This window comes from Ailuropoda melanoleuca, chromosome 5 (assembly GCF_002007445.2).
Source record: "Ailuropoda melanoleuca isolate Jingjing chromosome 5, ASM200744v2, whole genome shotgun sequence".
Classification (NCBI taxonomy): domain Eukaryota; kingdom Metazoa; phylum Chordata; class Mammalia; order Carnivora; family Ursidae; genus Ailuropoda; species Ailuropoda melanoleuca.
In genome coordinates this window covers 37,486,663-37,616,951 of record NC_048222.1, presented here as the reverse complement: position 1 = coordinate 37,616,951, position 130,289 = coordinate 37,486,663, and the positions used below count along the sequence as shown (strand labels likewise).

Sequence of the window (130,289 nt, the reverse complement as noted above, 5' to 3'; positions counted from 1 at the left end):
TGGATGCCAAAATCCTCAACAAGATCCTTGCTAATAGAATCCAACAGTACATTAAAAGGATTATCCATTATATAATTTAATTCTTAATAATGGCCCTTTTTAACAAGTGATCCCCTCCATTGCTGAAAATTTACCAGTCTACTCTCACAAGGCAGGACAAGGTATATCCAGCACACTGCTGATAAGCAATTCCCTGGAAAAACGGTCATTAGCCTCAGATCCCTCAGAAATGAAAGTTTGGATCACCTTCCTGGTTAAATCATCCAACCAAGGCTCTGGCTGAAGGCAAAGGGAATCTTAAATATTGTGGAGGAGAAAAGTCACAAACACCAGCTCTGGCCTTGGGTCCATTTGCAAAAACTAAGGCTAGAGTGGGTACCCATTTTTTCTTCCAGTCCACGTATGCATTTGTGGGTTGTAATTCATTTCCTTGTCTTTGCTCCATTGTCCCCAGCTGGGTAGTTAACTCTACAGGTTAGTCTCTAGGTCAGGTCAACAGCAGGGGAACAGCAGGCTACCCCAGATGGTAAAGGAGAGAGACAGAGGGTATACTCCTCCATCATTGGTATTCCTTCCAGATCAGGACGATGAAACAGGAACCAACCAAGTTGTGGGGGGGGGATCTTTAGAATCATTGCACCCGTTCTAGAATCCCTTCCTGCTGCAGAATCCAGAATCATTCCCTTGATATTTAAGCTGGAGCTGACACCTGTCCCAAATGGCACCATATGGCAGCCAGGACCTGGACCCAAGTGGGTCATGCGTGGGGAGGGGGGCTCTCACAATTGCCACCCAGCCAACTGCTACCTCGCCAAACGTAATTTGTTTCCCAGTTTGTTTCCCGTCATGCAGCTCACAACTTATATAGCTTGACTTTGCTTGGAAAATGTATTTACATTTAGTATACAATAGTATACATAGTAAATACATAGTATGACCAAGGGTGTTATGGTATCGGACACCAAAGGGAAGTTAGTGGATACTCGTGTTCTGCTTGTTTGATTTTTGGCTTCCCAGAATTTGAGCCCATTTCTAGAATTGGGAAATTCCACCCTATGAGTCTTAGACTGAGACGGTGCTGATGACGCCCAGAACCCACTTTCCAGTCTCCCTCCCATTTCGCACAAGCAGGTGCAGCCAGGACCAGGCACTTCGTGATAATGACAGTGGCATCTACACTGAACCAATTCTACAACATGGTTTGGCAGCATAGGCTTTGCACTTTGTCTTTCCCTCTTTCCAGTGATTCTATGAGCTTCCTTATATATATATACATATATTTTCAATAAATTATGTTTATTCTTCAATCAGGCAACTGGTCTTATAACTAAAATTCTTGGTCGAAAAACTTCAAAAAAATAAAAAATTAAAATACATAAATAAATACATAAATAAATAAATAAATAAATAAATAAATAAATAAAATCCTTGGTGGATACTATATACAGAATTTCTAAGGGGAAGTAACGGAGTCGCGTTCTAACTCAGGATGTAGTCGCGTTCTACATCTCAGGATGTAGGGCCACCCCCCAACAGAGTTCTGGGTTGAAGAGAAATGATGAGCCACTTTGAGCTACTGTGGAATCTTTTTGAATGAGTCCGCTTCCAGCATCAATTTGCTACTTCCCTTGGTGAGCTCTGTGAACTCTCTGGCTTTAACCTCTCCTTCTTTCATATGGCTGGTCTCCCAGCCACAAATGTAGAGGCGGGAGAGAAACTCTTATATCCGCAGCGGCGTGCTTCTCCCCTGAATTTTTCCTCTCTTAGGTAATGCACACGGACTGACTGTGTAACAGCAGTGGTGAGGGGTTCATAGACATGCGTGCAAGCACATGTACATCTCAACCACACAGTGTCAGAAAAAGCAACCTGAAATCCACAATTCAGAGAAAACAGTAAGACCATGATTGGTCCAAATGCCAAAACAAATCAACAATTGCTCCAGGAATAGAACCTCATAAAACTTTAATGCTGAGAAGTACTTTTGTAATAATCAAAGCATCTTTTTTCCATTCAGGTCTAGATAACTGGAGTTAAGGTATTTATCCAAGGTCATACCAATGAGTGTACCCAGGACCCAGCACCAAATCTTGCTTATATCTGTACATTTCACAAAACTGTCTACATTTTCATCATTGAATGTGTTAGATATTACCTAATGTGGTCACACACACACTGACACAGTGTCCAGTCGGATGGAGAGACTTTCTACACAAAGGCAAGCCCAACTTGCAACTGAGCCCGCTAATCTTTTAAAGACACCCCTCACTTAATTTACAGTTAATTTCTCTCCCAGGACATGAAACTCTCCTTCTACAAAGTGCTGTTTTGGAAGGTTCTCAGCAGGCTTTGCACTTTGGAAATTTTACTGGGCTAGATTTTCTACCACGGGCCCTGGTCCTCCTGCTGACCGTCATAGCCATGGCAAAAATTGGGCCATCCAAGCTCTTGAATACATCCCAATCCCAGCACAGAAGAGAAAGGATTGATATGGACCAATGTTTTCAATGTAACACAAAATGACAGAAAAGGCCCTTTGATTCACCCAGGTCCTAAGGGCGCTGTCCTCTGGATTAGAGAAGTACTTGGGGGGCGGGGGGCAGAAAACCTTAACAGACTAGTTTTCCTTTGGCCTTTAGAAAGCTCAGTGTAGTTATGATATGAGGACTTTACTCCTGCCTTTATCAGAACCCTCGATTTCCTCATATAATTACTGTCATATATGTTTCCGTAAGTCATTGCTTCCTTTTCTGAAGAACAAAGTGAATTTGTTTTTATGATTTTAACATTGTGAAATAATCACAGAGTCACCAAAAGTTTTAAAGATATACAGAGAGGTTCTGCTCACTGCTTACCTAGTTTCCTCCAGCAGTTACACTTTATGTAAATACAGTAAAGTATCCAGCCCAGGAACTTGATGTTGGTACAATGTGTGTATAGTTCCAGATCAGGTTATCCTGTGTGTAGATCTGTGTAACTACGTAACTTCCATTGAGGTCAACACCCAGAACATTCCACCCCCACAGAGACCTCCTTTGTGCCATCCCTTTCTAATCACTTCCCCGCTCCTAACCCCAAGCCCTGGCAACTGCTATTCTGTTCTGCATTACTGTAATTTCGTCATTCTGAGAATGTTATATAAGTGGGTTCATGCAGTATGGGAAAGTGAATATATTATTGAAGTACATTTATTTGTCCACTCATCTCTTCTTCTCTAGATCATTTTCATTTGCTATTTTATTCATACATTCACTTATTCAAGTGGAAATTCTGGGCTGGGGCAGCCACTGCTGGAGAAATTCAAAGTATTCTGAGTACCCCTAAGCCCCGTAGTTTATAATTTGGTTTAGGAGATAAAAGCCAGTAAAACGGATGTTGGACTTCTGGCTTCCAAAACTGTAAGAGAAAAAATTTCTGGGTTTTTTTTAATATTTTATTTGACAGAGAGAGAGAGAGTGAACACAAGCAGGGGGAGCAGCAGAGGGAGAGGGAGAAGCAGGCTCCCCGCTGAGCAGGGAGCCCAACGTGGGGCTTGAACCCAGGGCCCTGAGATCACAACCTGAGCCGAAGGCAGATGCTTCCTCGACTGAGCCCCCCAGGCGCCCCAATTTCTGTTGTTTTAAGCCACTGCGCTCACATTAATTTGTTACAGCAGCCCTAGCAAACTGGTACCTGCCCCATCAACTAGCACAGAGCCTTTCGGATACATGGCAAGTACTCAAGAAATGTTTTATGAACATCTTGAGTTCAAAATAAAAGGAGAGACTCTTCCAGGGGCACCTGGGTGGTTCAGTTGGTTAAGCGTCTGCCTTCAGCTCAGTCATGATCTCAGGGTCCTAGGATCGAGTCCTGCATTGGGCTCCCTGCTCAGCGAGGAGCCTCCCTCTCCCTCTGCCCTTCTCCCTGCCTGTGCTCTCTCTCTCTCTCAAATAAATAAATAAATAAAATCTTAAAAAAAAAAAAAAGGAAAGACTCTTCCAAACGGGGATTCCTGGGAGTCTTCATGGATATAGGGTTGTTCCTTGAAGAATCAGGTGAATTATAATGGCAAGAAATAGAGTAGGAGATCATTTCAAGTGGTCGGATAAAATGGGCAAAGCAAGGAGGCAGGCAAGTCCAGGACGATGAGGGCAATGACATGGGCCCAGTTTGGCTGGGATGGAAGATACAGATGCTCTGGCTCCCTCATTTGCCAGCCCATGTATGGGTTTTCATTTGCTTTCCTCCAATATGATCAATTCTACCAATGTGGGAAACATGTAGATTCTTCTTCGAAGACTGAGCGTAAGCAGGGGTATTCTGTGGTGTACTACAGAAATCCAAACAGGTCCCCTTGACTCCCCTGCAAAGAAGCTATTTGGAACCTAGTAGGATAGAAAGAAACTTTTCCCTCCTCTGGGAACTGGCTCTCTAAATTACCGACCAACTGTTTATGATTGTTTAGCTAGCGTACGGTAATGGTTCTAAGGCACAGAGTCCATTCATCAGCTTCGTGTGGATGTGGTAATTTACATAGCAAACCGATAGACTTGTCCTCTGTCTCCAAGGACCCTAATACTCATTTCACTCCTGTCATCCAAGAAGAAAATACAGTCAATCCTATTTTTTTTTAAAGATTTTATTTATTTATTCGACAGAGATAGAGACAGCCAGCGAGAGAGGGAACACAATCAGGGGGAGTGGGAGAGGAAGAAGCAGGCTCATAGCGGAAGAGCCTGATGTGGGGCTCGATCCCATAACGCCGGGATCACGCCCTGAGCCGAAGGCAGACGCTTAACCGCTGTGCCACCCAGGCGCCCCCAGTCAATCCTATTTTATCCAGTATTCCGCTCAGACTCTGTTAATGAGCACATCAGTGTATCTGCAGCATAATGGTAATTAGTGTGTGGTGTGGCTGATGACCCTGAGATACCATAAGGTCTTGACAGGCCTTATGAATTCTCAAAGTCAAAATCAAATTACTTCAATACGATCACTTATTTACAAGAATTCTGCATTAACCAGAACATTCCATTCCCTGCCCACATTAAAGGACAGAGTTTTCCATAATGGCAATCCCCAGTTGATAGGTTCCCCCAAATCCCTGCTTATTTACCCAAGATTGTCTTTTTTTTCCCCCAAGAGCAACTGTAGAAAGATCTGGAACTTGAGGGAACATACAGATTTTGAAGAGGAGGTTAAGAGGGTAGACCAACGGAACAGAACAAAGAGTCAAACACCAGCCCCAGATAGGAATTTAGCACATTCCCAAGGTGGCATTAGAAATCAGTAGCAAAAACACACATTATTGCATTGAAGATAAAAGATAATTGAATTAATCAAACTGGATAGTAATATAAACAATAATTAAACTGAATCTCTACCTCACATGATACCGTGCAACAAATTCCGAGTGGATTATTTGTTTAATATAACCAATGACACCATAAAAGCACTAGATAAAATGTATATCTATATGTTGGCAAAGATGTTTACGGCATGACCCCCCAAGGCCAAAACCACAAAAGATGGCCACATTTGTACACAAAATTTAAACTTCTGAATGGGAGAAAAACAAAGTTAAAGCACAACTGACAAAATTTGAGCAAAAAACTTGTCAACCTACACAGCAAAGAGTTAACAGGTTTTTGTAGGTGATCCTTTCATTAGCTACAGGGGTTAAAAGCAGTTGCTGCCTACATGGTCCAACTCAACTAAGCACTCAACCCTAGGCTCTTAAGATGAGGGTAAGAAGCCTATTTATTGAATTCCCTGGACAAGGAAGAAGTTGGCCCCCTAAAAATCCTGTATCATTATTTTCCTACAGCACCGTCTTCCTTGGACTGGATGCATACAATGGTATTAGAAAAGATACTTTACCAAAGCATTAACAATATTTATATCTGGGTTTGGGGCGAATTATGTTCTCCTTTTTCCTGACTGTATTTTCTATGTTTCTAGATTGAATATACTTTGCTTTGGAGATAAGGGGGGAAAGTTTATATCGGCTCAAGTTCTTAATTGCAAGAAACAGAAACCAATCTTGGCTGTTTTAACCAAATAGGGGATTTATTATTTATTATGAATGTACTAGGTAGCTCACTGAATTATAGAGAAGGCGGGAGACCAGGCTTGGGCCCAAGCAGGCAGAAAGAGCTTCCAAATCATACTCCAAAGTCTGTCTGGGGAGAACAAAGCAGCTGTCCCAACCAAGCAACAGATGCTAATCTTTGGGCCACCTCCATCTCTGCACCAGAAACTTGACCTTGGAGCTAACCCAACTGTCCCTGCTACTAGAAAGACATCACCTCTGCCTCTTATTGTCACTTAGTGCCCCAAAGTCGAGGGCACAGTTAGCAAAATGACCTGGCCTGGGTCATGTGCCTCCATTCCGAGATGTCAGGGTAAAGCAAATATCTGGCATTTTTAGCCTCTCTAGTGGGTGGACATCTCTTCTCTTCATCTCATTAAGGCTCATGAGACAGACAATTCGCTAAACATAGAAAGATGGTTCCTGGACTGGGTGGTCAAGAGAACAGTAAATGTCCACTTCTTAACATGCTTTAAAGAAGAGATTTTCATCAAAAATACAGGGGAAGGGAGGACTCTGTGAAAAGAAGTAATAGTTTAGAGGGAATTGTGAAGATGGGGCGAGCATAATTCAAGCAAGGATGAAGGCCTCCTCCACCTGCTACAAATTCTCTTCCCCTCCCCTCAAAATGTGATATCTCCTTAATTTTATTATTCCCCTAAAATTCTCTAATTAGTACATTACTGGGAGTTAAGCATGCTTTTTTAAAGTAAAAAATTCATTTACAATAGTTACCCGGTTATCAATAATGTACAAAGTGTGAATTAATTTGATCATACTGTTTTTTAATACCTGCCTCAAAAAATGGCCCCGTTTCCTATCTTGGAACGGAGGGGAGGCAAATGAAAAGAAACAGGAGCGTGCAGCAGGCCCAGAGGAGGGGGTGCCAAAGGAGGACTTAGGGTACAGTGACAGCAGAGGAGGCCTGAAGGGACATAGGGAATGAATGCAGAGGGAGCAGAAAGAAAAGCAAAAATACCGGAGACACACTTCTACTTTAGAAATTTGCTTGCAACACCCGGGGATCAAGAATAAGATGAGACGAAAATATCTTCACGGTCTCAGATGGACCCCAAATGTGGGCCATTATTGCTGACTCAGTCCTCTCACAAGCTACAGATTATTCCAAACTAGCTTGTTTCTTATAGTCCGGTCTGATGGAAGCACTTAGTAAGACGTGCTGTCCATCCCACCGCACGGGCCCCGGAGGGCGCACACGCTCTGCTTTGAGAAGAACACCTCGGGCTGTGCGGGCCCGTGGGGGAAAGGCCGGCCGGCTTGAGGACCAGGGCCAACGGTGCTCTTTGGAACGGGTGCTGTGCCTCGCGTCCTTGATGCTCAGCCCTTACGCCCGCTGCTGGGAAGTTGAGTCACACTGAGGCCAGCTCCAGAAAAGCGAGTTGTACATTATGGTGTCTCTGACATGTTTTCTGGATCCCAAGCTGCTGCTTATTTTTTTCTTCTCCTTTTGGTATTCACCATCCCCCTTCTCCTCTCCCATATTAAGGAAAACATTGCAAGCCACCTTAATTTCCTTTTTGTAATGAGGCAGGGCAAAAATAATATGCATATTGACATTTGCTTGGGAACCTCGAATGTAAATGCAAGGCACCCGCTCTTTATTCTGGTTAGACATCAGATCACAATTAAATCTTCCTCAAATTCTCTGTCGTCCTGGTAACTGCTCTCTACTTAGAACACGAGGGCGAGATTACCCAAAAGGGTCTGGAAGGGGAGCAAGAGCTTATTAAGGAGTTCTTTCCGGCGCTCAGAGCCACACAAGCCGTGCCGGCATGGTGGCGTGGCGTCGCAGAAAAGCCCCCCTGCAGGTTATCCCGATCCCTGTGATGTATGTGGGCTCTGCCGCCGTGAAGCAGTTATGTACATTATAATAACAAGATTGGCTATGGCACACCAAAAATATTGACAATGAATAGTATTTTGGATAATCACAGATTGCAAATCCTCTTAAACGCATTCAACTCTAACAGATATATTTAGACTTCGATGAACAGTAGCTGGAGGAATTTCTTAAAGTGTCAATTGGTGTGAATGAATAAAGATGGTTTTCAAGGAGCCATATTGCTTAGGGATTAAGGCCAACTGGAACAATTCACTTTAAAAAAAAAAAAAAAGCCTCCAAGCTCAAGAGAGCAGCTCCCCTTTATTCGACTGAGGCATGTAAGTTTCAGTCCTCAGGACTGGCGCTGGCGGCCCCGCCATGACGGTTCAGCCCTCGCCATTTGCAAAGAGAAGAGGTTTTAATTGTGCATAAATGGGAACGCACAGCTCCTGTGAGACAATGTTTGCAGCAAGGAGGAGGAAAACAAATTCTAAGTAGCAGTCATTTTTATTTTGGCTTAACAGATTTTAGCAGGAAGACTCTGAATATGAATCGGCTTCATTTTTAAATCCTGAAGACAATTTCTGAAGCAGCCCATAAGGTGCCACTTTAGTCTGAGGCAATTAAAAAAAAGCCTAGAATAGCAAGGAAGAAAAATCACACCATTTGTTTGGACATTGCAAGAGGGAAAAGTTACAAATTATATGAACTCCATTCCTACATCCTCCCTACATCTATTTGCTTTGATACTCTTCCTGGGCTTTTGGAGGTGGGAATGGGACAAGAGCATGGCAAGAAGAGTGAGAAACGTTTATAATGCTTAGGATACTGCTTATCACGTTCTAATTGCCATAATGCGAAGGTGTTACAAGCACTTAATAAAAAGGACAGCGCAGACTTTCTCCCCATAGGCCAGTGGGTCTTCTCAAGGGTCGATCCCCTCTTTGATAATTTGGACATCACTAAAAAAAAAGTAAACACTTTTTAGAAGTAACTTCTTTTTTTTTTTTTTCCTCCTTTCATGGTCCTTAAGGACCACCAGAGAAGGCATTTTCGAACTTAAATTCTTTACGATCTAGAACGACCTGGAAACTACTGGAAATGTAGTTTCTCAAAGTGAAATACCAAGACAGGGTGCCCAGGTACTCGGATTTCCTGCAAGTCCCACTTTTAAAGTGGCCTTTACCAACCAGCTTCTTGTACCCTCTAAGAAAGCCACTTAATGAGGAACAAAACTAATTAGTATAAAATCAGACTGGATCTGTATAGTAGCTGTTCACAACGTGGAAAATCACTCTTTTTTCATGGCTTATTTTCTTTTAAAATGTATGCCCTTTTCCCATCCTTAATGCATTCTGTATATATGAAACAAATACTCTTCGCAGCGGGACCTGGACTCAGAGGCCTCAGAACCCAATAAAAGAGTCCTGTAGCTTAATGGTCCTTAAATGCTCGACATCTTTGCCACTTAATGTAAAATCCATCTGATCTAATAGCCGTGACTGAATTATAGATATATAATTTTTTTCTATTAAATGTTAATCTTCTGACTTGGCAGAGCAATAGAAGCTCTAAATTATTAAGAAGGCAATAACCTCTCTAAACTCTTTCCTGAATTCAGAATATTCCCAGGACTGCTATCTTGAAAAACAAATTGCAAAGCTGTTTAAAATATAAAAATGAGGCCCACTCAGTACAACAATTTGAAGCCAAATATCAATTCTAACGGGCATCGTTTCTATTGCTCTCTCCTAGTATTTCATGGAGCAGAACGTATGTACGTACGGAGGTGCACACGCAGATACACACACACACACAACTACTGGGGAAGCAATCCTTCCAAGTCTTGGCTCTTTCCCATTTACATATGACATCCGTGTAACCTTCCCTTTTTGGTTGAATCCACTCATCACCGATGTCTGTTGATGCAGGCATCAATAATGAACATGCCCTCCAATGCATAAGTGATGCCCATGACCAATTACGCTCACCATGAGCGCTCTCGGTGCCCAGGGAGCTTCCCCGGAATGCCGCCGCTGCTGCAGTGCCTGGTTTTGTTTTGTTTTAATCTCTACCATCACAACTCTTGTGAGCCAGAGGCGCCTACACGTGACCAGAGACAGAAGCCACGCTAAGACACAGGTCGCTATTTCCCTGGAGAGGTCCGATCTAGGCAGAACTTCCAACAACAAAGTCTAAGAGCCAGTGTAGTTGGGGATATCCCCGAATGAAAGGGAGCGGAGATGCCTGTGTTCCATGTTGTATTTTGTACATCATATATTTTACAGTGCCATTTCTTTCCTCCTTTCTGAAACGTAGTCGTTGCTGAAGAGCACTCACAACATGTAGCAGCCAGGAGCGAGGCCCAGGCTCTTCCTTCTCTGGCGGGCATGTGCCGCCATATTTTTGCATCCTCAACACAGGCAAGCGTCTTTCCATCCTTATTCTGGTGCCAGAGGTACTGCCATTACTTCGACGCACAGAACTTGCCAGAAGAAAAAAGACCACGCGAGGGTGCAGAGTCCAGTGATGAGGAGACTGAAGAGGCAGTAAGAAGGAGTTGTCTCGCACTGTGTGACGTGGGTGTCGAGAGAAGCTTCCGGCCATTGCCACCTACGATTTCGCTTCAGTGTGAGTAGGCACCAACACACCTCGTCATCATGGGCACCAAAAATGAACCTGAAACTCTTCCCTTTTCTACTCTGAAACACGTACACCAAGAACAGACACCTCCAGGCAGGTAAGAAGCATGTGTACAACCGTTTTTAGGTGCTTGTTCGAGGAAAGCTGGTAACACTGGGGGAAAAGCGCTCATGTCCTGAAGCAGCAAGACTCCTAAAGCAGCAAAGATCCGACGTCTAAGAGAGTTTTAAACCACAGAACGTTTGGCTAGGGTCAAGAGCAAAGGCTGAAATAAAAAGCAAGCCATTAGAAAGATTAAGCTACATTCATCTGGAGTTTTAGAACAGCGCGGGAATAGCTAGTGAATAAAGTCACTGTAATATTAAAATTTAAGATGTTCGTTGAATATTCACTTTTAATAGTTCTTTATAACGCGGACCCTCTGGCAAAAAGAATGAGCTTTCCCGATGAAGCAGGAATGGTAAGAATAACATGGATCAGTGGAAACTTTCAACAAAGGAACGCACCCCAGTAGGAGTCTGGTGGTTCTTTCAGAGAGCACTCACGTTTCAGACACAACTCATCCTCCTTCGGATGTCCTAGTTTTTCCGAACACAGAACAGCAGAGGGACCAGCATCACCCACTCGGTATATTCCACTTGTTTACTATGTAAGAAGCTTTAGCCTTCAGTGTTATAAATGCGATCTCTGCCTCTGACATCAAAAGGTGGGTGAATGCGACGATGGGATTAATTCAAGGAGGTTACTTGCTCCTCCACTCTATGTGACTGACTGAAAATGGGCAACATCATCTGTACGCCGGACCCCATCATTCTCTACACCGAATTCTCCAAAGTGGTACATGGCATAAATGACCTTGTATATCTTTTACGAGGGTGTTCAAAACAACAGTCCACATTTTATTGGTGACTGAAGACAAGGTAAGGTACACATGAGGTTCCCCTCCCACTTTTTTTTTTTTTAAAGATTTTATTTATTTATTCGACAGAGAGATAGAGACAGCCAGCGAGAGAGGGAACACAAGCAGGGAGAGTGGGAGAGGAAGAAGCAGGCTCATAGCGGAAGAGCCTGATGTGAGACTCGATCCCAGAACGCCGGGATCATGCCCTGAGCCGAAGGCAGACGCTTAACCGCTGTGCCACCCAGGCGCCCCCCGCCCTCCCACTTCTATTAAGGAAAATACAACACTGAAATGTGAGTATTCAGTAAAGAACATTCTCTACTTTAGAGCTTCAAAGGAGACCTAAATAAAACTCATGAAACTCATGCCAAAGGACATTAAATATAAAAATTAAAAGAATCCAAATACTGCTCGTGTAAACTATCTAAAGAATTAAAAATAAATCCAATTCTGACTTTTCACTGTTGTTTCACACTGAAGAAATGTGATGGTTTCTGGAGGGAGAAGCTACTTTGATGGCTCTCTGTCCTTGTTATTATACAAAATTGGGACCAAAAAAATCTGGTTCGGCGGTTCCTGGCTGGCATAGTCGGTGGAGCATGCGCTCTCGATCTTGGGGTTGTAAGTTCAAGCCCCACGTTGGGCACAAAAAAAAAAAAAAATCTGATTCAGGATGCTCTAAGATTATTGCTAAGACACATTTTGCAATTCAAAGAAAGCTTGGTTTTTCAGTTTATTTGCTAACAGTCAAATTAGTAATCTTCAATCTGAATGGTAAACAAAATATTAATAAAAATAGCAAAACATATAAACTCTCCTTAATGAGATGTGGTTAAAAAAAATGATGGGTTGCAATAGAGTATACTAGAACATGGCCAATTTTATTACTTCCTTGTGATCTACAATCTTACCGTTTATTATTGCACTTTTGTCTAAAACGTGAAAAATGTGTTTTCTAAAATCAGTTCTCTAATTTTGCATGAAAACTGCATTTCACATTATTAATTCATTAGTGCAATTTTCCTATAAATAAGTACCAAGCATTTGGAGGATGTGTCTATAATGACTGTTTGGTTACTACAGTAGCAAATGTCAAAGTAATTGCTTAAAAAAGCCTAAAATTTTTGACACTTTGAAAAATCTAGTATGCCATTTGTCATAGTTCTCTAAATACTAGGGCGAGAGAAATCACCACAAGTGAAAATTAAGAGACTATTGTGGATATTATGAGGCCATTTTAACATAAATTCCTGATACATTCTACCCTTGCCTGTTTTTAATCTAAATGTAATTTAGCACTGCACACCACTTTATGAAAAGAAACGTATTTAAAGGGGCATAAAAGTTACTAGTGTAAGAAGAAAAAAATCTGTACCTCCAAAAGAAGTCAAAGGCCCTCATGAAGTTACTGCAATAAAGCTTGGCCAGCCAAGGTACGACACATTCCTCAAAATCACGTTCGGTCTCATGGCTCAACTGAAGACCTAAAAGATCTCTTGATCTACTTACCAAATTAATTTCCCTGAAAGAAATCTTTAAACAATTATTTCAGCCTAACCCCTCTTCATATGGACCTACAAAAGTGTCTTATGTTTTATTAGGGACGCAACAGCTTAAAAATCCGTAGCCCAACCGAGGCAGTGTTAGGCTGTTTGCCGAACTGTAAAATTAACATATATAGAATGTAAGATTTGAACTGATATGGAAACACTCAGTAACACAACCATCTAATCAAAAAAACAACTTGCTGATGAAACAAAATATATTTTATTTCAATTATACTAGCACAAGGGGGCCCCGGAAGGCCACAGAAGGCCACGGAGTGGCACAGGGAACGCTGAGCACCAGCCGCTAAAGCACACACCGGCGGGCCGGGACTGCGGTCAGCACACCAGCCCCTGCCGCATCTGTATGATCTGGAGTAAGGCCGCCTGCACATCTTCGTCCATGTGACCCTTGAGAAAAAGAAGAAAGGCAGACATACTTTATGTCATCTTCATTTACACAAGAATTCTAAAGACCAAGGCTTCAAAACAGGGCCTACGTGGTTGCAATTCACCAAATGCTAAAAAGCCTCATCACTGCCGCGATATTCTAAAGGACTTACTGGAAAGGAGGGCAGAGCTGTGTGATGGAAAGAAAGAAAGTCGGCTTACAAGTAGTACAGACCAGCTGCTCTCAACACTTACTATCAGAAGACAGACGGACAAACTTCTCTCCTTCTCTCTTTTTCAATAATGGCTCAGATAATAGGAGCAGCGTGAGTTATAGTTGAGCAAAGTCAACTACGAGTTCATTTTTTTCCTGCTCCTGCTGAGAAATGTTTTTTGTTAATCAGAAAAGTAATTAATGAAAAAGACCCCATACTTATATTCTTATCCTAAGTAGGATAGCATGTATGATTTTGCAACTTGCCCTGTCACCTAATGTCGCTGAGTCTTTCCCCAGCTGTCTGACAGCCATTGACGGTGCTGCCCACCTTTATGAGCAGACTCCTAGAGAAGAAACTGCCCGGTCAAAAAGCAGGCTCAACTGCTAATTTTGCTAAGCACTACAAAACTTCCCTCTACAGGTACTGTCCCAATTTACACTCCCACCAACAGGGTATATATGCCCATTTCTCAGACACCTTGGCCAACACTAAGACGGTCATCTTGTTTAATACTTGCCAATCCCATAGGTGGAAAATGGCACCTCCTTGTTTATTTGCATTTCCCCATTACTGATGAGGCTGAGATCTTTTTATATGAATGTTAGCCATTTATATTTAGGAAGAAACACTGAACTTAAAAAGATGGCAAGAGGTTGATTAAATGCGAGTCAATATGGTAGGCTTACAACACCCTCTTCCCCTTTTTCTTTGCTTGAACACTTGAATAGGTTTCAGCATAACACTTCCTATTAATATAAAAAGTTATGCTTCCAAAATCTGTTTCTATAACAGCAGGATGTTTAAATTTCAAACATTAGCCATAGTTGACTAAACTGAATTTCTTAGTTAACTTTACGATGCCAGAAGGCAAGCCTATTTCAGATGCCAGTTGCTTTTGTTATGTTTCATTAGGAGTCAGTAAAATTTCAACTTGTGGAAGCATACATCAGACAAAGTTGAAGGCTCTGCCATGTCTTTCAGCGACAGCATGCTCTTCCTCCTCTGGCCAATATCAGATCTGAATGAGCTTCTCGTCCTTTCGAACTTCTCTACCATTTCCCTCCTAAAGTTCCCATTCTGCTGTCCATCAACTATCTTCTCTAACAACTGCAATATACAGGTGACCCTTGAACAACAGGAGTTCTGTGTCCACATAGACACAGAGTTTTTTTTTATTAATACCATATGGTACTATACATGTATTTTCTCTTATGATTTTCTTAATATAACATAAGCTGACTTTATTGTAAGAATACAGTATATAAAAATATAAATATAACATACCAAATGTGTTAATCGACTACTTATTATATTATTATTATATATTATATATTATATTATATTATATAAATATAAATATAACATACCAAATGTGTTAATCGACTACTTATTATATTATTATATTATTATTATATATTATATTATATTATATTATATTATATTATATTATATTATATTATACTATATTATATTACTGGTGAGGCTTCCAGTCAACAATAGACTATTAGTAGTCAAGTTTTTGGGGAAATCAAAAGTTATACGCAGACGCAGATTTTTCGACCGTGAAGGGTCGGCACCCCTGCCTCCCACTATTCAAGGGGTCAACTGTACTTTCAAATCCTGGCTCGTCTTCTAGCTCCTCAAAAGAAAGTAGCCAATCATACCATTCATTCTTTTCCATTTGTTTCCCACTCATCTCCCATAGAAAAGGAAGGCTTTTTGATTTTAAGAATTTGATACTGTGAAGTTTCTTCCTTTTTATTATTTTAGCTAGTTCCTTTTTTTTTTTTTAAAGATTTTATTTATTTATTCGACAGAGATAGAGACAGCCAGCGAGAGAGGGAACACAAGCAGGGGGAGTGGGAGAGGAAGAAGCGGCTCATAGCGGAAGAGCCTGATGTGGGGCTCGATCCCATAACGCCAGGATCACACCCTGAGCCGAAGGCAGACGCTTAACCGCTGTGCCACCCAGGCGCCCCTTAGCTAGTTCCTTTTATTAAAAATGACCTTCTTGGATGCTTTCTCTCATCTCAACACCTTTTAAAAAAAAAAACAAAAAACAGTGTGGGCTGACACTTCCAATCCTAAACAAGTCCTATTATACCTCACCTGCCATTCTAACATTGTCTCTTTTAATCCGTCTTCCTGAAAAATCTATCCTGAGAACTGTGGAGATGCTGATCGTAGGGTTTCTACACAGCATTAAGTATGGTATTTTCATATGCTAAACATTTTCTTAGTGTGATTTTTCTTAAAAAAGCTTTCTCATTATACCCCCAAAGAAGGGAATTCTTAGTCTTATGCTTCATTGAGTTTAAGCCTCAATAAATAAATATTATTGATAATCTCCCAACCGAACCAATTTTTTTCTTACATTCTTACAATTTTCTGCACACCTTGTCATTTTTGCACTTTTATAGTATTTCCTACATTTCAAAGAAATACTCCTGAGAAACACTGAAGTCCTTTCCACTCGTTTTAGCTGACAGCCAGGTATGGATGTCAAGGCATTATCTCCAGCTATCAGTACCATTAACATGGGCTGCCATCATATGTTGCCAAACTGTCTAGAAAATGAGTGACAAGCAGATGGAGAGAACACTAAATTTAAGATGTTGTGTTACCATAGAGCTTTGTAAATTTCTCTGGGAGATACACAAGCCATGATTAAAAGAAACACAATTATTTTTAAATAAGCATATGGGATACAACTACTTTACACATCAATGACTTTCACATAAATTTACTTGAAAATAAAAATGGTCTTCTCTAAAATGGGGATTAAGAAGTGCAGCTGTGTTGAGCACCAGGTGATGTATGGAAGTGCTGAATCACCGTATTGTACATCTGAAACTAATATAGCACTGTATGTTAAATATACTGGAATTTTTAAAAAATAAAATTGAAAGTATTCTTTGAAGGAAAATAAAAAGAGTAAACTGAAATCTTTTCCAAAGGAGGAAGAGTTTTTGGGGTTTTTCTGTGGTTTTTTTTTTTTGTGTGTGTGTGTGTTTTTTTTTTTACCTGTGCAGCACTAAGAAGATGTGTCCGATAAATTGCAATCACCTCTTGGTGCTGTCTGTCGGCATCCTAGAAATGTGGAAAGGTGGACAGATCAGAGTATCAGCATTCCCGTGTTCAAACACATGGAGGCCTGTGACAACGCCACCTTCAGGCTTGATGCTACACAACAGTACGGTGCTCCCGCCACACCTTGTAACAAACCACCTTGGACCCACCAGATGCAACACTTCATAGCACAACAGTAGTATAAACTTCCCTCTCAATGTGTGGGAACATGCCTAGTGAAAGCAATGGCACTTGTCCTAGGTACCATGAAATTACTGCCTTCGTTCACATCTAATGCCACAAGATCATCCAGACACTTACCGACGTCTACTTTGGATTATTGCAAAAGCTTCCCATCTTGTCTCCCTGCCTCTAGATTTTATTTCCTCTCATACTTCTGAGATTAAGATAGCTCTTTGCTCATATCACTTTTGGCTCAGAAACCTCGGGATAAACTTCATTCCATATAAAAGAGAATCCAAACTCATCCGCTTGCTTCTCAACAGGTTTGACAGTTCCGCCACAAATACAGCTCCTACAACCAGCCCGGCTGATCAGCTTCTCACGGCCCCATGGGTATCTGCCTCTTGCATTCCACCTCCACCCCTTCCTTCCTACGGTTTCCCCTGCCTGGAAGATTCTCTGTGTTCCATTCACCTACCAAAACATCATCTACCCTACAGGGTCAGGCCAGGTGTTCCCTTCCTCTTTAACTAGCTCCCATGACCACACCAGTGATCCTTCCTTCCTGTGAATTCATAATCACTTAGAATCTGGGATCTTATTCTCAATTCTGTATTTGATATTTTTGGTCTTATTTTTTACTTTGTGTGGATCTGGATTTTGCCTAACTACCCAGAACTCCCTGGGACAAAAACTATGTACTCTCTCGATCCCTGACATTGTTTAGCATAGTGTCATGAACATAATAAATAATAAACCAGTATTTCCAATTATTGAAGGGACTACCGTATCCTTTTGATAAGATCCAAATCAGTAATTTGTCATCATTAATTTGTAGGCCAGGGGTGTTAATAAAATGAACCCTTAAAAAACAGCTCTCTTCTATTAAAAAACAACTCCTAACCAATTCCTATAAAATCGGAAATTATTAGCAACAATTTACATTTGAGTAGGATATGTTTTCCTTAGCATTTCCATGCCCCTTATGTTATCTCATCTGATTAAAAAAGCAAACAAATAAGTAATCTGTTCTCATTAGCCTACTTTACAGATAAAGAGGCCAAGGATTAAGAGGAATGTTCCATGTAACTCGCTTTTAAGTGGCAGAGTTTAGAACTGAGCTCCCGTCTTCAGTTTCTCAATCCAGTTGCTTTAACATAGAAAGGAGATACATATACGCATATAGGATACCTATATATGGATATATTTATTTCCAGATGTCTTCTTTTAATATATAGGTATAAAGCCAGAGGGATGTCTACCTTTATTTATAAGTACAAAGTATAAAATATTGTATTAAACAAAAACCTCCCTTAGCTGAGTAGACCAATATTTTAGGGAATGTGCTGCAGTTAGGAAGATACCAGATTTGGAGTCAGCCAGTCCCAGGACTAAATTCTAGCTGCATGTTGCCAGGTATCAGGGATTTTCATCTTTGTTTCCTTAAGAGTTAAGCGGGGGAATAAAACCTTGTCGGGCCGTGATGAAGATCAAGGTCAAAGTACGTGACGCATTCAGGATCGTGCCTGGCGTAGCGTAGGCACCGAATACACCACTAGTACAAGGAACTTGGAGCAAACGCGATTACCTTCCTGGACCTGAGCATAGCCACACATTAACGTGATTTCTAAATACACGTTCACCCACTACCGTGAACCTGCACACAGGGGCACGCCGGCCTCCGGGTGCGGGGTACTCACAGCCAGCTGCCGCTGCAGGGACCTCACTTGCTGCTGCAGGCTGTCGATCAGTGGGCTCTGCCTCCTGCTGGGACCCCCGCTTGGCGCCGTGAGCTGTGAAAGGCCACTGAGTGCCTGCTTCAGTCTTTCCACGTCATTAAGCAGTTCTGTTATCTTATGAAGAGAGAAAAAAGGAATGGGAAAACCCTCTACTATTCCCTTACTCGATTCTAACGAACACCTTCACACAAAAATCACTCCTTGAGGCACACAACTTATCTTTACAGACCAGAAAATTGACGCATGAATATCGTCAAGATTATTATCAACAGTATATGCAATATGTAAGTTCTTTCATCAAACTCCTCCCGGTAAATTCCTTACAAAAGCATTACCAAACTGAGAATAAACATATATCCTAAGATTTGAGCGTGACCTCAGTCTCTTTAGTCTTAGATGATATTTAAGTACTTATGAAAGTCTACAGATTATCTTCTAGGTCGTTTGAAACACAGGAACTTATGGGGCATTGCCTCCAACAAAGTTTGAAAGGACAACACAGCGCATGTAAGTCTAGCATTAACTTATGTGCCTGGTTCGTGTCAAGAATATATGATTTTAGACTACTTTGTCTTAAAAAGGGAAAAATCATCAGGAGGCTGTTCAGACTAGTGGAGAGCGCAAAAGCTTTGTTTAAAATCATCCTGATCTGTTATTTATTAGCTATGTGAGGTTGGTTAATCTCCTTTCTTTTTCTGAGCTTTAGTTCCTCTATCAGTGAAAGGGGTAAGCTCTTTCGTAGTTAAGAAAATCCAATGCAATTATAAACATATGCCTGGTATGTAGTATATGTTCAATAAGTGGCAACAATTTTAAGTAGTTATTAATAACTTGCCATTATAATTATACTGTTATATTCGTAACCACCTTCTGAGTAAGCGGAGGGCATTTAAATTCTGGGCCGTATGAGCAGATGGGTCATGTTAGCACTTGCACTTCTCCACTGAGGAGGGCTAGGAACGTGTCTGCTCTTGGAACTCCCCAGAACTGACCACAGCACCTGGCATATAAAAGGCATTCAATAATTATTTATTGAACTGATAAAAATGCACCCAACCTTCCTGATTTCTCATCTCCATAGTACACACTTTATGCCAACTATCAGTTTCAAAAATATTGTTGGGCACCTAGTCTGTAAATTATATCATGAGAATGAATGAAAAGAAAAGGTAAGTTACAAACCTGAGCTTACTGGCTGGTTGAGAAGCTCAGCCATGTAACTCTGAGGCAGCCATCTAGACATTTGAAATGGATGGCGGCACTGACGGAAACATGCATTTTGCGAGAGGAACAGTTTACTGGAGGCTAGACTGGACAGTGAAGGCTTCAGGAAGGAGGATACGTGTTGAAGTGGGCATGAAGGAACGTATAGGACTTAACTCGGAAGGCAGGAGGGGCAAGGCATTCTGGGTGAGGAGACCAGTCTGTGCAAAGATATGAGGACACGGTGTGCAAGGAATTAGGGGGGCTTGGCTACTGGTATGGGTGAGTGCCAAGACCAAGTCTAGGATGCTCCCCCGTGTCCTTCGTTTCCTGCAGCCCCGAAACAGCTTTCTTCCTCCTGAAGAGGAAGACTGATCATTCACTCACGAGGCAAGTGAACGCTGAGTCTCCCCATCTTTCCTCAATTCTTGGCTATACCAGTTGAGGAAACCAAAGGAGAAAGGCTTTTGTCTGTAGGACTTTCTTTTTTTTTTTCAATCCTGAATTTCTTTGCCCACCGGTAGTCTAACTGGAAAGGTGGCATTTAGTGGTCACATAGTCAATGCTTTCATAGCCCTGTCCTGTGGGAGGCTGTGGTAAAGGGCCCTGTCCACTCCGGCAGCCCTCCTCTGGGGCTTCCAACGACAAACCGTGCAGACTGCTCGGTACCTACCTTATTATCTTTTGCTTCAATTTGTTTGGCGGACTCCTGTATTCTCTTCTGTAACTCTGTGATTGTTGTTAAGGACTTATCACACCGCTCCTGCTGATCCTTGATTTCTTGCTCTATGCTGAAATGCAGTAATTCCTTCTCGTCCTTGGCAGACAGGTGCTTCTTTTGGGCATGCAGCACCTCCTCACAGGCTTCTTCATACTTTCTATTCAGATTGGCCAGCTTTTCATTTAGGTTGGAAATCTGGGCCTCCAAATCACTTTTTGTTGCTTTATATTTAGACAAATCGACTACTTCTCTCGTCTCTAGTTTTTTTAATGCTTGTTTCGTGTTCTGAACTTCGGACTGGAGTTTGGAGACCTCTTCGGTTTTGTTCTGGCTTTCTTCTTCCTTTTCCCTCAGGCTGGCCTTTATGACGCCCACTTCCTTCTCGAATGCTTCCTTAATCCGCAAATGCTCTGCCAGGGGCACCGAAGAGTTCTTTTGGTTCTCCAACTTCTGATGCAGTTTAGCCACTGTCTGCTGCTCTTTCTCATAACACTTCTGCTTATTCTTCAGTTCTTCCTTCAGATGCTCAATGGTGCCGCTAAGAGATTTTTTCAGGGCCTCAACCTGTTCCAGTGGGACATGCTGCTTTTGCAGAAGGGTCTGGGCTGCAAGGAGCTCAGAAGTCCGTCTGGCATTTTCGTCAACCAGCTTCTCCTTCTCGGTCTTCACCTCCGTGTATTTCTCTAACAGGTCTTTCAACTGTTTGCTTAGCTCTTCTGCTTTCCTGTTTAGTGCTCTCTCCGTGTCATGAGAGTTCTCAAGGAGAACATTCTTATCCTTCAAATCCTTCTGAAGAGTGAAAATCTCCCTCTTCAACTTGTCATTCTCTTGCTTGCACTGCTTGGCCTCTTCTTCCCTGACGTGGTATTTTTGTGTCTGCTCTGATAACTGTTCTTTTAGCTCTTTCTCTGTTGCTTTAAATTTTCTCTCACACTCTTCGAAGCTGATGATTGGAGCATATTTGAGCTTAATGCATTCCTGAATCGTGTCAAGTTCCTTCTTCTGGGCTTCGATCTCGGCATGCAGTGTCACAATCTCCTCTTGGCCCTTTTTGTAGTTAGCCAGTATTTCCGCACTGTTATCCTGTACCCTCGTCATGCTCTGGTTCAGGTCACTCATCTTCTCCTCGTGCTCTCGGAGGCTGATGTACTCGGCTTTAATTTGGCTCTGAGTGTCTTCCAGGTTTCTCCTGAGGATTTCATTCTCACCTTTTATTTTTACAAATTCCTGATTAAGATCTTCGAATTTTTTCTTCGCATCTAGTAATTCTCTGTTGGCCTTATCCAGTGTGCCACTCAATGCGGTTTTTACCTCCTCGTGGGTTTTAGCCGGCACATACTGGGTATTCAGGGTCTTTTTCAAGTTAGTGTTCTCAGACACGAGTGCATTTATTCTCTCTCGGTCTTCACCGCACTTCTTATTCAGTTCAGACAGCTGTCGTTTGAGGTCAGCGACGCTGGATTTCAGAGCCATGACCTCTTTTTGGTGTTTCTCGGGAGGCACGAACACAGTTTCCAGGCGGCTAACATTCTTACTTAAACTGTCATTTTCCGTCATCAATTTCTCCATTTCCAGCTTCTTGTCTGCGTATTTTTGTGTTACATCTAAAAGCTGTTTCTTCAGCTCCTCGACAGTGACATCATGTGACTTTTTCATTTCTTCGCTGACTTGTAGAGGAACATAATGACTTTTCATTTCACTTGTTAAGTTCTGTACTTGCTGGTTGAGGAGCTTATTATCCAGATAAACCTTTTCAACGTCCCTCTGCAACGTCTGATTTTTCGACGTCAGTTCGCTGACCTTCTTCACGAGTTCCCCTGCTCTCTGCTCCAGTCTGCTTTTGAGCTGCTCGTGTTCCTCTGGCTTGACGTGCTGAGCAAGCTTGGCCTTACAATTCTCAAGTTCTCTCTTTAACTGTCTGATTTCAGTAACTGATTTTTCATACTCTCTTTCCGTCTCTCCTATTTTTTTCACCTTCTCGTTTACTTCGCTTGATAATAAGCTCTTCATGCTTTCAAATTTTTCTGTCGGAACTGAAAGGGCCAACTTTGCTAAGAGTTCTTTTACCTGGCCTTCCGCCTCGGCGACCCTCCTTCCCTTCTTGTCTCGCTCTGTTTCACACGTACTGAGTTCCTTCTGCAATCGCTTATTCTCTTCCACCAGCTTGCCTTCGTCCCTCCTAAACTGTTCTACTAACAGTTCGTTTTGTTTGATTTGGTTTCGCAATTTTCCCACTTCTGCTGACACGCCCTCGTATTTTGCTTTCATGTCCTTCAACTGGTCCTTCAGCTCCTCCGTTAGTCTATGGCTCCCTGTGGCTGCTTCACTTGTCAGGTGCTCTTTAAGGGCAAGAAAGTGTGTCTGCATTTGTTTTACTTTACCTTCGGACTCATACATTCTCTTCTGCACATCTTTCAGTGCGTCTTCTAACTGCTTTATCTGCTCGTCCGAATCCTCCTTGATGCGTTCACATTCTAGCGCTAAGGCTTTGCACTCGGCCACCTTGTGCGCCAGCTCGTTCTGGAGCTTGAGGCGGTCTTGTTTCGCGGATTCGCAGAAAGTTCTCATGGCTTCTAACTCTTTCTTTAAAATGTCACTTTCGGAATATGAGGTTTGATTGGTTAACGACAGCTCCAGTGGTCTTAACATGGACCTGCTCTGCATGTGGGCTGGCACCCCTGGGGAAGTACACTGAAAAGGGAAAGAAAAAAGGTACTCATCACAAAAGCCTAAAGAAGACGTTGGCTTATTTGCCAAACTTATAAAGTTCCCACATCATCAGCAGTCAAGGGGTTTTCAACTAGCATATTAGAAAACTACAGTAGTGATTTTGGAGGTAAGAAAAGCCATTCTGGGTATGATTCCCTTCACATGTTCTCAAGCAGTGATGCTTAGAGAGTCTGTTCACTTTACGTGTATTTCTGGCAGAACAAAGAAGGAAAATAGTTGTGGCCTCTGAGGACTACTTCTTCTTCCTTTCCCCATTCACAGTAACTACCCACAAGTGACATCAACTTTATCAAAACACATTTATTATTTCTATGCTGTATGGCACATTACGTGCTTAGAACTTCCAATTCCAAAAAAGTCATCAGACCACTTGAATCAAAACAAGTACTGCAATTTTAAATCTGCAAATTATTTCATAGAATGATACATTATGTAACTTCTAATAAGACATATAATTTCTGAATATCCTCGTTAACTCCAATGTAATGTTCTTTAAACTATAAAAATACCACCAAAATAAACACAGCTAGTATGAGTTGTCAAGAGAATATTAGTTAAAACTCACAAAGATGAAACAAGTTTTCTTCTCTCAAGTAGGATGAACTAGAACTTAGCATATGATCTAAGTACAAAATTTGATTGACAACTTATTCCCTTCACTAAGGGTTGACACAAAAAAGAAGTATAATTAAACTTCTCATGAAATAGTTCATAAACAGAACATATAATCATGAAAGACTAAATGTTTTATTTTATTAAATATTTTAATTTTTCCCATACAGCCCATTACAGTAAGGGCCTTTACAGGTACTAACTCATTGATAAAAGCTATGTGCTGTGCACACATTCTACTATTTTAGTAGGCGGGTTTTACTGTTGTTCAGTTAAATTTATACTGCCTTCCTCAGGATCAAGAAGAAGAAAATTAAAAACGTGGAATAATTTCCCAGCCTCACTCTGCTTCTAAATTACCTTTCAATTTACCAGTGATCTTTAGACTAAAACTGCGATAATTTACCAATTACTTACACATCTTTACAATTTCCATACTTGTTTTATTACAAATATTTATCTAATCTTAAATACTTTTCAGATAATATCCATTTCCTCAACTTAGAATCTTGTAAGTTTCCAGCTTAAAGTGATTTTTTTTTTTAAAGATTTTATTTATTTATTTGACAGAAAGAGAGAGCACAAGCAGGGGGAACGGCAGGCAAGCTCCCCTCAGAGCAGGGAGCCCAACACAGGGCTCGATCCCAGGACCCTGGGATCATAACCTGAGAGCTGAAGGCAGATGCTTAACCAACTGAGCCATCCAGGCACCCCTCCAGTTAAAGTGATCTTAAGACATCACGAAGACTAACTCATTCTGCCTATAAATGACAGAATGTAAAAAAGCCTTTAAAAGCCCAAATATGTATCACTTCAGTCCATGGGAGGTGCTAAAAATGCAAACTTGTATCTACTGGAAAGTAAAGGTCAGAAGCAGATGAACAGGTAAATCAGCCAACACTACCTCTTGGAAGCTTTCCTTATTTTGAGGTGACTTTCCAACACATAGAATACGTATTTGAATACAAGGAAAAATACATTTCAAAGCCAAAAAAATTACTTCTGAATTATTCGTAAACTGTCTTCCCCTCTGTATGGGCAAATATGAAGAGCTGACCAAATGCTGTTAATAAATACAGGCTTACTATCAAAGACAATGACATTGTAATTCAAATCTCTAATTTAAGCTACTGTCATCAAAAACACTCTAGAGGGCACCAGAAACAGTAATATCTGCTTTTCTGAAACTCAGAATACCAACAACTTTTGATAATGAAAACCTTATTCAATGTGTATGTACTTATCACTGTCTTCCTCTTTTTAAAAAGGCACAAATATTTTTAATAAATATTTTTTAATTAAAAAACAGAATCACCTGTGAATCTGCCATGTACATTTGACCCTGTTTGAGAAGCATATCTTCTTTTCCTACATAAATCCAAATAAATATCTTGACTTAAATACCCGTACCAAAGTAGGCTAAGAATTGATTTGGTGTTACTATCTCTCCTCTATTTTTCAAACAAAACAAAAGAATGAATTACGACATAAAATTATCCTTGTTCTAAAATATCCCTGTTTTTCCTTATTATTTCTATAGATGTAAGGGAAGTATCTATATTCTTCTGAATAGATACTAAGTTGGTTTTAGAAATATATAAGATGGTTAGACTACATAAGCTACATGATTATTATAAAATATGTATCTTACAGTCAGTCAAAATAAAAATGGTGTTCTTTACAATTTATGGGATAAATATTACTATTGTACTTATTAGCTCGAGGATAATTTAATATTTACTAGGAAGCAAAAAATGGATTTTCTAGAGGAATTATTTAGAATTAGCAAACAATACATAAAAGTTAATATTAATTACAGCCTTAAGACAACTAAGAAATAAGTACTTATGTAACTTCAAATTTTACACTGCCTCCCAGCATTGAGACTATATCCAAAGATTTCTCCAAACCACAAAACCATGCTATGTTTCTTTTCATAAAAAACAAGCTCCAAATATCACAAGATAAATGCCTACTAATCAACAAGGCAAGTTTGGTAGCTCACATAAGATACAACTTAAAACTACAGGTGCCCAGGGAATATCAGAGCCTCAGCATGACCGGATTTTATGTCAGAGGCTACGGTATCTTCAAGTAGGAAGACTTCACGTGTTGAGGTATAACACAGAAGTAGCTGAAGGTGAGCGGCAAGAATGTCATGTATGGTTAGACAAAATAAATAGGTATAAACATTCTTCTTTGTTTGAACTGGGTGAACAGTAATGATAATCTACGCTTTTGTACTTACGGTTACTGAAATGACTTCCTGATCCTAAATGATCGCTCTGAAATCAGAAGCATAAATTTATGACGAATATTGCCTCATGTTGTTAAATTCTGTATCTATTTTGATCCAATCATTAAAGCCACATTTGCAACATTCCTTGTTTCTCCTGAGTGTGATTCTATTTGAAGCCACAAAAAGACACGGCACTAGCGACAATTAGAGAGACCAGTCGGGAATAAACCACTTCACTAAGCATTTTAATAAAAGCAGCCAAGCGTTTCAAGGAAAAACTTAACTGCTCAAAAGAAAAAAAAAAAAAAAGTGAGCCCCAAATGAACTGAAACAACGTTCGATGCACATTCTTTGCTGCTTCTTTACCTCAAAAGGAAGAAAACGTCTTCCCTATCAAATGCAATCCCTATTAAAACACCAACAGCATTTTTCACAGAATAGAACCAATAACAGCACAATTTGAATGGAACCACAAAGAGCCCAAAAAGCCCAAGCAATCTTGAGAAAGAAGAACAAAGCTGGAGGTATCACAGTCCCAGATTTCAAGATATACTACAAAGCTACAGTAATCAAAACAGTACAGAAATGGCAGGAAAAAAAGACACAGACATCAATAGAAGAGAACAAAGAGCCCAGAAATAAGCCCATGCTTATACAGTCAATTAATTTATGACGAAGGAGGCAAGAGCATACAATGGAGAAAAGACAGTTTCTCTTCAACAAATCATGCTAGGAAAACTGGACAGATAAATGCAAAAGAATGAAACTGGACCACTTTCTTACACTATACACAAAAATAAACTCAGAATGGATCAAAGACCTAAACCTGACACGTGAAACTGTAAAACTGGTAGAAAAAAATAGGCCATAATCTCTTTTGACATTGGCCATAGAAATACTTTTCTAGATAGGTCTCTTCCGGCAAAGGAAACAAAAGCAAAAATAAATTGCTGGGACCACATCAAAATAAAAATCCTTTGCACAACAAAGGAAACCATATAAAGACCACCTAGTGAATGGGAAAAGCTATCTGTAAATCATATATCTGATAAGGAATTAATATCCGAAATATAGGAAGAACTTACACACACTCCTAAAAAATAATTCAATTAAAAATAGGCAGAGGACCTGAACAGACATTTCTCCAAAGAAGGCATACAGATGGCCAATAAACACATGAAAAGACACTCAACATCACTAATCCTCACGGAAATGCAATTGAAATCACAATGAGATACCACTTCACACCTGTTAAAATGGCTAGTATCAAAAAGACAAAAAAAAAAAACAACTGTTGGCAAGAACGTGGAGAAAATGGGTAGTAGGGAGGGCACGTATTGCATGGTGCACTGGGTGTTATACGCAACTAATGAAGCATCAAACTTTACATCGGAATCTGGGGATGTACTGTATGGTGATTAACACAATATAATAAAATAAAATTAAAAAAAAAAAAAAGAAAAGTGTTAGAACAAAAAAAAAAAAAAGGAACCCTGTGCACTGCTGGTAGGAATGTAAATTGGTGCATCCAATGTAGAAAACAGTATGGAGGTTCCTTGAAAAATTAATAGAAATACCATATGACCCAGTAACTCCACTACAGGGCAATTTTCTCAAAGAAAACAAAAACACTAATTCAAAAAGATAATATGCACCCCTATGTTTATAGCAGCATGATTTATAATAGCCAAGATATGGGAGCAACCCAAGCGTCCATCCATAGATGAATGGACAAAGAAGATGTGGTGAACGTACACACACGCTAGCCATAAGAAAGGATGCGATCTTACCATTTGCAAAACATGGCTGGACCTCAAGGATATAATGCTAAGCGAAATAACTCAGACAGAGAAAGACAAATACAATATGGTTTCACTCATATGTGAAATCCCAAAACAAAACAAATGAACAAACAAACAAAAAGCAGAAACGGACCCATAAATCCAAAGAATAATCTTATGGAGGAGAGGAGGTAGGAGAATGGGCAAAACAGATGAAGAAGAGTGGGAGACACAGGCTTCTAGATACGGAATGACTGTCGTGGGGATAAAAGGTAGAGTATAAGGAATACAGTCCGTGGTACTGTGATAACATTGTATGGTGACAGGGGGGCTACACTTATACGGTGAGCACAGCACAACAGACAGAGTTGTCAAATTACCATGGAGTTTACCTGGAGCGAATGTCACATTGTATGTCAAATACTTTCAATTTTTAAAAGAAGATGTGCAGATGTAGTTCATGTCTGTGTATATGTGTGTATTAGGACTAACAGCTATGTGTCAAACTCATAGAGGTGACCACAATAAAAACGGTCCACAGTTCTGTAACTGAATGAATGCCACCTCCACTAATCCGTAGTTCCCCCAGGGTACAGAAAAATGTCTGTAAACTTGGTTAAGGTCTTCGTTCTATGTAATATTTAATACTAGAGTTTGCAATAGCTGCTAAATGGGCTTCTACATGTACGGGTTAGGGGAGGCCTACACACAGAAGAGTTCACAAAACTTAGTTTGGGTTTATTACCTTTACTTGATTACTCAAATAAAAATGGACAGATGAGTTGTAACATAAAATTAGCTTCATTCTAAAGTACATTTTTCCCCTTATTTTTCCTATAAACAAAAGGGAACTGCCTACATATTATATATTACACATAACGCAGCATTTCTGTTGGCAGTTTATGAGGAATTTTTAGCATGTGAGATGATACAGTAGTAGGTACTCAATATTTATAAATAACGCATTCTCAGTTTTTAATGGCTGCTTTCGTAAATATTGGGCCACCTGTAAAGTGCACCCTCTGATTTTCTTCTTGAAAGTAAAAAACTCATTTCTAGTATAAAACTTCATCCAAATGAATACATGTCGACTAGAGAAAATGTCTTCACTAGACTACGTGAAGAAAGCTACAAAACAACATTCCCACGTGTTCAATGTGTATGCACACAAGCTATGCACAAAGGAAGTGATGAAAGGAGAAGAGTGCTGGCATTATGGGTGTGCTTATTTTCTGCCTTTAGTTTAACTACGTTTTCTCAGTTTCCTAAAATAAATGTGTTGTTTTTATAAGAAAAAACGCGTTATTTTTCTACAATATATTATAACCTCATTGGAAGTTATAGACTTGGCTCCAAGTTTGTCGAAAGCTACGGAAAAACATGTTATTCCTAAGATGTGAGAGTCCACTCTTAGAAGAAAAGTAATATGTAAATACTACCCAATTATAGGTTCCGACTTTGACGGATATTTCAAAAATCCCATATACGCATCTGTATTTTCTCATTCGAGCTATTCTGAGCATTAAACTAGTCAGACCGCCTGGGTTCAAGTTGTGGCTCTGCCACTTCCTATTTATAGAGCCACTCCCGGTAGACTGCTCTGTGCCTCAGTCTCCTCACTTACAGAGTGGAGATAAGAGTAGGACCCACCACACAGAGTTGATGTGCTTATGAAGGGCGTGTATAGTACAGGCCCGTTTCTTGGCACATGGGCGGTGCTACAAAACATTAGCTATTACTAGTTTCACTACGAACCTTAAAAACAAACACTTCAAATGTGAAAGACAGAAGCCACTCTACTCGTTCATTACTTTATAAACCTGTATTTCTGCATAAGCTTCAGAATTCAGTCGTATCAGCCCAAACGCGCATCAAGGCATAACTCACCCGCAGGGAAGTACAAGAATGCGAAGTATACGGTGCAGTAAATGTCTGCATATGTACACCTCGGGTCACCACAACCCAGATCGAGACAGACAACATTCCCAGCGCCCTCAGAAGCTTCTCATGCCCCTGGTCGGTAACCCCTCACCAAAGGGTGGCCTCTACTCTGACCTCGAGCACCACAGATTAGTCACGTCTGATTCCGAATTTCGTAAAAATGAAATCATGAAATATACACTCTGTGTCTGATTTCTTTCACGCAATATTACATCTGTGAGATTCCTCCCATGTCTTTACGTTCCTTCACAGCTGAGCACGTTTTTCATCTCCAAAGGAAAGAATTGCTTTTGTTACGTCCTTTGGAGTTATAGTCCCCAGTAAAGATAAAAGATCCACACTGAATCAGCCACCTTATTCAATGGCACCAGTGATGAACAACATTGATAAAATACATATGATGGCCTTGCAAAACAAACGTCTGCAGGTGAAAGTCAGGACAGTGGTTACCGTCTGGGCTGGAAGTGTGGGTTGTGACAGGAAGCAAGTGTCAGGAGGCTTCCAGGTACTGGGGAAGCTCTATTCCTTGACCTTGGTGTGTCTGACTTGTGAAAATTCTTCAATGTACACACTTGAACATGTGCACTTTATAATACACGGTATTTCAATAAAAACTTTCTAAAAAATACCATGACTTTGGAAAAACTAAGAGCTAACGGGCCCAACCAAAGCTGAATATATGAACGGAGCCTTACTGACACACTACTCTCAACCAAGTGTTGTAATTAATGCATATTAATGCATAGATACACAACACCCCTTCTGAGATAATCCTGGAAATACACTATTCATTTATGACACTTTGTTCTTTTCACCATCATAAACATTGCAAATTTACTGGCACGAGTGTGAAGTTTTGTAAAGGTAAAGACGGACAAAGAGGAAAGCCGAGGAAGAGAAATGGGTATGGAAGAGAATGCTAGGCCCACGTGGGTCAGTTTCAGTGGTCTCGTTTAACCTTTGCAACAGTCTGTGGAGAAAAGGGCGATCACCCCAATTTTGCAAAAGCGGCAGCAAGCTGAGACTAAATAAACTGCCGAGATCACACAATAAAGAAGAAAGCGATCCTTCAAATTCAAGTCTGACCCCAAGCTCCTTACCACTGCCCATTATATGTTATATGAAATAACTTATTGAAGTTTTCTATACCTCAAAATATTTAAATCTATTTTTCAGAGTCTCAATAGTTCTTTGGCTTTCTTCGTGTTGCTTTTCTTTAGCCGCCAAAAGGGACTTCAGCTTTTCTTTCTGAAATGGAAAGGAATAAATACAGAGCAAAATCACTCCGTGCTTGCAACCGGGTTAAAAATGTGTTTCAGAAAATGTGAATTAAAATGACTTTGATTTTTTTTAGTATTTTTAACTACTAGTAGAGTTGAAAATTTCTACAAATATACTAATAAAATATACAATATATACAAACAATTCTATGAAAAATTCTCATTTCTGTCATTTGTTTCAAATCTTATTATTTTCAGACATTTTATTTACAATGTTTAGAATTTAATATCTTTTCGTTAAAAGTTTCACAGAAAATGAGGCATTCAGAGGCAATAACAACAAAATGCTTATGATAACCCATGCTACTGTACTTAAACTGTATTTTTATAGTCACATATAGGTCTTGTTTCTCCCTTTAAGCAATAACGAGGAATCGAATCCTTGTCCCCATCTCAACTCAGGACTCAAACCTCAACTGCAATATCGTATTCAACTTACGTAACATTTTAGAGCTTTAAAGTACAATTTATCATCCTACCTCACTTTCCAGATCGTCAGCAACCATTACTTCCTAAATTTAAAAAGAAGAAGAAATGTATTTTCATTATTCAAAGCTTATTTTTTAAAGGCATGAGCTCAGTGAATATCTTTGTAAAAGGCTGGCACGTACCTTTAAGATTGGGAACAAGGATGTAAGGAGAAAATGTCTCTGGATGACTAATTCTGTGGTCTGAGCTGTCACTCATTCTTCTCATTGATCAGGTTCAGAAGCACTTTGATTCTTCTGAGAACCCATCCATTATCAACTCCTATCTACTCCTCTTCCTCACATCTTTTATCTACTCCTTTCTCTCCAATCCCACAGTCCCAACTATATAGTTCAGCGCTTTGCTATTACCATACACCCACAGTATTCTCTGTTCTTACATGTGACACTGAAAGTTTCATGTAAAGATCCCAGGAAGATAGGACTTTCCTCAAGGACAATGACCTGGTTGTATCTCCTTTAGCATCTAGCACCATAACCTGATGTGGCAGGTGATCATTAACTATTTGTTATCAATGATGATTACTGGTAGTAAAACATTTTTTAATTTTTTTATATTATGTAGATTATTTACCTCGTTCAGTTGTAGTTGTAAACCATTGACTTTATCCAGTAATATTCTCTGTTCTTGCTGAATTTTTCTCAACCTCTCTTTCAAATCTTCATTTTCAACCTCCAGATCCTTAAATAGTAAAGATAACAAGTGCCAGACCAGCCTTAAAAGAGCAATTCTTATGGAAAAAATTTTTAAAAGCAGTTTGCTATCATGTACAGATATAGACATATATAAAACATCTTTAAGTCCAAAGACACAATAGTTTCAATGACATTCCAATGACTTAAAATTTATAGATCAAAAATAATACACAGGCATACTCATTTCATTGTGCTTTGCTTTATTATGCTTCGCAAATACTGTGTTTTTTACAAATTGAAGGTTTGCAGCAACCCTGCACCGAGCTAGTCTATCGGCACCATTTCTCCACCAGCATTCACTTATTTTGTGTCTCTGAGAGTTCCATTTGGTAACTATCACAATATTTGAAACTTTTTTTATTATTATTCTGTTTGTTATGGTGATCTGCGGTCAGTGATCCTTGATGACTCTACTGTAATTGTCTTGGGGCACCATGAAGTGCGCCCATCTAAGATGGCAAACCTAACCAGTAAGTGCTGGGTGCGTTCTGACGGCTCTACCCACTGGGCGTTCCCCCATCCCTCTCCCTCTCCTCAGGCCCCCCTATTCCCTGAGACACAACAGCACTGAAATCAGACCAATTACAAACTCTACAATAGCCTCTAAGTGTTCAAGGGAAAGAGTATCACATCTCTCACCTTAAATCGAAAGATAAAATGATTAAGCTTAGTGAGGAAGGCATGTCAGAAGCAAAAAAAAAGCCAAAAGCTAGGCCTCTTGTACCAGACAGCCAAGTTGTGAATGCAAAGGAAAAGTTCTTGAAGGAAATTAAAAGTGCTACTCCAGTCATTGCATGAATGATAAGAAAGCAAAACAGACTTATGGCTGATATGGAGAAAGTTTAAGTGGTCTAGATAGAAGATCAAACCAACCACGACATTCCCTTAAGCCAAAGCCTAATCTAGAGCAAGGCCCTAAACTCTCTTCTATGAATTCTGCGAGGGCTGCTAACACAACATCCATTCTGCAGCCCGTGGATTAAGGAGTAATTTCAACTTTCAAGGCTAATTATTTAAGAAATACATTTTATATGGCCGCCTTGATGGAGATCCTTCTGATGGATCTGAGCAAAGGAAATTGGAAATCTTCTGGAAAGGATTCACCATTTTAGATGCCATTAAGAACATCTATGATTAATGGGACGAGGTCAAAATACCAACATTAGTAAGAGTTTGGAGGAAGTGCATTCCAACCCTCATGGACAACTCTGAGAGGTTCAAGGCTTCGGTGGAGGAAGTTAACCGCAGATGTGGTGGGAACAGCAAGAGAACTGGAATTAGCAGTGGAGCCTGCAGATGGGGCTGAATTGCTGCAATCTCATGATAAAACTAATGACTGAGGAGTTGCTTTTTATGGATGAGCAAAGGAAGTGGTTTCTTGAGATGGAATCTACTTCTGGTGAAGATACTATTAAGATTATTGAAATGGTGACAAAAGATTTAGAATATGACATAAACTTAGTTGACAGAGCGGCAACAGTGTTTGAGAGGACTGGCTCCAATTGTGAAAGGAGTTCTACTGTGGGGAAAATGCTATCAAACAGCATGCTACCAAGAAAACTTTTGTTAAAGGAAGAGTTCATCAACGTGGCAAACTTCCTTGCTGTCTTATTTAAAGAAATTGCCACAGCCTCCCCAACCTTCAACAACTCACCACCCTCATCAGTCAGCAGCCATCAACATCAAGGCAAGACCCCCCGCCCAGTAAAAAGATGACAACTCACTGAAAACTCTAATGATGGCTAGCAGTTTTTAGCAATAAAGTATTTTTCAATTTTTTAATTTTTTCTTTTCTTTTTTAAAAATATTTAAGTAATCTGTACACCCAACGTGGGGCTCGAACTCACCACCCTGAGATCAAGAGTCACATGCTCTTCTGACTGAGTCAGCCAGGAACCCCAGCAATAAAGTATTTTTCAGTTAAGGTATATACGTTGGGGTTTTTTTAGATATGAAGCATTTAAGGCTCCAATTTAGGGCTAGAGTTCACTTTTTTAACACTACATAGTAAACTATAAAAGCCCAAACAAAATGCTTTTGTCTTATCATATGGAAAACAGCTATACAACTTATATTTTAATGGTGTTTCAGTCATAAAATAAACCATTTAATTATGGAATCTTCCTCCAACATAATCCACATAATAATTATTTTTTGAACACTTTGATGAACATAAAATGTTGTATGGTTAAACAAAATGATTCCTCTTCATCAAAATAAAAAAATACTTACATTAAACTAAATGTATTTATTTACATTAATAACCACCATTTTTATCACAATACTTAAGTTTTCTAAAATGAATACAAATGTAGGACTTAAGGCCCGAAACAGATATATTTAAACCAAAAAGTTATATAAAGTTGTTAAATTATTTGCTTCCTAATACATATTAAAACAATACTTTCTGTAAGATAATACGACCCAAACATTCGTATCAAAAGTCAATTCTTTTAGAAGGGATTGGGCAAGAAAACAGAATCACAAAACACAGCAGGCTGCCCTTCCTTCCCCTGTTCATTTCCCCCACGATTCATGCTCCTCTTTCCACCTGACCCCACTACAGACAACACAGCAATTCTTTACAAAGATACCATTTTTTTTTCTTTTTACCTGAATGTTTCGATGCTCCCTCTGACTTGATTTCATATTTACTTCTTCTAGCATGTACGGCAAATTTCGCTTTGGTGAAACAGAAGAGAACTCAGGTTAGCAAGTATGAAAATACAGATAAGTACATTTTCCTCAGTAGGAAATATCCTACTGGAATATCCAATTAGTGATGCGCAGCTTATCCAACATGAAAGTTTGCTGTAATATAACACAAGGTGGCAGTGTTTGCACTTAAAACTCCAAGTGGAAAGCATATTTAAGAATACAGGTTTTTTAAATAAATCAAGTATGATTTATTTTAAAATACGAAGACATAATAAAATTTAAAATCCTAACTGTTAAGGATTTGTTTTTACTGAAGTTACCAAGATTTAGAAAGTAGAATTTGTACGAGACACGAAACTAAAGTTGCACTATAAGGCATCATCAACCATTCCCAAAGGAACAATCTAGTACTTAAAAAGGAGGAGGAGTTATACTAATGTTGAAAAGAAGTATGGGAAGTGTTTATTTCTTTCAGCACTGATAAAATATCAAAGGGTGTGGTAAGACAGAGACAGACAATCCTCTGACCAGAGCTATATAAAAGATCTCTATAATAACTTGTTTCAGAACATGTTCTGTTTTGTACACTTACTGTTTTGAAACCTTATCCCAGCCTAGAGATTTGCTTTAATAAAAACATAACACAAGTATTAAATAAGAGAGCATATAACCTTTTTTTGGCCCAAACTGACATTTAAATCTACCTAATAATTTAGAAAGCTATGGTCTTTCTTTTTTTTGGGGGGGGGGGGGGAGAAGCTAATGCTTTAATTTTCTAAGAAATTTTTTTTATGTTTTGTATTATTTGCTGAGTCTTGTTTAACCAAGTGTTTTAACTATCATTCTAATGAGTTTGGATTTAGAGTTAGAGGGACAAGGTCCCACTAGGAAGACAGGCCATACCACGACTTGGCCCATACTACATTTCTAGCCTCATTCCTTCCAGCAAAGCACTATTCTTTGTGTGAGATCTGACCCACTTCCTCATTCTACCTTCATCCCCGCCTTCCCTGCAGAGGGTCCTTCATCTTCTGGCAGCTGCTTACCTCACCCGCCTCTCCTCCTCGGTCATGCGCACGTCACTCCTCCATGCTGACCTTCTACTGCCCCATGGATGTGTTAAACATAATCCTGCATCGGGGGTTGGTCCCTGCCCTTCCCTCTGCCCGATAAGGCTTCTCCTATAGAGCCCCATGGCTCCCTTCTCACATTCTTCACACCTCTGCTCAAATGTCACTTCCTGAGAGAGGCCTTGGCTGACCATGCCATCTAAAATAGCTTCCCGCCTTCTCGCCTCTTCATCCCCTAATCCTGTTCCACTTTTCTTCAAAGCAGATGCTATGATACTAAGTACTAGCATTTGCTCATTGCTCATTTCTCTCACCAGGCTGGGAGCAACATGAGACAGGAACTTTGCTCACTATGACTAGAACACCTAGCACCTAGACCCAGTGGTGACCCAGCACCTAGAAAAGTAATTGGCATATAGTAGGTGCCCCACAGAGGTCTGTTAAGCAAACAATTGAATAAGTCTTATTTTTAAAACTCTACTGTAGTTTTCTTGATAACAGGGACTCTATGTCCCTTAGTAGAGGAACAAATCCTATTTGCAACAGCTATTTTAAAATGTATTCAACAAAGAATGGAAATACCGAGTTTTACTGTTCCTAGCAGAATGTTAACTCCATGTATTCATTTAGGTAACTCCTAGAGCACTCAGCAGAATACTATTCCCACATTAATATTCAATAATTATTTTAAATATCTGTATATTTCAGGAATCACTTTTCTCTGCTCCCGTATAAGACAGCTGTACAGACATAACACAGTACATTTCTTTCCCCACTCTACTCCCACTGAGGTCATCTGAGGAACGGAGAGAAGGTGGAAACAGCTGTTCCCGAGAGAAAGGTAAAGTGATGGCAGACAGAACCCATGCATGAATGTAACACTTAATTCTGATGGACTGGAGAGGAAAACATGCTTTCGTACAGCTTTCAGATTCCGGTGAGAGGTAGGAGAATGACGCGCAGAGAGAATGATGATCAGAATTTCTCAGAAGGTACCTGATTACTCTCCTCAGGGTTTGGAAGGGCTCAGGTGCCTCTCCCTAGAGAAAAGCGGAAAGCCTGGAAGGGAAGAGCCAACAGAAGAGGAAGGCTGCCTACACTAGCTCTTGAGCAAGATGGTGACAGTGAGGTAAACCAGCCCCACTTACGCTAACCTGAAGAGATTAGGGGAAAACAAGAAGACATTTACTGAGACTGGGACACAAAACCAGGGTTACATAGTGATTTGGTAATAAAATTAGGGCAACGTATGAATTCTTTCATATATTGTGTTTTTTTCAAAGTCCTCTTTAAATATCAACAAGGCAAAAAAAAGTACAAAGAAAGCAAAATATTAACAGTGGTATTTAAATCATGATATATAATCAGTTTTGAATTCTGTTTTCTTCCTTTCTTAAGGCAGCAGAAGAATTTTCCCATAACAGTAAACATTTCAAGCTAATGTTTATGTTTATGATCTGCTAGGCTAAAATTCATCACTTAAGAATCTCAACAAGGTACAGTATCTCATATTTTAAGGGCTGGAGGCTCAAGGCCGGCAATCAGGAGGCTATATATTTCCCATTGGATACATTCACTGTGTCATTGTCATTGTCATTGAGACCCACGGTCTCAAGCTCAGTGATGGCATCAAAGCCTCAGGATCTTAATACTTGGGTTCTACATGGACGTGACTAACTGAGCAGAGGGAACAGCATGTACTTAAACTTGAAACAGTTATGTATAATCATTAACCAGGAAACACTTCACTGAAATTGCACAATATACAGAATTTTTTAAAATTAAAATCAAGACCTACCTGCTGTAAAGATGGTCCTTTCTTCCAAAGTTCTCTCCCTAAAGATTTAAAGAGAGAGAAAGAGACGAGAAAGGGGAACAGTAAAACAGTAGGTTATCTTGGGTAGATTACAGATTATGAATTCCCTAACTATACAATTGAGTCGTTAAAGACATCAGTTTTAAAGTTCCCTCTAAAGCTTACTACTTTACAGTTAAAATGACAGTGACTTAATTTTACCTATTAAACTGCAAAAGTATTTTTTTTTGTTATGACTACATCCAGGTGGATAATATTCAGTGTTAGGAAGGGGAGATAGTTGCAAAATACAAAATTTTAAGCACTCCTCAAATGGAAGGCAATCTGTCAATATGTATCAAAAGCTTAAAGAAATGGGTATATCCTGATATATATGATTCAATTTCTAGGAATTGATCCTAACACTATAATAAAAATATGCCAAAATATTTATGCATAACAACAGTCACTAAATCGCTATATTAGCAAAAACTGTAAACAACTTAAATGACATGTACAGAAAATTGCTTAATTCAATTAAACTTAAATATATGGAATTTTATGCATTAATAAAACCCATACTATAGACAAATTGTTTTGAGGGAAAACCCTTCAAAATTTATTATGCAAAAAATAATCTGCAGCTTACTACGAGTGACCTCTATTTCCCTCATATGGAAAAGACTGGAAGGGTATTTCTCTTCAATAAACACAGAAAAATACTTGATACAGGTATTTGATAAATAATGGTTGAATATTTTATATCCATGTTCAAACAATGATTCTTTCTTTAAAATTCTGTACGTATAAAAAAGCTAAGTGCTACAAGCCCTCCTCATCAAAAAGAAATATATACATTAGTAAAACACACTTGATTGGGCTCTTTCTCCTCATTCTTTAACCCAGTCCATAGTACAGTAGGGTTCACGTGATAAACTAGCCAACATATACACAACAGGCACTGCCGCACAGCAAGTGACTGCCGTAACGCAAATGTGCAAAGCCGCAGCACGGAGGGGGACACGTCACTGATGTGGAGCATTAAGGAATCCTTTGCTTCTCACAAACTGCAGTTCCGCCATCTGAGTCTTTAAAAGCTGCTCTTTATGAAGCTAGACTTTTCTAGCTACTTTGCTACCTACCTTTGTTGGTATTTTCTGACGCAGTCTTCAGTAAAGTCAGAATGTCCAGGTTGTCCCCAATTCTTGCATAGTAGGAGCTATCATGGCCCAGGGCATCCAGCAGGCTCACATCAGCACCATTTTTAAGTAAGACTTCGACAGCATCTTTACAACCGTACTCGCAACCCAGCATGAGAGCCGTTCTAAGAGGGAAGAACGAAGGTTAAAGACCCCGAGAAAGACCTAAGAAAATATTTCAGAAACCTTCCAGAGGCCCCCTTCCTAAAGAATAGATACTACTTTAAAAAGTCATACGTGTTATACAGATTTTACTTCCTATTTTTATCTTACATTTTAACTTCACATCTCTAAAAACATCTGCTTTCTGTTTTAGTTTGCAGAGCTAAAAACCTTGCACTACTTACCTACGTGTGTTCCTTCCACTACCAAACTAACCTCCTTTATGCCAGCTCTTCTATGTGCTACAAGTAAATCACCACAAATATCTTCCACCACTGACACTGTCGCCGCATCTGCTCAAAACCTACAGCTATAAACCCAAACTATTCACGTCCCTTGAACTGAACCTCACCCTGCAAACCTCCTCGACGAACTCCTTCTGCTCCAAAACACGAATCAGACTCCAGTTCTGATCTCTCTCCTTAAAAGAGCTTTCCTTCTCCTAACGGGGGACCTTCGCATCTTCACACTTAATTTTAAAACCTGCCTCCTCGATAAACCTTCCTTCATTATCCCCGTTATTATGGACCACTGGTTTACTCTGCCTTGACAAGATCATCACGCACTGAAACACTTAGTACAAATAGCAGTAATGCAATTAAACAACTGAATCATCATGGAAATTTAGAAGGACCCTTGAAATTATTTTGTCCCACTCCTATTTTTATTGCTGAGGAAACCAAAAAATTGCTCATGAAATGAAGTGAGTTATCCTAGATCTGACATAGTCTTTGACTGTGAATATTAGATTTCATAAGAAACGGAATCTTGCTTTTATTCTCTGTATATCCTATTTCTCTTTTCTACTCCCCAGTAGTTGCTAGAATACAATTTTATATACACCAGGCACCACCAACAAAGTTTTTTTTATTAGGGAAAAAATATTATAGATAAGAAAAGAAAAAATAGAGAGTTTTAATTTATTTTTAATTTCTTCTTAAATTTAAGATTTTATTTTTTTTTAAAAGATTTATTTGAGAGAAAGCATGAGCTGGGTGGAAGGGGGTACAGAGGGAGAGGGAGAAAGAGTCTTCAACAGACGCCATGCTACAGACTCCATGCTGGGCATGGAGCTGGAGACAGGGCTCCATCTCATGACCCTGAGATCACAGCCTGAGCTGAAACCAAGAGTCAGACACTCAACCAACTGCGCCATCCAGGCGCCCCAAATTTTAATCTATTTTTAAAACCATCTGCTCCCTAGCCTGTTTAATACACATTGCCCTACCTCATCGTGTGTGTGTGTGTGTGTGTGTGTGTGTGTGTGTGTGTGTGTGTGTGTAAATTCCAAAGCGCTTGGGAAAATATAAGATCTATAAAAAAAAAAAATAGGGCATTATACATGGATCAACCAGATGATCCCTCTCTGATCCTAAACTTTATTTTTAAAACCAATTTTCTTAATCATGCTTGGAACCAGATTATAGCATCTGCAAAAACAAAGTAATGCAAAAAAGCCACTTCCTTAATAATCACATTAATGACTTAATTGCTTAAGAATTTCCTCCTTTGAGAGGTCTGAACAATAAAAACAAGCAGAGCTATAAAATCTGACATCTAAAGACTTTTGCTATACCTATCTACTTCCACTGAACTACAAAAAAATAGGATACATGTTTAGAAGAATAAAATTAAGTGAAAAGACCAACAATTTTACTAGTAATCATTTACAAAATGCCAAAAATTTGTTATGAATTATAATGCTCCAACTAGGGAATGGGATGTATTTCAGATACGTCACTGTCTGAAACACTGGGACCATGAACATGAGAATTACAACAGCAGTGCCACGATACACTGGACCTAGAGGACGGAAGGGGAAAGTTACAGACTCAAAGCATTCGTGCGCATCAACTAAAATGACATCAAACACATAAGCAAAAATAAACACAGGAACCTCAAGGTGTGGAAATTAATTTGGTTTCAGAGAAGGAGATAGCACTATGCCCGGGCAGGCTAAGGAGAGTGAACACGTTGAGAAAGTCTCTACGGAAAAATGTCAGGCTCCAGGACACCCAAGAATCTTTACTCTCAAAAAATTCACTAACAAAGCAGACTGTAGGTGCAATTTTTTATTGTTCTCCCTCATTATCTTATCTGAGCCCATTTTTCATTAAAGATTGTTTTAAAACTTTAAAATAAACAACTGGGATAGAATTCCTCTTCTTTGGTTTTCTGACCTGAACACAGGCTCTAATCACTGCTTGTGTTCCACATTTACCCTGTCATCTTCCCCTATTTCCCTCTTCTTCCCTCATCAGACTCTGGGGAAAAAAGAGAGAGAAAAAAAAAAGAAGTGGGTGCCAATTCCAAGGAAAGAGAGACCCAAAGGGGGATGGAAAGGACAAGTCACAGTGGCGGAGTTTCAGAGTCACTGTGAATCCAGCTGGTGTATGCGGAGCTGTGATAAAAAAATTACCTGTTTTGTTTGTCTCTGGAATTAATCTCCGCCCCTCTATCTATCAGCAGTTGACATATTGTTGGCCTACACATCTGAGTAGCCAGAACCAGGGGTGTCCGCCCATCCTGACCAACAAGAAAAATAGAACAGCATGAAGACAACACATCTCCCAAGGCATAAAAGTTAGAACACGTGAGTTGAAGTGACAATAAACATGCACGGACTCACCACATCTTTGGCATTCACAGAGGCCCCATGGTCACAAAGCAGCTGTATGCTGGAAGGACAGTCTGCCATGGCTTTGAGGAACAAAGAAAAATGATAAATGGTGAACATCTGTTGGTAAGACTCATGGTGCTTTGCTACATCCATATAAGGCAAAAGTTCTTCAATTTCTAAACTACCAAGCTTCACACTGTCCGCTCTCAGCTTACCATTGTTAAGCACCCATTTCAGAAAATGGGTTAGACCGGAGCATTTTATAAATGTTGTATAATTTACTGGGACCAACGAATACTGTCACCCTTGCAGAAGACAATATACTGCTACCCTAAGTGTAAACACAGATATAAAAATCAAATTTAAATTTTCTACTTATAATATATTCTTAAATGTGGCTACAACTGACCTGAACCTTGAAGGATTAGCTCAATTTTTTTTTTAATGAGTCATACTCAGGTCTTTATAGAAGAGTCACAGTAAAAAAGGTTTGACTCATATAATTCATATTTCCTTTTAAAATCAGAGATTGTAATCTCTGCCTTTGACGATGCAAAGCAGGGTCATTTTGCTGAAAATTGTATTATAAAACCACACACTGCTTCTTCTCCAACCAACACTAGAGTTCATATTTGTATTAGGAAACAAATTATTGTTAACATCATAAAATAGGACTGTGTTTCAACTCCCGTGAGTTTTTATTAAAACTTTTTATATTATTATTATTAATAAATACTCCTCGCGAGTATTTCTTATGAGTCGAGACTAGATTATTAGCCACAAAAAGTACTGACAGTCAGCATTCTTGTGTGTGTGTGTGTGTGTGTGTGTGAAATTCCACAGAATAAAACCAAATACACATAAGAAAATCAAGTAAATTTTCATTTCTGCTGTCTTTAATCCAGCAAGTCTTTTATATAAAATATAGAATCAGTCTTTTAAAAAAATGATAAACTGAAACAATACATTAATTCAGGAATTGTAAAACTAACAACCACTCAGGGCCAATTAAAAATAAGAATGAAAAAATTACATTACAATATATTGAACCAGTAAAGTCAGTATTAAAGGTGTTACGGTGGAGAGTGGCAGCTGTCACCCAAATGTGATCACCCTTTCTTCCACAGTAATGGGGGGCTGTGCTGGGCACATGGGGGCTCCCCTGGAGACCACAGTTCCCAGACTCCCTTGCATGCAGGCATGACCACGTGCATTCGATCTCACCAGTGGAATGTGACAGGAGGGATGTGTGCTACCTTTTGACTCTAGGGCTTAAAAGAGTGGTTTATACATTCCTCCACCATCTTTCCCCTTCCTGTTAGCAGGAAAACGGAAGTGCTTGCTATCAACTTCAGCCTTAAAGATGAGGATAACATCCTAGGCAATGGAGGAAGGGAAAAATGGAAGAAAGCTGGGTCCCTGAATGGCCACAGGGAACAGAGCCACAAGCCCATCTGAACATCGGGATTATGACATGAAAGAAAGCAAGCCTGTGGGGTGTTTTAAGCCAGTGTCATTTTATAGTCTTTGTCACAGCAGCCTAGCCTTATCCCTAACTGAGACAAAACTGCTATCAGGAGTCAGGTGCTGTTAAAATAAATACCTAAATCATATGGCACTGGCTTAGCGGCTGGAGACTAGGCAGTGATTAAACATATTTCAGGCTAGAAATCTTGTGATTTTTCTCATGCTGTGGCAAACATTTGAAAGCGCTACCACCCATGATCATTTAGAAGGTGGACCACATGACGATGGAGCCTTTCGAGGTGAAGCAATAGAAGAGAGCCAAAATTTTAGTGCACATTGGCAGCTGCTTACTTTTCTAAGGTATGGTAAGAAAGAGATGAGGTCAAGCAAAAATCACCCAGTTTATGTACAGAGATGAAAGGGGATAGACAGTGTCTAGATATTTGGGACCTCAGAGATGTGGAGGAGCTATTTTCTGTGTCAAACAGCAAGATATAACACTAGTGTTGGTCACAACTTTTCTCAAGGAACTCCCACTAAGGAGAAAAAAAAAATCTGGTCTTGGAATAAATAAACATCATGGTAAGGATATTATAATCCCATTCAAGAGTATTATTTCAGATGGCTGCGAGGTGGCCGCCGTTAAATGAGGCAGTCATGACTCTACAAATAAGGACAAGAACTAAAGCAGGGATAAGAACTTCATGTCCAAAAAATAACTTTGGAGACGGACAAATGGAAATGGCTAGGGCAACAAATAAACCAGAAAGCCGACCAAGGTTTTATGGGAACTGTACTACTCCAGGTCCCAGAGGGCCAGTCTGCTAACACTCATGATTGTTCCAGCCCTTAAGCTGCCTCTTAGAGGACATGCTCTCCGCCATGCAATTTATCTGTGACCCCAGAGAATGACAGACAAGTAAGAACCTCCCAGAAGTCAGAGGTAGGGCCCACAGAGAACAACGGATAAGGCATTTCTCCTCAAAACCAAAAACCACATAGGGATGGATCATTGTGAGGCTCAAATGATAATGTATATGAAAATGCTTTGCAAATACCACCACTTTATACAAAAATAAAAAATACCTTGTGTAAAAAACGAAATCATCCTAAGAGCACATAAGACATAAAAAGGAAAAAGCTGAAATAAATTAAGCTATCAAGTTTGAAGAAATTTGTGGTATATTGCATTTTTAACGCAGGCCACTTTCACCTACTGCAGATATTACATAAACACAACAAGAGAGGGTAGCTACTTTACTTTGGCTTTCCAGTAAATTGCAGGAATGTCAGACTTAGAGGAGTCAGGCCAGAGGTCAGACTGTGGTACATTCCAAAAATACTTAATACCTAACTTTTGTCTTTAAGACACCTAAAGAATAATGCAGATAGACTTAAGATACACAAGTATGATTAATAACATCTGTGAAATTACTAGTATAAATCTTTTTTTAAAATACAGCATATTACAGTGATAATGAAATTTAGCACTGAGGCCTAAACCAACAGCTACCACCACCATTAATTAAGAAATTACTACATGCCAGGCACTATTTATAATTTAATTATAACCACTTATTGCAGTAGTATTAACTTTATTTTGCAGATGAGAAAAATGGTGTTCTGACATGTTAATTAGGTAAATGTAGTTTTTAAGAAAAAAATCATCTTCCTATTTCTCCTACCAAATCCCCCCTCCATACACACACACACACACACACACACACGCACACGCACAGAGTCACACGGTGCTTGGAGCTTCCTTGAGAGCAGAAGCATGTTTGTTTATCTTTGGACTTTCAGTATCTAGCAAACCAGCCTGTAAATGTTGGCTGAATGAATCTTTTTAAGCTGTACGATCAAATAAATTTCATATTCGTGTAAACAAAAACTTCATACTATTCTCTTTCTCCAGGAATTATACAAATATATGCATATCAAAGCTTGGAAATTAACTTAAATGCCTAGCGGTTTCAACAAGTACTGGCTATGTCCAAGTGGAGCCCTCACTTACCTGCGTCGTGAAGTGCGGTTCTTCCCTGCAGATCTACGTGTTCAGTGGGACAATTGTACTGTTAAAACACAGAAATTTAGTCAACTGGGAGAGTTTTACTTTAAAGTTAAACACCTAGACTCAAATGAACAGCTGTTATTTAATCTTAAAATATTCCATTTATCAAAAAACCTAAGGACTACTAGACAAGCCACTAAATATTTTGACATGAAACAAATATAATAACATTATACTGTAAATTCAAGTGTTTCACCAAACAGGAAAACATATGGTACGTTATAATAGCATGGGATGTAGGAACTGTTATTGTTTGGGGTTTTTTCTCACCGAGAGTTAAAATTTGAACTGAATCAGGAGAAACAAATGAGTTCTGCTGTGAAACTTAGCGGTAACAATGTTTATGGAAATGGAGGACTGGACCCTTTAACTGAAAACTTTCTTCAGCCCACTAGTTCCAGGAATTTTGTGGCTGCCTGACTACAAGTTTAACGAATGGTATTGATACCACATAGTCTAAGTGACTGATGTTTATACAGAAATATATAGCTCCTATGCTGTATCACTTTATGTCATAGACCAAACGACAGAAAATTCCAGTCTCCAGCTAATGTCAACAGGAAGGTCAAGCCTTTGTTATTTATTTTTAATACACTGAGTTATGCGATTTACTTCCCTCAGAGTTTTTGCTTTTTATTGTTCACATTCTTTCACAAATGATGGGAAAGAAATTACGTAAGCTAACAGTCAAAATTAACCTACTACTCTCTTTGATCTTGAATTCCAAAAGCACACTGAAAACACATCTATTATTTGCAGTCAAAATAACGAAGCCAAAGTATTAACCACTTTTACTACCTGTAGGAGTTTTTGTAGACACAATGCATGCCCGTACTTCGCAGCCAGGTGAAGAGCATTTCTTCCTATTAAAAAAAAATAAGATATACATGAAGGGTTCTTTTCTTCACAAGTGAATTTTCCATAGAAATGTGATTCATTTCTCCAAGATTAGTTGACAAGATACTTAATTTGTAAGCATGCTTTCACTCAGGTTGATATTTTAGTAAGAGATAACGTATACACCAAAACAACGAAGATGGGAAGAAAAATTAAACCTACAAACCCAGAAAGAGCAAGAACTTTGTCTTACTCACCACTGTATCTCCGATACCTAGAGTGGTGCCTGGGACAGAGCCAGTAATTAAAGTCAGCCAGGAAAGACAGGAGGGAGGGAGAGGAAGAGAAGGAGAAAAAGAGAATGGGAATAGGAGAGCAAGAAAGATACCTAGATTTCTCATACTATTTCTCAACAGGCAATGTGGACACTAAAATACAGGAAGTTAAGAGACCTAAGTCAAAGAAACTAATTTTCAACTAAAATTGAAAGTTCACTAGGACTGTGTCCCTGAAAATCAGACAACTTGTTCAAATATGATGTGTATTAAAATGTGCCATTTTAAAGGAAACAAATCATCTGAAGGGTTAACTCTGAATACTAAAAAGGTAAAGTTGCAGACAACATTCTACGTCCAAACATGATTTCTCCTAATTATATTTCTTTACGCATACATCTCATTGGATGTTGAAAGATAAAAGGGTTTTACCAGGCCATTCCATCTTCCAATCTTTCGTGCTCTTAACTTTCCTCTCACTTCACAAACCTCTCAAAACCTGATCTGGCTTCACTGGCAGACCCTTTTGCTAGAAGAGAAGTCATTTGTGTTCCGTTCATCCTAGATGAAGGAATACACTAACTTCAACACTTTCAACTCTCACTCAGTTTTATATGAGTTTAGATAAGTGGATTAAGTTTTCCTGGGTCTGATAACTTCTGTGTACTGACTAACCAGGTTCTAGAACAAACAGCAGTGAGTCCAGCTTTTTAAACAGGTACAGATACAACATCTTCATCCATACCTAAACATCCTCTAGTTACAAATAAGTCAGATGTGATGATTTCAAATTTCAATTTGTTACTGTTAATGGACAAGCTTCCTAGAATTATTTTACACTGTGAAGAGTGACAAGGAAAACTATCATTTAGGGATGCCTGGGTGGCTCAGTTGGTTAAGCAACTGCCTTCGGCTCAGGTCATGATCCCAGGGTCCTGGGATCAAGCCCCGTATCGGGCTCCCTGCTCAGTGGGGAACCTGCTTCTCCTTCTCCTTCTGCGGCTCCCCCTGCTTGTGCTCTCCTGCTCTCTCTCTGTCAAATAAATAAATAAAATCTTTAAAAAAAAAGAAAGAAAGAAAGAAAACTATCACTTATATGGAAAGTAAGAGACAGTATGGAGTAGGACGGTAGGGACGGTCCCTATTGTTCAACACAATGGGTCACACAAAAATGTCAGGTCGGGTATTTCCTTAGCCAAACCCAAATCCAGCCACTTGAGATAATGTAGTAAAAAAAAATTAAGGAAACATCAAATCTAAAGCACAATACTGTGAATTACACCCAAGGTGCCTACCTGGTAAGACCTAAGTCATAAATACCTCAAAACCAAAACCACAATTACTGGAAATATGGTTATTTTCAATATACTTCTGTACTGCTAGCAAATAAAGGAGTTAAGATAAAATACATAATTTTTTAAATCAAACTATTATTGAATATCCACATCTGGATTATAACAGAAACTATTACATCAAAATAAGACAAGGTCCTTGTCCTCAGGAAAGGATAACTCTAAAGACAAAAATAGTAAAACAGGGCAAATACAAATATAACTAAACAAGAGCAAAAACAAAAGACAAAGAGTTTAAGCAGAGTATGTCAGGACGCAGCATACAAAATGATGTCTGCTGAGCCTGGGAAAGCATTTAAGCTTGATCTGCACTGAAGGAGCGAGGGCAAAAGTCACTAGATTGGCCACTAGGCAAAAATATCCAGAGTAGAAAGAACACAGACAAAAAATAAGATAGATACATGTTTAAATTAGAATCAGAACAATAAATAAACAAAGTGTAAAGAGCTCTAAAGAGGTACATAGTTAGCCCCAAATTGCTATAAATATTCTTCTGCATTGATGGAATGCTTTTGTAAGTAATTAACATATTCCTTTTGTTTTAAAGATCTTATTTATTTATTTGTCAGAGAAAGAGAGAGGGAGCGACACAAGCAGGGGGAGCCGAGGGAGAAGCAGGCTCCCCACTGAGCAAGGAGCCCAACGTGGGACTCGATCCCAGGACCCTGAGATCATGACCTGAGTGGAAGGCAGATGCTTAACCCACTGAACCACCTAGGCGTCCCAGTAATTAACATAGTCTTTTGTTCGTCATTCAAAGGTGACAGAGTTTGGTCTTCAATTTAAAATTTGATGTATCTTTAGGTAAAGATTCTCCTCACTGAGATCTCTCTTTTCCTCTGCCTCCCTTCCATTTCTAAACACAGTGCTGGTTTAACTGTAATGTGTTTATTTGTCTCTCTATGGAATCACAGGATAAAACTGTTAAGGAAATTCTGGTTCTAGGTCATCCCTACATTTAATTGAGTAACAAAGTAGACCTGCAGAGAAATAAGCTGTCAAGAGAACTGAGAATGGTTATCCTAAGAAAACCAGCACACACACTGACATGGTCTATCTTGTGCTGTGCAGACAAACTTACGCTGTACGATTTTAAAAGACAGACATGGGTACAACTCAGTTTAAGCAGAAGGCATAGTAAGAAACAGACTTAAAATTGCCTACAAGAAGTAATTTTTTTAAAAACCTAGATAACCAAATACAGAACAGGTCTCCTTGTGGTTAAGGACATAGACTCCAGCCGCAGCGCATCCACTGAAGGACCGGCGGCCGGTTACTGAATGGCTGGCTCCATGCCTCGCAGCCTCGCTGGGATGGCGTGAGGACACAATGAGTTAGTATGTGTGAAGTGCTCGGCAGAGCTGCATGTGCTGCATCAGCTCTTCTTGCTATGATAATTCTTGGTAGTGCTGTTGTTATGAGGCAGTTAGTTCCCCATCGCGAGAAATGTCTAACCAAATCTCGAATGACATCATGACAGCAAGGATTCATAGAGTCCAGAAGATATGAGTATAAACGAAATGGCCCCTAATGGTTCTTCCAACTCTGAGATTTTAGGATCCTGTAATATTACCAAGACCGCCACTGGACCTCAGTCTCCAAACGCTAATCAGTTCAGCGATCCTGTCTCCTAAATGCCCTGTACTTTACCCCTCCAAGACCAATGATACCGCAGAAGTGAACTTTTTCTCAACTATTTAAAAACAGAAAATTGAGGACATCTCTCTGGAAATCATACTTCGGTCTGAAGAACATTAGCAGGGGACAAGGCTTGTCCTCTCTTTCTGTTTTATAACTGACTACGGCAGCAAACGTACCAGCAGTGTCGGTGGTTGTAATATCAACTCCATGTATAAGGATGGCGTTCAAACATTCAAGATTCCCCTTGGAGGCCACAACATGGAAGCTAAACAAAAAGAAAATATGTGTCATGCCATAGAAACTATGAAACATTGACTTAAATGTTACGCTAATGTCACCTTTTATTCAACACACACACACACACACACACGTTTTGAAAGCTACATAAAACACCTATATATTTTCTACCAGAAAAAAGAAACCTATCCCTTATTACTGAAACACTAATTTTAACCCAAATTTACATAAGGAGCCAATACGCTCTAGAAATACCTCCTTAGAACCAATGGAATACTCCCATGTTCACTAGTCTTAATAATAGAAAACGTACGCCATAATACCATTAACTCTACAGTTTATTACTACTCGGTAGTGCAGGCACTGGTGCTGGGGACTTGATAAATGCACTGAAAAATTTCTATCAGATCATTTTGCTTCGTTTCAAGTACACTGAAACTGCCAAAACAGATGAAGTTATAGCAGAATGCTAAGACCAAACACAGATCAACACTCATCCCTTCTTTTCAGAATTACCAAATTAAACCTCACATAGAAAAGCCTTCGAAATAACAAACTAAGCTACACTTGGAAAGTCGTAAAAGAGCTGGTGTCATCGTCCCCCAAAGCAGCCACAACTACCACCTAATTCTTCCCTTTGTTCATAGACCTGTACAAGTGGGTGAAGTTTTCCACACACGGCCCTGACGAGCTTCCTAAAAAGGCAAGGAAAGCCTGCTTAAAAATCTGACTTTAAGCCATCAGGTATTCAAGATGCAAGAGAAAATATCCCATTGTTTCTTGGATCGTCTAACACTTTATTAATCCACAAACATTTACAGAAATATTTTGTGTGTAAGAACGGACAGTGACTGACTGACTATACTCCACCAAATCCAAACTGGTAAGTGAAGACAGGAGGGCTTGCTGACAAAGGATGCTGACCTCAGGTCAAAATACAACTGAACCCTAACCAAGTACAATAACCACTGTGAAGATGCCAGGAGGTAAAGGATGTGCGAGCGCTTCGCAAGGGGCCTGGACAGAGACAAACTCCTATCACACTCTCAGGAGCGGTCTTCCCTGATCACCCCATTTACAATTTTTACATTTCCCCATTCCCTGAAACCTTAGTACTCTGACTTCCCTAACCCCTGCCTTTATTATTCTATATAGAACTATATATTTTTGAATATGACATATAAATTCAAGATTTATTTTCTTTATAGTCTCTCTTTATAGTCTACCACCCTCCTCCCACTCAACTATAAACTCAGTGAAAGCACCAATTTTTGTCTGTTTTGCTTCCTATTATATTCCCAGACCAATTTACGCAGACAGATGATGGGCCCTCAAGTATCTGAATAATTGAATGCTTAGAGACAAAATCTGGAAAGAGGCTGCAAATTCATTTCCAGATATTACAACACTTGGCCATGTATCTCTACTAGTATTATGATGGATGTAAATGCAAACAAGAGACAAAGCACTACTAAGTAAAATAAAGGAGGTTTATATATAATTTGAATTCAAGAAACAGAGATACTTCTAATAAAAGGAATATAATGTTAATAGGAATCAACTAAGTTCTTCTTACAGTGGAATTAAATTGCTGTAAGGCTAAGGGTATCAATCTCCGCAACACCGAAGCAGGGAATTACACTATGCAACGCACCGTTGGAACCTTCTGAGAAACGGTAATTTCCTTGAAGCAAAGGTTTTTTAGTCTCCCAATAATCTTGGAGGGAGCATTTTTTGTTTGCTTGTTTCCCTTTCTTAGCTCAAAAAATCTGGAAGGCTCCTTTCTTCAAAATAAATCAACATTATGCTAATGATGTACTAAAGGGCAGAAATCACAACAAATCTACAATGCATTATTAATGAGGATGTGCCATAAGTAGTGGACTTCAGAAGGAAGGCATATCGATCACTGAAGTGTATGCAAAGAGTCGTAAAGGAAATATGAAAAATTACTTTATAGAAATACTTTTTCAATTTAAAAAGTCAACTTTGTCTTTTTTTAAACAAGACGTGTGTTTGTGCTTTCATAAGAAATCCAGGTAATATGGACAACCTCTGACGATAAAGAGAAAAGCCGCATAAACTCTAAGATACATGTTGGAAGGCATCAGTGAGCTAAAAAGACAGTGAAAAATAACTAGGCCAGGATGCAGGGAGGGACAGAGGCCCAGAGAGGTTAGCTTAGTATTTGAAGCCATTTTTTGCCCAGGAACATTTGTTGATTCCAGAGCAAACAGCTGGGAGGCCAAACACCACTTCTGACAGCCTGAGGGAATGGGGAGACAGGAATTGGTATCGGCTTTCCAAGCGGCAGTGGGGATTCCTGGTGAAACCTGCCCCATTTTGCTTTGGCAATGGGCTGTTCCCCAGGAGAGAGGTGGACAGGAAGAAAACAAATCCTTCAGTGACTTTGGCTAGGCTTCAAATATTTCATTTTTGAAACTGGATCGAGGTCAAGAAGCATATGTTACTTTTGTCTTAAATTTCAAAACTAAAACAAACCCAAAAAGTCATTCAAAATAAAATTATTTTTGTAAGCACAGCTAATACAGAAAGTGTATTTGTAACATGTCCTATACTTGACTAAATATGAAATGCTTTAATTCAGAAAGAATAAAGTTTGTGTGTGATTAGCAAAAGGAAAATATTTTATCCCACGAATCCTAAAAGAATGCTACTTCCTACAGTGAAAACCTCAGAGACTAACACTACTCACGTATCTCACAAACTGCAGGTCATAGTTCATCAAGTTCCACCAGATTTTTTTAACTCTGACCATTAATACAAATAATTTCACTCAGATTGAAAAAAATATGAACAGAAACTCAAGCAATCATTCATTCGGAACATTCAAAGCATGGATGGGCAGAACTGAAGAAATAAGGTTTCACTGACGATTTTCATCCCAAAGAGTTCCTTCATTCTCTAACATCTTGAAGTTTGGGAAAAAAAAGAAATACGAAAAATAAAATCATTTTAGATATTAAATTTTCACTGCTTATAGTGTGAGCCCTATAAATGGCTCAGAATTTACCAAAATGGGACTCAAAATAAGCAATGTTTCTGTAGCTATCAAATTGCCTACTAGATAAAATTGAAACAGTATTAAAAAGTGGAACTTTTCAAACTTTATTGGTATTAAAAACTACTTGATTTTTATGTCTTGCTTTGTTATTTTTCCTATACTTGAATAATTAAGCATCCTAACTAAGGTAGTGATCCGCATCAAACATTAACTAGTCACTTCCTAATATTCATTTCTATATTTAGTATCTGGTTTCCACTTACAATATTCTAAATAAACTCATGCAAGACTGAGAGGAACTTTAGGAAATGAGACTTTTCACCTCTAACTTTGGAAGGTTTCCCAGATAAGGTCTTCACTGCTATAATTATAGAGGGCAGTAACAGAACGTACACCTACCCTTAAACCCATCCTCAACAGGAAGGGAAGGGAAGAAGTTGGGGAGGGCTGGGAGAAAAGCTAAGCATGGAAACAAGCCAGTAGTCCTCAGTGACCCAAAAGCCAAAGGGTGGAATCACGACCTGTGCCTCCCTAAGCCACACTAAGTGGTTCTGCCTCCCTTTCTGTTCTGAACAGTCTCACTTAAAATAATGACCCAAATATAAAAATGGATTGGGAGTTGAGAAAAGTCAGTGTAATTTATAGAGAACTCTCCAATTCAGAAAACTTGGGTTCACATCCCAGCTCTGTGACTTTTCACGCAATTAGACCAAGTTATTTAACCTCTGTAGACTTTTTCCTACTGCTTTTAGAGGCCCCTTGCAAGGATCAACTACCATAAGGAATATCAAAAAGCTGATAAACAAAAATGCACCAAATAACCCAGGCTACGGTTTGCCATGGCGCCTGAACTACTAGACCACTGGGCGGTATTTTAGTATTCTCTCTAGCTTGAAAATCTTTCACATTGAGAACAGTTATTAGTCCATAAAGTTTGAAAGCAATGTTTGAAAGATTTTATAGTGTGGGTTTTTGATAAAGGCTTTTTAAATTGATACGCTGACAGCCACCATTCACCAATTTCACTTGTGTCCCAAGGGTCTACCCAAATTCCCTTGAGGTAATTATCATCAGTAATACTTACGCAGATCTGCCTTCCACATCTAGTTTGCCTGGGTTGATGCCCTTTTTAGCAAGGATTGAGGAAACTTTTTCTACATCTCCCCTCTCCGCAGCTTTCATCAATCGATCATCATATTTGTTCCAATCTGCTGCATGCTACAAAAAGGAAAAAAAAATAAACATGGCCTACTCTATATACTATATTAGTAAGACTTTCTCAAGAAGGAATGAAAAGAGAAAGGAGAACAATACTGTATAATACATCACTCAATCTCCATTGCATCCCACATTTCCTTCTTCCTGCTGTGCTAACTTCATGAAAAGAACCTCTCCAAAACACATGACATTCAAGAAATATTTTAAGTTCTACTTTTGAGAAAAAGCATGTTTCTCATGTTCTCTGCAGTGGAGCAAAGAAAGGAAATTAATAATTGTTGAACACCCACCCTGTGCCAGGTGTGAATTACTCAAATGACCCCAGTAAACTAAAATTATCATCCCCATTTAACAGATGAGAAAAGTCAAGACTCCAGGGACATTAAAAGACCTGAGTGGTCAAACCCAACCAAGACTTCTCAGGACTTCCAAAATCTGTGTGCTTCTTCTGATCTCTAACTCCTGCTTTCAGAGTTGGTTCTGGTTACCTATCTCCCAAGACTTTAGATGCAGTGGAATTTTGTACACATTTTAAGACACCCCCCCACACACACACACAGCTTATTTAAAAGGTACTGTTGGAAATATATTTATGGAGGCAAATTAGACACATACACAAATTTACATATAATCTTGTCTCTGTCTCAACAGAGAAAGCAATTCATTAAGCTTATATATTAAGATAAAAAGAAACTTCTACATAGAAAAAACTGAAAAAACAAAGACTCTAAAGTATTAACTATTTTAAAATCCTAAGACAATAGGATTAGAGGTGACTTTCATTTTCTTCCTTCTTTTTTACATTCAACATATATTGTTTTTGTTTAAAAAAGATTTTTGATTTTAACAAAAACTCAGTACATGCATATAAGAGGGAGATCAAAGGCAATTTTTTGAACAGGAGGATGTATCACATGATACACATTTTAATTGTATCAAGGTTATTTTTAACTTTAGAGAAAATGTATGCAAGACATTCTGAGGCCAATAACTTGTTTTTTTTTTTCTTAGTAGGCGGAAATGTGGAACCCAGAACTAAAATTCACACTGTTTAACCAAGTAAGGTTTTAGCCTTTTAAAATATTATACAGTAAACTTATTGCTAAATTCTGTACTAAGCCCAGTACTATTTCTAGAACAAAGAAAGATGTGCCTATTTTTCACTGAAACTTACAAAGCAATTCCTGTGTCCACAAATAGCATAACAAATCTCTGAGAGAGAAAAAAATGAATCTCTTCTATGAAGCATATCCTCTGTCTGATCAGTGGGATTACTTTGTATCACCTACCCCTTCAAACAGCAACACAAAACACCAATTTTCTAGCAAAGTAAGCCAGTGTCTTCCTTAAACACTTGAAGTGAAAATAAGCATGAAAACTGAATATGAAAAAAGATAAATACATTAAAATTTTAACCTACTCCTGAAAAGCAGTGTTTCAGTGGACTCTGTTTCAAGTATCTACACAGGCTTCAGCACTGTTGTCTCCAAATTCGTTAAATTTGGAGATCAGCCCACTTCCTTCTAAAGCTCAAACTGTCAACTCTGAGACTAGCCCTATTTACTGGCTCGAAGTCTCAACTACATTTTAGGCATTCCCCCTTCTGTAGCTTTAAAACAAACAGTTTACAGACTCTAAATTGGGGAGTGGTAGTAGATGTAGGCTTAAGAGACTTGGTTTTGAAAAATGCCTTAGGGATTAAGTCATGTTTAGCACACAGACAGAGACTTGCTCAAAACTGATTAGTTTACCCTTGCAGTTAAAACAATTTCAACTTTATTTCCAAGTAAACTGCCAGCTGGAGAAAGAAGCTCTTTAAGACACGGGGAAAAAAAACCCTGTAAAATCCTAAAGTAAGGCTTTTTAGAAGATAATTAAACATGATCCAAGTCTCACATTATCATGGGATTTTTCAGTTCCACTTCACCAAGCACTGTTTTCCATCCCGGTCCACTGTCAATTAACAGAAATACTGCTCAATTACTAAGATTCTATTATGTGCTTGTTAAACCCAGAAAAAGAAACTAGAACTGGTGTTTGCTATCACTAACCCCAATCTGCTCATCAAATACATCAGAAAGAATAGAAGACAAAGAGACCAAAAAATTCATCAAACAGCAGTACATTTTACAAGAATACAGTTCAGAAAGCCTAACCGAGAGTCTCTGTGACACTGGACAGCAGGGATACCTACTCTGTTCTTGGGAGCACAAGAAAACCAACAGTTCATCATAGACAGGATTTAGTGTCTGGTTGCCAGCAGCAAACTACTTCGCATTAAGTTACAAATCTCTGTGGCTCACAAAGCACGCCCTCAGACAAACTCCTAACCACTGAATCAATCGTCCCTCTCTTTACAAATCTTCCTGTTCCACAATCTTCATGCTGGGCTACACTTAGCTTGGATCTCTAACGATATTTTCTTCGTCTTCGGGATCCTTCTCCGCCTTCATAACGCTTGAAAATTATCTTCTTTGCTGAGCAGCACTGGATTAAGAGCAGCCCCAAGTCAGGTACCGTAACTCCTCCTATTTCTTATTGTTTAGAAGCGGTCTTTCCATGAAGCTGTCCCTTTCAGGGACTCCACTGGAAAATCTGAACAGCCCTCTACATCCTGCCGTCTCAACACTGCAACACAGACGCTGCAGTGCGTGATAAAACTGTCCACCTCCGAATTCTCCCGTAAACAGTGGCCAGACGGCCTCCCATTGGTCAGGTTCTATTTTAGATTCCATAGGCCTTGACAGCTGAGTGATAGAAAGGGGCAGCTAAGAATATACTGTAAATGCATGCTTCTCCTCTGAGTAATAAATTTCAGGTCTACTGGGGACAAATGACTCAAACACATTGTAAAACGTGCTTATTATACATTGAGTGACATTATGACAACACTGTTCAGAGGAGAATTTGGCTATTCCACCAAGACAAAGTTTAAAACCAGTTTCAGTCTTAGAATCTATCATGAAGTTACAATTGCCTTGATAAACAGAATATAAAATTCTATTTTAAACAAATGTGTCACACTTTAATTTAACACACACACACGCACACAGTAACGTTTTCAAATTTTCTCCATTTTCCTTCATACCCTTATCAGGCTCACTGCACACAACCAGGTTTCAGTTTACAACTGCTGCCAGTCTGTCTCCTAACATGTGAAATGAGAAGAGCCAGAGGCACTGCCAGGACACTAAATAGACTGCATTATGATGAATACTTTCAACAAATTTTAAATTTATCTCTGTACTCTTAATTTCTAAGTTTAGCACCCTGCCTGAAATGACAAGTAAATATTTTATCAGTCAAAAATCAAATTATCTGGATTCAGGAATTACAAAAAAATAAACAGATTAAATTAAAGGAGGCAAATGCATATTGAACACTGGGCTAGACTGTAAATACAACTCCATCTGGGGACAAAGCAGACTACTCTACATTCCTTATGACATTTAACAGTACTTGTACCAACGTTCCTTACGTTATCAAGGAAAACAACAAACATCTGCAAGTTCCAGGCTGTTTTTTACCTTCTGTTACCACAATAGCATGCCAGTAATTTATACTTCCTCCAAAAAGGCAAATTTGGGGAAACTTTCATGGCAACGCAAAACGTTTCAACACAAGTGTTCACAGAAAGGAGGTCACTGCTATACTATAGATCATGCGGCCAGTTAAAAATTGTCACAAGCTTATTCAAGCTATCCGCTTCCTATCAGCTTTAAAATATTAGGCACGTAGTCTAATTATAAAATATGTAAGTTCATACACCATAATGTATTATTTTTGAGACAATTATTTTCTCCCCAAATCACATTAGACATCACAGTGGATTCTTGGCTAGACCCTGAGACTGCACCCACTCTATTTCATCCTTCTTCAGAGGAAATCTGGGATGAAACTCAAGCCCTGTCCTTTGGTTAACAAAGCAAGCACATTCTTTCTAGAAATAGGATTGCAAAGGCAAAGGAAGTAAAAAGGAGGAAATCTGTAACAAGTACTAAAACCACGTAAGGAACTGTCCATGCTAAGGCTCAGGGAGATAGGATTTATGTGCCCTCCTCTACTGCGGACATCCTGAGCCTCTCCGTCCTCCCTCCTTCCCAGCTATTTCTCAAAGGCTCTAAGTCCCACCTTTGCTGTCCCCCATGCCTGTAGATTCTTCTCTCACTTTCTCAAAAGGCACTTCCTCAGGGGGGCTTCTCAAACCTTGTATCTAAACAACTCCAGCCTTGCTCTACTCCTACCACCTTTTTTTTTTTTTTTTTTTTTTTTTTTTTTTTTTTTAAAGTAAGCTCTTCACCCAATTTGGGCTTGAACTCAGTTTGGGCTTGAACTGCATGCTCTACTGACTGAGCCAGCTAGGTGTTCCTATTCCTACCACTCGTAATTTTCCTGCCCTGTTTTACTTTTCTTCATAATACCCATCAGTATCTGCCATCATATGTTTATTTATTAGCTTACTGCCTATGTCTGCTTTTTGCTTCAAAAAGAATCAAAATAATCAGGGGGCTGACTGAATTCAACAGCACATTATAAGGATTACAAACCATGACCAAGTGGGGTTTGTTCCTGGAATGCAAGGATGGCTCAATATATGAAAACTGATCAATGTAATACACCACATTAACAGAATTAAGGACAAAAATCACATGAGCATCTCAATTGATGTAGAAAAAAGCATTAGACAAGATTTGAACATCTTTCATGATAAAAATATTCAACAAACTGGAAATAGAAGGAAACTACCTGAACATAATAAGGGCCATACATGAAAAGCACATAGCTGACAATATACTCAGTGGTGTAAGAGGAAAGGTTTTCCTCTAAGATCAGGAATAAGACGAAGATGCCCATTCTTGCCACTTTTATTCAACACAGTATTGGAAGTCCCAGCCAGAGCAATTAGGCAAAAAAAAAAAAAAAAAAAAAATGGGAATTTTATAAAAACTCAAAAGGAAGTAAAATTACCTCTATAGATGGCATGATCTTATACATACAAAAAAACCCGAAAAATTCCACAAGAAAAAGAGCTGTTAGGAGAAACAAATCCAGCAAAGTTTCAAGATACAAAATCAACATATAAAAAATCAACCGTGCTTCTATGCACTAACAATGAACAATCCAAAAATGAAATTAAGATAACATTTCCACTTACAGTAACACCAAAAAGAGCACAATAATTTGGGGCACCTGGGTGGCTCAGTCTGCTAAGCATCTACCTTCTGCTAAGGTCATGATCCCGGGGTCCTGGAATTGAGCCCCACATCAAGCTCCCTGCTCAGCGAGGAGCCTCTCCTTTTCCCTCTGCCACTCCCCCTGCCTGTGCTCTCTTGCACACTTGCTCTCTCTCTCTCTCTCTCTCAAATAAATAAAAATCTTTTTAAAAAAGAATACAGTAATTAAAAATAAACTTAATCAAGGAGGTAAAAGATCCATACACTGAAAAACTACAAAACAATCCTGAGAGAATTTAGAAAAGGCACATATAAATGGAAAGGCAGTGTTCATGACTTGGAAGACTTAATGTTGTTAAGATATCAATACTACCCAGAGCAATCTACAGATTAAACATAATCCTTGTCAAAATTCTAATTGCTTTTTTTTTTTCAGAAATAGAAAACCACACCCTAAAATTCATATTGAATCTCAAGGGAACCCAAATAGCCAAATAACCTTGAAAAAGAAAACAAAGTTGGAGGTCTCACACTTAACAATTTCAAAACATATTATAAAGCTACAGTAATCAAAACAGTGTGGTACTGGCATAAAGAGAGATATATAGATCAATGAAATAAAATAAAGATCTACTGAAATAAGTCCTCATGTATGTTATCAAATTATCTTCAACATGGGTGCTAAGGCTACTCAATGGGGAAAGGAGAGTCTCTTCAACTTATGGTACCGGGGAAACTGGACATCCACCTGCAAAATAATGAAGTTGGGCCCCTTATCTTACACCATATACAAAAATTAACTTAAAATGATTAAGACCTAAATTTAAGATGTAACCACAAAGCTCTTAAAAGAAATTATAGAGAGGAAGCTTCTTGACATTGGTTTGACAATTTTTTCTGAGATATGACACCAAAAGCACAGGCAACAAAAGGAAAAACAGACAAGTGGGATTACATTGAACTTAAAAACTTCTGCACATCAAAAAAACAAAACAAAAACAAAAACTTCTTTACACCAAAGGACACAATCAACAGAGTGCAACACAATCACCTATGGAATGGGACAAAATATTTGCAAATTATATCAGATACAGGGCTAATGTACAGAATATATGAAGAATTTCTATAACTCAGTAACAAAGAAACAAATAACCCAATTAAAAATGAGCAAATGAGTTGAACAGACATTTCTCCAAGGATAAAACACAGATGACCAGCAAGCATATAAAAAGATGCTCAACATGATTAATCATTAGAGAAATGTAAATCAAAATCATGCGGTATCACTTCACATTCATTAGAATGACTATCAAAAAAACAGAAAAGTATAAGTGTTGACAAAGATGCAGAGAAACTGGAACCCTTGTGCACTGCTGGTGGGAACAAAAAATGGCGCAGCTACTACGGAAAACAGGACGACATTTCCTCAAAAAATTAAAAACTAAAAAAACTTAAAAATAGAACTACGATATGATTAAAGCAGGGTCGCAAAGAGGGATCTGTACACCCATGTTCATAACGGCATTATTCACAATACCCAAGAGGTGGAAGTAACACAAATGTCCATTGATAAATGAACGGATAAACAAAATATGGTATATACATGCAAGGGAATATTATTCAGCCATAAAATGGAAGGAAATCCTGTCACATGCTACAAAATGGATGAATCTTGAGGAAATGATGCTAAGTGAAATAAACCAGTCCCCCAAAAGACAAATACTATACAATTTCACTTATATGAGATATCTGAAGTAGTCAAATCATAAAGTGGTAAAGAAAGTAAAATGGTGGTAACCAGGGGCTGGAGGAAGAGGGACATGAGGAGTTACTGTTTAATGGGTATAGCTTTACAGATTTGCAAGATGAAAAAATTCTGGTGACCAATTACACAACAACGTGAATATATTTAACACTACTGAACTGTACACTTAAAAGTGGTTAAGATGGTAAACTGTACATCCTTTTTATCACAATTAAAAATAAAAAATAATAGGGGCGCCTGGGTGGCTCAGTCGGTTAAGGGTCTGACTTCGGCTCAGGTTATGGTCCCAGGGTCCTGGGATCGAGCCCCATGTTGGGCTCTCTGCCTAGCAGGAGCCTGCTTCTCCTTCTCCCTGCTCTCCCCCTGCTTGTAGTCTCTCTCTCTCTCTGTCAAATAAATAAATAAAATCTTAAAAAAAAAATTAAAATAAAATAAAAATAATAAAATGAAAGAAATGCAGTCTCTCAATAATATTAACATGATTAATAATTTAAAAAAACAAGACAGTGAGGGTATAGATGAAACAAGATTAGCTATAGGTTACTGATCAAGCTGAGTTATAGGTTCATCAGGATTCCTTATACTAAACTATTTTCTCAACTTCTGTATATTTCATGCACTTTTGATACATGGTCCAATAAATCTGGTTGGTGTATAAATTTATAAACTATATTACATTATATTGCTTATCACCAATGCCCTTCACAGACTCATTAATATGGCAGGAAATGCAACACATCCTTTCTACTCACTCCTCTCTGGATTAAAATTAAGCTATTGGGGCGCCTGGGTGGCACAGCGGTTAAGCGTCTGCCTTCGGCTCAGGGCATGATCCCCGCGTTATGGGATCGAGCCCCACATCAGGCTCCTCCGCTATGAGCCTGCTTCTTCCTCTCCCATTCCCCCTGCTTGTGTTCCCTCTCTCGCTGGCTGTCTCTATCTCTGTCAAATAAATTTAAAAAAATCTTTAAAAAAAATAATAAAATAAAATAAAATTAAGCTACTATTAACATTTCAACATATCTTGGTGAGTCCACAGGCATATACTAACAAGATAAGCCCTGTGATATCAAACAAAAGCATTCTAAAAAGAAGCAGTAAGTTTTTTAAGGAGCACTAATGTTTACTGGATATTATAACAAATACCTTTCTGAAGCCAGGGACTGCCGTCTTTTGAAAAAAAGATATTCATCAAACTCAGAATGGAGCAAGCCAAAGTATGTACAGTAAATGTCAAAATACAGTTGTTTCTAGAGAATAAATAGAACATTCTAACACAAGTAGTTATTTTGCTTTCTAGACCTAACGGGATGATAACTTTAAACTCCAAATCAACATAAAGTCACTTAAAAGTTTTGACAATGACTCCCTCATACTAACATCAACTGTAAATTCATATAACTTTTTTGAAAATTATGAAATGTTTAAAAATGCTATAAAAGTAATACATGTTCAGTGTAGCCAATCTATAATACATTTCAGTTTGTATGCTAAAACAGAGAACCTACGTATAATTCCATTATGCAGAAAGACCATTATTAAAAATGTTATATATTAATCTCTAATCTCTATTCTAAAAAAGATCTAATCCAGATTTGTTTTAAACCTACATGAGTCCAACAGTTGCTTTATTTACTCAATATTTAGCATACAAGGTCTCCTGAGAAGAAATTTATAGATGCAAATAAACAAGGACACTTTAAAATATATGCAAATCCATATAAAATACTTGTATTTAAGAGGTAGGCTCAAAAGATTACAGCTAAAATGACTAATGGCCACTTTTAACCTAAAGGCAATTTTTTATTTATTATCCCAAAGAGAAATATACAGGATAACAGTAAAACTTTCATAGAAAATTGCTTAAAACCAAGAGGAGTCAAAATATCTAATTATTTAACAAAAATATCTAATTAACAGATCTTAATAATTTTGGTGTCATGGACTCCTTTAAGAATCTGATGGAAGCAATGGATCCCCCATTAAAAATTATATATAAGCACATATTCAGAAAACTTCACATTTACTTTCAGAGAGTTCACCGATCTCCCTACAAATATGGAGTCCATGAACCCCAAAATAAAAAAAAAAATTAACATGAAGAGAAGTAGCAAGACAGTTTTGTCTTTTATACAAGGTTTATAAAACAAGTACTGAAGAACTGCTAGAGGACTGGATAATTGAGTCGTTCAATAAAAATTTACTGAGCATCTATGTCTAAAGGGATATAAATACTTCACTCAACTTTCAAGTATGTGTGATCATTTGATAGGTGCCATGCTACATGCTGGGTTAGTTAGGTATACCATGGGGAGGAGACAGATAGGAGGCCTGGTCTCAGGCAGTTCGCAGAAATAAACCCAGTCACTTTCTTATTGATCTCACAGTGTAAAAAGAAAGAAAGATACGTATGTAAACATGCATATAATCGTAATACCTGTGATAATACCACAATAGTTATGTGTAAGTTATAGAAGTAGCTCAAAAGAGAAAAATCAGAAAAGTTTTATAGAAAAAAATAACCATCTACTGAAGGATGAGTAGAAAATCACCAGGTTTGAAATAGAACCACAAGGAAAATACCAACTCAACTTGCAGCTCTTTATAGTTTATAAAGCACTACATATCCATGACTGTCAATTAAAATATATACACGATTGACTCACATACACACAACCCAGGTTTCTCTAAGCTCCAGGCCCGTGTATTCAAATACCTTCCTGAAAATTCTTCAGGGTCTTAAAACTAAAGCATGTTCTTCCGAATTCTGATCCTATTCCAAGTTGTGGTAACACAGCAAAGAATGCCATGATCTATCTAGTTGTACAAGACCGAAATCTAGAAATCAGTCTTGACTGATAGCTTTCTCTCCTTGGTCCTCCATCACCAAATCCTGGTGATTTCACGTCCCCATTATTGCTCAAATCCCACAGCTCATCTCCATGTTCAGCACCATTACCCTACTTCAAGTGAGCAGACCACAGCAATGAATGGTCTGGCCATATTCATTCCAACCTTTCCCTATATTCTCCACACTGTAGCCAGAGTGGCTTTTCTAAAATGGAAACCTAGTCGTAGCACTACCACTAGCACTCCCTTCCATATACCCTGCCCCAACCCACTTAAGATCCTTAAGCACTTTTCTATTCCTGTAGGACAAAGACAAAATTCCTTAACAGAGCCTATAAATCCCTGAATAGCGTTGCCCCCGTGCAACCTCCTCACCTTATCACGTGAAACGTAACACTGCTTCTCATGTTATATATGCAGATACTGAGTCACTAGGAGATAATGGCATTTTGTCCACTATAATTAGTTGCAGAATGATTGAAGAATCCTATTATTACAACTTCTAGTCCAGTGCTTTCCACTAATTATGCTATTTCCACTTCTCTAATCATCTGAAAATAAATCTTTAATGTAAAAATACAAGTGTATTTGAAAATTTTAAGCATAAGCTTAGATGTCCTTTATAGCAAAAAAGGATGAAAACTTCCACATTTGCATATCTAAACTTTTATGAAGCACCTACTACATGTTATGCATGGCACTAGGGAGACAGCAATGAATAAACCAGCCTACGTCTCTCTTTTTTTAAAAAAACCACTTTATTGAAGTATGATTGACATGCCAAAAGCTGTACATATTTAATGCATAAACTCAGTGAGTTTAGGGATAAGTATACACCCATAAAACCATCACAACCATCAAGGCCATAAACTACCAGAGGCTCTCTTCTAATAGAATTTGATGCTCTAATAGGATAAGACCTGGTAAACAATTAAGGAAAACAAGAAACTATCAGGTGAGAACAGGGAAGGAGATGGCATGGAATGCTGGGGATATAATAGAGTGGACAGACTGGGTAACCCCAAAGTTCTGAAAAGGTGATATTGATGACAGGATCTGGATGAAAAGTAACAGCAGCCTGTGAGAATTTCCATTTCAGATGGAGGGAACAACTGGTGAAAGGAGTTTAGCATGTTCGGAAGAAGGCCAATACAGTTGACATATAATGAGCAAGCAGGATCACAGAATGAGATGAGGGAGGGGAGGGCAGGTACCACCAGACCTAAAAGTGGGATTCCCCAGTTGTGTCTTAACATTTTTCAAGTGAGATTTCTTTAAGGACTAAGACAATTCTTTTTCACAGGGTTCTTTGGCCACTTTAGAATCAAGACTAAAAAAAAAAAAAAAAAATTTCATCCCAACGTACTATTTTTTTCATTTCCAAGAATTTATTTTAAAATAACCAGCTGATTCTCAACTTGCCTTGGAATGTTATAAGATTAATCAATTATTTTAGCATAATAGATATTATAATCTACCTCACCCATATCAGACCTAGAAACCTGAACAAACCTGGCAATGAACTACACTAAAAAGCCCACCATAGAAGGAAAACAGCACCTCCAAAAATAGGATTTCACAATCACATCCACAAGATAAAGCTCTTCAAATAAAAAGAACACAGGGACAACTAAATAAAGTCTTCTCCAGGGGGGATAAAAATCCTAAGTGTAAACTAAACAACATGTACGTTTAGGCAAACTGCCCTAAATATCTAATTGAAACAAAGAACAGGCACGGATAGTACTCTACAATCGTCAACAGTCCCCATTACAACCCAAGACAAGCCCTGCCACAGCTGAAAACTGAGCGAACAGCACAGAGCAAAGCTCACGAAGCATAAACATTCCTTGCAGATTAGGCTGCACAATTAAGAACTGCTCTACAGTTCATTGGATTGGTGATAATTAAAAATATTTCCCCCATTCCATGCAGTCCAAAGGTTATTTATTCCCCCCTCTTACATAACAGCAAATCAGAGCTTACGCAATAGAAGAGGCAAAGAAGAATGTTAAAATAAACCAGAAAAACAAAAGCTGTACATCCAGCTTCTCTATCCCTGGCCCCGGACTTTCTTCCCTTTCTCATTTTTCTTTATCCTTATTTCATTACGCCCCATCCGCTTTTCTTTATCTCTTAAGCCTTCCACTGTACAACTGGAAGTATGTAGGTATGACTCAGTGAAACAAACAAAGGGAAAATTATAAGCCATCAAGCATGCTTCTGACCAAGACAATAACAAGCTAAATCCTTCTTGAATGGAATTTCTCTACATAAAAAATGGACCAAAAAGGTAATAATAGTTATTATTATTGCTATTTAAATAATAAATCTAACTAACATCTTCAGGACTGAAGGTAGCTATGAAATCTGAAGGGGAAAAAAAAGAACTTTAAAGAACTGGAATCGGAAAGACTCAGAAAGTACTGCTTCCATGAGATTTCCTGACTACCTGGTTTGAGCCTCTTCTAGTCTGTTGTATAGATAGCCCTCCCTATTGCAGGGGCTTCTTAACAAATTACTATAACAAGTTCCTATAACAAATGTTCCTTTACTAAAACTTGTCTAGGCACCCAAAGAGTTTATGAAAAGTAGAGACAGGATATCACCTCTCCAATTTTAATAAGTATCATTTGTTTTGTAATATTATTTATTTCAGCCTTCCTCATTAGCAGAAGCATTAAATTCCAAAGTAAATATAGATCTTAAACACAATAAGTGACAATGTTTATCATATAAGGATAGAGCTCTCATGCTGTAGAAGATTTAGAATGTTAAGCAATTGGTTATTTGGGAAAAATAAACTTTGTCCCTAGAAAATGTTATAGAAAAATGTATTCAAATTAGAGTTCTTCAAGTGCCTAAATGCCACGAGTGAAATTATTTAAGTATGAAGATTAAAATTGAGGAAGGTCTATTATGCCTACTATCCAAACCTACACACACCAATGAACGGAGTAATACTTCTGGTGAGTTTTAACAAATATGTCTGCCAATGTCTGAGATAGAGAGGTGGACAGATAGATAGATCTCAAAACAGGACAGATTTAGGAAGCATTCTGTGTTTATTCCTAACAAAGTCAAGAGCAAAACAGATACACTTATAAAAAAGCCTCTGATGAGGTTTGACCGCAATGAAAAATAAGAGCTATTTTTGTTCCTTTGGCTTTCTATTTTTTCTTGGCTTTGCAAGGAAACATTAGCTAAACAAAAATATGTTGCAAGTACTCAAAAGATTCTTCAAGAATTAACCGATACAAACCTTACACTACAGGCCAATATTTTTTTTTTTAAAGATTTTTTTTTTTAAAGATTTTATTTATTTATTCATTTGACAGAGAGAGACAGCCAGCGAGAGAGGGAACACAAGCAGGGAGAGTGGGAGAGGAAGAAGCAGGCTCATAGCAGAGGAGCCCGATGTGGGGCTCGATCCCATAACGCCGGGATCACGCCCTGAGCCGAAGGCAGACGCTTAACCGCCGTGCCACCCAGGCGCCCCTACAGGCCAATATTTTTAAAATCTAAAACAAGAAATATAAACACACAGAGGGTTATAGGAAAATGTATGTTTTTGTAAACACATCAGAAGTTAATTGCTTTTCTTTTTACTTAATGAATGAATAATACAGTTCTACACAAAAGTATAACTCTTCATTCACAGGGATTTTACACAGGATATCCTCCCTTTGAGTCTTAATATACATCTCCCATGTTAAAAATATATAGCCAAGGTAATAATTACTCTCATAATACTTACATTTATAATAAAAAGCACAACATTCAAAATAAAGATTCAATTTCAAAACTGTTTCAGAAATACTTCTTAGTGCTTTATATATACATAATTGTTAAACTTTTAAGAACTCCAGTCATACTGTTATTTCTAGTCTATTGTTATTTCTTTCCAAACGGGGCATAAAAAAAACTAAGCAATTTACAGTGGTAAATTGTGCAGCCACTATTCCTTCCTTTTTTTTTTTTTTTTAAGATTTATTTATTTATTTATTTGACAGAGAGAGAGAGAGGACAAGCAGGGGGAGCAGGAGAGGGAGATGCAGACTCCCCGCTGAGTGGGGAGCCCAATGTGGGGCTCAATCCCAGGACCCTGGGATCATGACCTGAGCCGAAGGCAGAAGCTTCACTGACTGAGCCACCCAGGCGCCCCCCACCACTATTCATTCCTTTCACTCCTATAACACCATCCCTTTGCCATGTGACTCTGCCATGCTTCCCATCAAGAGATGGGATTTATTTCTTCATCCCTTAAATCTGACCTGGACTTGTAAATTATTTTGACAAATAGAATGTGGCAGAAGTCCTTGTAGGACTTCTGATCTAGGTCTCAAGAGACCTTGTAGCTCCCCATCTTGGCACACAACCAGCACAGCGTGAACAAGCTAGCCTCCTAGAGCACCAGAGACCTTGAGAGAGAAGGATCCCAATCGCCCAACCATGACAGCCAGCAGTGCTGGCTAGCATAATATGCCAGATATATCAGTATGGCCATTTTAGACCAACCAACCCCAGAGGAGCTACCAAATGACAGCAGCCATATGAGTGACCCAAGACAACACCAGCGGAACAACCATGCAACAGAGCCCAGCTCAAACTATTGACCCATGCAGTCAGCAGCAAATAAAATAGCTGTTCTTTTAAGCCACTCAATTTAAACCAAGGACTGTCAGAAGCCAGGGCCTAGACTCTCTCCACTAACTATAAAGCTGCAATTTACTCTTTGGTTTGGAAACAAATACACCTTATAGTCTAATTCAATTTTATTGATATTATACAAAAGCAATCAAATTGAGAAATAATAGTTTATTTTTCTACACATTACCATAAAAGGGGGGGATAAAAAATAAAAATAAAAAAATAAAAAATAAAAAAGGGAATGAGTTGAGCACACTAATATACCTTTTTACCATCTTAAAAGAGATACATTGAAATCTGTAAATTTTAATAATATGAAACTGATAAAATTTTATAGAAAAAGTACTTTCCATTCCCAAAGATATCACGAGTATTCATTTAAAATTAACAGCATTCATATGCATTTTATCCACAAAAACTGAACTCTATGTGTGACTCAAAGAAAATCTGAATAGCTATGCAATAAAAATTAAGAAACCATTAATTTCTAAGAATCTAATCAAATTTGTGACTTTAAACAATAAAATATTGCTACTGTAGTGTTTAATGAGTATATGCTTATCCTTCAATGGAGACACTGCACTAGGAGTAGGCCATGACAAAGCAAGAACCACAAGATCCTTTTCTATATATTAAAGGTTGGCAAACATTTTCTGTAAAGGGCTAGACAGTAAATATTTTTAGAATTTGCAGGCCATGTGGTCTCTATTTTAACTACTCAACTCAGCCACTGTGAAATGAAAACAGCCATAGACAATACATAAAGAATAAGCATGGCTGTGTTCCAATAAAACTTTATTTATAAAAACAGGCAGTGGGCCATAGTTTGCCAAGCCCTGTTTTAGGTGCTCAATTATCTTCAGCCAAAGCATACTGAGTTTATTAGCATGATCAAGCTAATTCATTTGTGCTTTACAATGAGACCTATGAGAGAGTACTCTGCGTTCATATTCTACTATCTGCCAAATAGGACTACATATATGTGACAGTAAATTCTGTATCACCTTGGCTCAGCTATGGTGCCCAGTGTTTTGTCAAACACGAATCTAGATGTTGCCAGGAAGGTATTCTGTAGATGTGACTGACACCTAAAATATGATGACTTGAGTTAAAGGAGATTACCCTTGATAATGAGGATAGGCTTCATCCAATCACTTTAAGACCTTAGGAGCAAAAACTGAAGATTCCCTGACAAGAAATCCAGCCTGAGCTCTAGCCTGCTGGCCTGCCTTACAAATTTCGGATTTTCGAGCCCCCACAATTGTGTAAGCCAATTCATTACAGTAAATAAATATCTCTCATAGATAGATAGATATATAAATATATACCTCTTACTAGCTCTATTTCCCTGGAGAACCCAGATACAGTATATTAAGGTAATATACCACTAAACTTAAAAAAAGAATATATATATACACACATACACACACACACATACATATATATATGCACACACATATATACACATATATATAGATAGATTTTTTTGTGCATCATCCAAAACTGTGATAAAGTTGTGGTAGACTGTATTATTATTATTATTATTATTATTATTATTATTATTATTATTTGAGACTATTCATTCCTGTTTCCTTGTAAGATTATTATTATACACACACATATATTTATATGTCTCCACATGTAGATGTGTGATTTGTGTATCCTCTCATAGGGAAAGAATAGCCATCCTTAGATTATTGATTTGGGGATCACCCATGAGATATGATTCGGCCAAGAGAATGTGAACAGATGTGATACACATCACATCCAAGCAAAAACTTGAAGCAACCATCCAGATTTGCGCCAGTCTTCTTGCTTCAGTCAAGAGACCAGCATATCTCCTATAAGGGCTCTTCCTTTAGCCTTGGTTCTAGAGGGGAGCCACAGGCTGCTTCTACAGGGCTGACCCACAGTCTACAACATATAGTAGGAAATAAAAGTTTGTTATTCTGAGAAGCCACTGCCATTCGAAGTAATTACTACAACAAAGCTGAACACCGCCAACGTTGCCACCAGAAGCAGGGTGTGACCTTAACAACCTACCACCACCAAAAATAATAAAAAATACGTGATGTGGGCTTTAAAACTGGGTGATGGACAGCGAGGAAACTGTTATTAGAGGTTGGAAAAACGGCGAACCATATCATGTAGCGGTAAATCAGACTGTTAACATGTAAAAAATGAGATGACTAGGTGAAAAGACTGGACTTGTGATCGGCGTCTGAAGTGAGCGGGGGACAGTCTTGTGGGACTGAGCCCTTAACCTGTGGGGTGTGAGCTAACTCTAGGTAGTCAGTACCAGGATTAAGCTGAGCTGTAGGACACCGGGTTGGTTCTCACAGAGAACTGGGGAATCGCCTGGTGTGGAAAAACACACACACACTTGAAGTACAAAAGAACCATTCAGTGAATAGTGAGTAAAGGAAACAAGTGTTTTCCTTTCACCCAGTCAACCCTTTCAATGAAACAAAATGGCTCAGAGGGGGACTCCCCACAGGAAGAGACTAAGGATGTGGTCCCACAGAAGCCCATTAAGCTCAAGGTAACTATACTGAAGTCTAGAGAAAAATGCATATGCCAAAGAATCAAGGATATGGTAATTAGCACATGGATCTGACTCAACCAAATAGTTAAAAAGACATAAGGCAACTTCCAAAATAACCCCCAGCCTGGGTTTAGAGTCTGGTACTCTTCTAGATCATATTTGGGTCCCCAGGTTTCTACAGGCAAGAAGCAGGCCAGGAAAGCCGTTCAACCCTTACCTCATTCCCCAGTCAACAAGAGCATGCCCTCCAATACTTGATTCAAATATGGACAACAATGGTATATTAAAGGAAACATCTCACGAAGGGCACAGCCAAGAGCCACGGAAAACACTGGACTAGGGAGGTACACAAAGGAGTATAACCAGGGCCAAATCAAGGAACATCCCCCAGTGCCAAGAAAATGAGCCCTCATTACATTTACCCAAAAAGATTTTTACAATTAATCATCAGGAACCAGTGACTGCTGGGTGCCTCCATCCTTTCCACTTCTTTACAGGAATGTTTACTGTCGATATCCTATCCCTGTTCCATCATTGTACATTGGAAAGTTGGAGGGTAGAAGGTAACTGGTCTCTGGATCAAGAAAATCTTGGAGAGGATGTGGAGAAAGGGGATCCCTCCTACACTGTTGGTGGGAATGTAAGTTGGTACAGCCACTTTGGAAAACAGTGTGGAAGTCCCTTAAAAACTTAAAAATTGAGCTACCCTATGATCCAGCAATTGCACTACTGGGTATTTACCCCAAAGATACAGACGTAGTGAAGAGAAGGGCCATATGCACCCCAATGTTCATAGCAGCACTGTTCACAATAGCTAATTGTGGAAGGAGCCGAGATGCCCTTCAACAGATGACTGGATTAAGAAGATGTGGTCCATATATACAATGGAATATTACTCAGCCATCAAAAAGAACGATTTCTCAACATTTGCTGCAACATGGACAGCACTGGAGGAGATAATGCTAAGCGAAATAAGTCAAGCAGAGAAAGACAAGTTTTTTTATGCCCCATTTGGAAAGAAATAACAATAGACTAGAAATAACTAGAAAGACAATTATCATATGGTTTCACTCATTTATGGAACATAAGAACTAGGAAGATCAGAAGGAGAAGAAAGGGAAGAAGAAAGGGGGGGTAAACAGAAGGGTGAATGAACCATGAGAGACTATGGACTCTGGGAAACAAACTGAGGGCTTCGGCGGGGTGGGGGGAGAATGGGATAGGCTGGTGATGGGTATTAAGGAGGGCACGTATTGCATGGTGACTGGGTGTTATATGCAAGTAATAAATCATGGAACTTTACATCATAAAAAAAAGAAGGGGGAGTAAACAGAAGGGGGAATGAACAATGAGAGACTATGGACTCTAGGAAACAAACTGGGTACTTCAGAGGGGAGGGGGGTGGGGGAATGGGATAGGCTGGTGATGGGTATTAAGGAGGGCACGTATTGCAAGGTGCACTGGGTGTTATACACAAGTAATGAATCATGGAACTTTACATCAAAAACTAGGGATGTACTGTATAGTGACTAACATAATATAATAAATAATATTATTAAAAAACAAAAAATCTATATACATAAAAGACATACAAATTCTAATGAGGTTCTAGACTTCAAAAGTAATGTGACTGAAAGAAATTCTTGAGGCATTTCCCTTGACAAAGGGAAAAATATATTTTGTAAGCAGAAGAGAAGAAGGTTGGCACAAACTTTTAGTTCCTACTATATGTTGTCTTTGTGACAAAGACAAATTGTGGTAGATTATGTTACTGTTCACTATTTACCACCGCCATCCTTGGAAGAGGCTTCCACATTCCTGCCTCTGATTTAGAACTTGCTTATACTTCCAGTGGAAAGAGTATTTGTCCCTATGCCTCACTACTCTGCCCAGCCACGTGACATGCTTTGGCAGTCATGATGCACTGCACACCAGAGCAGAAGCTTTAAGAGCCATCAAGAGTTTGTCAACCCTCTGAGTTCTCACCACCACGCAAATGGCAGGTCCAGACAGAGACCAGTCCTTCAGTCTGGGTCTTATAATGAAAAGGTGCGGAGTAGAGCCACTGTACAGGTGGCTCAAAGTCTATGTGTAACGTACTATTGTTATAAACCACCAAGATTTGTGAGTTGTTTCTGCAGCAAAGTTGATTAGTACAGAAACTGAATGAAACAAAAGGCTAAAAGGGAAAGAATTATGTGATGTATGGCTATTATTCTGATAGCTGACTATAGTGTGAGATGCTTATGGTTGTAGGTGAGTACAGTTCGTGATGGATCGATGTTTCCACGGCACCTATTGGTATGGTAAATATGGATTCTATAGAGGATAAATCAGTTCAATTTAGTTGCTGGAAGTGAGGTTGTGGCAAAAATAAAACTAAGGTTGCAAAGCTGATAAATTAACATTTATTGTTAATAATAAACCCTTCAGGGGTGCCTGGGTCGCGCAGTCGTGAAGCATCTGCCTTCGGCTCAGGGCGTGATCCCGGCGTTATGGGATCGAGCCCCACATCAGGCTCCTCCGCTATGAGTCTGCTTCTTCCTCTCCCATTCCCCCTGCTTGTGTTCCCTGTCTCGCCGGCTATCTATCTCTGTCAAATAAATAAATAAAATCTTTTAAAAATAAATAAATAAATAAACACCTCACATAGTCCTCAACTCAAAAAAGACCTTCACTACCATCTTCGTTCCCCATATAAAGCAAAAGAAACCTAGGGAGGTTCAGTAACTTGCAACATTAAATAACTACTAAGTGGCAGAGTTAAAATTCAAATTCCAAGACTAACAAATTTTAAGCTTCAATTAAAGGAACAGATTATTTAGTAATCATTCCACTGAAGTGGTAACTTGATTTTATACTATTCACCAATTCTATAAGATAGATGCAAGAGAAAGCGGACACCATAAACTCAGCTCTAAGTCTGAATCCTACTAAACAAATATATTATTCATAATGAATTTTCTTTTATACTCCACAATATTCTTATTAATGTGACAACCAGGAATCTAAAACAATATAATTTTTATTTCTACTTGGTACATTTTCTTAAATTTAAGCCATAGTAAAGACTTCATTTATTTATATGACAGGGAGAGAGTGCACAAGTAGGCAGAGAGGCAGGCAGAGGGAGAAGGAGAAGCAGGCTCTCCACTGAGCAATAAGTCCGACTCAGGGCTCCATCCCAGGACCCTGGGATCATGACCTGAGCCGAAGGCAGACGCTTAACCAACTGAGCCACCCAGGTGCCCCTGAATTTTAAAGATTCAAATATGTGATGGCCTAAATTTACTTTGTCAATACGAAAAAGACTTCCCAAGTCTATTAATAAGGCATTAAAATGATGGGTGATGCATCTTAGACTAAAAGAACAAACACTTTAAAAACCATTTATAGCCCTTACACTACTCACATAAACCACAAATAAGAGTTATTTTTTACTATATAATACATGTTCATGTAGAAAAATTAGACAAGACTAATATGTATGTCCAAAAAAAGGTGGAAAAGAAGAAAAGATAACCTAGCAAAACCACTGCTAAGAGAGAACAATAACTTTGTATTTTTCTTATGTCTTTCCATACTTCTCAATACCTAGATACACATTTACTTTTAAAATCAAAATGAGAACGTATTATATACATATTTCACATAAACAATTATTCTTAATAGGAGTTCAATAGAATTGCTTATGAATGCATACTCCTAACTTGGAGAATTCCAGAACTTTATTCAAGTATCAATCTTTCTTGCTCCATCTGCTGGCAACTAAGAGCAGCTTTTTTTCTTTCAATTAGGTGTGAAAAATCAAAGGAAAAGAAGCATTACTTCATCATTATTAAAAACATCGTTAAAAACCTGTCTGAACGTACAATTTGGCCAGAAAGTGTACAGTGGACAATTTCTGAGTGAATTCCTATTAGCCAACCGGGATTTGGCATCAGAAAACCCTGCACTGAGTTCCCAGCTTGATCACTTATTTGCTAATGACCTTGGTCAAATTACTTAAACCTTCTGAGCTCATCTGTAAAAGATCAACCACCCCACTAGTAAGAAGAATTAGAGTTAATGTATTTATACCTTGGGTATGCTCCAAAGTACTGACACAGAATAAGTGCAAGATAAATGGCAGTTAAGTATTACTACTACTAACTTCTACTATCACCGCCAAGATGCTGAGCTATGGTTAGAAAGTGTAAGTACTAAAGAATTCGAATAGGTCTACTTTCACAATATAAACTTACTGTACTTGACACTTTTTAAAAACTTCCTATTGCTCTCAAGATCAAAATCCTTAACATGATCTCAAAAGTTCCTCATGGTCTGGCCCTTATTGACCTTTGAAGTATAATCTTGAAGTTGGATACTCTCTCTCCAGCCCTCCAATCTCTTCTCAGAGGGAAGTTCTTCAGAAGTACCGAGTTCCCTCACAGGGTACCTGAGAACACCCTTCCCTTCCTCTATGCTACTTAACAATAACCTGGTCTTTTAGATCTCAGCTCAGCTTTTTCAGAGACACTTTCTCTGACTTCCCAGGGCAAGTCAGGCCTTCCCTGTTACATATTCTGGAATGCCTCTCCTTCATAGAGCTTATTACGTAGAGTGGTAGCTTTATGTTGACGTGTGTTAGCGTTGTAATAAGGTCTCCCCCATTCGTCTGTCTCCATGTTCCTCAAGTGCAAGGAGTACACTGCGTCCTCACAACCTAGCCACTTCTCTGCATGAAGTAGGAATTAAGTTATCTGTTGAGTGACTAAATAAACTGAAATTAACAAATACTGAAATTAAAGAATTCTTTCTAAACTTAACTACTTCAGATAGAAGGTGACCATATAAATAATAGTTATGATTATCTGGCTTTGTATTGCTTCTCAGGCTAACTGATAGAAAATACACATACAGTCAGAAACAGTTGCGTCCTTCAAAGAGAGGAATCTTTAAGCACACAGAAATCTAATATATGGCAGTCCTTTAACACTTCCAATTCAAATTTTTAAAAATTTTAATGTGTGTGGTGTTTTTTTTTTTTTTGTAAGAACTATCCAGCTGAAAATGTGTCTGAAACTGTTTCATACTGTACTAGGGAGTTTCACTATTCGAGGAAACTTGCGGTAAATGAATTAGTAGAGCTAACAATAACCAGCTTAAAGGTGTGCTTCGTGGTTTCTTTGGGAAGTACGGATACTGCACTATTTTAAACCAAGGTGCATCTACCATTGCCTTAAAGACTTCAACGCTTGGGGCGCCTGGGTGGCTCAGTCGGTTAAGCGTCTGCTTTTGGCTCAGCTCAAGGGTCCTGGGATCGAGCCCAGCTTCCGGCTCCCTGCTTGGCGGGAGCCTGCTTCTCCCTCTCCCTCTGCCTGTCGCTCCTCCTGCTTGTGCTCACTCACACACTCTCTCTCTCTCAGATAAATAAATAAAATCTTTAAAAAAAAAAAAAAAACAGGGGCGCCTGGGTGGCACAGCGGTTAAGCATCTGCCTTGGGCTCAGGGCGTGATCCCGGCGTTATGGGATCGAGCCCCACATCAGGCTCCTCTGCTATGAGCCTGCTTCTTCCTCTCCCACTCCCCCTGCTTGTGTTCCCTCTCTCGCTGGCTGTCTCTATCTCTGTCAAATAAATAAATAAAATCTTTAGAAAAATAAATAAATAATAAAAAAACAACACACAAAACAACGCTAAAAAAAAAAAGTCTGACCCCTTTACAGATTAAACTCTTTCTTTATATAGTAAGTATTCCCAAGTATACATGGTAAATTTTGGCCTCAAATGGCTTTTCACCATTCATTTACACCAAGCCAGAAAATAAAACCTGGAAAGCCCGAACCAAAGAAAGCAACAAGGTTTGGAATACATCTCTCAGATTAAAATCTTTGATAGATTTACTTAGTGAAAATTAATAAAGGGAAGTCTCACGAAAATAGAGTCAGGAAGCCAGAAGGGGAGCTGCTCCTCGGACCCAACAGGAAAACGCACTTTGCGCATTAGTACTATTAGCTACTACCTCAGCGGGAGGAAGAAAAGTTTTCCTCAGGTCCCAGCCAAGGAGAGACTGTCACAACTTAGTCAATGAAAAGCCACTATACTTCAAACTCCACTTTATTCCAATGGACTTGTTTTTTGTAACAGCCCTTCTAACTGCCCCCACCCCTTTCCTTTATGAAAGAGTATTCCTTCTCCTTGGTTCTCAGGGCTTCCCTATGGTTGTGCAACAGTTTGCTTACCCTGAAATGTAATTCTCTGCTATTCTCAAATAAACTCATTTTTGCTGGTAAAATAACTGGCAGTTTTGCTTTTATTTTATTTATTTATTTGACAGACAGAGACCCCACGCAGGGGGAGCAGCAGGCAGAGGAAGAAGGAGAAGCAGGCTCCTCGCTGAGCGAGGGAGCCGGATGAGGGACTCGATCCCAGGACTCTGGGATCATGACCTGAGCCCAAGGTAGACGCTTAAATGACCGAGCTACCCAGGTGCCCCTGGCAGTTTTATTTTTAAGGTTAACATTATGACAGATGTTCGCACATCCTATAAGTGCAAAATAGCAATAGTTATTTTCTTCCCCATAAACTGCATTATATGTAGAAAATCCAGAAATTAATTTCTTCCCTTGTTATATTAAAGGAAATTAAATTTTAAAATATGTCTCAGATTTAAAATAGAATCAAGACCTCAGGGAATCATCAAGTCCAGGAATGGTAAAAACTTGGTGTATTTGTGGCCACCCCCCTGGCGAATATGGATAAGTCAATCTTACCACTCCTTTTGACCAAGAATGTGCACAGGCCTCCCTGGTCTCCGAGGATAAAGCAGTAGTCAGTAACCCAAGAACAGCACAGTCATTTTAATCGTCACGGGGAGCATCTGCTGCTAAAGGCTGTGAAAGGTGGGAGGCAACCACTTCAGGCAAACCTTCGTCCCTCCTGTTTGGAAAGGAAATCTGTTCCACTTTCACAATGTCCTTCGTTCCGACCTTAAGGAGCACCTCTCAAGATACAGCTCTTAATTCTCCACAGTCCCCATGGAGGTGGAGGGACTGTGACAGCATAATATATTTCCTTCCTTATCACTGAACCGAGAGTGGGGGCACAGCTGAAGTACCTGTAAACGTGCTTGAATGAGAGCAGAGGTGCGCTGATAAGGAAGGTTTTCAGCAATTCTGGCACTGACCATGCAGGAACAATCCAATACGGAGAAGACATCTAGTCATCAAAACACCATGGCTTTACACATCTGCATCCTCCCATTCATCCCCAGTGTTCTAATTCGACAAGTAAGCTTCTGGTAAACTTGCTTCCAGATTAGGGAGAGACTGGATGGAAGTAACCAGACCACCGGCAGCTATTTAGTTCTCCTTATACATTAATAAGATGACACCTAACACCACAGTGAACTTGCGGTGTAACTCAGCATCTCTGAATCCAATCAAGACTGAGTTTCTGCTTAAACAAGGCTAGGTGAATTTATCAAGATGACAAAAGACCTTCACCCTGCAACAGGAACTGAGTCTCCCCTAACAAAACTTCTAATTCAAACTTTTACAAGGTACAGAATATATTAGAAGCACAGAGGAAAACTGTAAAAACTATAAGCAATACTTACTTTCTCATTAGTTCAGAAGTTTCTTTGCTGTTCTTTTCATAAGGATAAACTAAATCTCTTGTTTTTAAAATACATAGTCCCGGACTATGAGAAACAAACTGAAGACTTCAGAGGGGAGGGGGGTGGGGGAATGGGATAGACTGGTGATGGGTAGTAAGGAGGGCACGTATTGCATGGTGCACTGGGTGTTATACGCAACTAATGAAGCATCGAACTTTGCATCGGAATCCGGGGATGTACTGTATGGTGACTAACATAATATAATAAAAAAAATCATTAAAAAAATAATAAAAAATAATAAAATAAAATACATAGTCCCTACACAGTTTCTTCCAATTATTCTCATTTCACTTGGCTTTACTTTAATTTTCTTCTGAACTAGAAATAAGATCACAGAGCTCAGTACATTGAAAAGGCATGCAAACTGTAATCAAAGTTGTAAAATCACAATTTTAAGAAGTAAACACTCAAAAAAAAAAAAAAAAGGAAAGAAATAACCAAGGAGTTAACAGCTATGGAATGTGGGATTAGAGAAGACTTTTGTTTTCCCCTGTATTTTCTAAATTTTCTATAATGAATATTATTCTGTTCAGGCTTCTTATCTTAGAAGAAACACCCATTCAGTTGCCTTAAGAAAAACAGGATTTATCATAAAGATACACAAAGAGCCACAAGGGAATCTCAGAGAAAACAAATAATGGCAACCACAATTGAACTGAGCCCAAGTCTGGAGCTAGAGGGTGGCCCGAAAGTCACCTGCCTTCTAGAAACCTCCTGAAGAGAAGAATTAGAGCTGCCACCAAAGCTCTGCCATGGACACTGACCAAGTGTGAGACCAAGTGATCTAAACACGCTCACTCTCAGTCAGGGACATTCTTTGCTTCCATCTTAAACTCTGAAACTCTGAATTTCTTTCACTTAATTGTAGGCTGTGGTTGAGGTACAAAGTTAGGAAAACAGGCAGCTTTTGCTTAAGGATTAAGCTAATGAATTTTAGATTAAGAATTATACATACACACGGTTTCTAGAAAGACCCAATAGTACAGGTAAAGTCTCCTTCCTGTTCCCTGGCATTATGGGGGTGAGGGGAATAGTAATCTATAAAAGGAAAATTTACATTTATGTTTCTAAAAATCATAAAAATATCATTTAACGAAGCACAATATTGATAAAGTTTTTCCTCATTTTATTACATAAACAATTATTGTATAACAACCAGAAAGGGCACATAATCAAAACAAACAGGTTCCTTCAAAATTATCTGATATCATTTCACACAGAAACAGAAAGCACTCTAAAACTGATTGCTTCTACTTTAAATACTTTTCTCAACTCTACTGTCCACAGAGCAGATAAACTTATATTGACAACCTATTTATAAATTATCTGAGATACTTCATCATTATAGAAATATTTCAAGTCCTATTATACTTTCCATTTGTCCTGCTCAGGTTTAATTGGCTAAAATAAAAAGAATTGTTGAAAGTGTTCTCAAAAACTAAAAACATCAAATAAACATAAGGTAGTAACGCTTACTATTTTAAAATTATTGAATACCTTCAAAGTGTTCTAGAACTTCTACTGGACATTGGCAGTTATCTCAGATGGTGGTTTTCAAACCTTTTAAATTTCAGAAATTTTCTTCGAAGAAGCCCAGAAACGAACAAAGAATGAGGAGCTGCTCTGTTTGAAGGTATGGCCCCTTTACAGCCTGTATTTCTTCCTTTGTCCCTACACCACTCAAGATCCTTCAAAGGGCAGCTCAGAGTATAGCAGACAAATGATCTGCACTAAATGTGTGTGTTTATTCAAAACGCAGATAGCCACCATTCCAAACCTTCTAAATTCATTTCTTCAAGTGCAGTCCAGGAATGTTTGAGAACCCCGTATTGCTGAACTCCTTAATCACAGCTTATTTTTAAGAATCTAGTGAAGAATTTGGCATATATTTTTCTAATTAACAAAAATCTCCAGGGACGCCCAGGTAGCTCAGTTGGTTAAGCATCTGTCTTCGACTCAGGTCATGATCCTGCGTCACGGGATCAAGTCCTGCATGGGGCTCCTTGCTCAGCAGGAATCCTGCCTGCCACTTACCCTGCTTGAGCTTCCTCTTTCTCTGACAAATACGTGAATAAAATCTTAAAAAAAACAAAAACAAAAACTCCGCTAATCAAGCAGGGATTATTCTAATGAACCATCCTCCAACTTGCTTTTTTCACATAATAAATATATTTTGGACATCCCGACAAGCCTAATGATAATTTCTAATGATTTATAATTTTCCATGATCAGAGAAAACAAAGATTTTTAAAAAGGAGTAAATAACTTATGCTTTAGTTTTACTATCTTTGTTACTTCAGGTATTCTAAGTTGATTTTAGAATTTAGGGGCACCTGGGTGGTTCAGGTCATGATTCCAGGGTCCTGGGATCAAGCCCCACATCCAGCTCCCTGCTCAGCAGGGAGTCTGCCTCTCACTCTCCTTCTGCCTGCCACTGCCCCTGCTTATGCTCTCTCTCTGTGTCAAATAAATAAATAAAATCTTAAAAAAAAATTTAATGTTGGGTGGGTTATAATACTAATATTGTACTGCCAGATACCTTTACGGGAAACACCTCTGGTTTGGGGTTTGGAAGAAAGTGCCAAATTTCTAAATCAGTTAATTTTCATGTTTTAAAAATATTTAACAACTATTAAAAGCAGTTTTGAATGTTCCACATTCTATTTTACATCATTCAAATAACAGCTGTCTATGAAGATAATTTAAATTTGGCATGGAGTAATAAGTAGTTTCCATATTCATTAGGATGCTTTAAGTGTTTTGTTTTTATTTTTTTTTAAGATTGTATTTATTTATTTGACACAGAGAGAGAGAGAGCACAAGCAGAGAGAGCAGCAAGCAGAAGGAGAGGGAAAAGCAGACCTCCCACTGGGCGGGGAGCCCGATGCAGAACTTGATCCCAGAACCCTGGGATCATGACCTGAACTGAAGGCAGATGCTTAACCGACTGAGCCACCCAGGTGCCCCAAGTATTTTGTTTTTATAGTCAAATTCTTACTTACAGCAAACTATTCTAAAAATTATATTTTATTATACAAATGGCAATAAAATATTTTGTACTGATTTTAATAGAATGGCAACATAATCAACAGACCTTCAAGTAATACTTTCTATACTTGAGAAATGGAGCTTCAATATCTTTATTGTCAATATCTTTATTGATCTGCTTTATTATCATCTTTATCATCATCTTAATTATCTTTATTATCATCTTAACAGAGGGACAGTACTTATTTATATTGATGTGATTATTCTTTTATTTATTTAGAAAGAGAGAGAGGTGTTCAAGCAGGGGAAAGGGGAGAGGTGAGGGAGAGAGAGAAACTCAAGCCGACTCTGCTCTGAGTGTGGAGCCCAACTCGGGGCTTAATCCCACGACCCTGAGATCATGACCTGAGCCAAAATCAAAAGTCAGACGCTCAACTGACTGAGTCATCCAGGCGCCCCTTGGGGTGATTATTCTAATTGTAGTTAATAAATGCTTACACTTGTAACCTTTTGGCTGATGGTGACAGAGCACACAACCTTTGCTAATGGCAGGGCTAGGCACTGTGTGTCACAAGATTTTCAGCTCACGGGTTCCCAAACGTTGTTGAGTGATACTCTTAGGTATCGTGAGAGGTATCTCACAATGGTGTCTCCTAGACATTGTATTATTTCCCCGAATTTCAAGGATGTGGAAAATGTTTTATAATGAGCAGATCTGAGATCCAGGATAGTTGTGGTGCTTTAAAATCATTACTCTTCAGAGCTGGTAGACTAATTGGAATCATGGCTCTCCTACGTGTCTGAGGCAGAATGTATTGGAAGGCTGTCCCTTTTGAATGTAGCAGTACCCTATTTGAGAACCACTCCTATTATTGTTAACAGATTAAGAAGAGTGAGATGTTTCATACAGAGTCTTATAAATCTCTACATTAGAGAAGAAAAATGGTGTTTTTCTTGAGGTCAAAATCTTAAATTTTATGTTAGAGTACTTCTAGTCAGTTTTATTTGGTTTTTAATTTGCATAGTGTTTCTTCTATAGTTAAAAACACTTGTTAGTCTATTTGCTTATATGTATTTATAAAATATAATAATTTTGTTATATAGAAGATGTCTGGATCTTTTAAAGGAATATCTTTTGTACCTCAAGCACAGCCTTTTACTCAAAAAAAAAAAAAAAATTGCCATAGCCCACAGTCCTTAAACAGAGAACCGAGCCACATTTAGAGGCCAACTACTACAAAAAAATAATTTGCTTAGGCTTTTCCAATAACACAGATAATAACAGAGCCTCACACATGCAATTTCCCTTTTCATACCCTTCCTGAACTTATCATTAATGTGTTTGGGAAAGAGGAGTTTTAAATAGACCAAGGAGTACATTACTCTAATAGAATAATTTTTTTAATTGCATTATTTCTCAAGTGACAGTATGTGGAAGATGCAAAGAAAGTTTTAAAACAGTCTTGTATAAAATTAATTTAGATTGATCAATGGCAATAAGACCTATTATAGATTATATTTTTTCTAGTGTCTGCATCCTGGACTGGATTACGATAATCTACTAATTGGTCTCCTCACTTCCACCCTTGTCCCCTGCTCCCCACAGTTATTCTCCATACAACAGTCAGAATTGTTTTTAAAATAAGTCAAATCATGTCACTCCTTTACTTAAAACCCTCCAGTAGTTTATATTCTTGTCACAAATATGGAACCTAAAAGTAAAAATTAGGAAGCAATCAAACAAACCCAATATACGCAGTGTTCTGTAAACAAGGAGACAAAAAAAACTGGCCTGCTGAATTCTTTAGATTGGAATCCAAATATAACCCAAAACCATTTCCCAAACATGATCCAGACCCCAAGAGATCACTGATTTAATCTCTTTCCACTTTCTCCCCTTTACTCACGTGACTCCAATCTCAATGGCTTTCCTGTTTTTAAAACATGAAGACAACAAAGACAATCCCATATCAAGGCTTTTTTTTTTTTAACAAGCCCTCTGCCTGGAATTATTAATAATTAGCCAAAAAAAGCAAAAATGTCCATTCCCCCACAAAAGCATTACTATATCATAATGTATCAGTTTTCTATTGCTGCCAAACCAAAACACAGTGATTTTAAATAGCTACCATTTACTGTTGCTCACCAGTCTACAGGTCAACTGGGCAGTTCTGCTGTACTGGGCCAGACTGAGTAATCTCAGGACTGTGCATGAGTCTACTACCAACTGCCAAAGTTGGCTGGGGGCTGGCTGGTCTGGGAGAGCCTCTTTCCCATGGCTGGTGATTGGCTTGCTGACAGTTGGGGTAACAGGAGCAACTGCTAACTAGCAGTCTGGCATGGGCTTGTTCACAAGAGAAAACAGAAGCATGAAAGATCTTTTGAGATTCAGGCTTAACATCATTTCCAACACTTTCTATTCTCCAAAGTGAAGCACAACCTAGATTCAAGAGCTAAGAAAACAGTCACACTGTAGACCGTGGATACAAGGAAGGGTAGAGAATGGGGTCATTTTTTTAGTCAATCTACCAAATACCATGATAAGAGCACTTTAAAAAAAATCCTGGTTCACCTAAGACGGAGGAATAATGGCAAATGCAAAGGATGACATAAACTATACTTTGTAATCACTTGGCACTACTGACATTTTGAATCACAAAAGCGTTTGTCGCGGAGGGGCTGTCCTCTGCCTTACAGCAGGGTTAGTGGCCTCCCTGGCATCTACCCACTAGACATCAGTAGTACCCCCCAAGTTGTGACAACCAAAAATGTCTCCAGACATTGCCAAATGTGCCCAAGAAAACAAATCTGCCTGCAGTTGAGAGCCACTGCGATAAAGAGATGAATTAAGGTAAAGATAATTTGGTCTTATTCCTGCCAATATAAACTAATTTTGCTTTAAAAGGCTATTCAAATGATTCTAAAATGCAAACTTTATAGATATGTAAGATGTATACCAACTTCCCAACAGGCTACATAGTAAACATTCAAAAGTCCATTGATGATAGATTCCTGCTAATTTATATAATTTAAGCAAAAATTTTACCATATTGTTGAAGTCAACATGAAAGATAATTGAAAAGAAGTTAAACTAAGTTAATACTCTAGAATTTGGTATGTAGTGCATCTCTAAGCCCCAGGTTGATTCTCATGTATTTCTTTGAAGACCAATCAATCAATCGTGTTGCTTCTCTCTCAACCTCCAAATATAAAATTCTGTCTCAGGACTAGGTTTCATGTCTACTCCTCTTTTCTTCCCATTTCATGACAATGGCAATTTACCTCCCAATTCCACCTCTCAATCCAACGCCAGTTACAGATGTAAAACACACCACAGAAAGCTTCTGCAATAAATTACAGGAATAGAGAATATTAATTTAAAAAGTAAGCACAAATCAGAATATTGCCTCGACAATTAAAAGAGAAACAAACCCAAACAACATATTAGAAAAGCTAGCAGTCAGTCATGAAATACTTACTGTTCTAAACTGTTTTCACGATACTTACGTTGCTAAAATGATTATATAAATCAAACTACTTCGCATAAAAAACCTTATGAATCAACTGAATACTCTTTTAATGTATAAATCTGTGATAGCATTGACCAAGTTAAATCATATATACAAAAACCAACCAAGTCATATATACAAGAACCATATATACAAGAACCTCATTGTAGATTCTCTGGGCAAAAGAGAAGAGTTTCTCCTTCAGAGAAAAGATAAGAAAATGGAGTAGCCTGCTAATCCAATGATGCATCAATGAGCAAAGCCAGGACCAGGGTTTGAGGAGAGATCTGCTTACAGTACCAATTTAAGGAGAGACTCGTCCTCAGGGCCAGGAGATGAGCCAAAAATATGAGGCAAGAGCCTGCTGTTTTAATCTCATCTCCAGTCCAGCAGGAACCACACTCAGCAGGAAACAGCACCCTGATTCTCACATCCGCAAGGTCTGTCCTGTACTCAGCCCTGACACTTACGTCCTACTCGTAATCTACCTCCCCTCAAAGAACACAGGGTCTGCTGAGCCTGTTTGGAATGATGATACCAAACAGGGACAGGGGAACTCAGCAGGAAGGGTCACCTACACGCACACAATCGGACCACTTAAACATTTTGAAATTATGAAGGTGGAAAAGTCAGGCATTCCAGGAAGTTTCCAGAACTGTCCTTTATAAAGTTGGCCTGGTATTTTGAAGTGGTTTATAAGGACGCCAGCGTGGCTCATTTGGTTAATCGTCTGCCTTCAGCTCAGGTCATGATCCCAGGGTGCTGGGATGGAATCCCCAGTAGGCTCCTAGCTCAGCTCAGCGGGGAGTGTGCTTCTCCCTCTATCTGCAGCTCCCCCTGCTTGTGCATGCGCGCTCTCTCTGACAAATAAATAAATAAAATCTTTTTACAAATAATAAAAACAAAACACAATGAAGTAAAAGTGGTTGGGGGTGTCCCTGCTCAGCGGGGAGCCTGCTTCTCCCTCTCCCTCTGCCCTTCCCCCCTGCTCATGCTGCTCACGCCGTCTCTCTCCCTCAAATAAATAAAATCTTTAAAAAAAATTAAAGTGGTTTATAATTTTTAACCATGTGTATTCACACTTTAAACTGAAATGTTATCATTTTCATCATTTTTTCCAAGTATTGCCATTTAATTGAATCAGTGTTATCACTCAGGAACAATGAAAAGCCAGTAGTATCCTACGGGGTTAGCAAAGCTAGTTTTAAGAAATCAGTATGATTCAAGAATAACTTAGGGGATAGGGTTTCACCTTCATGAGGCAACCGTCCTTTTTGAGGAGGATTGACCCTGCTAAGCAGTCAGGAGCAGACACAGGGAAGTTTATCTTACAGGGCAGAACCAACAACAACAACAAAAACTCTCCAGGATAGCCTCGTTGTGTTAACTGAGACACTTCATTTGTCTTAGGAGTACACCAAACACACCACACCCAAAAGTCTAGTTAATGGGTCCTAAGTGTAGTTCCTTCCTCTTTCGTGACTCATCCTTTCCCACGCCCTCAGAACAGTTCCACAGCAGGAATGTAATTAGATCTAAGCAATTAAGAAAACTGCTGTTCTTCCTCAGTGTGTGTATAGAAACGCTCTGATTAATAAAGGTTTAACTTACAGGACTCCTTGCAATAAATAACGCTTTAACTTTAATAAGGCTAAAGGACTTAAAGTGGTTTGAAGACAAATATTAATAAGTGGGAGTACTTTCACATCTTTATTTTTTTTTAAACTGTATTTATTTATTTGACAGAGAGAGCGAGCAAGAGAGCAGGAGAGAGCGCAGCGCACACAAGCAGGGGGAGCGGCAGAGGGAGAGGGAGAAGCAGACTCCCCGCTGAGCAGACAGCCTGACAGGGGTTCGATCCAGGACCCTGGGATCATGACCGGAGCCAAAAGCAGACGCTTAAACAACTGAGCCATCCAGGCACCCCTCACATCTTTATTTTAAAGGCCATACACAACAGCTTTAAAATCTATCTTTCCAGTGGCCACTCCTAGACCTCTACTCAGAAATTCTTCAGAAAACTGTGCAGGCCTGTGCATTTTCCTCATCAATACAAGAGGGGCCAGCAAAAGCTATTTCCTCAGCAAATGAGTGCTGTAGTTAAGTGTTAGGAAATACAGGGGGGTTAGTTAATTATCTACAGGTTCTGGCTACCAATGAGCTTCATGATTCGATAATTAAGCAAAATTAAGGGGAATATTTGGAAGTTTTTCACATGTAACACCTGCAAGAGTCTTTCAGGCCTGTGAATTTGCATGTTCCCAATAATAAATTCCCAAATAAAATTAAGTTCCTAGTTTTGCATAAATAGGTTTATTATAAATTCTACTACTATAAATCTATTTTAGTTATAAAAAGTAACATGACAAAAAATGGAAAATAAAAGTGTCATAATCCATAACGATGATCATCTTTGTATATCCCCACTACTCTCTTCCCAAGTGACTGTTTTCTATGATTATTATCAGGTTGTAACTACATTTTTTTATTCTGATTTCTTCACTTATAAGAATTCCATCTCTTCCACAGAACTTCTTCATACGGTTGCAAAACAGTCTTGCGTATTAGTTTTCTACTGCTGTGTAAAAAGTCACTACAAACTTAGAGGCTTTAAAACAATACTTATTTATTAGTTCACAGTTGTGTAGGTTAGAAGTCCACATGGGATCAACTGGGTTCTTTATTTAGGATCTCACCAATCAAGGTGCCAGCCAGGCCAACCAGGCCCGGCTCCTACCTGGGGACGAATCTGCTTCCAGGCTCATTCAGGTGATTGGTGGAATTCAGTTCCCTACAGCTCCCGGACCACAGCACCTGTTCCCTTGCTGGCTGTGGGACCAAAGCCTCTCTCTCTCACAGCTCCTTAAGGCCACTGGCATTCCTTCTCCCACGCACCATACACCCTCAAGCCAGCAATGACATAACAAGTCCCTATTGTCCTTCAAACCTCTCTGACTTTCAGTTCTGCTCTGAGTCAGGGAAAAATCTGTTTTTAAAGGATTCATGTGATTAGAATAGGTCCACTTGGATAATCTCCTTTATTGGCTAACTCAAAGTCAAGTGATTTACAACCTTAAATTACATCTGCAAAATCTCTTTTGCCATGTAGCAACATAATCATGGGCATATTACCTCATCATAGTCAAAGTCCTGGGGGAGAGGGGATCCTGGGTGGTCATTTTTAGAATTCTGTCTACCACACCTTTGCATCACAATAGAAACTGTATTTCAACTGTGCATTGTGGCTGAAAAGCTTGAAGGTAATTTTGCCACTGGAGCAGAAAAACTTTAGGATCCTTTCCAATTCTAAAATGTGAAAAATCGAATATTTAAATCCATTAAAGAAATAAAGTGTCAGGTTATTTTAAAACTTGGAAAGAAAATACTATGAATTTTTAAATTGGTTAAATAAAAAGATGGCTGAAGTTTCTCCTGGTTTAAAATCTGTTTTTGCAAAATTGTCACCTTTGGGGGGGGGCAATTTTCTAGTCACAATAAGAGGCTGAACATTTAGGAAATAATGAACCATAAAAATGGAAATAAAGGTTTATGCCACTCATGTGACAAATCATAATGCCTAGGGAAATGAGAAGCAAAGAACTCTGAAACCAGTGGCAATTTCTATAACACAAAACTCCAGTCTGATTCTAGATATAAAGATCAGAAAGGAGGTAAATGAGCCAAATGAAAAACCAGCTCATATACAGATTATTCCACCCAAAGTTCATTAAAAACTAGGACTAAGAACACAGCTGAGGACCAGGCTGAGAGTGTCTTCTCAGGAGGGAGTCAGCTAACTGACTTTGGTATAAGATGGTTCCCATCCCCGACACACAAATCTAGGAGGAGGAAGAAGGGGGAAAGAGGAGGAGGAAGTGGAGGAGAAAGAGGACGAACAAGATGGCAAAGAAGGGAAGAGGGAGAAGAGGAAGAAAAAGGAAGAGACAGGCAGGCATGCAGGCAGGAAGGAAAAAGAAAAGAACCTTGCATGTAGTTGGTGCTAAATAAATATTTGTTGAATGCAAGTACAATGTGACAGACCATAAATATATTCAGTAGCCTTCAGAAAATTCACCCCTCTAGCCAGAGAAAATAAGTCTTTCTAAATCTCAGCTACTCTTGGGCTAAAAATTACCCACAGCCTGCCACTAGGCTGACACTGGATCCAAGGTGGGGCAGTCTGGATAAGTCTTGAGAGTCACAAGAAAATGAGAGCAGGCAATACAAGTGTTACGACAAAATAAGAAAAAGAAAAAAAAAAGTCTGTTAAATATTGGTGGAACTGAATTTTGCTGAAACTTTTAATCTCAGAGTAATTATAACTGACACAGTGGCAAATATACAAGTTGACAGACTGTCCCTCAACAGAATTCCAAAGACTGGTTTCCAGCAAAATAAGTCAGGATTCTGCCTATTGGTACTAACCAGTAGAAAAAACACACCGATAGCCGTGAATGACACCATGGAATGAGAAGCCCCTAACAGCCATAAGTCTAAAAAACACCAGCCATAGCTTCGACTCTTATCGAATGCACAAGTGTCATGTTTTCCACAGGCTGCAAGGTTCTCATTCATTGGGCTACTCTACAATGAAAGTTGGTGGGGAAAAATAAGCATTTTGTAACCATACAAAGATTTTTCCCTCTCAAGTGTGTTTTTATTAAGCTAACCAACTCAAAACTCCTTTGTGCAAAAACAGAAGTTGTACTCTTCTTGTTCTCCACTCATGCAATTAATAGGAAAAGCAATTCAAATTAGAATTCAGAAGATCTTTCCATTCTACAAATAGACAATAAAGTTGACGCTTCACCTCATCAAGATGTGAGCAATGTCTTCTGTATTTTCAGAATTGGATCGGTACAACTTTAGTACACCTAACAAAAACTAATGTATGTCTTAACTGACAGGTAACAACCACTGCTTAAATTTCTGTGTGTATTGTTCTACAACTTCCAAAATGTTTCATACCTAAAATCTCTGGTAGGGTAGAAAGGCAAGTAAAATTATCCCCATCTTACAAGAAAAAGAATCAAAACTTAAAAGTAATTTGCCCAATGTCACGGAGCTTTTCAATAGCAGTGCCTGGATCCAAACCAAGATTTTTCTGACATCTTGTTACTCCTATCTTTTGCCTATAGAATATCTCTACTTGAATGGTATGGACACTAAAATGAAAGATGCTTCTAGGGTGCTTAGGTGGCTCAGTGGTTAAGTGTCTGCCTTTGGCTCAGGTCATGATCCCAGGGTCCTCAGATCCCAGTGAGCCCTGCATCAGGCTCCCTGCTCAGCGGGGAGCCCCTTCTCCCTCTGCCCCACCCCACACACTCACCCGCTGTCAAATAAATAAATAAAATCTTTAAAAAAAAAAAGAAAAGAAAAGAAAAGAAAGATGCTTCTAAAATTGCATAACATTTTCCTTCTACTTACACAAGGAAAAAATCATAGAATAATTTATGTCAAAGCACTGATTTTTATAAAAATTCTTATGAAATAGACCAATATAAGAAACCCAAAGCTACGAGAAATACAAAAAAACAAATGGCCATGTATCTAATATTCTAAACTAGAATGTTTATTTAGTAGTCAAATAAAATATTGGACATGTTAGTAATTTACATGTTCACATAAGCTATTTGAGTATTTCAATAACCTACTGTCCATCCAAAAATGGTATGCTCTTAAATATAATTCCAGGTGATAGTTAAGCTTAGAGAAAAGGAAATAAAGAAAAACTCCAAATAATCTTGAATATACACTGAATTTTGCGTTTACATTCCATAGGCAACACAGGGCCTGGGATACAGTAATATTTAAAGAATATATGATTTTTTTTAAATGTGCATTTACCAATTTTAATGACTGAATAATTATTTAAGAATCTCAACAAATTTCCATTCTTAGCTATAAAGGGAAGTTTAAAAAAAAATCATTACACAAACAGGAAAGTATTACTTAGTAGCAGAATACTGAAATTGAGCATTTCTCAAAGTATGGTCTATTCACCGCATACACTGTATACACCTCACTGGCACAAAGACAGTCTACTGTCTCCTTCTAAGGTTCCAGATCATTCAGGATCAGCCTGCAAGCAGGAACAGATATAGCAGTGGGGCCTGGAGCTATGGAGAGAGAAGTAAGAGAAGCCCAACGTAAGAAAAATAAGAAAAGTTTCAACAGGAGGAGCCAGCACCAAAGCCCTGATCTAGAGACCACACAGGCAGAGCACAAGTACTCACACACTGCCTGCAGCCACATCCTTGCACACCAACCTCCTCTTCCCACCTACCCCCTCCCCTTTATTACTGCTCCCTCCCTAGAGATGCTCATATTTAAGAGATAATTTCTACATCCCAGAGGACCATTAAGACCCCCTTTTCTTCCTCCCCTTCATCCAGTTTCCTTCTAAATAAATATACTGATATTTCAGTGTTTTTTAAGCGAATCATTTTAAAAGAATATTAACCATTAGCAGGAATGTTTCAAGAATGTGACAAAAACCATCAAAGTAATGCATTAATATACTAAATTTGAGAGACAGTAGTATCATGTACAATGTAAGATAAAGGAGTCTAAAGAATTGGAAAACACTTTCTTCCAATTTTGCTTCAATGTCATAAGTCATATAATGCCAATGTTTCCTTATCTATAAATAAAAGTTACAGTTCAAAATATCACTATTAAATTGTAGATAAGTAGGATGTCTAATTCTTAAGTGATGGATGCTACAGTCTTTAAAGGTAAAATATAATGTCTACAATATACTTTCAAAAGGCTCAGTGAAAAATGTGGGTATATTTTCTATCTTTATACACATATACATATACAGATAGAGCGAATGCAGCAGAATGCTAACTTTTGAATCTAGGCAGTGAGCAGGCAGATCCTAGTTCACTGTGCTATTCTAATTTTATATTTCAATTTTTCATAATAAACATTGGAGAAAACAGATGAGATATGTGCTCAGAAGCTGTGCTTATAATGATTATTAACACTGTAAGTTAAACTTTCAAAAATATTTTTGCAAACATCATCATCAGAACATGGAACTATGCATCCAAACTGGCTGTGTATCAAGTGCACGTTAGAACAATGCTAGCTCGCTAGCATACAGGAGACACAGGTGGTGTTCCAGCACACGATCACCTCCAGTCAGGGACTGCGCCTCCCCCCCCCCGCCCCTGCACACTGCATCATACCCAGGGGGCTTAGGGGGTTCGCTCAGGGCCCGCAAGCAGGAGCTCTTACCTACTGACCATGTGTGACTCTGACAAGTTACAACTTCTCTGGGGCACAGATACCAGTTTATCTCACGGTGCCCTCCTCTCCATCCCCTGCAGAACGATTCCGGCCCTCACGAATTCCTGCCCAAACTATGGCAGCAGCCTCATATACCACCCATCTGCTGCCCAGCTCGAGCCCTTCAACATCCTGAACAGAGCTACCAAGTAACCAGCCAAAACACATTTGATCCTGTGATTCCCAACTTCTGAATACGCAGGACAAAGTCCAACACTCTGAAAATGTGGATTATTTTAAGCCATTCCAGATTTAGCCCCAAGCTCACCTCATGCCTATCTCCTACTCAGTCCCCTTGCCTATTATTCTAGGGTTCACCAAAGCTAAGCTGACAAACCAACGGCCCTCTCCCCCAACTCCTGACTCCATTCCATGCCTTTACTCTTGCTGTTCCCTTGGAGAGCAATTTCATCTTTTCCTGGATCACATACGCAACTGCTTAATGGGGACAGGGTTTCCGTCTCGGGTGATGAGAACGTTCTAGAACTAGACAGAGATGGTAGTTACACAACATTGTGAACTTGCTATGTCACTGAACTATTCACTTTAAAATGATTAATTTTAGGTGTGCCTGGGTGGCTCAGTTAAGCGTCTGCCTTGGGCTCAGGTAATGATCCCAGGGCCCTGGGATGGAGTCCCATGTCGGACTCCTTGCTCCGTGGGGAATCTGCTTCTCCCTCTCTCTCTGCTCCTCCCCAATGCCCGTGCTCTCTCTCTCAAATAATCATTTTCTTAAAAATAAATAAAATGAAATGATTAATTTTATGTTATGTGAATCTCAACTTTTTTAAAAAAACAGCAACAGCAGCTCATCCTGTTTAAAAAAAAAAAAAAAAAAAAACACCTTCACCAACTCCTCAGCACCAGACTGGATCAGCACTGAGAACACTCCCCTGTCGCAGCAGCTATGACTCTGTATTACCTGTTTATAGAACTCCCCCACCATACTTTGAGCCTCTTACCTTCCTCATCATCTCACTCCCTTGTGCTTAGCGTAGGCATTCAAGAAACATTTTTTTTTTTTTAACATATGAAAAACAGAGACACCTCTTGGGGCAAGAGGCTAGAGCAGATAGCCTTTTGAAGATTTAGATCTAAAAGTCTACAACAGCATGTATTAATTGGAAAGGAAAAGATCAGGAAAGACTGCTGTTCATCTGGTTATGAAGAATAAAAATAGAAAGACCCTTGGTGAGATTTTTCAGTTAGTAATAATGAGAACTAACATTTACTGAGTTCTTAACTTATAATTATTAATCCCATTTTCCAAATGAGGAAACAAATATATTTCAGTAACTTGCCTAAGGTCACAAAGGGGCAGCAAGACTCAAACCCAAGTGGGCTGACACACTGCCCTGCCTCCATACTGCCCCAGGCACGGCTGCAAGAGCTAGGAATGGACATTCTTTGGCCCACAATTTGGCTTTTCTAAGGCTGAGAAAACACTCCATTTTCCACATTTCTCTACTTAGCCACTGCCACAAACGTTGTTTCTATTTCATAAAGTGCTTTTTTAAATATAAAATGTTAATTTTTAAGAAGAATCCAACCATTTAAAAAAAAAAGAGATGAATCATAAAAAGATATCTCATTAAAAACATCTCTCACATGTAAATTAGCAAGTGTTCATGGGCTCTTCCTCCCTCACAGGGGTGAAAAAAATCAGTGCACAGGGCCCTCACTAGAAACCAACTACACTAGGCTTCCCCACTGGATACTCATTTTCAAAGTACCGCAAACCTCTGTACAGGGTAAGTACCCTGCAAATGAGAAAATCATGGAATAACAATACCAAGCTAGAAGAAAAACTAAAAAACTCACTTTTTTAGTTTAGAAAGTATGATGTACATGTCCTTCCCCTCTTCCCTCTCTTAAATAATGTCCCAATCTGGTTTAAAAAAAAAAAAATGAACCAAAAGTCACTGAGATTGAAAAAAATAATTATTTGTGCACCTGAATGGGAAAACCTTACCACAGAGGTAATGTCAAATCTTGACAACATATCAATAAGGTCAATATTAAAAACATATCCCCTCCAAAAAAAGTATATACCCTATGGTCCACACTTGTACATATGCATCTCCAGACTGTAAGCCCACAATTTTCAGCTCTACTGGATTCTCGGCACTTGTTTCACCCATACATCCTCCTAAATATTTAAAAGTTGAAGGGATAATATGTTGGGCAAATACACACACATGCAAAAGCAAAAAGGGAAAAGCAATAAGAATATCACAGATAATATGACAAAGTAGAATTCAAGACAAAAGTTGAATGGGACAAATTAAAGACTTTTTTACCACTAGTTACACTCCACAGTGAATATAAAATAGCCAACAGTCTTAATGCATCAATTATCACAAAATTTAGTACATAAAACAAAAACTGGAATATAAGGGAAGGTGTCAGCAACATAGCTATAGTGAGACACACACTGCTCTCAAAGCTACAATAAATCGAGTAGCAAAAATAAAGTGGTAAAGCCCTTAAAGATCAATATGAACAAGGCATCAAAGGAAAAAATGGTCAAAGAACACAGTTTCTAAAATAAGAAGTGAACGTGGCAATAAGCATAGAAATATGTCCACACTCCCTAGAAATCAAAAACACAGATTAAAGCTATATTCTGTTAAAGCTATTTTTTCCCAATCAAGTTGACAAATATGTTCTAAATCATATTACTGGATCATATTCCATTTCCATACTACTAAAAGGCGTAGTGAATCCAACAATTTTACACACTGCTGGAAAGAACACAAATTGGTTTTGAGACTTAACATAAAAGGCCTTCCTTCCCCCTAAACACCCTTCCCTCCAATTTTCTTTGGTATATGGCACAAGATACAACGCCATAGTTTTAAATTTGAAATTCCATCAGTTGACAATAGTTAAAAACATGGGTTCCACAGTTAGGCTACCCGATCTTCACTTATCAGCTATGACACTTTAGGCAAGTAAATTATTTACCTTTGCCTGTAAAATGATGGCAATGGTCCACTTCTTAGGGTTGCTGTGAATCAGATTAAGTAAGCTAAGGTAAAGCACTTGGAACAATGCTGGGGCATACATGCTCAATCAATATTGGCTGTTGACACTTGGATTTCTTATAAGTAATTTCTTTATAAGTAATTTACTAGCATTTGCTTAGTATTCCTATAGAACATTCACATCTGCTCAAATCATTTCAAATACTTATAATTTTAAATATGAGGGTTATTAGAATCAAATACGATTCAAAAAATTATACATATATCATTACTGCGGCACCAAGGGAATTAAATGCTGATTGAACCACAAAGAGGCAATCTGGAAACTTTAAAAAGAGCATAAGCAGTGGTTTATAGCATGGAATGATGACTTGTTTTTTTCTTTATCTTCAACTGTATTTTGGTTTCTACCCTGAACATGTATGACCTTTATGGGGGGGGTTAGATTTTTAAAACAATAAACAGCCGTTATCTTGACTGGTTCAGTCATACACTTACTCTCTCTCAAGGGCACTTAGCAGGTCTGATTCCATTACATAATTACAGCTCATCATGTCTCATCTTTTGCCAGGGCTTTAATAACTCAATTATATCGGTTCATCTTTTGCACATCATTTTGGAGACCATACCATTCGGAAATAAACTAGTCAATGTTGGTAACATTCAAGATTTCTGAGGATAACAAAAGTCCAAAAGACAAAACCATTTTTGTGACAACGAACAGGTAAATTTACTCTTGTATTTTTGTGTTGTATATTTAAGCCTAGAAAAGGAAAGCTATATAAAGCTTTTAATTATTTTATGATTTAGGAAAATGAGGCAATAAGTGTATATTATCCCAACTTTCTATTTACAATTTCAGTAAGTGAATTTCAATCATCATTTTTTGGCAAATTAAATTCCCTACAGAAATCAATTTGACTGCTCTTGCATAAATAAGCTCGGGCAGGTGGAAATTTTCAACCGTTTGTTATATTCCTTAGGTGTCAGGGCAAATGTTTGCACGATTACTAACAGGATACTGACGTCCTCCATTATGATAGAGATGAAACACATGAGTTATAACGTTTAAATCTAAAATTCTTGGATGTAGATTTCTTCACCAAGCATTCGACTGTAAATTAAACAGGGCTGATAAGAATAAAATGTTGCTGGCTATTAGCTATTAATTCTGGGAAGAAAGGGAAAAGAGGGGTGAACTTGTTACCTCACTGACAGAATAACTTCTTTAGATGAAACTTTACCTACTCTAGTCAGAAATCTCTCTGAACAGGGACTTAAACCTGTCGAGGAATCCAACTTCTTAATTCAGGTTAAAAAGACGAAAAGGAAAAGCCTTCCTTTAATATTTACCCCTACGTGCTCCCTCCAGCTCCTTACTCTGACTGCAATTCTCATCCATACCTCAGCTGCCCCAGCCCCCATCGTTAACACCCAAAGTACCCTTCCAAACCTGGTGCGCCCTAAGAGCACTCTAATTTCACAGCCCCACACCACCGCGCTTGCTGTTCTCCAGCCTGGAAAGCCCTTCCAACTGTTCATGGGGCCCGGTCTCAACTTCACCTTCCTGACTCCTCCCTGACCCCACCCTACACATCTGTGCCTACACGGCACTTTATACACACTGCTATCAATGGCTTTTAACATAAGGTATTACTATTTTTTCTTAGCTCTCTTAAAAATCTGAAGGCTGTGACTAGATTTTCTTATTACAAAAATTTTAGAACATATACAAAATACAATAGCATCATAAAAAGTACGTAATAGTATTACGAACCAGCCAACTACAACAATTCACGACCAATCCTATTTCCACCATACCCCCTACTCACTTCTACCCATTCACTCACAGATTATTTGGAAACAAGTCCCAGATTTCACATCATTTCACCTGTAAATAGTATACTCTTGTTTCTCTGAAAGGTAAAAAAGCTTTGCAAACATAACTACATTGCTACCACTGTCACATTTAAATCTTTTTTAGATAATTCCACAAAGCCATCATATATCCAGGTGGTGTTTATATTTCCTCAACTGTCATAAACTACTATTTTTATTATTTTTTTAAAGATTTTATTTATTTGAAAGAGAGGGAGGGCGCGCACAAGCAGGGGGAGGGGCAGAGGGGAAGGAGCAGAGGTAGAGGGAAAAGCAGATCCCCCAAGCATCGAGCCCGATGCGGGGGCTCAATCCCAGGACGCTGAGATCATGACCAGAGCGGATCAGATGCTTAACCAACTAAGCCACCCAGGCGCCCCTATTTTTATTATTAATCAAGGTCTACATGAAGTCTATCATTATAATTGGTTAATATTTCTCCTAAATCTTTTAATCTCCAGATTTCTCCTCCATTTTTTTCTTCTTATAATTTATTTTTGAAGAAACTAGACCTTTTGTTCTAAGAGTGTCCCATGATCATAATTACATCCACTGCATCTCTTGTTCCTCCATCCCTGTATTTTCTGTTAAATGGAGGTAAGATGCAGAAACCTATCATATTCAGGTTCGTTTCTTTTGGCAAGACTATTCATAAGCAGTAATGAATATTTCCATCAGGAGATAAATTACGTCTGGTTTTCTTTCTTCCTGAGACATTAGTAGCCAACGATAATCACTGTCTTTGTCCTAGATCCACCAATTAAGTCGGAGGTGTAAAATTGTGATATACTAATTCCGTCTCCCTTCTCCCTCTATTAGCTGGGATAAAACACCTTGTAAAAAAAGAGAAACTTCTCTCATCAAATATTTGGTCAGCCTGAGGGAAAGCATAATACCTCTTTGTCTTTATTTTCCGGTTCTTAAAAGAATACATCAGCTCCTTAGCATTCTCCAAAAGTGACAACTTTCTCCTTTTTTTGTAATCATTATTATGAATTCACAGATTTAAAGATTTTGGTACACTGTGATATTATCCTTATTGATGGTGGAACTGTCCCATCTCAGGTCAAGCAGGAACCTCTTAAAGTTGGCCCCTGAGTCCTAATCTTCGACAGCCTCCTTGCTTTCTAGTGGAACAAAGGATTCCAGGCTCAACTTGCACATTTTCTGCTTCCAACTTGGAATTACCTATTTCTTCACAAAGGATCTAACTATTAACTCATTTTTAAGTCTAATGTACGTGTTCCATAAATGTTTTCCAAATTAAATAAGGTAACTGCTTACCAAGGTCCAATTCCCGAACTAATAATTTTAAATTTGAAAATAAAGATATACAACCACTATTCCACTCTTATTAAAAGAATTTAAATTGTTAACTCATCATTTAAGTTCTTGGACCCGTTGTGTACCAAAAGATGTACCAATGCAACTCAACCATTTGCTTTGGTATTATAATAAAATTCAGCAATTCAAATCACCATGATGAGCTGGGGTTGACATCAAAAGTATAAATACAGGGCTTCTTTACTGGATCTTCCTTCAAGAACCATAAGAAATACAATGCAGGGATAACTCTAGGAAACTGTCGGAATAAAACTTTAAATTAAACATTTTTTTTTAAAGATTTTATTCATTTATTTGACAGAGATAGAGACAGCAAGCGTGAGAGGGAACACAAGCAGGGGGAGTGGGAGAGGAAGAAGCAGGCTCATAGCAGAGGAGCCTGATGTGGGGCTCGAACCCATAACGCGGGATCACGCCCTGAGCTGAAGGCAGACACTTAACCGCTGTGCCACCCAGGCGCCCCTAAATTAAACATTTTTAATCAAAGATTGGCATCTTTAATGAAACTGAGTAAACAGTCCTCAAGTATCATGAGTTTAAATGTAACAATGTGTGATCTTAATTATTTACATTACCCGAAAATTGTTATAATAATATTAACATCTTTTCAAACATACTCCAAACTCTAAGAGGAAAACACAAAACCCTCATTTTCAAAATCACAACTGAGACAAAATGTAATCCTTCAAGCTTTCTAAACACATCAAACTTTTTTTTTTTAAGATTTATTTATTTGAGATAGAGAGAACCTCACTTAGCAGGGAGCCCAATGCAGGGCTCCATCTCACGACCCTGAGGTCATAACCCTGAGATCATGACCTGAGCCGAAATCAAGAGATGGACACTTTACCAACTGAGCCATTCAGGCACCCCAAACATCTCAAACTTCTGTTCTTCGTGGGAACCAACAGAATTTTTTTGAAGATTTTTTTCAGTTGCTATATTTGTAACTCTAAATGTTTTTAGAAATACCAATATTTTTTCAGGGTCCTGAGACATTAACAAGATGCTTTAGAATATATCTGTTAGCTCATTTATAGAATTCATTGTTCCAAAATCAGAGTAGCCTAGAGAAATGGCAGCAAAAACAACCAGAGCCTCCCATATCAGAGATAACTTTAACAATCAAGCATTTACTCTACTACAAATGTTAGGTGTGCGTACAGTTTAGTGGAACCCCCTTCCAAAATGTCTGCTTACAGTATTCGTTTGCAGTACATCTACTAGTTCTTGAAATATAGCCCCTTAATTTTAATTACTCAATTTTCCTAGTCTGAACTAGGTGAAAATGGAATACCCTATTCTCACAGTACATATAATTGTAAACATAATTGTATGTATAATTGCACATATAATTGACTAGATTTGAAATGGCATTTACAGTCATTTAATTATCCCTTTCAGAAATCTGAAGCTCCAATTTAGTGATTAAGATAAATGTCAACAACAAGAATAGTCGTATTTTATGATTAAAAGAGGCAGCTATCTCCAGATTCAGCCAGTACAGGACAAACTCTCAACTGTATTTTACCCACAGTTTATAATTATGAACTACATTTATGTGTATGTGTATAAACATAACCTCTGCTGAGTGAACTCTAAACTCACTGGCATATTTATAACCATGGTACTATTCGGAATATTTTAAATGATTTTTTTCTACATATAATATAGCATGTTAAGATTCTATATTTCACATACTATAAAATATTTATATACCTCAGTCTATTGCTAATGCATCCCTTTCAGATACATAAGCTTAAGAAAAAATATTTATGAAATAAACATTTAAGATTTTTTTCCTCAAATCAAAGTTGTGCAGGCCATATTGTGATTATTTCCATAATTAAAATGACTGCTTTAAGATTCAAATTAGGTAACCATGGGGGAGAAAAAAAGAAAGCAAGATATATGTCCTTTACCTTATACCGGAATAAATTTTATATGGATCAAACATTTAACTTAAATGTTAAAAAATGAAGCAAATTAAAAAACTAAAAGAAACGAGGTACAATTTTTTTCTTTTTGTTTAATACTGCACAGTAGAAAGGCCAAGATATAATGTAAACCAACTGAAAAGTTACAAAAGGGTGACAAATTCAATTGCATAGAAATAACCACTTTCTGCATAGCAAAAGCCACCATAAACAAAGTCATAAGACAAATAACCAATTAAGAAAACATAATTATTCATATTAAAATGAGTAATTTCCTTGATATAGCGTACATACAAATGAATTTTAAAAAATCAACAACCCAATAGAAAAATGGAAAGGATAAACTGTTCCATGAAAAAAAAGAACATGCAGTGGGCTCTTAAAATCAAAGCATAGAAAAAGTGATATGATGAAAGAAATTAAATAACATTCTTCAGTATTACAAATGCACCATATCTTGAACGCAGCAATTCCACTTTTAGGAACTGATCCTACAAGTGTACACATACACACACACACACACACACAAACTTCAAATATACACAGGCTTATTCATCATTGCATATTACAGCAAGGATCTGAAGGGAGATGCTCTGAATGGGCCTAATTACAGTTTTAAAAAAAAAGAAACAGAACAAGTACAGTGTGCTAACATTCTCATAAAGGGTGAACATTTATATTCATATTTGCTCGTATATGCTAAACGCTCTCTGGAGGAACATGCAAGCAACTGGTAACACCAACAATACATACACATGTGACCAAACCCGACATGAGGGATTATGGTATAGATTCAAAGCAAAAGGAACCTACTTCTCCTGTACATTCATTTTATTCTATCTTGGTTTGGTTTTACTACTCATCAACTCAATTATTTTCATTTAAATATTTTACAAAATTTATTCTAATAGTTATCGTAAACAGAGATGTTCACGTTTTCTAAGCAGACAGGTTCTACCTTTTTATACTATGTATTTCTCTTTATTTTTATGCTATTTTAAGAAAAAGAATGCTCAGTTTAGTAAGTGCTAAGATTTAAGTTCAGAGAGATGTACTTCATGTTCCAAACATATAAAATGCAAACTGGCATGCTGTTAATAGCAATAGGATTAAATACTATGCATTTCTAGAAGAGAAAACAGGATAAAATTAAGGTATAAAAAACCTCCAAGTGGAAATGTGGATCTGTAGTGCAAGTGAAAAAAAAAAAGGGAAAATACAGCAAATAAATATAAAAAAGCTATCTTTGATAAAGCTGAAATACAACCTGCACTACAAAAAAGTTGAATCTTTAACTCAACTACAGTGACCTCCGACATCACTGAACGACAGACATGTCGATTATTATCTAAAAAACAACGTGAAACAAAGTAATCTCTCCTTCGCGCTTAAGATGATTTCACGCTTTATTAAACAACATCAAATCATCAAATATCATGCCATCTATAGCCTTCCTTTTTTTATTGGAAATTAAAGAGCCTAGTTCTGCCACAATTTCCTGTTAAGTCTAAGTAAAATCACCCCAGAAATCGGCGGAGGAAAGCCACAATTCTGAATTAACTCATAACCAAAAGCAGATTAATTAGTATTCTCATAAAAAACGTATATAATCGTTTGGTAAAATTTGTGCAAAATCATAAAGGTCCTTTTTAATACTCCAAATGGGCACCTGGGCAGTTTGAGCATCCCATCTCATTTAGGTTTCTGACTCGTCACGACTTTTTAAGTAACGTTTAATAATATAGAAGGCTGATGATATTGCCATTCTTCTGACTCGCCAAATTAAATCCCCAGCATCTGTAGTCAGGCTGTTTCTCAAGATTTCTGATCTCTGGCCAACTCAAGAGAGGCCCTTGAGTGCTTCTTAGCGTGCATACGGAGGCCGGGCTGCAGATGAACACCGAATGCCTGTCCCACACGGATCTGCCCCACAGGTGAAACTCGGCCCCACAGTTTCACCACCGCTTCCAGGATCACCACCCACGGGGCTTTGTGTGCATCGACGCCGGATCTCGTCCGCCTCCCTCAGAAACCAAACTTTCCCGGTGATACAGCGACGGCGGCCAGCATACGATGCCCCCCCACCCCCGCCCCGCCAGCCTCGGAGTCCCGAACCCACGGAGGGTGCGGAGAGCCGCGAGCCGGCGCGGGGTCCGCTGCCCAGCCCACCCGGACTGCGGGGTGCGACTCCCCCATCCCGCCCCCGCCGGCCCGGCCAGACAGAGCGCGAGTGGGGAGCCGGGCCAATCCCCGGCGAGAGGAAGGGCCAGGGTCGCCGGGCGTAGGGGGGAACCCAGAAAGCCGGGATGGAGGAGGGGGGCCCATTTAATCCCGCAGAGCCCGGGTTTCTCCCAGGAGCTCGGAGAGCTGGAGGTGAGGGGTGGGTGCTGCGCCAGGCCGGCGACCGGGAGGGTCCCAGGGTCTCCGCGCCGACGCCCAGCCCCGGCCCCAGCGAGGAGTCCCCAGGCCGACGGAGTGGGACGGCTGAGGGAAGGCTGAGGAGGGCGGCGCGCGCTTCCGAGCACAGGACCCCGCGGCTCTCGGGAGGGCAGCGCCGGCAGCCCGGGACGCGCAGGGACCGCGGGACTCACCGCGCTGGCGGTGGCGGCGGCGCCAGACGACACGGGGCCGGACGCGTCCTGCCTCCTCAGGCGGGACTTCAGGCTCTTCATGGCCAATTCTTCGCAGCCCGGCTCCCAGCGGCGCAGCGCGATCGTGCCGCGCGCGAACCTTCAAGTGTGCGGGCTGCAAGCACTCGGAGAGGCGGAGGAGGCGGCGCCGGCGGTCCCGGCCCCACCTGCCACCTGGGGGCTCCCGGCTGCCCACCGCTCCCGGGCCTGCGGCGGGGCTCCCCTCTCTCAGCCAATCCTGCAGCGGCCCTCGAGGGGGTGGGGCCGACCCCGGCCAATCGGAATCCGGGAAGGGGGCGGGACTTCCCTTTCAAACTTAATAACACCCTTCCTCTCCCCGCAAGAGGAAAAAGTTTGGAAGTTCAGCTGAGCGGGTGGCGGAGGTGTGCGCCGCAGCTGGGACGGAGGCGAAAGCTAGGCTCCGGGCCACCGGCGCCAGCCTACTTTAGTGATGGGAGTCTCAGGTCTAAAGAGAGCATGGGGTCCAGCCAAAGCCGGCTCTCGTCTTGGCCGAACCCAACTCCCCTCCTACCCACGTGCTCTTTCCCAAGTTAAGTTCCCTTCCTTTCCTCTGGTCCCAGGAAGGACGCAAAACAGCTTTCAACTTCCCTTCCATCCGCCGCATGTTTTACTACACAAATCCCAGTGCCGGAAAACAACACGCATCAAAAGCTCCAGAAACAACAGCCTCCAAGGAATAAAGGCGCTGGCACTACAGAAGAACATACAGCTAAGAACAGACTTTGAAAAACATTACAGTAAATGTTAGATCATCAATAATTATTTGATGAGTGAAGAACCCGCTGCTTTGGAGAAAAAGAGATTGGCCGGCGGGGAGAGCATCAATAAAATACAGTGGTAAAGACAGTGGTTAGATAAGGAGAGACAAAATTTTTGAAAAACAGAAATAAATATACCTGGAGCCCTTTGTGCTGTGCCAAAGACAAAAGAGGAAACAAGGTCTAGCGCTTTCCATATGATTACATTTGCTATACTTCTTGCTTTCGCACCTGATCTTCCCTCTCTGCTGTAGGATTCCCTACTTAATGTACTGAATTAATTCGTATGCCTCAAAAAAAAAAAATAGTGTGGTTCTTTAAATGAGAATCTAGCCTTTCAATAATACTATTTCAGCTAAAAGTTTATATATTAATTCAGATAGTAATATATTTCTTGGTTCTTAGCTATAATTATCCTCCCCCCAAAAGATTACTTAACTGATATCTATTAGATGCCTTTAACAGCAGTCTGTGCAAATATCACCTCATTTTGCTTAATCATCACAACTCTTTGAAATAACAATCCAATCCATTCATTCATTCGTTCAACCTGCAATATGTTTAAGGAATACTCTACACTGCTAGTTACCAGAGGAAAAAATGATAACCGTAATATGTCCTTTGCATCCAGGAAGCTTACGATCTAGTGAGTAAGACAAACAATAAAACAGGTAATATCACTAAGGTATGCAGAGTTTACCTCAGTTGCTAGGAGACAGCATAGATAGCCAAGTTCTCCAGTCTAAGGGATTCGAGGAAGACCTGATGGAAGAAGCAAAGCCTAATTTGATACTTTAACTTAACTTTTTAAAAAAATGACCCACATAGCCAATGATATAAAAAGTTGTCAAAGGAAAACATATCATGGCCTTTTCTTCAATAAATTTTTTCATTTTCTGTAGAAATACATTAAAGCTAATTAATTAATTTAGCCTGCCCAGAAAGTTGGATTAACGAGAATCACTTAAACGAAGGATGAAGAAACAGGCGGGTGAGCAATGCCCAATAATTTGCTTTTAACATAACATCTTCAAAAGTCTTCACTGGAGTCAGTTTTGCACAGCAAAATATTTATTCTAGCATGCACCCATTCGAAAAGACAAACAGTCCATGTTTCTGACTAACAATGGATTCTCTTTGTCTGAAAGGTCAATTGCTTTCTTTGGAGGTTCCTTAGAGTAACTCAAGGTTTTATTTAAATACTGTAAATGGGGCACCTGGGTGGCCTAGTCAGTTAAAGACCAACTCTTGATTTCTGTTTGGGTTGTGGGATCCAGGCTGGTATGGGGCTCTGATCACTCCACTGAAAGTAATGTCTCCATGTTCCAAATGGCTAAATTGTACATCTCTTAGGATACTAACTGTAAGCTCTGAACAAGCATTATTTCTCTACTAGACTTTGAACACCTTGAAACGAGGGAATAACCGATACATGTTTGAATTCCCTTCAATCTGAGCATGTAGTAAGTGCTCAGTAAATATTTCTGAATGAATCGATGCATTCTTTCCGAGTGAATTATGGTTGTTTGTTCCGTGTATTCATGTGACTCAGGACTGGTACTCCCCCTGTCGTGAGTACTGGCTATCTTCTGTGGCATCCAAGTTCTCATAGCCCTGGTAACTGGCTTCTTTTATGTTGTTACTGCATAAAGTCAAGGAAACAGACAGAGCCACAAGTCCAGCTTGCATCAGTTTCCGAAAATGTCGGGCAAGTTATTTTTATGAACTGTCTGCATGATGTCCCCACAGTGTCTGTGTCCAGTGGCCTTTATGGATTTTTCCAGGCTAGAAACTTGATAGCTGATGTCTGGTTATTCCCATTTGAGAACAGCTAAGTAAATAGCAGTGGTTTGAATATGGAGTAGGGCTTTTTATATTGATCTGGAAGCCCCCCACATGAAGTAAAGTCACTATTATTAGCATTCGGCCAGACAGGTTTGGTTTGGTTTTGTTAACTATTATCACCATTATTTATTTTTATCTTCCCCGCAGAGCAAAAGGCACTTATCAAACCTACATGGATTTTTATTTGGTGCCCTACTGAACCTATATGAAAGTTTTTGTTTTGCTTATGTATTATAATTGATGAAACTAGGAAGGGAAATGAATTGAAAAAATATTTTAATAGGTTATACCTGCACAATGTAAAGAAATCTCAAATAATACAAAAGGACAAAGTTAGTCTCCTTACCACCTCTATCCCTTGGCCCCTGTTGTCAAGGAACTTAGGTTCTAGACTGGGGAACAAAGCTAAATTGAAGAACAACTACTTAGGGACCTGTAGAGTAGGATCGCAGATACAGATGGTATTCAGGGAAGGAAAAGAGCAGGAGATAAGTGTTCGTGAAGGGAAGGTACCCAAGGTTGGATGGAGCTTCAGTGAGTGCACACAGGCGAGAAGAACACCAGGGGGTAAGAGGACACCCAGGGGACCAGCCAGAGTAGCGAAGAGAGCGTAGTCGGGAGATGCTCACTGTTAATAATGGCAACAAAATGACAAAGACCACTCCTTAGAAGAAGAATAAGGAACTAACACACAAAATCAGAAACATACACATAGAGAGATCCCTTCTGAAACAGAAAAATCTTCCAGACAAGCTCACGTTGTGAACTGCATGTCCAATGACTTCCCTCTTCAGTTTTAGAGCTTCCTGCCGCTCCTGGTAGCCCATGGGACCTGGCCAACAAAGCCCGTCAATAATTCCTTGGAGGGAACCATTGTCTCCCAGCTCAGATGCCAAGGCGATAGCTGTCAGAGCCACGTGTGGCCACAGGGTCACGAGGAAGGGCACCCCCAGCCACAACTAGTACTGCAGCCCCAGGAATGTGAGGCCTGAGGCAGTTCTCACACCCTCGGCTCTTGCCACATTCAAAACTAAAACACATTGCGTAAGAGCTTTTAAAAAGTAAATAGGTCATCTTTGACACTCATTTAAAAACCATCTGCATTTCCAGTGAGCTCTCCAATGCCTCCAACCTGGAAAACTAGAGTGGGAAGAAAAGTGGGAGAAGGAATAGCTTCTGCCCCATAGACACTTGTGTGAGTTTTCTTAGTTACTCAGCTCAACAACTTCTAGGGATGTCAATCCCTCTTAAAGAACTTTCCCCGATTTCTCCCGTGGAGAGTTGTTTCGTGCTCTGCTCTAGGGAGCTTAAGCCTGCTAGCTATCTCCCAAAGACGGCTGCTTTCCGTCTATCTCTCCGTCCTCCGTGGCCTTTATAAACTGCTTTCCACCTGTGACACATCAACTGTGCGCTTGGTTTCAATATTGAAAGAGGGAGCAAGAGAGCAGGGAGGGGCATGGTCAGGAACTTCCTCCACGTGTAACAGAGCTTACACCTAAAAGCAGTTGAGATACTCAGTTATTTATCTTGGAATTCAGGTTTAATATATTAAAAAAAAAAAAAAAGGACCAACCAGTTTCAGTTGCTGAAAATGAACTTTTGTTATCAAGTCATGACTACACAAACTCTAGAAATACCATCGGCTTCACTGTAATGAGATCGGTGGCCTTGCGTGTCCATGGTTCAAAGGCAGAAGCTCTTGATTGCCCCTTTAAAAACAGTCTTACTCATCCTGGAGCGCAGATAAATGTAAGGAATTTGGTTCAGGGATCAGTAACTGTCTGACTCCATAGTAAACTTTCCTGGACCTTGGAGTTTTCTTATCTTAGCTGGGATTACCGGGATATGCACAAACAATGAACCAAAGACTCCCAAGATTCCAGCACTCCTGAGGAAGTAGATTACACAAGCTCCTCGTTTTTGAGTTGAAAATATGGCAAATAAAGAAGATCTCCACTGAATTTAAATGAAAGGTTTACTTGTCCTCCTTATAATTTCCCCTTCTGGATCTCCAGGGGGACTTTTAAAATTCTGGCAAGGTATTAGTAAACACTCTTCATTGAAAAACTACATTACTGGTAAACTACGTGACTAGTATATGCCACCACTTACTACGCGCCAAAATTTGTTCCTCAACCTAATGAAAGAACATTGCAGACAAAACCAGTCAAGGTACATCTCATGTTCGAATGCACTTGGTAAATGGCCTGAGCTTTATGATGCACTTTTTCTTTTTTTCGTAAGATTCCATTTATTCATTTGACAGAGAGCCAGCAAGCACAAGCACAGGGAATGGAAGGCAGAGGGAGAAGGAGAAGCAGGCTCCCTGCAGGGCTCAACCCCAGGACTCTGGGATCATGACCTGAGCCTAAGGCAGGTGCCCAACCAACTGAGCCCTACTAGCACCACCATAATGCACGTTTAGCAATGATCATATTGTCACTTAAACGAAAATTACTGTTGACGATAGTGATTTAAATTATGACAAAAGGAAGGCTATAGGCAACATACTGGATATGTAGATGTTCTAACAAAGTCTTATGTAAACACAGTTTGCTGTATATATTATATTTTACGTTATATAAGATTGCATCTGATATATTTTAATGTACCATTTGGAATTATTTCTTAAAATATCTTTACAATTTAATATATCTTTATGTAAGTCCTGATTTTTATGTGAAAATTAAATCCATTTAAGTGTAGATAAAATGCGTATTTTAAAGGGTTAATCTTAAAAAGTAGTTCCTTGCACAATACTATACAGGATTTATGAATGGGTGGATGAATGGATTTGGTTACCAAAAGACTCAGACTTTTGCTTCCTGGAAAACAGTAGCTGGCGAAAAAATTTCCCTGCGTGCCCCTTCTTGTAAAACTACTTGCATCAATGTTTAAATTATCATAAAAATGAAAATATAATTTGTATCAAACTGGCAAATAATATTTAATCACAATGCTGATTTGAGAGAAAATATTTAATTAAGATACGATTCTTGTACACATCATTACTCCACGTTTCATATAACCCATTAGAGCTGTTTTAAAAGCGTACTTTATTAGAGAGATTTGTCCACTCTTTTACCCTCATGGATAAGCCACGTATATGGTCTTTATATCATCTCTCTATTGGTTTAGAACAAGCATCAGAAGATATTCAGTAATAATGGATCAATGTATGTTTTTTCCTACTGCTGTTTTATGAATGCTTTTGCCACAAGCGAAAGATATAAAATAACTAATAAATTAAAATACCAACACATTCTGGACTTCAAAAGAGTTACGTTGTAATTCTGCCGTGCTAGGGAGAAGCGTGTATGAATTATGCTTCACAGACTTCAAAACCGGCCCTAACCTAAACAACAATTAAGAACAGTTCCTTTGAACCTCAAGGGGTGTGGTCCCTGAATTTGCCAAAGATCAAGGCACAGCATTTTAAAGCTAAGCTAAAAGGCGTATTTCTTCCACTACTGAGATGCGGCGCTCTGAGAGAATAATGAACTGCCAAGATCCATCAACTTCTTAGCTTATAACTCTGAAGTGACCCTCATCAAGCCAACAAATGCAAATAAGCCTGAAAGCCCTAACAACCAGAGGGCTGGGCTCTTATTAGGCAAGTAAACCCGAACCGAAGTACCTTGGGGAATTCCCAAATATGAATCAGAGCAGATCACCTGCTCACACTCCCACGTCAACACTTTCAGCCAGTCGTCTGTCGATGGACATCGGGGTTCTTTCCATAGTTCGGCTATTGTGGATATTACTGTTATAAACATTGGGGATACAATGGAATACTACTCAGCCATCAAAAAATTAAATCTTACCATTTGCAATGTCATGGATAGAACTAGAGGGTATTACACTGAGCAAAATAAGTCAATAAAAGAAAGACAATTATCGTATGATTTCACTCATGTGGAATTTAAGAAACAAAACAGAGGAGCATAGGGGAAGGGAGGGAAAAATAAAATAAGATGAAATCAGAGAGGGAGACAAACCAGAAGAGATTCTTAATCATAGGAAACAAACTGAGGGTTGCTGGAGGAGAGGAGGGTGGGGGGATGGGGTAACTAGGTGATGGATATTAAGGAGGGCACGTGATATACTGAGCACTGGGTGTTATATGATGAATCACTGAATTCTATCTCTGAAACTAATACTATATGCTAATTAATTGAATTTAAATAAAATTGAATTAAAAAAAAAGACTTATAGCCAGAAAGCCCTCATTCACTACCACACTATCCTGGCCAACGCTCTCCAGGCTCTGCAGGAACGTGAACACTTCAAAGTGCTTTTGCTTAAATCACACCTCTTCAGAAAGAAATTGAAGTGACTTATAACAAATGTCATTACCATACCTCCCGTAACAAAAGTAGGAAATGAATCTGAGGAAGGGAGAATTTATGTTTACTGTTAGAACAACTATTATTGCTGTCCTTGAGTCTGAAATTTGGCTTTCAGCTTCCTAAAAGCCCGTGCAAAACAAAACTGGGAACAATCAGTGACAGTGTTAATACTGGAAAAGGAAAAGGGGCAGCAAGTTCTCCATCGAGGTAAAGTTTTGCTGATGTTGCCTTCTACGCTGAATTTCTCACGTGGGTGTGGCTTTCCATGGAGGGCAGTGAGCAATGTAGCAGACCAGCCACTCAACTATACTAACTATTGTAGTATTTAGGAATGCCTTTGTGGGCGTCCAGAATGTTCATTGATTCACACAGCAGTCGCTGGTTAGTCACAGGTGATGTGTGAGGCAGCCCTGGGGGAAACAGCGGGGGACAAGACAGACAAAGCACCTGCTTGCTCTCATGGAGCTGGATTCCAGCAAAAGCAGTGGGAAGGAGACCGAGTAAACAAATACGTAAGCAAGATAAATGCAGATAGTGGACGTAAGGAATGTGCTAGAGAACAAGCTACCATAGACTGGGTGCTCAAGGAAGTTCTTTCTGGAGAAGTGACTGAGCTAAGGAGGGAAGGACGGAAAGGAGCCTGCCAAGTCTAGATGTGGAAGCAGAACACTCCAGGCAGATGAAAGAGCAAATACAAAAGCCCTAAGGGGACGTCCGACTTGGCAGTGGTACAGGAGGGTAAGGAAGTCCAGTGTGTCTGAAGCATAGTGGGAGAAGAACATGAGCCAGACCTGTTTGGAGAGGCAGCCTGGGCCAACACAAGTGGGAATTACAGGCCAAAGTAGGGATTTTGGATTGTTTTCTTATAGGAAGCTAATTAAGTTTTTCTTTTCTTTTCTTTTAATTATTTGTTTATTGTCGAGAGAGAGAGAGAGAGAGAGAGAGAGAGAGCATACGCATGCATGCATGTGCACAAGTGGGAGGAGGGGCAGAGGGAGAAGCAGACTCCCCACTGAGCAGGGAGCCTGATGCGGAACTCTATCCCAGGACCCTGGGATCATGCCCTGAGCCAAAAGCAGACACGTAACTGACTGAGACACCCAGGCGCCCTAATTACGTTTTTCTAATAGGAAGCTAATTAGGCAGAGGATGATGGATCTTATTTATATACTGAAAAAAATCTTCCTGCTTCTAGGGAAAGAATTGGGCATCAATGACTGAGAGGGAAGCAGGAGGGCATAAACAGGATTGGGATACAGACTAGAAATGAAAGTGACTAGCTGGTAGACTGGATATGGAGAGGGAGACATCAAGCAACTAGATGGCTGGAGACGCCGTTTACTGAGTGGGGATGACATTGGGAGCCATGTTTTGAAGGGAAAGCCAGGGGTTCTATTTTAATCATGCTGGTTGGAGCTGCCCATTGAGGAGCCAAGAAGGGAGATATTACATAGGTGCCCTAAAAAGCAAGAGTGAAACTCATTGGAGAGACGGGGCTAGAGACACAGCCTTGGGAATCATGGGCACATGCATGGAGCTTAAAGCCAACAGCCCAGATGAGATCTATTACGGAAGAAGAGGGCCAAGGGCCAAAATGTGGGTCCTACGGCGTTTAGAAAGCAAGCAGAGGAGAAGGCACTGCCTAGGAGATGGAGAAACAATGGCTAGAGGGTAGCCAGAAATCCAGAGCATGGTGCTGCAACAGCCAGGGGCGAGTGGTTTTTCAAAGGCCTGCCCTGTGGAATAGCGCTGAAAGACAGACAAGCATGAAGACAGATGAGCGACCATTGGGTTTGGCATCATGGATGCCGCTAATGGCCAGACAGCTTCCATCGACTTGGGAGAGAAAAGGCTGAGTAAACTGGATTCAAAGAGAAGGGAAGGGAATGAGGGGGAGACTACGACCAATGTGGTGTGAAGGGGAGCAGAGAAATGGGGATAGTAGCTGGAGAGAGACAAGATCAGTGGAAGGCTTTGCATTTTAAGGTGGGAGCTACTAAAACTTTTTTGTAGGCTAGAAGGAGAAGGAGCCAGTCCAGGGGACGGACTAAGGAAACAGAAGAGGGACATGTGTAGAAGTTAAGCCCTTAAGAAGGTGAAAAAGGGTGTGATCCTTTAGCTAGGAGGTTGGACACGTCGTCTGTAGTAACATGAGCAAAGGCAAAAAATACAAGGTCAGATGCACTTAGGCTGGTATAGTTAGTGGAAGGTAAAGAAGAAGGTCTCCACTGGGTTGCTTCTGTTTTCTCACGAATTCTTATCATCGGTTAAAAAGAAGACGGGCAATAAGGAAACCGGGCTTTTGGATGTTTGAGGAGAAGAAGAAAGCATCAAGTAGCCAATATTTTTCAGTCTGAGAGCTCTGAGATATCAACTTGGCCTGCAGACCTACGGAATCCCCCATGTGATTCTGAGAGTTTGATGATAATTTCTCAACTGATATCTTTCTACCAGCAAAGTGATCAGCTTACATAGGGACCCCCGATAGCTAAACTACCAAGCTCAAACACTGATTACTTTGTGTTCCTAAGCTATACAGGGATTGATCTAAATATTTGTTCACCAAAGCACCACATCTCACCCTTGTGTGTGTATGTATCCCATAGCACAATATACTACTACCACTGTGATAGCACGGTAACTAAAAGTTTTTGAGATATTACCATGTGCCAAGCACCATGCAGAGTTCTTTACGTGTGTTATTTCTTCTAATACTCCCCGTGAGTAAACGAGCAGTATGCACCATTAATCCAGTTTTATGAAGCTGAAGCTTACATAGGCTAAATTACACCAATATTAGAGAAGGGGCAGGACAGAGAGTCAGCAATTATGAATCACGCCATGTAGTTACAGATGGAGTCATGTAAACAAATGGAAAACCCAAGCCTAATAAGGGATTCATACTTGTCAATAACTTGCTTAGAGAAAAAAAAACCTATAAAGCCAAAACTTAAATAGAATGACCTGTAAATGATTGGCTATAGAAAGTTAAAATGCTTCAGAGAAAAAGTCCAAAACTAAAAAAATGGGAATTTAGAAACCCCTGTCGATACAACAGAGTCTGTTGAAAAACAGATTCAACCAGGGGTGTACTGGTAAAATGTCCTAGTAGCTGACTTTTTAGTGGTGGCCATTGTAGGAAAGCCTGGTTTATCGTCACTGCCAATTTCCATGTGTAAATGCTCTTCGCCATGGAGAAACAGCAATGTGATGTCAACGGGCTCAAAAAAAAAAAAAAAAACACCTCGAAATTGACCAATCGGTTCTTGTGAGGTCGCTCCAGCACACCCCTGACAGCAGCTACTATGAATCCTTCTAGGACCATCAGAACTCGTGTTCCCTCAGGTAGGTCTAGCAAGGATAATAACGTTGAGATCTCAGAGCCTCAGTTGGTCTGAGATTATAGAGCCCCCCCGCCATGGGCCAAGTAAATGAAATAAAAAGGGAACTCCTCGAATTATGCTGACTCCAATGTATTTCCGGTATTAAAGTTAGGAACAGGTGTAACAGACCATCTTGTTTTAGTCTTTGCATTTGGTTTGTATCTTCTCTTTTTTCCAAAATATTGAAATGATTAAGTGAATAAGACATAATCACATCTGAAGATTCAGAGTGGTCATTTCCTGTGTTTCAACATGCCTATGGAATTGCAGGCCTGTGTTCTCAAACAGCAGTTATGTGGCTTCTTCAAGCAAGGGCCTGAGAAGTTGGTGTTGATTTATTGGATAATGTAAGTGACTGAGTTTTCTGAATGAAAAGAATTCTTATACAAGAGATTTAGCTTAATGCCATTTTAAACAAAGGATTCATTGACCTTCTGGTTTCAGGTTTAAGAATATGAATGGTCATGAAAGTGAAGCATTTATAAAGTCATGGGTGGTTGTCATGTGAACTTTCAGAATTATGTCTTTCCAATTTCATTTCTGATTCAAGTCAGAACAAGCATGGTTTAGAGAGCCAGGTGGAAACAAGACTCAAAGGTACAATCAGGCTTTCAGACATGTTCCCCGTAGGGTTTTTTTTTGTTTTGTTTTGTTTTGTTTTTTGTTTTTAATGTCAACGTTTCTGGTATTTGAAGGTATCAAAACCTTCAAAAGTCTAGTCAATGCTGTCCAAAATTGAGATTCTAGGTAAATATCTCATACAATAAGTGCATCATTAAAAATGGGGAGAATCAAGCAACGTGAGAGCTCGTGATTAAGAACATTCAGTTGTTCGTTCATTCAATATAAACTGATTGCCTTGTAAGTGCCAGACACAGTTTGGACTCCTCGAAACTGATCATTGTTCTAAACAACACAGATCCAGAAGTGACGAGTGCCAGTGTGGCCGGAACAGAATGAAATAAAGGTCGACAGAGAGAGAGACGGCCTGAGGGATGGGAGGTGGAGCAGGGACTGAGGTCACCCAGTGCCTTCTATGATATTGTGAGAGCTTATGGCTCTTCGGAGCAATATGGGAAATCATACCTTGGTTTTGCAGTCGTCCAGGCAAGAGGCCAGGGTAGTAGCGGCAGAGAAGTGATCCCATTCTGGATATATCTTTTTTTTTAAAGATGTTATTTATTTGTCAGAGAGAGAGAGCGCAAGCAGGGGGAGCGGCAGGCAAAGGGAGAAGAAGGCTCCCCGCTGAGCAAGGAGCCCCACATGGGACTGGATCCCAGGACCCCAGGATCATGACCTGAGCCGAAGGCAGACGCCCAACCAACTGAGCCACCCAGGCACCCCCGATTCTGGATATGTTTTGAAGGTTGAACCAATAAAAATTCCTGATGGATTGACAGGTAAGAGAGTCAGTTATAAACTTGCGCACCTGCAAGCTGTATACTGAGGAGAGGAACGCTGTGGATGAAGCAGATTGTGGGGGTGGGGGTTAGGAGGATCGGGGGTCAGTGTTGGACATGTTTCATATGAGATGTCTATTACATATCCAAGTGGAGATGGCAGATAGGAGGCTGGATGCATCTGGAGTTCAAGAGAGGTCTGGGATGGGGAGAGAAAAGTGGTGGTCGTCAGCACATGGCTAGCGTGAGAAAATGCAGATAAAGAAAAGAAGGCCAAGGACACTCTAGGGCACTCCAATACGAACACATTGGGAGAAGATAAGGAACAAAGGAGACAAATATGGAGAAGTGATATCCAGCGAAGAAGGAGAAAAACCAGAAGGGCGTGGAGTCGGGGGTGAAGCAAAGTGCTTCCAGGAGGAGGGGTTGGTCAGCCGCCGCAATGCTGTTAACCAGTCCTACCACTAGGGACTGAAAACTACCATTAGATTTATAAGTAGTGGGTGGGGTGGTGGGTACAAAGGCCTGACTGCAGCGAATTTAGGAGGAAACAGGAGAATTGGAAGCTATAATGATCGATAATTCCTGCAAAGGGTTTCGGTGCAGGGAGGAGTAAAGAAATGGCGTGTGGCTGGTAGAGCCAATAAGATCAAGAGAAGTTTTTCTGAAACTGGAGAGATTAAGTTTCCGAATAAATTCTATATACATGGCTCCATGTACACACGTCAGTCTTAGCACTTTTTTTATTCTGTTCACATGTTTCTCTCCCCCAATAAATTGTACGTTTTTTGAAGATAAGGACGTTGTTTTACTTAACTTTATATGCCCATAGACTAACCCAGTATATTGGTTTACTATTGCTGTGATAACAAATACCACAAATTTAGTGGCTTAAGATAACACAGCTCTGTAAATTCGAGGTCTGATGCAGGTCTCATTGGGCTAGAATCGAGGTGTCCACAGAGTGTCGTTTCCTTGCTTTTCCTAGCTTCTGGAAGCTGCCCTCATTCCTTGGTTGGTGGCCCCTTCCTCCATCTTCAAACCAGCATCATTCTCCACAGCCACATCTCCCTCTCACTCTGCAATCAGCTGGGAGATACTCTCTGATTTTAAAGAGGCATATAATTACAATGGCCCCCACCCCCTGCCCCCCAACTATACAGGATAACATGTCCATTTCAAGGCTCTTAATTTAATCACATCTGCAAAGTCCCGTTAGCTACGTAACATAACATATTCATAGGTTCTGGGGATTAAGGCGTGGTCATCCTGGAAGTCATTATTCTGCCTGTCACATCGAGTGACTGACACATAGATCAGAAATATTTGTAATACAAACCTCATACGGTTTTCCTTTTGACATTTATCACACTGCATTATAAAGGCTTAAATTCCTCAAAAGCCAACAATGTCTACAAGAGCAGAAACTATATCACTTTTGTCCTTCACTATATTCCCAACATGTAACACAGGGCAAGAAGTGGGTGCTTAATTAATATTCGTTGGTTGAATGAATAAGTGAGCAAACCCATTCTTTCATGTGAGCCGCTATAGGGGAAATCTCTTCTTTGGGTTTAGCGGATAATATGTGAACCTTTCCAGAGATATAGGGCGCCTGCTCTGGGAGCAAGATGTTTATCTTCCTTGTGCTCTGTTACCTCTGATCTAACAGGTTATGCGTAATCTAGCTCTTTAGAGACAACTTTTCTATATAAAATGGAAGTGTCCCAAGACAAACTTTTCTGCACCTCGCTTTTTTATTTGACCATGTCAGTCTTTTGGACAGCTGCTTAGGGTGCCATAAAATAGAAATGCAAGAACTTAGGAAACCTTTATAAATAGAGCCCTAAGGTGGTGACCCGAATGTGGTAGAATTTTGGGCACCTGAAGCAGAGAGAATGTGACGGGTCCCGGATGGAAACGGACACGAAGGGCACCTGGAAGGCCAGATGTGCATCATAGGCAAATCTTAAGGAACGCAATTTGGACAGGGTTGCAACAACCAGAAGGCAGCCAAGGAAATCTGGGTGCAAGAAGAGAGAAGGCCAAGAGAGCAGAAGGAACAGGCATCCGGGGCTCTTTACAGCCTCACCACCCACTCATACAGGTGAACCTTCCTCTGCTCCCTAAATGTCTCCACCCCTTGGAGCAGACGCACGTCCTCTCCCTGCTCCCATCCCTCATTGTGCACATTCCTGTACCTTTGCTCCCACCATCCTGCTTCCTGGGACACCCTCCTGCCTGAGCCCTCACCTATCCATGTATCTGGGTCACCTCGCCCAACTGGTATCCCTGTCACCTCTCTGAACATTCTCCAATCATTCCCCGGATCCCCTTTTGTATTCGTTCCTTAGGACTGCTGTAACGAGGACCATAAGCTTTGTGGCTGGAAACAACAGAAATGTACTGTCTCACCGGTCTGGAAGCCGGAAGTTCAAAATCACGGCATCAGCAGAGCCATGCTCCCTCCGAAACCTGTAAGGGAGACTCCTTCCTTGAGTCTTCTAGCTTCCAGTGTTTGCTGGCAATTCTTGGCTCTTCGATGCATCACTCCAATCTCTGCTTCCCTTATCACGCGGCCATCTCCCTGTATGTCTCTACGTTATCTTTTCTCCTGAGCATCTTCTCCTCGTGTATAGGATACAAGCCATATCAGATAAAGGGCCCAACTGCTCCAGTGTGACCTCGTCTTAATTTAACTAACTGCATCTTTCCAAACATGGTCACGTTCACAAGCACCAGGGTTTGGGACTCAGACATATCTTTTGGGGGAGGACACAGTTCAACGTATAACATCCTCCTAGAAAACAGTGGTCCGTGGAGACCCCGTCAGAGTGCACGAGATCATCCTTTGAGGAAAGAGAAGAAAATATTCAAATTCTATTTCTATGTGATTTTTCTTTTAAAAAAGGAAGTAGGCCTTATTGCTATTTAATCTGTGGACTGGTACTGATTGCTCCTATATTCTATTTGTTAGAGTCCCAGGCCCGGAGGGAATAGCAGGCTCTCCTGAGTGCAGACAGGTTGACAGAAGTGCCCTTGATTCTTGCATGATTTTGTCGTATTGCTACACACTGCAATTTACACAATTCAAGATAACATCAATGTGACTACTCTTATAAAAACCACACCTTTAGGTAGCAGAATCCTTACAATACTTGGTACTGAGATAAAGCATGACCACGGTGTCACTCTAAAATCCAACCAGACGATGAGGTTACACTTTATTTTACAAAATTAAAGATGTTCCGATTTTGCTAACCTTTTCTGCGATGACAGATAACGGTGTGTAGTATGCTACCCAGCAAATATGGTTGGGAAAAAATGCACGTCTGGGAGCTGGAACTAGAAAACCACCGGAAAGCTGGGTCTTCCCTGGACGCAGGTGCTGGAAGAGAGCCACCCGCTGGCAGAGAGGCATGGAGAAATGTGTCAGGGTCAGCGTGGTCATCAAGTGGGGAAAAGGTAGTTCCAATGAAGGTCTTTAACTTCATGCCTGGCCCCACACCATTTGGGGGCTTGAAACTATATTAATTGCATGAACCAAGCACCTTGAAGCCAAGAAACTGGCATGAAAACTGTCCTTAATCCACTTTCCACCCCTGGCAGAAGCAAACTAAAACCAACTTAGAGGGACACTCCCTCTCCCTAGGTCTGACATGATTCTTTCTAATATAGTTTTTTAACGAGTGAAATATTTGCGTGGCTAAAACCTAGTCAAGAAGTTGCGGAAGTCCAGGTTAGAGGTTCTGGCCCATGGACTGGAGTGGGGTGCAAGCTAGGAGGTCGATTTAAAGATTTTGGAAGATCGGGGCGCCTGGGTAGCGCAGTCGTTAAGCGTCTGCCTTCGGCTCAGGGCGTGATCCCAGCGTTCCAAGATCGAGTCCCACATTGGGCTCGTCTGCTGGGAGCCTGCTTCTTCCTCTCCCACTCCCCTGCTGTGTTCCCTCTCTCGCTGGCTGTCTCTCTGTCACATAAATAAATAAAATCTTTAAAAAAAATAAAGATTTTGGAAAATCATCAATAACGTTTGAGGGCTGATGTGGATGATGCTTGGGGGGGGGGAGAATGGAAAGATAAGAATGAGTTTCTGGTTTTTAACTTGCACACCTGGCTGAAATTATGTTGCCTTGTAGTAACAGGGCAAGCGGGAGCAGCAACAGCTTTGTGGGACAAGAAAGTTTGTTCAGCTTGGGATATGTTGAGCTAACATTGCCTAGCATACATCCACAGCCAGCAGCAAAGAGACTGTTCCGGTCTGGAGCTGAAGGTAAAAATTCAGATGTTGCCAGCAGGTGTAAGTGGTGATCTGAGCCATAGGAATGGATAGGAAGGTCCAGGAACCATGTAGAGTGATCCAAGCCTTAGCAAGAACCTGGGGAATGGCCGCTTTTAGGGGAGGACTGGAGAAACACTGGCCAGCAGAGAGAGTTAGAAGGAAAGTCAGCCAACTCTCGGGTCACAGAGGCCAAATGTCAGTAAATATTAAATGCAAGTGATAGTGACAAAAGTCAACAGCCACTTTCCCTCTGCCGTCCTCGCATAGGACACGGCTTGTCCAAACACTCTGGACACTTCTGAGCCACACCTCTGCCCAAACTGCACTCATGAGAGAGCAAATAAACCCCAAGCCCCCAGCACGGCAAGGCTGTGTTTGCACACTTGATCACGATTATTTGGGACATTTATTTGCTCTCTTTTTTTTTTGGCATGTCAATATTTCAGTTCAACAATGTGCAGAGCAAAAGTGATTATCACAGCAGTGAATCCTCTATCCGAGCACAAGCTCAGCTCATTGCTTTGAGAACCACGGGTTTCTCTCAATGATGGGCAAGTTCCGTATAATGATGTTTCCCCCAACGAGGCTGTATGGGATCCAGTGACCCGGAGGTCCCGCGTGCTGATCTCCCTGGTATCAGTCTGCGTGTGTGATACTTGCCGGCCCTTGGCTGGTTCAGCTCAGATATTAGGCTAGCAAATTCGGGGGCAGGGGACTTGTAGCCACATGTCAGCCTATTGCCTTTGTACTTTCTGTGCAAATTTTGCCCACTGCTCGACATTCTTCTCAAATCAGGATGCCATCACAAATCCTCCCTGGATCATTCCAGCCTGTGGCTGTTTCTCTTCCCTCTGACCTTTTACCACATTTTGTCATTCACCTGGTTCTTCATGGCACTGGGCTTGAGACTAACTTCACTCTTGACCTTATTTCTTCTCTGAGTTGTTTGCTGTTATTTGGAAGGATATTGAAGGCCCTGACAGCTTGGATCCATTGTCCTGGAAGCTCTGATGTACCAAATCCTTGGCATAGTTATTACTAATAACTAATCACTACTTATAGAATTGTGTATAACGCACAGACATATTTATAACCATATATAAACATAATTATGGCATGCTTAAAGTTTTAAGGTCAAAGGTCTTCCTACCCAAGACTGGTGGTTTTTTTTGTTTGTTTGTTTTGTTTTGTTTTTGTTTTTCTGAAGCAATTCATTAATTATTGAGGAATAGAGGTGAGGAGAGCATAGAATGGGCTAAGATCATGTCTAAGCTAGGTACAATACAGATGATTTACTTATTTCACACATTTTAATGTTAAAATGGAATAAATCAAAGAATCATATATAATAGAGTGATAATGTGCCAGTTATGGATTTGTTGTTTCTCATATGCAAATCTTTTTTTTTAAGATTTTATTTATTTATTTGTTTGTCAGAGACAGAGAGAGAGAGCACAAGCAGGGGAACAGCAGGCAGAGGGAGAAGCAGGCTCCCCGCTAAGCAAGGAGCCCGTTGTGGGATTCGATCCCAGGACCCTGGGATCACGACCTGAGCCAAAGGCAGCCGCTTAACCGACTGAGCCCCCCAGGCGTCCCTCATCTGCAAATCTGCCCTTCATTGCCCAGCCCGTGGTACTGGAGCTGGACCCTGAAACTGTTTCTCTTTACCTGATGGCATGATGTTACGCTTTGTCGGTAGAAGGTTCTGGAAGGACTCCACAAAAGAGCAAGAGAAAGGGACTTCTCTCCTTGGTTCTGATGTGCCTTCTTCTCTTCTTACCCCTATGGCTTTCCCGTGGCCGGGGACAGAGGGTGGGGCACGTGCACCTCAGGCACGTTTCTGTGGCACCCCCACAGGAAGCTTCTGTGGAGTTCCACAAGCGCCCTCGCTGGCCTCCCAGCAAGACCGGTAGCACTCCCAGGGGCAGTTTCTCAACAAGTTCCTCTAGTGCCCGGTGGATGATGACTCCTTGCCTGCCCGCCCAGCCCGTAACAACTCAGAGAATTTCTGGGCCAGTCACTGGGTGACAGCTATGTGGTCAGCCTTGGGGGTGGGGATGCTCCAACTTGTCCCTTCCTCAGGTTCTCGGCATCAGGCCAAGGGTGAGCCCCAGGCTGCTCCCTCTGTGTGCTATTCCAGTACTCTTCCGAGTTCGCTTTACCCCTCAGTAACTAGTTCTCTGAGTTAATATTTCTTTATATGGCACTTTCCCTGTTCCAAATACTGTGTGGTTTCTGTCTCCTGACCGGATCCTGAATCACGCAGATAGAAGGAAAGGGAAGCATTTCGTGTGACCCCCTTGCTTTATAGGTGATGAGATGGGGCCAGAGGTACAAGGCGGCAGCCCCGAAAAGCAAGCGCTTTGCCCGAGTCCCACAGCTTGTGAGCAGTGGAAGCAGAGGTGGGAGTCACAACCGTGGCCACTCTATACCCACCGGATGCGTGGATGTGTGCCGAGTGAACGGATTAATGATTAGGGCTCTGAGAGCAAGGCTTTGTTGGGGAAGGTCAGAAAAGAGAAAGCACGAAAGCCCAGAAATCTTTGATAGTGATAAAAAACATTATCAGTGAGATAAGAAAAGTACACAGGAGAGGCCAAGACCTCTTAGCAAAGAATTTGCCAGTTGCTTCACAATGGAATAGGTTCAACTGACAGCTTGACTTCAGTCCACAGATGGTCAGGGAATTGGGGGGGGGGTAATTTCTTGAGGGCATTTGCCCTCCAGATTCAGGAGTCTTGAACCTCCTTGGCCAGAAGGCATGTGTGTCTGTGTATCCCAGTGCCCACCCACCGACTTTTCAGATCACCCAGGGTGCCTAAATATTCACCAGATGGTGGCTGCTTCCCTGGCAGGTCCCAACCTGATTGCTTTGTGGTGTCCTATGGGAGACAGCTTTCTGTTGTGGGTGAAAGCTAATGGCAGTGAGAAAGGCCCGTCCAGAACTACCCCATCCCCCACTCAGGCTCACCAGATCCCTACAGTCCACGAAGCAATGGTTTGGGTTCTGTAATTAACAGTCTGTCTTTTATGAGGAAGGTTTTGGCATAGTGAGTGCCAATACACAGTCTCTTTGAAGCATTGGCCTGGGCCCAGTAGTTGCTTCTGATTTCTAATTAGGGCATGTTTAGATAGCAAGAGGAGAAGGGCCCGTCTAGCATTGTGATTAGAGTAAGAAGATGGTAGGAAGGGTAAGCCTCAGGTACGCTTACTTTAGACAAGTTGGTGGGGTTTTTTGTTTGTTTGCTTTAAAGATTTGGTTTATCTATTTGACAGAAAGAGAGAGAAAGAGAACAAGCAAGGGGAGCAGCAGGCAGAGGGAGAGGGAGAAGCAGGCTCCTTGCTGAGTAGAGAGCCCTACCCGGGGCTCGATCCCATGACTCTGGGATCATGATCTGAGCCGAAGGCAGACGCTTCACTGACTGAACTGCCCAGGCTCCCCTAGGCAAGTTGTTTTGACAAGTTCAGTAAAAGGGAGGGGACTTCAGGGGTAGCAAGATAGAGTAGAAAGAACACTAACCTTGAAGTCCAGAGGTCAAGTCCCACTGATGGTGGGAACTGGTTGTATGATTCTGGGCAAGTCACTTCACCGTGGGAGCCCCAATATTCTCACCTATGAAAGGTTGACCTAAATGGACCCCAGCAATAACATTCTAAGAGATTTTGGGATTCAGGGACTCCAGGAAGGAACTAGGAAAATACCTCTCCTCTTCATCCACTGCTCCCTTCAAGAAACTGACTCCTGTGTGTTTCAGAGTAAATGTTATTCTTTTTTAAAAATGAGGGTTTCACTTTGTACCTGTGTAGGAACAAATAACCAAAGTATTTTTCTTTTTCTTTTTTTTTTTTAAAGATTTTATTTATTTATTTGACAGAGAGGGACACAGCCAGCGAGAGAGGGAACATAAGCAGGGGGAGTGGGAGAGGAAGAAGCAGGCTCCCAGCAGAGGAGCCCAGAATGCCAGGATCACGCCCTGAGCCGAAGGCAGACGCTTAATGACTGAGCCACCCAGGCGCCCCACCAAAGTATTTTTCTTATGCATTGATTCATTCAGTTCTTCTCTGAGCACCTTCCAGGGCTGAAGGAGACGGCCATGTCCTAATCATCGTTCAGTTCACACTCAAAGCTCTCCTCTACAAAGCTGTCCTGCTCACCCGCACACACCAACTCCTTCTTTTCTGTCTTCATTGCACTTAGCGTCCATACAAGTCAGTGCATAATTAATCCTGTAACCTGTACAGTTCAGCCATGAAAGTGCTGCTTGCTCTCAGAGCCTTAATTCATTAATATGTTAATCCATTCACAGAGACGTTTGCCATGTCTTTATAACTAGACTGTCAGATCTCAAGGCTAAGAAGTGGATTTTATGCTTTGTATCTCCCAGAGTCAAGTTCAGAGTCCTGCTGTGGTTAGTGCTTCCTTAATGATGCCTAACTGATTGGCCTATTAGCATTATGAATGTACAAAGGCAGGTAAGAGGATAGTCTTGTCCTCCAGGAGGATTCAGTCCAACTGTGGGCTGTAGTCCAACTGGAAGACTTAAGTGACAATCATCCCTTGGGCTGTGATTCTTTGTATATAAATGAAATAGGTCAGTGGTTCCCAAACTTTGGACCTTGGTTCCCTCATAATCTATGGGTTATACTAAGCATCACAAATCCTTATATCTGTAAGATGATTCAGACACAACTCAGAAGGTACATACACTTATTTTTAAAATGTATATTGCAATTACGGGACACCTGGGTGGCTCAGTTAGTTAAGCGTCTGCCTTGGGCTCAGGTCATGATCCCAGAGCCCTGGGATGAGTCCCGAATTGGGCTCCTTGCTCAGCAGGGAACCTGCTTCTCTCTCTGACTGCCGCTTCCCCTGCTTGTGCTCTCTCTCTCTCTCTCTGATAAATCAATCAATCAATCAATCTTTTAAAAAATGCATATTGTGATTGCAAAATACATAGCCACTTAAAAGCCTAGGATTTCATGCTATCCGTTGGTCTTCATGAACTTTTAAAATTGTCATGCGGGTGTGTAAACATTTTTTGAAGTGAAAAAGGAGAGATTACCATACCTAAACAGCGTGGTCCGAACCGCTGGCATAGCCGGCCAAAATTTGGAAGAGAAAGTGACTACTTTAGCATAGGTGGGTCAAAGGATTTTTTTTTCCCCCTCCGGAAAGAGATGGGATTTGAATTCAGCCTTGAATAACGATGAAGTTTTTAACAGCAAGATCCTATCTAAGGTTAAGCCTATTTCAGGTGTCCTGATGTGTATGAAAGGAGAAAGGCCACAACACTCATACCCACACGCTTTAATTCTCTCCGTGGCAGAGAGCCCGAGCACAGGTGGATGCACACCTCCCATTAATTAACTTACTATAAGAGCATCTAGAAAATAGCAAAGACCCGAGAAACCGTGCACCCTCGTAATGAATACCAATCAGGCAGGAAACTCGGAAACTTACGTTATTAGAATTTTTTAAAGTGTGCCTTCCAAGCACTGTAGACAACTGCACAATGTCAGCCGCCCTCACAACTTAGGAGGGAAGCATATGCACGAGGAATCATGTATCCAAGGGTTGTGCGAAGAACAGTGGCTTCTGTCTGCCTGCCAAGGCGGATGGAGATACGGGTATTCATCCAAGATTTGCCAAGAAACAAGCTGTGAATCGCTTCTGGGGGCAAGTGAGGCTTTGATCTGATAAAGTGAGTGCTGGACCAGACAAACTTTTTTATTTTTTTATTTTTTAAAGATTTTATTTTATTTATGTGACAGAGAGAGAGACAGCCAGCGAGAAAGGGAACACAAGCAGGGGGAGTGGGAGAGGAAGAAGCAGGCTCCCAGCAGAGAAGCCTGATGTGGGGCTCAATCCCAGGACCCCGGGATCACGCCCTGAGCTGAAGGCAGACGCTTAACGACTACACCACCCAGGCACCCCTGGACCAGACAAACTTTAAGATCTCTTTATTTTGGTTAGTGGCTATGGTGGGCAGAGCAGAGCCATCTGCCCCCAGGGAAGCTGGAACTGCCACTGCTCAGCCCTCTGCCCCAGGAGAAATGGGCGAGGGAATCACCCAGGGAGGTGAGCAGAGGAAAAGCAGATGGTGGCTTCCCAGATTAATCTGGAAAAAGTCCCCATAGGCTCTCCTTCCTATAACCTTTTGGTTAAAGTTGTTCTGTCTGCTAGAGGTGACACTTTACTCTTTCCCTTTCTGACCTCTCACTTTAGGCTAAAATTTGCCAATGAATCTGATTTTTCTTCCTTCCTTCCTTCCTTCCTTCCTTCCTTCCTTCCTTCCTTCCTTCCTTCCTCCCCTCCTTCCATTCTTTCTTTCCTTCTTTGAATTTGGTTTCACTTACATCCAAATGCTGCCTATTCACTCCTCTTCTCTGCTGGGAGGAGATCATGTAAGATGGAAAACATTTCAGCATGAAAGATCACAATGCTTAAAAAGGTTCATAGCCTTTTATCTCATAATCCTACTTCTAGAAATTGATCTTAAGGAAGTAATTCTAAACGTCATTAAAGATCCAGGCGTAACAACGTTCCTCATCAGGTTGTATAATTTATAATTGCAAAAAATTGGAAGCACCTTCAGAATAAGGGAATGGTTAAATAAGTCATAGTTTCTTGAAACCACAAAATACTGTGTGAACAAATGGTCTTTAAAAGTTTGACATAAAAAGTTGAAAACTGCAGAACGAGAAGTGGCGAAATGAGATACAAAATTGATTGCATGGTGTAATTTCAACTCTGTAAACAAAAAATGAATTGGAAAATATTGAAAAGCTTTTATGATCATCAGGATAAAAATATAACTCAAATATGAAGAGATAAGACTCGCCAAAATATTACAAGGAAATCTCTTAGTGAAGGATATACAGATGTGATTTATTTTGTTTCCTATTTTTCTGCATTTTCCAATTTAGATATTATTTACATAAGCTAAGAAACAATTGTAAGGAAGCCCAGAGTGCAGGAGACCCCAGTGGGACGACTATCGTGGGGCTCCCACACCACACCAACTCTCCATCTCCATGGGGGCCCAGCGCTCATTAGCAGCTCAGTGGCCTGAGGCCAGGCAGAGGGTGTTCTCCTGTGCTGGTCGCTAAATTTAGACTACAGGTGGCAGGAAGGACGCAGGAGGAGGATAAAGATCTAAGGGGGTGGCTGCTTAGGATATCTCAGGAACCTAAATCTGGGTTGTGCTGTTGAGTGGAAACACCAGGTCCAAACATCTCAGCCAGCCACGGCTGCACGCGGCGTTCATCCTGAGAACTGGAGGTTATCACTTATCCCCACGCTTAGCCGCACTTATCCCCACAAATGCCCAACCCACGTGCCACCGGCAGAAGTCAGTCAAGAGCAGAAGCCAATGGGACAGATGACCCCACTAGAGACTTGGGGATGTGCTCGGCCCCTTCCCTCCGCTGCTCCAAAAGCTGACAGACTCCACCTGCTGGGAGGTCAGATTCCCAGCAGATTCCAAGCTGGACAAAACCCAGGGAATGCATGAGTTCTTTCCTCCATCTCAAACGTCTGGCATGGAGGTGAAGAGTGAGGGCTGAGGAGTGAGCTCTGCCTTCCAGCTCTTCCACCAACCGGCTGGGGGACCTTGGATAAGTTGCTTGATCGGTGGCTCAGTTTCCCCACTAGCTTTGAACCTAGGACCTGGCATATAGTTGGTGCTTGATAAAAGGTGTTGAATGAATGATAAGGAGTAAGATAGGGTGGGCCTTGTCAAGCAGGCCCCACGGAAGGCTCACAGGGGCTTCCCCCCATTGGGAAGAAACATACAGTATGGTGTTGCTTGCCCTACCACACCCATACCCCACTTCCGACAGGTGAATTCCTTTATGCCCATTCAGGCAACTTTTCTGGCTTCCCTCCTGGCAGGCAGGCACAATTTGACGACCCAGTCCACCATGAGGGATGACTCTGTCTTGTCTCCCGTATCACCATCTTGACTTCATTTGATACCTGTTCAAACACAAGTTAAAGAAATAGGTACTAAGTAGAGTGGAAACATAATAGGTACAGAAGATCCAGTCCTCATCCTTACCATCAGGAGCCAGGGAGCAAACTGTGACCCAAAGCGCTAGTTGTAAAGGAGAAGCCGGGATCCAGCACTCCCTGGGGGCCTCGGATCGTGGGTTGGGGAGCCTGATGGGAAGGGTACCGCAAGCCTTCACCTTTGCACGGATGCTGCGGGAGTAGCGGCTACCCTGACAATTGAATGAGAGCTAAAGGGGGCCCCGCTGCAGAGGACTGGGTGAGAAAGGGAGAATCTGCCTGTTCTGGGGACAAAGTGAAGAGACGTAGGGGTAGAGAGAGGAGTCCCTTAATGTGGGCAAGAGAGTGCATGCAGTGGGGGGAAGAGGGGCTGGAGCCCTTGCCCGGGAGGGGAGGCTGGGATGGGAGTTTCCGAGCTCATGGTGCAGAGATGCGGCTCAGAAACCAACAGTGGGCTGAGGTTGGCCTCGGAGCTGTCATAGGGTTAAACAGAGACACACCGCAAGACAGACCGTAGGTGCAGGGAGCAGAGGGCTTCTCGGTGAAAGAAGCCCAGGGCTCTCAAGAACTCTCAGGGAGAGCTTCCTCGGCTCAGGCAGAGGGGCAGTCAAGAGCTAGGCTGGGGGGAGCGTGCCCAGTGGCAGCTGGGGGTTGGTGGGGTAGTGGGAACTGCTTTTGCCCATCGGTCCCACAATCTCCCTTTCTCTAGCCATACTTGCATCTTCGTCTCAATCATGATGTTATTGTATTATCTTTAAAAACGTGGAAAAGCCCCCCACCCCCCTTTCCCACCACCCCTACCCTATTACACTGCCTCTGGTCACACACAGTGGAGTCCAGGCTCGAGCCAAGTGTAACCAGCCCACAAGGGTCAAGAGGGCCTCAGGGGACCTTAACCACTAAAGGAAAAATAACAGCACATCAAGGCATCCCCCAAGGGGCCGGCCAAGAGATGCCGAAGCCCACGCAAACTTCTCCAAGGGTCAAGAGGGGTGGGAGAGCTTCCCTTGAGTGGGCCTGAGGGGAAAGATAAACAAAAAGGAAAAGCAGCATCCAGAGGAGAGGAGGAGAGAGCAGAGGCCACCCCCAAATGCCGCCCGAATGTCTGAGTGCCCTGCGGCCCAGAACAGTTCATCCAGACCCTCTCATTCGTAGGGAATCTCTCCATGGCCTCCAAATCCACACTGACTGTGGTGCGGGTGGTACCTTCCTTTCAACCACTCAAGTAGGGGCCGGGCCCCATGAGGAGCGCGTCCACTGCTCCCAGCCACCAGTCCACGCTGGGAATTCAAGCAGAGGAGGGAGCATGCAGTCGGTTTAACGCCTGGCCGGGCTTTGTGGATGTAGGGGCCAGTGTGCTCACGTGTGTGTGTGCATGCATGCTTGCGTGAGCGCGCACATGTGTGCAAGTGTGCGTGTGCAAGTGTGTGTGTGTTAAAATGGAGCTTGCTCGCCAGCGGATCAGGCCCACCAGCGACAACTGCGCCGGCAGTTGGAGATGAGGGGGCTTCCGGGCGAGGCCAGGGTGGCTAATTTAAGTCATCTGTCTGCTGAAACTTCGCGAAAATGAAGTTTTAGTAGGATGCTTCGTGTGGGCGCTGTGGTTCAACAGAAATTCCTTTGAAATGATGTCTGAAGAGTGAGTCAAAATAAGGTCGAAAGCTGGGGATGAGTAACTCCGGGACGGAGCCCGAGCTGGGCGGAGAGGGTATTTACAGAGAGCGCGAGGCCGAGGTGGAAGGGCGATGCTGGCCTCCCTGGCTCTCAGCCCCGGGCGTGGCCCCCGCTGCCGCCCCCGCACAGACTTCAGGGGCACGACCGAACCTCAGTTCTCCCAGCCAAGGCCCGCCCTCCCTTGGTCAGAATAAAGTTTCTTTCATTGCTTTTTCCTTTTAAAAAGCACCATTGCTCATGATAGAAAATTGGAAAGTAGAGCCAAGCCAGAGGGGGAAAAAATGGTAAAATATCCTTAATCTCACTTAACTTTAAACAATCCCTGGTAACACTATGTTGGATGATTAAAATAGCCCTCTAGGTAAATAGCATAAATTCTTACTGTTTTCTTTGGATACATTCCCAGAAGTCAAATTTGGATTCTACAATTTGGGTAATATTTTGCACTATTAACACTGTGTTAGATCATTAGAATATTCTCCTGGGTAAAAATATATATCTGTGCTTTATACATAATATAATACAGAATATAAAATATGCATCATGAAATGAAATATACTATATACTATATGGTATATAGTATATGGTATATACATAAAAGTATAACATTTATTATACACATATAATATATATTATATAGTATATATTATATTATATAGTTTATATTATATATTATATATTCAAACACAAGTTACTGTGTTATATATGAGACATATAATACATATCATATTATATATTATATATGTTATATGTCATACAATATTATATATTATATATTACATTGTATATGATATATCACATATATTATATATAATATATTATATGTAATGTATATTATATAATATAGTGTATAATATTTAGTATATATAATAAATGTTATACTATATAGTATATGTATAGTAAAATACATATAACATGTATTTTATACACACATACATATGTACCTTTTTTAAACAAAAATGAATTCATCCTGTATATATTATTTTTGTGATTTCCCCCCTCTTTTACCTAACATTTTCTGTACCGTAGATACATTTATCAACATCCTTTTAATGCCTGTGTGTTATCCTATTACCTGAACCACTAAGCTTATTTAACTAGTCCCCTGCTGCTGGACACTTAGGTTATTCCAACTTTTTCTCTATTAAGAACAGTGTTGTAACGAACATTCATGTCGCGAAATATTTGCATAAATTCTTAATGCCTTTTTTGAATACATTCCCAGAAATCAAATTGCTTGCAGCTTCTTGATTTTCATATGTTAGGAAAATGTAAACCCAGAGATTGGCCTAAAGGACTAGAAGCACGATTAAATGTGGTGGGGGGGGGGTGGACAACCCGAGAACCGGAGGCCAGGGCTATTGGTTCCAGATGCAGCGCTATTTGCACTGTCTGAGATCAGGAAGGAACTCTCCCAATTCCTGACAGTGGGAAACACC

At 40.0% G+C, this 130,289-nt stretch overlaps 1 protein-coding gene across 3 annotated transcripts; it reads right to left on the bottom strand.

Annotated features, from left to right (window-relative positions):
• Positions 1-13,205: 13,205 nt before the first annotated feature.
• UACA (uveal autoantigen with coiled-coil domains and ankyrin repeats) lies at positions 13,206-103,344 on the bottom strand. 3 transcript variants are annotated; one of them, XR_004625515.1, is made up of 18 exons: positions 103,092-103,344; positions 53,785-53,918; positions 49,615-49,703; positions 46,132-46,196; positions 45,277-45,334; positions 41,805-41,875; positions 41,595-41,701; positions 38,957-39,138; positions 37,818-37,855; positions 34,905-34,973; positions 32,170-32,277; positions 31,587-31,619; positions 30,977-31,075; positions 20,477-23,215; positions 18,562-18,714; positions 16,634-16,699; positions 13,647-13,770; positions 13,206-13,412 (listed from the first exon to the last, which is right to left on the bottom strand). XR_004625515.1 is itself a non-coding variant. In XM_034660738.1 (17 exons), exons 1-17 carry the CDS (start codon positions 103,170-103,172, stop codon positions 13,341-13,343), a joined length of 4,164 nt encoding a protein of 1,387 aa, XP_034516629.1. In that variant the 5' UTR covers positions 103,173-103,343; the 3' UTR covers positions 13,206-13,340. The 3 variants fall into 3 exon arrangements, 2 of the variants coding, with proteins under 2 accessions (XP_034516629.1, XP_002922372.1); XM_034660738.1 differs by lacking the exon at positions 13,647-13,770 and having other exon boundaries at positions 103,092-103,343; XM_002922326.4 differs by lacking the exons at positions 13,647-13,770; positions 103,092-103,344 and adding an exon at positions 56,113-56,834.
• Positions 103,345-130,289: the final 26,945 nt, after the last annotated feature.

What these genes read in the sequence shown, in the direction of transcription:
- UACA (XM_034660738.1), bottom strand. Translation starts at nt 103,172, where the DNA reads ATGAAGAGCCTGAAGTCCCGCCTGAGGAGGCAGGACGCGTCCGGCCCC. An exon ending in GGGAGCATCGAAACATTCAG is followed by an intron (nt 32,278 to 34,904) that starts GTAAAAAGAAAA and finishes TTACTATTTAAG; the next exon opens with GATCTGGAGGTTGAAAATGA. An exon ending in ATAGATTTAAATATTTTGAG is followed by an intron (nt 23,216 to 30,976) that starts GTATAGAAAACT and finishes TTCCCTTTTCAG; the next exon opens with TGTACTTCCCCAGGGGTGCC.